We start from the raw sequence: 144,179 nt of genomic DNA on the forward strand, positions 1-144,179 counted from the left end.
GCCAAATTGGAGCTCGCGTTCGGCTCCCTTTCTGGAATCCCCAAAGTGCAATCAGCTGCTCCTGAAGGCGCTCTGCCCGGAGACGCCTCCCCCGAAGCAGCGGCAGTTGTCAAATTGTGCGAGGGAATGTTCCCGGCGCGATTTTAATTTTTATGGTCGGCCACCAGGGAACTCAAATCAACGGCAAATTTGCGCATTTCTCAAGTCTTCCTTTCTTTTATTCTTCTCCTTCCCCTCTCTCTGTGTTTATCTTTCCCTTGTGGTTTAATCGCTGCTCAATTCTTTTCTTGTTCCTCTCATCTTTATTTCTCATTTTTCTGCGGAGAGTGTTTGTCTTTTTCCCCTGTGGTTTCGTTGTTCACTGTTCTACGAGTATACAGCAATTATGATAATGCGGTTATATTTGTTTAACACACCATAAAAAGCAATATCAAAAATTGAGATCTGATGAAGGGAAATACATGAAGAGCACTTTTACGAGAATTTGAATTCCGCGAGGCAAACCAGTGTGTGCATGTATAATCATCGCGTGTTGTGCAAACGGATGCAAAGTCTGAAGTTCTAAAATAGGATCACCCTAATCGACCCTCCTTAGCGTTTTCTCAACATCTTTCTCACAATAATTTTGAGTGAAATACATGCTCTTTTCTCCACGGACTCATCAAATACTCGCCCAGTGCAGGTGTTAGGAAAGATAGAGCATGTTGATATCTGAGAACATGGGCTTTTTCTTGAATTTCTTTCCATTCTTTGTTCTATTTATAATATATCAGGTGGCATTATTTGATTAGTACAAATCTTATAATGAGTGAGAACATTTTATGAAACGCCTTTTCCTTCCTGAGCAGATAAGACACAAGTGTGTTATCTTCTTGTTTTGAGTTCACGCTTTGACACGGTTATAAAAGTGTTTAACTGCTTCCTCACCGGTCTCGTAAAACTCTTTTGAAACAGAACTCAAGTAACTCTTGCTAAAATGCTATTAAGCAGGAATTCATATTTTCTGCAGAACCAGCTTGTTTTTATACTATTATACCTAATTTGACTGAATTTCAGCCATATCAAAGAAAGCTGACAGTAAGAAAAAATTAACACGTGCTGCTAAAAAAAAAATGTCAGTCAATGATTGCAAAGGAAAATACTTCAAACTACAATACTAGGAAAAGCAGTCTTTCTAGTAATCTCAGGGGAGGTCATACACGTTCAAGGTATAATGCCCTTTTAGGTATATGATCAGACCTTTCTTTCTTAAAAAGAATAAAAATTCCTCACAAGCTGTTACAAAGCGACAAACTTGTGAAATCAATATACACTTTTTTTTTTAATTTATTATCTTTTTTACATAAAGACCGATTGACTGGGGTGAACATGGTCAATTAGTAGTAGTAGTAGCTAGTAGCTCTCGATATGTGCAAAGTACGGTAACCAACGTGGGCTAATTCCATGAAATGAAAACTTTTTTATTTCATTTTTAATTTCATTCAATTTAATAGTCATGTCAAACTTCACCAGCCGTTTCCATTGAATCAAAACGACGGGATGACATCCTTAATGATAAAAAAGGAATAATCGACGCTTCTTGTTACATTGATGACATTTACGCGTACTAAACACAGCATAGATTGGTAGTAATTATAGAAAAAACTTTATGTAAACCATTTTGGTATATGCTTTGTCATGTGTTTGATTTTTGAGGGCCTAAGTTATACAAGCTTTTGCTGTTACGACGATTTTGCATACCATTTGTTGCAAAATTATTTGTTGTTAAGTATACGTTTCGATTATCTGTTTTTACGGCGTAAAAAGACAAAATGTTTTAAAAAGTAATGGTCATTGAAATTCAGTTATGTTTGTTTCTGTGCTTCTGTGAACGCAAAGTAGAAAATGAATTCAAATTCAAATCAATTCAATTCAAATCAAATCTATCAAATCAAAACAGGCCACGACTTACTGCTAGGCGACCTATCAAGTCTTTGTCTTCACAGAAGCCGTTGACGTCGGCAAGGTTCCACTCAGGTAGGAGGGTTATCAGTATCACCCGCCATTTCCACGGAGTCGAGTGTGAATCATACAAAGTATAGATTGCATCAGTGACTATATACTTCTGTTTGTGGTATGGGCAAATTTTTAATCAAACCGAAACATTCGAATTGAATGACGATTTACCCCAAAGAGAGTAAGAAAAATACAATATACAGTGAATAAAAACAGCAAAATCTTACGAACGTAACATAAGAATGAAATGTGGAAATTTAAACGAAACCGCAGAACGAATGTATTCATTAAAGACAGTTTGATTGGCATTGAATCATCATCCCAAAGGCATCATTATATTGTGCGACCACTAATGACGCAGATGAGCACATACCCAGAGGATGCGTTACTCATTTTGTTTTGTACATTGAGGTCATGACTTTCAAACCTAATTCCTAACTCCTTTCACGATAAATGAAGTTTTACGATGCTCTGTGACATCAAGAAAATGCATACTGACAAAATATTCCTTTAGGAGTGTTGGTGTGTGTGTGTGTGTGTACTTACATTTGCTTATTCATACTCTTTCCGGACTAAGAGTAATTTCATATTTTAGATACTTATTGTCTAGTCTTTTATATATATATATATATATATATATTTTTTACACATAGACCATTAATCTTTCCCTCTTTTTCTCTTTCACTATACTTTTTCCTCTTCCATTCTTATCTTGGAACTATCTTATGAGACCGTGTAAAACGAAACTTTTTGTGTGTGTTTTCGATATATTTTTCTATTGCTCCAGACGAAATGCAATATATAATAAATCTCTCTCTCTCTCTCTCTCTCTCTCTCTCTCTCTATATATATATATATATATATATATATATATATATATATATAATTCTCATTACTTTGTATCAAACGAGAGCAAGAAGCATTTTCAAAGTTTAGACATTGCAAAGAGAAAAAGCTGGCTGACAATTAAATCTGAAAGGAGGAATTCTACCTCAGTAACCCAAGTAGACATATTTGCAATATTTACAATAATTACAATATGTTAACTATACGTAACTATAATGTATAGTTTATGTTTTGATTAAATGTTTATTTTCTTGTAACAATTTGATCATCCATTCGACGTGATATGTAATGAAACTTGCTTTTCTTTCATATGTTGTTTAGATGTTACCATAATTATGGTGAACGTGTTACGAAACAAAATTCCCATGCCATGTGTTTATACATAACTTGGACAAAATGATAAAGAGCTGAAATGAATGAAATGAGAGTCACACAAAAGTTACTGACATTTAAATCTTAAACGTGCTATTTTCTACATACTAATTTGATAAGATTTTCCACTTATCCACTGTTATTACTTCTGAGCGTGTGCCACATACACTCTATGCACTGTGCCATTCTGTGTACTGGACTTTTAATGATTATTGTACATTCATCAGCTGCTCATTATATAGCCTGAAATATTCGCATATTCCGATTTTATTCCTTCAATTCAATTCCATTCCATTCAATTCAATTTACGTCATACTTCTCATTTCTGGTTACATTAAGAATAATGTGAGCATAATTTTTTGTACTTTGTCGATAGTCAATAAAAGAATACACACACACACGAACTCACGCACACACAGACACACACACAGACATATATATATATATATATATATATATATATATAATGTAATAATATTATATATAATACTGTAAGTATATAATATAATATATATATATATAATATTATATTCTTTTTACGGCGTTCTTCTTCTACTAATTCTTTTACTTATATATATATATATATATATATATATATATATATATATATATATATATGTAGGGCCTACACAATTATATTATGTACAATCAATTTAGATGATATTCGTCACTATCGAAATTTACCTTTCGGTAATGTAAAAACATTAGAAAATGCATCAAATGATTCAACAGCTTTTAAAGTCATGTCTTATATATTCCATGTGGAGATATGTAACTGATTTTGAGTGTTTTAATCATATTTGTTCTGATGGTGGTATTCTCGGTATATGTCCCGCAATATCTAGATTTGCATTACTTTGTTATTTGAACACACTTTTCTAGCTTTACTTCATATTAGATGTTAACAACCATAATATAGTATAAATGACAGAGTAATTAGGTGATAAAGAAGCATATAACATATAGCGTATACACAACATGCACAAGGATGTATCATTCATCACAAAACCTCGATTTATAAGACAGCTAAGATTTTAACTAGTGCAGATGGAGGGAGAGACTACCATAAACATTTGCTTGAAGCGATAGCAGCCCCCTACAAATACATACATACGGCTGTGGAGGATTTAGAAAAAAATAAATGTCATCATGATTATATTTTGCCACTTTGCATATATAGTTTATTACGAAATTCATAGAAAATGCTTGTGCCATGGGTGAAAAGTGTAATGGTACAGTGTGCGTCTTGCTGGGAATTTTGAATTTGCGGAGTAATATTGTTATTGTTTAGAGAGGATTTTGTTTGGTTTTAAAAGGACAGGCGACAAAGTATCTTCTCTACATTGAAGTCAATCACTGGCGGATGTATTTTAGCTGTAAGGGCTACTTCATTATAGGCATGATGGGAGAATACAGAAAAGAGGCAGCTTTTACTATGGGCCAATGAATTTCATGCATCAGGACCGTTGTGTCTTATGCTTATTTGTTGTTGATTTCTCCACTAGGAGTAGTCTGGTGTTGTTGTTCAAGTGAATATGAAAATGGCGAGTGTTATACATTGCATATGAAAAATTACGATAAAAGATTAGAAAAAGAAGTAAATGGAGAGATTGTGCAGAGAATTTAAACATAAGGATAGTCGTTTGAAATACATGAATATCATCTACTATAAGCTCTTTTAATTCGTAAACATTGGATCTGCACTTGCTAGATAATGAGGAGAAATATAAATGGGCATCGTTTTTCTTTGTTTTTGTTTGTTTTTGCTTTTTACTTGGGAATAAGGGAGTTTTATCTTGTTTTATTAGAATTTCCCCATGCTAAAAATTGTAGATATATAAGTAAGAATAAGCTAAGGCATTAGCTAATACATAATGGAATTCAATTGGTAAAGAGAAATACACTCCAAGTTAAGACTGAGTTTAGTCAGAAAGCTTTCCTTTTCTTTAAAAAATGTGCTATTCATCGAGCAAAGAAATAAAAAGAAAACTAGAGAGGGGCCGTCAAAGGCGGCAGACCCACGCCTGAAGTACAAAGTCGGGGTAAACATAATGTGCATTCGGTCATCTACCAGAATTCGGTCACTTAATTGCCAGTGTGCTTTATCACCAGCCAGTGAGTTCTACCAAAGATCGTACACTGAGGTGTACGATCTTTGGTTCTACAGTCACATCACACGCAAAGTCACATCATTTCACATACGGTAACACTCATTCACAATAGGAAAGTCCTTTAGTCTCCTCCAAAAATCCATCGAATATCCCAAATTCCACCGTCAAAAGTGCAGAATCGGAACTTTTCCAAGCGCACGCGAATTAAGTCCAGTTTTAAGAGTATTGTCTACGCGACGGGTCGCCGAAAAAGCGCTAAAAATCGAGAAATACGCCGTTTTCTTGCGGGATATTTTGATTATAGCAAGCCGAGAGTGTGATGATATCAAAGGTCGTTTGAGTGTACGATCTTTGATGGTATCCACAAAAGCGCAAAAGAAAAACAAAATTTACGTACCCCCCAGGCAATTACCCCTATGATTAGTGTCTACGGGAATTATTCAATGCAAGGGTTGAATGCAAATGTCTACTGCACCAGCATTCGGTCACTAACGAGCGCCGCAACGTCCCCGATGCAATTTTGCACCAACAGTGTAGAGCGCGATGCATTGTCAGCGGCCTTGCACACGCATTGACATTGAGCGCGCATATCGTGCAGTGTGACTGCGACCGAGCAAATGCTCCTCCAACGAAAAAAACAATCAATGTTAATTTGAAAAATCATCAAAATACGGGCCAGTTTGTGACGACGGAGAACGAACGTCGCACATAAATCTAGAAGGACATAGTCCCTCAAATAGGCCTAAACGTAAATTTCGGAATTCTTACGAACATTTGAGCAGCGAAGTCGGATCGTTTGGGAGTTTATGTTTTCGTATGGTAGCGGAAAATCGCAAAGTGAGAAACGGAAAATTTTCGGAGTGGTCACTACTAGAATATACCATGGGGTCAAAACTTCAAGGTCACACAGAATTTGCAAGGGTCAACCGATTATCACCAAAATCTAATCGATTCTTTCCTTCCATTATCCAAACATCCCCTGAACATTTCGTGCAAATCCGTTTACCCGTTCTCTTGTTATCTTGTACACAAACAAACAAACAAACAAACAAACAAACAAACAAACAAACAAACAAACAAACAAACAAACAAACAAACAAACAAACAAACAAACAACAAACAAACAAACAAACAAACAAACAAACAAACAATCATACGGAACCCTTTACATAACCCCCTGCCGATTTTCATCGGCGTGGGTAACTATGAAATTTCGAAGAAATATGTGACGATGCCATCGCATAGCAACTAATGACTTGCTCACTAATCGGGGAACTGGAGATGAGAAATGATCCACCAGAAATGTCACTTTTGTACAAACATGATATACAGTACCTATTAGAAAATCAGTTGGAAGGTTGTGAGGTCATAACATTTCCTCATCAAACTTACACATGTTGCGATCGGTACAACTGTTTTGCATCTACAGTACTCCTGAAACTTTACAATAATTATTCCATTGTTCTACTGATATATCTTCCTATTATTTGCCGCACGATTATCATAAAACGTCTACAAAGTCTCTCATCGTTTGAATTACTCTGTTTCAATGAAACCAACTCGTACAGTGAGTGGCATTTTACTTTGACGTGTAAAATGCTGATCCATCCACAAACCACCTGAACTAACACATTTGTATGTAAGGTTCTGTTAAACGTATATTTTGTCTTCCTCGCCCGTTGCTTGACAATATTGTAAAAATACGTGTTCCTCCGAAATGTAACATCGTAGTATATCTCTAGCATATCATTATATCCTTGCGGTATATAGTCAGTTGCGACAAGAAGTCAAATTCATATGGAAATGATTTGATAATTTTGCGTAGAATCAAATAAATTGCTAAAATGTAGCTGGTATGCACACAATCTGCGTCTGCTCTCCCGTTTAGAGACTCTCTGACTCCGTACACCTAATCTACCAGAAAAAGTTGTTCATTTCATAATCGGGGAACTGAATTTTATATCAGTTAAAATGTTATATGCGTAGTGCATGTCACTTAATATTCCAACCATTGCATTATCACGTTTATTTTCACAAGCGTCTGCCATTTCATTACAAAGTTTCAATTTACGTAACAGTACGTGTATAATCTGATTATTTTTCTTTCTCTTTGAAAATCATACTACATTCTACACAATATAGATGAGATAAATGCGTTCAAGATGATCTGTTGATTATGAAATAATTTGATGAATCAGACCTTATGATGTCAAATGGACTTTGCATAACTAATCTTTCCTAACAGAGTGTTCACCGGGAGCACTGCGGGCAGCCCCAGCTCTCGCTGGCGCGACACACCCATTTTCACGGGTGCTGTTCGTTATTCCGAAGGTTCGCAATTCCGAAGGTTCATTATTCCGAAGGTTCGTCAATCCGAAACACACAAATTCCCTATACCTAGAGGTTCGTTAATCCGAAAATGAAAAAGGGTTCGTTAAACGTGGGGGCGCTGTGGCATGGTGGATAAGACTCCCCACTCCCGATCGGAGGAAACGAGTTCGAGTCCCGCTCAGCGCTTACGTCTTTGGACAAGATGATTTTACCCACAATGTCCCTCTCGACCCAGGTGTATAAATCGGTACCTGGCAACGCAAGGGTAATAATGATAGCAGGGCCCTCTGGTAGAACAGTGGCAACACTGAAGAGGCTACCCTGGGTAAATAACACCTTCTTCTTCTTCTTCTTCTTCTTCTTCTTCTTCTTCTTATTGTTATTATTATTATTATTAATCTGAACATTCGTGGCGTTATTCCGAAGGTTCTTTATTCCGGAGATTCGTTAATCAGAAAATGAAATTCGGAATAACGAACCTTTGGAATAACGAATCTTCGGACAAAAGAGCCTTCGGAATAACGAACCTTCTGAATAACGAGCTGTAACCATTTTCACACGCTCTGCGTTCGTCTTCAGCCGAGAATATACCCTTTTTAGCTATCATAGTCCTGGGTGGAGATGAGCAACTGATATGAATAAAGTGACCCATTATATATGAATTCAGCAAAGTGCCATGATGACGCTCGAACCATGAAGTTTGATCGATGTGCTCAGTCTCATAAAACCACGACACCTTCTTGTCGTCAAGCATTGCTTCGAAAAAAGAAAGAGCAAGTAAATTGGTAGTTTTGTTACGGTGCTGCATATATTGATTTCAACACATTTGCAAGCCTTTCTGTAAGAGTACAAAGAAAAGATTGCTTGTTTTGCTTTTTTATTTTTTATTTTTTGGTTTTTGTCCCATCAGTCGACGTTACAAAGCTTCATACTGCAATATCAACCTAAACACGAATGAGATAAAAAGGTACATATTTCTAAATATAAATTACCAAATTCAGTTCAGTTCAAATTCAGTTCAAATTTATTTCATATTTCCATTTTCTCAATGATGACATTACAAAATTATTGACAACAAAACAAGAGTACAAAATATATACAATCATGTCTTTTGATTGTAGAAGAAAAAGAAAAAGAAAATATACTTGACACAAATGTACATGGTCACATCGTATGAAAATGTCACTAGTAAGTATAAGAAATATGATGGGGCCTACATAAAAGCTTTAAAGCTTGTAAAACTGTAGGTTCCCGAGTTCATAGGCATATAATTTTACACGGAGAACGGATATGTTTGTCTTGACCAACAAAAATTACACCAGTACAAAAAAATAGATGAGTAATAAACTAATGAACCACATAGATATCGCACAAACCAAATGCTGCGATGACTTACTATACCCATCCGTCCACAAACGCTGACAAAATATATGTTACCAGCGTGATGCCGCGTAAAATGGATATTTTCAAGAAAACTGCAATCAAGCGGCAGATAAAAACGTGAGTGGAAAACGTGACAGACTGTTTCGTTGGTGTTGCATCCTGTCTCTAGCTCTCCCTCTCTCCTAAAAAGGTCAAGTTACTTTGACGTGCAGTTCTTTTCGACAGCGTTACGGAGGCGTCTGATGATGACAGATCAAATGATGACAGATATAGTTTTATCAGTGTCTGCACTGTCAAGATACACACGTATCCTCTGACAGGCTGGCGGAGTGGTTTCCCTCCAGTAGTATAGGTGATGGGGGGGGGGGTTAATGCGCTGCAGTACGTGTTCCCAGACCTTTTTGGATTACATGAGGTGGTGGTGGTGGTGGGTGGGGGGGGGGGGGGGGGACAGAAACAGAACATTTGATGACTTTGAAAGTCTTCATGCACATTTCACTTTGCCAGCTGAATTTGAAACCACGCATGCAAGAAACAGGTATACGACTAAAATGTCAATCAAGCGCCGAAAACACCGGAAAAGTACCAATGCCAAGTAGAAATATAAAACGCACAAGAAGGGAGAAGAAACAGAGGCAAGGACAAAAAAAAAATGGGTGTGGGGAAGTGTGGAGCTGTGGGACAGGGAGTGAGGAAGAGAAAAAATGGAGAGAAAGATGTTTATCTCATTTTGGTATTCACCACAATTATGCGTTCTCCAAACTTATTTGTAACGAACATGGTAAGTTCCAGAGCAGACGACAAAAACAGGAGAAAGAGGAGCAGGCCTTGAAAATCAGTCATTACAAGCCCCTTGGGATGACCTGACATTGATCCATCGATGTGGAATTTATATATCAATTGATAAAATGAGCGAAGAGAATTATATCAAATCATCCAACGACGGGATTGAAAAAGAAAAAAGAAAATACTTACGGTTTAGGCAAAGTCAAGTGACGTGCACATAAAGCGCAACTACTTTATGGGTTTCAGCATGGGGTGCTATTTCTACTATTTCGAGATTGAATGAATATGATATGATGATTTTGTGATATTCAAATGATATCAAATTGAATTATCCCTTGTTTGAATGTTTCACTTAGTAGCTAATTTATGATATTTTAATGACATCTGATGGAATTATCCTTTGTAAGTAATCTTGTTTAAATATTTCACCAAACAGTAGCTGATTTATGATATTCAACTCATTATCAAATAGAATCATCTCTTGTGAGTATAATCTTTTTTGAATGTTTCGCATAGCAGTAGCTGATTTATGATATTCAAATCATATCAAATGGAATTATCCCACGAAAGTCATCACTGGTAATCTTCTTTGAATGTTTCACCAAGCAGTAGCTGATTTATGATATTCAAATCATATCAAATGGAATTATCCCTTGTAAGTAATCACTGGCAATCTTGTTTGAATATCTCACCAAACAGTAGCTGATTTATGATATTCAAATCATATCAAATGGAATTATCCCTTGTAAGTAATCACTGGTATTCTTGTTTGAATATTTCACCCAACAATAGCTGATTTATGATATTCAAATCATATCATAGAGAATCATCTCTTGTAAGTAATCACTGGTAATCTTGTTTGAATATTTCACCAAACAGTAGCTGGTTTATGATATACAAATCATACTAAATAGAATTATCCCTTGTAAATAATCACTGGTATTCTTGTTTGAATATTTCACCCAACAAAAGCTGATTTATGATATTCAAATCATATCATAGAGAATCATCACTTGTAAGTAATCACTGGTAATCTTGTTTGAATATTTCACCAAACAGTAGCTGATTTATGATATTCAAAGCATATCAAATGGTATTATCCCTTGTAGGTACCCTAAGTAATCACTAGTATTCTTGTTTGAATATTTCACCAAAGAGTAGCTGATTTATGATATTCAGATCATATCAAGTGGAATTATCTCTTGTAAGTAATCACTGATATTCTTGTTTGAATATTTCACCAAACAGTAGCTGATTTATGATATTCAAATCATATCAAATGGAATTATCCCTTGTAAGTAATCATTAGTATTCTTGTTTGAATATTTCACCAAACAGTAGCTGATATATGATATTCAAATCATATCACATGGAATTATCCCTTGTAAGTAATCACTGGTATTCTTGTTTGAATATTTCACCAAACAGTACCTGATTTATGATATTCAAATCATATCAAATGGAGAAATCCCTTGTAAGTAATCTTGTTTGAATGTTTCGCCTATAACAGTATAGCTGGGCCTTCTCTCTCATTTGCAGTTTTAACACAAACATTTCCTATCATCAAAACAATCCAAATGATAATTGATTACCAAAGAAAAAGGTGTAGGGATAAGCTTGCCAACCGATAATGAAAATTTCCGAGGCAACATACGGTGTTTCTGATGGCTTCTCGACAATCTGCCACGGGGTGTTTTTTCCTTGTCTGGTTGTCTTGACCCAGGAGTAATGTCTTCTACGAGACACCTGATAATTGGATGGGTCCCTCTGCCGGCTCCCTGAAGACAGGATGTGCTCGGAGCAGAAAAAAAAAAAAAAAATCATGGAGGCGTTATCAACCAACTCCGTGGTCCACTTTGCGCATGAGCAGAAAAGGTCATTTGCCATTTCATTTCATTTCATTTCATTTCATTTGTTTTCATTTTCAACAAAGAATATAAATGTACTGAACATTAACATACCGGTATTCTGAATGAATCAAAACAAAATATAAACTTATGATAATTTTTTGAAGCTAAGATGCATGATAATTACTAAGTAATGTTGAAAGTGACACAGCAGCCATGTTGGTTTTAAATTTCATTGCATCTATGACGATAAATAATTTTCCATATAATCCTTATAGATGGTGCCTGGCAGCTCATCCACCTGACAAACAGAAAATGTTCATTAAAGCGTAATCCTGGGCAATAATAATGTAGGGACAAAAGCTTGTTTTCAATGAATTCAATGTAAAACAAAACATGAAATCAATGTTTCCCAAAAGTATTTATTGACTATTCTGGTCACCTGGTCTACGCAAGTTCATTCTTTATTTCTTTTGAACCTGTACGTTAGGGCAAGCTTATGCATTACGTCACTTTGAAAACGCAAGAAACGCTTAACCAACAACCACATATTATTCACTTCACTCTTATTAGTCATTACAATGTTTCATCAATATAATGTTTCAGCTTTTATATTCTGTACATTTCACAATGTATTTATTATTGTTCACATTATTCTCTATTACAAAAGAGAGTGAAGCAAATATAATGTCTTTTGTCGCAAAAATGAAGATAGATTTGAATTGAATTGAAAAAAAAGAGGTCATTTTCCGAAATGTTCACTTGAGCAAATTACGAACTGGATCATTTGCCCTATATATATATATATATATATATATATATATATATGTGTGTGTGTGTGTGTGTGTGTGTGTTTGTGTGTATTTCTGCGTGCACTTTCTCCCGTAATATGCAAGAAACAAGACATCTCTCGCACAAGATAATGTATGACATTACATAATTATACAATATCAACTTTCACAGATGCCGATCGAACAGAACAAATATTCGACAGGGATGTTCGAGATGCACAACTGAGAGGAATGGGGGCAAGTCGACAGACAGCAATTTTGCAAGCAATCTGTGCGATAAATCGCTTCGATTTCAGCGGGAGCTTCTTCCCAGCTTTGCGGTGGACGCTAGGGCGAGAGATATACCAAGCCCTATATTTTTCAGACTTCACTGCTAAAAGCATGCTGGAGTACCGCACTGACGTCTCACCGCGAGGCCCGGCTCTCACGGCAGCCACAGTTTTGGCGGGAAGTTATATCATCACTGGCAACCACATCAGCGGCGAGTTTCCGTGTGAGTCGCTAATTGCGGTACTTCGATCTTTGCGTAGTTTGCACCTCTAATGGACGACATAGATCGTTCACTCCCATCAGTACAGGCAACTTCACATACATTTCAAGTATATTGCTTGCTAAAGATTATCGATTCACATAATACTTTCGTCTTATGCTTCTCACTCCATCGGATAAAGCTATTTAAAAAGCAAATCTTCAAGTCGTATATCTTGATAAAATCCTCCTGAATTCGATGCCCACTGTCGAATAAGCTAATTCGAAATGAGTTTGATGATTCGTGAATCTCAAAGAAGGGAATGAAATTAGGAATATCCCTGACAAAAGCACTGGCTCTATGTTACATTAATCATTTTCCTTGCATTTGGCTTATGATAATCGCAAATGATTGCCCGAAAAGATTAGTGCATGTCAGTGGAAAAGTTCAAATAAGCCAATTCAAAGTCGATGTGATGATTCCTGAATTTTAATGAAAAAGATGATATCTCAACTGTCAAAGGCAAGTCCACATGACATCAACAATGCACATTGCGTGTTTTTTTTAAGGTTTTGAAGTGAAATTTATGTATTTTATGTGCATAAGGGAAGAATATAGACATCAATCTCTTCCAGTCAAATAGCGTCAGTCAGTTTTGTTAAGAGTTGAAACATTCCGTTCAGTGTAGTAGATAACATTGCAGAAACATTGAGTTATTTTTTTTTTAATTAAGGTTTCACATTATTTGTTAGAACGATTCTAAAACTTCGTATAAGCAATGGCGAACCTGCATCAATCTCAAACTTCCTATAGTTCTGTAGGGTATTGCGGAAACTGGCTGTTCATGCCCAAATTTAGATCATGATTCAATCACATTTAATCCTATTATCTTCGTTTTATAAACACATACTCGCTGAGTACTGTTATATATGACAGTGTAAGGTCTCACAATGTATTTCTTTAGATTAAATACCACGAAATGTATGAATTTAGTCAACAGTTACGTCGAAGCAACATGTGGTATGTACAAGTTTATCTTCCAACATTGGTTTTAATATTGGAATAATTTCAATTGGTCCATACATTCATATCCGCTCTCCGTAATTATCACACCTATGAATTTTGGGACCTACAGTTCTACAAGTTAGCTTTTAAGTAGGCCCCTTTGATATTCCTATTACTAGTACTTCTTTGACACACCCTTATACCATGCCATGACATGACCAGTGACATTTGTGTTCAGAACGTTCTTTATTTGATGCAATTAAAAGACATGGTTGTACACATTATGTATCCTCATTTGTTGTATCAATGCTAATAATTTTTTTTTGAATTCCTTTCAGAAAAATGGAAATATGAAAATAGATTGAATTGAACTGTAATAAACATGGGCAAATTCTGTAATGATAATTTACTGAATTTCTTTAACCATGACTCAATCTTAATCCTCTTTTACAAAAAGAAATCAAAAAGTAAGGAAGCTAATACCCTGGAAGATGTTGTATATACTCTGTAATTTTGTTTAGAAAATGATAATTTTGTTAAGTGAGATGTTGTACTCAATAATTTTGTTCAGAAAATGATAATTTTGTCAAGTGAGATTTTTGCTCGTTTAGTTTTTCAGTTTTACCCCGCAAAATCTGCTCATCATTATCCTATATCTCTGAGTTTGGTACTGTCATGTAGATTTAGGTTAAATACGTCTCATTGCTAATGAAGCTATGCTTATTTTGATGTACCGCTTCGTGATATACTTGAAGGTGATGAACAGAGTCAAATCAAACGGGACTGAATAGTTCATTGAAATCGAACTTGAGATTTTTTTTTTAATAGAAAAGCTACGGATCTAAACTTGTCTCTTTCTCTCTATTTTCCATGAAACAATGATTGGTTGCCACCTCATGCGCTCGAGTACTCAGCTTGTTCCTCGTATTCTACTAAGCTATAATGTCGTACAATGATATCAAACGAAGGATACAATCTACTATTTTGATTTCATCGAAGAAATAGTCAAAGATTTGTGCGCTATAGTCAACGCGAGACTTATGACATGTATTAGGCCATAACATAAACATACCGCGTTTTATAGATGGCTTTAGTAACTATTCCGTTGAGTGTTATGGAACTAGAACTTACAAATTCGGCTGATCGAATTATGTCGGACTGTAATGAAACTCCTACCAGTCTGTTTTTCTTTGATTTTAAAAAAAAATTATTTAAGACTCTCTGAAAAAAAAAAAAGTTGTTGGTTACGTAAAAAGAAAAAAAATCTTACTGATGACCTTTTCATTTATATGTTTAAAGAATGTTGCTTCAGTCACAACGTGTTTACTTCAGTGTCCAATGCTCTGCCGTGAAGAGGAAAAATTCTTTTTGGACTACACGAAATTACACAAAAAAAAAAAGGAGAGGAAAGAAACAAAGCACAATATAAACAGCGATGGACAAAAAATGACATTATAAGCATGATTATGATGATTTTGCTTATCTTTTGCTTATTTTTGCTTCAAAAATAGAAGACACCTACATATTTACAAATGATTGTACCTTGTTATTTTGGTTTGATTTGATTTTTATTTCTGCATTTTTCACAAAGTAAATATGAAATTACAAAAAATTCCAAAAATAATCACACTCTGGACAAATCATGCAGTATGCGTAAACTGTAGTAATACACCAGCAACGGGAAAATCATTGATTATTCAATCAAAATTATTACGAACAGATGGAGGAAACCACCATCTTCAGAGGAAGCTTGATTTTGATTGTGTGTGTGTGTGTGTGTGTGTGAATATTTGAGTGCGGGTTTGATTCATGTTGTCTCCAATCTGTGTGCTAGTATGAGAAGATTATGCTATGGAAATAATGGCTACCCAGAGAATTGGCTTACAATAGTGTCCGTCGGGAATATACGGATATGTAGTTTATTTATAGATACAGTATATAGTTTCAATTCGATTCAATCAATTCAATTGTACTTGATTTCAAGCCAACAAAAGGTGATACAAGTACAAAGTATACGTTTGATAAACGATAAATACCGTAAATACAAATCACAAAACACAAAAACAAATCATAAAGTTTGATACAGAATATAAAAACGAATAGATTATAATAATTGAAACAATGCATGTATTATACTTTGCAATGGTGACAAAAAGTAAATTGCATAATAGTAGAAATGAAAGAGTTATCTACTATTAAAAAAACCGAAGCTTTTATAACGTGAGCACTCAAAAAACAATATGCCGATACATATATATATATATATATATATATATATATATATATATATTATATCATATTTATTTCACGAATGAGATGATGCAGGTTTATTTAAAAAAGATGTTGTAGATAATACACCAAAAATTAAACAAATTGTATTTGTTGACAGTCGTGTCCGTATTAATGAGATTTTTTCAAGCTATACGTGTATGTAGCTGCTCAGCTTCACAGACCGCCCTCCACTGTTGGTGCCTGGAACAGACGTCGCCGTAATAACAGCTCAGTATTTACATGTATGTATATTTATATACATACATATATATATATATATATATATATATATATATATACACATATATGTATATGTTTTGATTTGATTTATTTTTGCTTAATTCCGTTACATCAGATATGAGTGTGTACAAGTCATTTATGACAAACAGTATATCGACACATAGGCCCGAATTCACGAAGGTGGTACAAAATTAATGAAACCATGGTTTAAACCATAGACAATAACCGTGGAGCGCCAAGTGTCGCATGGAATATTTCGTTACGAAATCAGTCATTTCGTCGATGAAATAATTATTTTGTAACGAAATGACAACATTTTGTAACTAAATGAACATTTCGTCCACGAAATGATAATTTCGTTAACGAAACGGTCATTTTGTCGACGAAATGACCAATTTCTTAACGAAATATTCAGTGCGACACTTGGCGCTCCATGGTTTTTGTCCATGGTTTAAACCATGGTTTCATTTGTACCACCTTCGTGAATTCGGGCCAAAGTTTTTAGTACAAAACAAAACATATATACATGTATATGTATGTATGTATATATATATATATATATATATATATATATATATATATATAAACCACGTAAAAGGCAACTTGGTTTCTGTGGTTAAGAAGAAGAAGAAGAAAAAAAAGATACTCCAGCTCGGAGATTATTTGTCTGTCAGATTTTTCCTCCTTTGCGTGAGGTTTACATCTGACCAATGACACCGCCTTCTTCAGGATATATGAATTCATACATGTTTGTAATTTTGTCAGCTTAAAACATAATAATACGGCGACAATTCTAATGAATCATGTCTGTTACAGCAGTCATAATCAAAGGAATACGCGCACACGTAGGAGCAAAATATTCTGTCTTTCTATTCTTATCCGTTAATAAAAGATGACGCCGTTTCGAGGCGTCATTGTCCAACCACATTCTTTTATTCTCGGTCTTCGGAGCTCCCTACCTTTCCTTTCTCGTCGTAAACGTTACTGTCAGGGGAAGATCTGGCTCACTTGTGTCCAAATATCTCGCATACTTTCCCGGAAATTTATTATTGTCTCTGCGATGTGGTCAAACCCCCGACTCCGCGGAGGGTATGTGAAAATATGTCGCGGACAGAGGGAAAAGATAACAGAGATGGAGAGATAGAGAGAGAAAGAAGGGAAAAATGAAAACGAAACCAAAACAAGGAAAACAGGAAGACGAGGCAAAGTTCGCGACATCTTGAATTGGTTGCTTTTTATCTCCCTCTTCTTACGAAGACATATCACGATACTCGTTGACTAGTGTCGTGACCCTTTGCGATACCCCTCCAAGAGGCAGACAATAAAGTCAAGCAGTTTCTCACTCGGCAAGGCCGCGATAAGTCGGCTTCCCTAACAGCTCTCCATTCATCCCATTCCAAGAAATTTCTCAATAGACTTGAATTAGAAGGGACAAAAAAAAAAAAAAACCATTGGTAGACCTCTGCATTGACTTCCTGCATGAAAGAGTCTTCGGGAGGTCAGGAAAAATATTTTATCAGTAAATTTGTCAACGTCTGGAAGGGCTTGGTGCTTTGATACAAGTTCACAGGTGATTACAATCTTACTGCTATTACCATTTTGTTGTACAAGAAGCCAAAAGACTTAAAAGTCAGAATGCACTGTGATCTAATGAAGAAGTTAATGTACTTAAATCATAGCCGTCGTGCCAAAAAAGCAACAAATACAACAACAACAACGACAACAACACAACAACAAACGACAATGAGAATAACAAGCTGCTGATACTGCGTGTAAAGATGGCGCATTCTCTTTTTAGGCGCAAACAAATTCTTTTAGCAAAATGTCTTCATTAAGAAAGAAATTTTGTATGAATCGGATCAGGATTTGTCATGATGAATCTGATTTTAAGTATTTCAAACATCAGTACATAATTTGATTATTCACATGGTTTACACAAAGCTTTGGTCAATATGAAGCAAGAGTGGTTGTTTCTGATATGGTACTACGCACAAAAAGACACTGTTCACGTAAATTGAAAGACTTTGACATTACAATCCGTCTGATAGATATGTTTCCCGTTGTTATTTTAACTGCACATGAATACGGACTCTTTGGAATTATTTTAGCAGTCATCGCTTCACTTTATAAATAAGAAAAAAAAGTCATGCATCGATCAGGAGCAAAATGAGATGCTTGATAAATTTGTGCGGGCAGTAACTTCAACTTATTACAAAGTCAGGATACAATTGATGTGATATTAACATACTATCATGACTATGTTTAATGTAAACCTGTATCACACCCATATAATTATTCATCTCATCTTATGCGATCACTGTCGAAGATCCCCCCTCCACCCCAAGAGGAATGATAAGATGATAATAGTGTCGTCGGTTGGTTGTGTGACATTTATGTCAGATGTCAAGAGGTAAAAATGTCAGAGATGATAATGTCAATAGCAAAAGTCTCAGCTGTAAAAACGTTTGAGTACAAAATGTCACAGTTGTGCTCATCTGCGGTATGAACATTAGCGTTGTTCATGTCAGAGGTAAAAATATGTCAGGAGTAAATAATAATAAACTTAATTAGAGATTAGATTTTTGGCTTAATTAATTTCCTTTTTTTTGTAACCCCTGAAATGGTCACCTCTGTCAATTACGTCTAACATTCTCGCCACTGTAAATTTTCACTTACATCGTATCGTCACATAAGACATTTTAACACTCTTGGAGGCAAACCCACGTAAATTCTACGATTTCATTTTTGTTTGAATTCCCCTTTCATCCGAGATGTTACAATGATTTTGTCGAGGCTTTCATATAACATTATGAACATCCTCTTTCTTCCTAACTTAAGAATACAATGATAATACTACCAATGATGATGATGATATAGACATGGTGATGATAAGACGGTATTGACAAAGATAGAAGCAGGAGTAGGCCAAATAGCGTAAACATTAAATTGATTAAAGAAAGCAAGGAAAAGAATAAGAAAAGAATTCGCTAAACGCCACCACATGTACTTGCACATGCACAACGTTTTTTCATCGCGCCGCAACGTATCAAAAATAGTGGTATTGGTGATAAGAGATTTTCTACAGGTCTCCAACTCATCCAGCCGGCTTGTGAAAATGGATGTGTATCTGTGTGTGTGTGTGTGTGTGTGTGTGTGTGTGTTTAAAGCTTGTTTCTACATTTCTTTATTGGTCAGCTTCGGGTGAAATCATGGCTACTTCGTTAGAGGCGGTTTGAAAGAAAATTTGACGGCTTGACTCATGCACATCAACATCTTTGCTGCATGCGTTTATCGTTCCGAGCTTTGTGGAGGGGGGGGGGGGGGGGTGAATCTGACCTGAGAAAGGACCCCTTCACCGATGATATTTGCAGAAACCTTTGATGACATTAATGCCCTGTTTCGTGTAACCTTCGTCATCTCTGACCCTGCGTTCAGGCATCTATGGCAAAGCGATTGCCTTACAAAAACTAGAGCAGGAAGGGGTGGGCGGTAAGGATGGCTTGAAGAATCGTCCCCCGTCCTACGCATCAGCGAATTCAACCAGTACAATTGTACGGCATTCTAAATGATTCTCTTTTAAAGGAGACTTCCGAATGATTTTCATGCAGACTTCAGCATTTGGACATCTATAAATTGGTTATACTGTACTGGGTACAGAGTTTCGGAATTTAAAGTGATTGCGATGAGAGATAAGATTATTTTTTTCAAAATTTATTTAAAAAAAATCACAGTGTACAAGGATGATGGAGTTTCACATGAGAATGTATAATTTGGTGCTCAAGGAAAAATAACAAAAGAAGAAAGAATGCATAAATTCTACACAGATGAAGTTGTTAAGCAAGTGGTATGTTCAGGGAGGCCTGGTATGGTAGTGGTATAACATTGCTACAATACAGGAATATGTGAGCCTCTTATGTTCAGTGTAATTTGTTCGGTGTAATTCGTTTTTGGTTTTTCAGAGTATTGGTTTATCTGCTCAAAGACCATAATACATCCCACAAATCTAAACATGGCACTATTGATTGTATGTACTACCTGTATAGGCCTACTACATGATGTGAAATTATGATAATCGTCTGAAGTTCCCCTTTGACTTCGAAGGACATCCAGTTCTGAGTACCTATAACCATCCTACAATGGTGCTGATGATGACAAATGTATGATTGTAACCCCAACCAATGAAACGTTGATAGCTTTCTTGAAGAAGAATTGTAGTATCTACTACTAGTCTTATACCACAAGTGTGATGATGATGTTGATGCCATAGACACTTTGGTGTGAGAACAACAGAAAATTGTTGACACAAAAGTAGGAATAAGAGCGATTCTCATGGCACAGGTAACGAATACACTCTCTGGTTATATGTCAATGTCTTTATTCATGTTATCTAAATTTGAAATATAATCGTCATCCTCCTAATTGTGCCTATACCTATAACTAGAATATTCTAGTCATTATGGGGAAATTAATCTGTAAAACAAAATACATAGCATAACACGATTTGTGATTGACTGAGTTTTAGCATCACGTGACATCTTATTGCTTTCAGTAGCAGTGCAAGGCGTAATGTGAATAGGAATTGGTGCAAGAGAGATCGAAATCCTAAATACCCTTTCACTTTATTAAATGTACACAGTAATTATTGATAGTCAATGCTCTGCCGTGCCCCGTTTTAGGAATAAAACACTCGAAAGGAAATAATAGTCATCATGTATTGCTGCATCATCTCGAGGCTTCGGCCTCAGCAACATAACACTGCACTTGGTCTTACCATGTATTTGTAGTGCTTAATGATTCGTTGTTATTGTTGTTGTTGTTATCGTTGTTGTTGTATTTCCCGGGTTCGACTCCCGGACAAGCCCCCACTTTTAAAGTGCAGCAGCATCCACACGTAAACTTCAGGTTCAACACAACAAAATACTTCGAAATTATGACCAGATTTGCGACGCCATAGCAAATCCCACCGTTTATTTACTCAACTGAGCAATATCAAAACGCAGAAAATGCAGTGCCGTCCATAACGGGAACTTCCATGGGCTTTAATAATGTACTATCAATGTACTGTCAATGCAGTAGGCATGTTGTCATTAAGGGCATCATCTGCGTCTTGTGAGAAGTCACTAAAGAGCGTGGTACGATGGTAGGGATAGGAAGATTACGGAAGAAGAGAGAAAGAATAACTTAAACAACTTGAATTAGTTCAGATTTTATACTTGGCAAAACATTACATTAGATTTAAATCCCTTCAGTGCCCCTCCCTTTTTCGTACAAGTGATACAGTTTTGTTGCCATTTAAACATCATGCACGTAGTGCTGAAATGGGAACATTTTATGAAATATATATCTACCATCGCAGCGCAGTGTGATTGATGACAGCAAGATTTGCTTCCAATAATGAAAGAAATATTCATCCCTCACGGATCACAGATTGGAAAATTTTTAGGCTTACAGTTACGATGCACTATCATACGCATAAATCGCCGGAAAGATATTTACTGCACTGAGTGCAACAAAACGCTGATGACAGACAAAACCATTAACGTTTTTAATATACTCATATTCAAACTTTTATTGCTTATCGTCATTTTCATCGAACTCAGAATCACGTAATTGTACGTTCTTTAGATAGTCGAATTAGTTTGGAATTAGTTTTGAAGAAGAGGGGGTGTTGTGACGTGACAGACTATGAATGTGGAAGTAGGCCGTAACGACGACGTCGCAACATTTTGTTATGCTGTAGATTTCACCGTCGACTACTCGCTCGTCGCCTGTCCCACAAGCACCACCACCACCCCGAGCGACGTGCGCCCGTGACTTTGGACAAAGTTCTCCTTACATCGACACGGGGGTTCTCAGAGAGAAAGGGACTGACTGTAACGCTCCAGTCACTCAAAATTAGCTGGTGTAGATTTCCGCGGTGACATGTTATTTATAGAAATGATATGTTTTCCAAAACGTAGCCGAATGACCTTCACATATGTTTCGGCGAATGGAAAAGATATATCTGAAATGCTACTCTTGTGGGGACCCGTGGTGAGTCATGGTACACGCAATCCGTTGATAAAGATTTAAAAAGTTATCATTTTGAATGTCGTTGTATGAGCGGTTAGGAACACAAAGCACGAACACTATCATTTACACCATTATTCCGTTCATGCGTGATATACCTTTAGAATGCGTCACAGACTATTAAAAATCGAAGCCCTGCGGCCAAGTTTCTGTGGCTACAAGCTGAATCAAGGTATGGTATCTTCAATGCGTACCATGTTGTATGCAGATTAAAGACATCGGTAACCTACTATTAAGTGATGCTCAAGTTGTGCAATGCCTATCATGTAGATGAAAACAAAGACTGAATACTCGAATTTCTTGGAATAGATCTCAAGAAGTCATCGGCTAAGTTACTGTGCCTCATAAAGCTGTGTAAGAACAATAAGAGTATTATATAAAACAATGAGTGTCGATTTGTCAATTTTCATGCACATTGTACAGACGTGCCTGGAGCAGCATCTGTCCAGAAAATAAATGATGTGATGTAGGAACCATTCTAGAGGTTTACATAAGTCTGTCCGATAGCTAATGCATGTTTTTCGCTGGCGTATCCAACCGATGTAATAGATACGAGCCTTGTTTAACGTTGGTATGATAGGCTATATAACACCGATTTTTGACATTAATTTGCTCAATAAACAGGAATAGTTTGGCTTACCTTACTTAAGAATCACACGTCCCTTATGCTTTGCAGTAATCTTATTCTGAACATGAATTCCCAACATGATTTATGAAGATTTAAACAATCGATTACCAATATCCTTTTAGGACTTTTGTTATGGATGTAAAAAGAACTCTTCCATGTGTGTGTGTGTGTGTGTGTGTGTGTGTGTGTGTGTAGTATTTAACATAAAACAACCGCTTCGTGTAAATAAACACTCAGAAAACATTTGTTATTACTTTCTACATGTCATGTCGATATGTTTGCTATCACCTGAAGCAATTCTAAATCTTTTTACAAAATGACTGTTTGAATGACCAATTTCGCTCATAAGCCTTTCGCATTAGATTGATTTCTTTTTAGGTAAGGATCCATTTTCTCGATTGAAATGATGCATGATGTCAGCATGAGGGCGTTGCAAATGATTATGTAGACGGAGATGGTATACATAATATATATATCATATATATCATATATATATATATATATATACGTATATACAGTTTGTATATATATATATATATATATATATATATATATATATAAATATATATTCTGTCTTGCAGGTAGAGTGGGGGTTAGGGAGGAGGGGTTGATGTTTGTTATCGAAAAAGTTCGTTAATTCGTAAATGGAAAAAACAAAGATTCGTTATTCCGAAGGTGTTAAATCCTTAAACCGGAATCGAAATAGGGTTTGTTAACCCGAAAATCAAAAAAAAAAAAAAGGAAGATGCTTAGTCACGACCCTTCAGAATGACTGATCTTTCTTCGTTGTCGCATTAATGAACCTTCGGAATAACGAGCCTTCAGAAGGTGTTAGTCAAGCAATATCACGAAAAGAGACTATTTTGCCCTGAACCATGTAACCATCCCCCTGTTTTGCTTTGATGAAGGGAATTGGGAAAGGATCAATATTTACTGCTTCGTTATTGATATCACATTATGCACATGGACCTTAGCTTGATCATTGTTGGAGCTTTACCTTTGGCATTGTGTGTAATTTTAGGTCTACTGTATCTGTGGAAATGCAATTCATGCTTGGATTGAATTATACACACAACATGGCATACACTTTGGGGGTTACCAAACGTAAGTATATTCAGTAGGCCTGTGTATGTACGTATGTATGTACGTATGTAGTGAAAATCATATACACGCACTCAAGTGGATGGTATATAGAGCAGAAGAATATTTTTATTTGGATGATTATGTGTTATGACTTGCTTCCTTCAAAATTACTTAGATTTCATCGTTACGTCCGTCACATGCAGATAGCATGTTGGAGCATTTCGAGAAAAAAAAATACATGTAACTAACACTATCTCAAATTGTACTCATATGGTACATACCAATAAATACATGGTAAATTTGCACAAGATATCACGTTTGTATAACACGGGGATTTGAGTTAAAGCAATAAACCAAAATTTAACTTTAATGCCTGTTTTGTCTGCGTTGTTTGTTTTGTTCAGGACTGTGAGATTAGGAATGGGACTGTCCTTGTTCACTGAGTTCTTACAGTGGGAATTTGGCGCAAGCTCGGGGGGGGGGGGTCACAAAGAATTTAAGTCGATCTTAAATGCTAAGATCAACTTTAGATTATGGTTTACTGTATGTATCTTCGATGGCATTCTCACTTCCTGATGAAAATTACAAGTTTGGAGACTTTTTCATGCTGCCATTAATGTACAAATAAAATAAGTGACAAAGGAATTTTCTGTGAATGTTTATAACAATTTGAAGTTGATTCTACAAAGCAGATAAAACTAAACAGGGAAACCAGTGGTATACCATAACTTTAAGCTGATCTTAACTTTTTTTTTTGAATATCGACTTTAATTCGTTGTGAAACACCATCCTGATGCCAAAACGGCGGGGGAAATTTCACGGAGATTTGAAGTGTTTTTGGAACGAGTATTGATAACTCTCTGTATGTGACTTTGTATGTGTGTGTTTATGTGTGTTTGTGTGTGTGTGTGTGTGCGTGCGTGTGTGTGTGTGCGTGTGTGTGCGTGTGTTAAAAATCATATGGAAACAACTCGGAGAACATGGAAAGACTTCGGAAAGTCCCATTAAACAAAGGGGCAACATAGAATGTTGAGAGTATTCCGCGTTCGCCTTACAAAAGCTGTATCACATGCATTCACGTTCAATTAGAATTTAAGAATAAAAAACAAAAAGCAAAACAATGTCTAATTAGATTAATTCAAATTATCAAAAGAAATGGAATCAAATACCAAACTGAAAACAACCGCAGCCACACATAATTGTTGCGTTATGCACTACATCCTTGCCCATGGTTTGCGGTGCATGTTATATAAACAACACTGTAAAGTTTTGTTTACTTAATGGCGAAGAATTGATGGCTGGGAGATCCGTACAGTGAACTACAAAGAAAATAATGCCACTCTACAAATACATTAAAGACCAACTCTACCTTCGTATATGCGGTACACATGTGTAATTCGAATTGAAAAAAAAAATCATGTGGTACATGTTCTTGTAGCCACATTACTCGTATTCACACATACACACACTCACACACGCACACACACACACACACATACACACACACACACACACACACACACACACACACACACACACACTCACACACACACATACAAAATGGACCAGGCGGATCAACAAAATTTATAGAAGACTCCCAAAGCCACAAACGCATGGATAGGATTTTTCTTTTTTTTTAAGACGGGCTAGTTGAAATGCTAATTGTCATTGCGTAGATTATGAACATTTTGTTGTCGTTGTTTTGTTTTGTCTTGTCTTATTGGTTCCATAATTTGCACATTTTATCCAAATGATTTTTAATATCTATGTCATATGACACCCTTTTAAACTGACATTAAGAAATAATTGGTAGAAAGCTCAGCATTGTCGTCTCCAAAATTACATACGAACAGCAATCTTAGAATGACACTGGGTTACAAGTATTTTGTCCCTAGCTTTCTTTTATGTCCTGTGATGTTTCTTTGATTGAATAATAATGCATCGTATCACGATAATTATAATTGAGCACAATTTTCCCCGCCCGAAAACTCAAATGAAATATAAGAAGTTCTTTCAAAAGATGTACACATATATATTTATAATAACCCTACAATACAATAAGAAACAAAACAAGAATGGAAGTTCGTTTCAAAACAAGTACAAAATATGGCGCGGGGACTACTGCGTAAATTACTAGAAGGAAATCTCGCATTTTCGTCGTGAACAAAAAAGCTGAGAAATGGAGGAGGATGGGCTACTTTAAGAGCAAGCTTTTGCCAGCAGTGAGAGTTGGTCAAGTCAAGTACTATTTTGAGGAAGTGTTACAGTAATTCTCTCGCTCATCTCAAAACTCCCTCTCATTTTCTGAAAAGCCAATCTGACTCTTGGACTTCCGTATTTGGTTGCGATCATTTGTTGCTTCGTTTTGCTTTCGAAACAAATAGCCATTTGACTTTAATCAGACAAAATGCTCACAAACTGACTTTCAAAATGTAATAGCAAATCACTATGTTCTCGAAGAGGCATCACGCGATGTATTGATGTTGATTGACATTTCTGAAGAGGTTTTTCAATTTACAGAATATAGTACTCCAACCAGAGGCCAGGATGTTTTTCCACAGCAATGCAAAATACGAGTATATAGAGATCATTACCTTGAAAACCAAGCATCATTTGATTCATTTTAAAAAAAAAAACCCGGAAGATTATCTAAGATCTTGATATGAATTGTGATTGTGCAATGCCGTGACAGTTTGGTAACGATTGGTGTCAGTGATATTTTTATCATCAAAAGTGCGTGTTCCAGGTAACAAAAACCTGTTACTTTATCACAAATTTCCTCATATTTATTTCACAGGGAATTTTTTAACGAGATTTTGGTGTCATGTAGAGTGAAGCCATTATAATACGCTGGCAGACACGATTGAATAAGCGCAGACGCTATATTACATGGAAATCTTTGATGTTCTGCACGAATTGCATAAGTGTATAGGTCTTCAGAGTTTGAAAGGAAAGAAACATTAAAAACGGATAGTAAACATTAGATTAATACTACTAACATAGTGGTGGGGTAGATTTTGTAAAAATTGTCAAAGAAGATAAACCCTTCTTTCAAGCCGAACTTTTCAGACAGTGACTACGGATACCAATTTCGAGTGACATAACGAATTATGATGAAGTTGAACTTTATAAATTTGACGAAAAAATATTGTAGTGAGGAATAGTAATCTATCACTGTCCGTGGAAAAACTCTAATCATAGTATACTCTCAGGAAGTTTGTTTGAAATAACCTTCCCGACTATAGTGACGGAAACGTTAAAAAGAATTAAAAAAAAATAACCTAAAGAAAACTGAACATCTACGTGATTGATGGAGTTTAAGGCTAAGCAGCACAGTTGGTAGAATGATGACAATCATAATAGGCAATGTGAATTATTGAGCCAGTCACTGTACAAGGCAGCATTTATTTACAAGTATACATCGTTTTGGGCGACATGAGACAAAATCGCAACTGGTTTATATACACATCAATATTTATTTCATGAAATATCTACTGATTTATTATTTAACACGACGATGAGTTACAGCACATTTTCACCTGCTTTGGCAGATAGAAGTTTGATAGTTTTACATATACATGTGCACAGAGGGAGCGAGAGAAAGAGGGGGACACAGAAAGGAATATATGGGTCTGTACCAAAAATAATATACGGTTGTTTTATCTTTAGCAAGTCATCAGTATTCAACAGACGATAGAAAAAATGTTGATGAGCTTTTCATAGAATCTGTTTGTCGAAACTGGACAGCATGTTCATTCAAAAAAGCATGGAACGTCAATGACAACCACATTATACGTTGTTTGGCAATCATTAACATAACCACGTTCTCTCATATACTAGTGGCTTCACAATTCCTCAGGAGGACCTACGCTCTGCACTCGGCCGGACAACAAAAGAAAACGAGAAAAGAACACTGAAACTGATTCCCCCCTAGCAAATGAACATATCAAGTAGCACCATCAATCTGCGTAGAAACAATCAAGTACTTTAAAATTGAGAAAATATACACGTACTCTCCGATTACCTCCGACATGGTGATGTTCTCAAGTGTTTATTTTTTTGATAAAACAGTCACATGTTATACACTACATCATCAAGCTAACAAGATTTTGAAGACAGACAAGAACGGGAGATTTTTTTCTTTTTTTAGTATCGTTTACGAAAACAAAATGTAGATAATAAGAGGGAAGAAATAAATGTGAGATCATAAGACATTCGTAAACGAGAAGTGAGGATTATAAGTTTCTTGAATCAAAATGTGATAGCAAAAAGAAATTTGAAAAAAAAAACATATATGTAAATAGTCAGTGAAAGAGAAAATTGTTACCAAATGCATAAAGTGAGAGATTGTTTAAACGGAACACAGGTTTTAATAATGTAAATCCGATCGGAAGTTTTGAAGTTTGGCACGCACCGCATGAAGTATTAGTAGGGGTTATTACGTCACAGGGAAGTATCGCAGTACCTTACGTAACAGTCTACAAAACCTTTCTCGTGATGATCACTACATGGGTTGATGGATGCAGATAAAATGTCCCTGTAATGTCCGGTAATTCAGCAACTTCTCTGTTGCGTATAAAACTTTCATTATTACTTCTTGAGTATATTATGTTTATGTTATGCTCATCACAAAGAAGGTCGAGCAAATAAATCATTTACACGTGATGTACTAACCATTTCCAATCGATGACATGTAGAATTTTCTCCTGACACTCACAGCTATATTGCTTTTTTGTATTTTTTAAAACAAAACTCTCCTCTAGAAGGTACTATGGCAACTAAAAAAAAATCATCAGTTTCAAAAGCCGAAAAACATCACATGAGTGCTTATTGCCTGCATACATCTGTAAACTATTTTTACACAATACGTTACCGAACACTCTCCAGCAATGAATGAAACGATGAACCGTCCTTGTTACAGATACATCGACATCCTGGTCGCTTCTACGAAAACGAGGTGCTATCCACTTCGTTCCCGCAGCCATTATTACTTTTTAAAATTTGATACATGCACTTTATTATCCGTATGTCTTGCGGTCGTCGTATCATTCATAGCGGTAACTAAAAATAGCGACAAAGGAAATTGAGCATGCCACGGACACTTTCGCGTTTTAAATCTCGCAACTGATGGGATCTGTCTTTCATAACTTTGTATAAATCTCAAACTGTACATTCAGAAGTCATTTATTCATGTATCTATAGATACAAAAAAAATTACACATATAAAACTTTAGACGAGGTAAATCCAAACATGATATTCATCCTTACTTTGCGGCAAAGAGGGCGATGATAATTATGCACAAAAAATAAATTTCACAAATTCTATTTTATTTTATACATAGAGGTGCTTTTTGTTGTTGTTGTTGTTGTTGTTGTCATTCTCATTTACTGCAGGCGTTTAAACTATATACCCTCTTACCAACATGGATAAAGGAGGCATAATTCATTTGACATGTAGGCTACTTTATTGTTTAAAAATGCAAAATTGTTCAACAAGTGAAAAAAAAAACCTGCAGGTAAGGTTTAAATTTTCCACATGTTTTTAAGAGCCTTATATCTATATTGGAAACACAGCGAATATCATATGAATATACAAATGTGTGCGCCTGTGTGTTCGTCTCTCTTTTTTATATGATCATTTTACTATTGAACGAATTTTGAAAAAAGAATGCAAAAAAAAAAAGATATTAGGTGATTGTGTGCAAGCGCGCTCTATCAAGGAACAGAAAATTCATCGTCATATTATAGTTTCAGCGCACCAGTCGCTATAGATCAAGTACTGGGGCGATATTTCGTAATCACTACATACATAACGATACTCATCTCTCTCACTTGCGTCCCCCCCCCCCCCCCCACAAAAAAAAAGAAGAAGAATGGACTGAAATTACTGCCCACATCGCGAGAACTCAAGAAAAAAATCTGCACTTTCCTTTATTGTGGGGATATATAAGAGACTCTCTTCGTTGTGAAATCATGGCCCATTCCGATTAACATTAATAATTATTCACAAAACTTACATAGCGCATTATCACTTAAATGTCTCTAAGTGCTAGCCAAAGAAGAAGAAGAAGAAGAAGAAATACACAAATATCCCATTTCGAAAAAAAAAAAAAGGACCGGTCAAGGAGATTGGAATTCTCTTACAGTGTGGAGGCAACCTTGTGAGCACTGCTGAACGGATCCCCCAGTATTAAAGTAAATGAGAACAAAATTAATGGACCACCACGAAAGAAAAAGATACACGAAAGCATAACAATGAAATGAAACATAATGAAATGAAAAATGAGCGCTCACAAAGCAAATCAAATCCATTAAATCCAACACCTTACCAATGCATGACTTTTCCACCTCAAGACGCTATGACCACTACGTATTATGACGTCATTTCATGAACCCAAATTCGCATTTGGTCTCATGGGCCAACGGAGTCTCTTACTACTCAGCGGGTATTCATGCTAAGTAAAAATTGTCTATTTACATTTTCCCTTTTAACTCTTCTTGTGCCAGAAACTATGGACAGTGTGTACAATGCTATTGGGTTTTCTGTGTCAATAAGCACTCAAAGCACACTAAAACTTACAAAGATGGGAGGAGGTATACAAAGCTAAAAAGTGATGATTAAATTTTGTATATGTTACGTCAATATCACAAACTCGACTAAAACAGGTCTGGTATCATTCATTATTTTTGTCAAGCATAAACTTCATTACTTTAATAAAGATATTCATTAATTTGTACCCAGAAATTCTACAGGTGTTACACTCACAATTAATCAACTCTAAGTCGTCTCTCCCCCCCCCCCTTCCATGTCTTGATGCAATATCACATAAAAACAAGCAATTTGTGACAGTATAAAAGTGTTCTGCGAAATATCCATGCTCACGACTCCAGCATCATGTCCAAAGCGGAATATCTTATTAGCTTCGCCGTTCTGAGAAAATCCGCGATTGAATGATTTCAATGAATCCGTCAAGAAGGTGGTGATTAACATTTTCTGTTAACACTCATCACAATGAAAACAGATGGAATGGTTTGCATTTTTTTTCCTTCAAATCTCATTCCCTATTTTCATTCTCTTGCCCTATTTCCTCGAACACTTTCCACGATTTCTCCTTTGGTGTTAACCGTCCCACCACTTCCTTGTAAGTAAAAGAAATTCACTTTCATTTAAAATGCAATTAAGAAATGAATGGACGCAAAATGAATAAAGTTCATGCCTTGTTACAAGTATGAGACGTCGACTATCCCTCGCTGGAGATAAAGAGTCGGTGAAATGGTCTCAGTCACGCCGCTCTGTCGGCGTAATTGCATCGGCTGGCGACCCTTTACATCAGCGAGTATTCCGCGTTTGGAGTGCCCTAGCTTGGGGCTGTTGCGAAAGCCAGTAGAGTTTTTATAGGTGGCCATTTAAATCCCTGCAGATACGTTTCTTCGGCTCTGTAGAAAAAGTGTGTCTGGATGTTGAAACTTCTGTGCAGAATCTCATCACTAGACTGACTTGGGCACCACTCGAAAGCATTATTAGCGCCATTTTCGTGTGTGTGTGTATTATTATTATAGTTCGATGATGCTCCCTGTAGGACTTCGAATAACGGTATCGTCAGCGGCGTACCGTGACTCGCACTTGCAGTAATTGTCAACAGTGCGCGTTGCTGGCCGCGGCGTTACAATGGGCCATCGCTCCCGTGTGGCCTCCCCGACGCCTGGCCTGCAAGGAATGGAGAAAGACAAGGGCAGATTAGCTAGTGGTAATCAATGGGGGTTTTGTCATTCCATAATATGAACTCAGATTTAGACTAACATACATGTACATATCTTGCACATAACGTACAAAATGCTTTGGCATTTGCAGCATTATTGTCATATTAGATGTAATTGTATACGATTGACTGCAAAGATAACTGATATTGCAATGACGACAGGGGATTCACAAAAATGTACACACACATATACATACATACACACAAACACAGACAGAGGTATGAGTATAATTAACATTTGTATTTGTGAATAGACGTGTGTGTGTGTGAATGCATCTGAGTATGACATGGCAAATGCATTAATTAGAGTGATGTAAAACTGCTTGCTTATGACGAATGAAGGAAGCGCCTATACTTTCTTTATTGGTTACATTTTGGCAGAATTGATAAGCAGGGACTTGTTATAATAAGCAAGTTCGGAGTTAGTAGATGCATATGGGGTCATGTGACCTTTCTTTTTAACTCAGTTGGTAGGGCACTTCATTCATTTTCAAAGCGACAAAATGCATAAGGTTGCCCGACGTAACAATTTATGAATTCATCAGTCACGTTCAGGCAAAGGATGAACTTGCGTCGATCAGGTGACCATAATGGTCAATCACTATGTCTTGAAAACGTTAAAATACGTGGAGAAACAACCATTCACCATCATTTTGCATTGAATGTATTAACAATCTTCTTCCACTGACATTGCTAAATGCCACCTTTTGTGTCAGGTGGATATCCTAGCAGGCATCATTAAGGATTACTTTAATAATCATTCCATCACAGATGCTTATCTTCATGAATTTAGAAAACCAACATGTCCTGTTGGTAAAAATGACCCTTTTCTACTCATGGGCAAAGTGGAACCACGAACTGGCTTATTGTAAAACACGTATGCACAGAATATATCATCGGTAGTAATTTTGATCGGTTTCATAAACGTGAAGGATAAGCAAAGTTGTGTACATGAGTGGATATAAAACATGACAGATACTGAATACGATTTTCTCGTCACATTATCCTACATTTCAGACCTCAATTTATTGACAGTTAAGGCATATGTATAGCTATATCATGATTATGATGCGAAAAAAATTCTAATAGAAACATCACAGAAATTTAAACATGAATCAAAAAGTGTTCATGTGATATGGCTTCAGAATAACTTCTTCAGGAAAAAAAAAACATCATCACTTTTTCCCATTAACTATCGCAAAGAACAATTCAAAAAGCCCATAGATTTGACAAAACAGCGCCAGCCTTTGTAATACGCGTGACACTGGAAGTCTTTAAAGAGCTTTTTTCTTCTTGTTTCGTTTAGTTTCATTTCATTTCCAACACATGATTACAACATTTGAATACATATACTAATGATACAACAATGCAATGAAAAACTAACTATGAACAGTGATATAATTTTGTACATTTCAAGACAAGAACAGAATTGATGTTTGATGATACGATTTTCTCGTAAGCAATGTGCAATCAACGAGAAAAAAAAGCAAACAACAAAACATGGCACATCTCTGTTTGAAAAGTGATGACATGTACAAAATGTAGAATAATACAAATTTGCATTTTCCTGACAAAAGACAAATGTAGAAATACATCAACGAAATGGAGGTGAATTGATGCTTGCTTCTTTATTGATACGGCATGGCCATCAATATTGTAGCGCGTGATATATCGATATTCAGCGCGGATGAATGTGCCTCGATTGTCGCATGGGAACGATTCCACCATGGAGTCGTGACACTCATCAATTCCATATAATCGTTTTTGCTAATGGCCGCGCGCCACCATTTTCCCTTCGGCGGCTGAGAGAACAGTGCGAGAGGCGCGACAGTTAGTTCCCGTGTTTTTAGCTTTTTTGTTTATCGTTTTGTCGTTTTTTTCTCCCTTATTTTTACAGCTCACAACAATCAAATGCATGTATTTATGGTACGGTACACCGTTGTGAAGCGCACATCACATTCTTTTCGTTTGTGGTCAAGTTGGCTGTTAAAAACACGTTCGTGTATAGTATATATCAATATGATGCGAGATATACGCAAACTCTAATGAACAATCACTTCATGAAATCATGAATCTAATAACACGAAATACGTGTACTTATGAACGCGTGTGCGTTCGTGCGTATGTGTGTGAGTGCATGTGTTTGCTGCATTCTTGCCCAGAGTTTCCGTGTTGGCACTATCCACAAAATGGTGGCGAATCTGCAAAGCAATGATGGAATCAAATGACTATATCGCGGTTTTCCTTTATGTGTTGTTTATCAAAGAGTCGCCATATATTATACAATACGAGAGACTCCTCGGGAAACACAAGTACTTGATTTGGGTATTTCGTCAACATCATGTGTACGCAGACACACATTCATGTGGCCGGAAGATGACTGAAAAAAAAAATGTTTGGTCGACTGGCAAATTCACACGTATATAGCACGTCTGTGGGTCTCTGCACTTTAAAAGACCAAAAAGAATGCAGACGGTAGACAGTCGATATTACGTGCTCGCCTATCGCGCCTTCACATTTTGTGTTTCTCTTTTGGTCGCTTTCATTATACATGTTTATCCCTCTACAGAAAGACAAGGAGATACTTTTTCCCACTCTCTACAAATGCTCTATCTATCTCTCTCTCTCTTCCTAGGTATATCTATCTGTCTGTCTACCTATTCAAATTTGCTCCAGACCATTGGGGCAAAATGGAATACGAAATGGGGCTAAGTGAAACACTTCTCTTGGAGCTTATCTTCCATGAAAAGACCTACCACAGTTTTAGAATTAAAGGGATCGTATAGTTTTGGTTGAGACCTGATTTCAGGTTTCTAACATTTTTTGGTGAAATAATGTGAAACCTCTTATGAAATTTGAAAGAGCATGTAATTCTATGAGGAATTCAACGTTTATTTGATGAAAATTGGTTTCGAAATGGCTGAGATATCCAAAACAGAGCGATTCTAATAAAGTGTGGGACCCACCTTTTATCACGATCGCTTCGTTTTACTTTGTTTTTGGATGTTTCAGTCACTCCAAGCCTGATTTTCATCAAATAAACTTTGAATTCCTCTAAAATCGGTATGCTCTGTACTATTTCAAAAGTGTTTTCTTGGTATCTCGCCAAAAGTTAAAAGCCCAATTTTCATCTCCACCAATACTGTACCATCTCTTTAAAGAGTAAACGACCTTTTTTACGTGAGGTATTTTCCACTAGAGAATGTGATGTGTTTTCTAAAACTGTACTTGAAAAATATAATTTGTAATAATAATTCGAGGAATTGTATGCAATTTTCGTGAACTGTTATGTCACGTGACCAACCCCAGAATAGTGAGTGTTGACGTGTATTTAAAGCACGGAGTTGAGATCAGATTCTGTTAGCGATTCATTCTAGCAAGTATATGAGAACATAGCTGCAGCAAGGCATGCGGCGTGAGGCCCTGCTGCGCGGCCTCGAGCGTGGAAACGTACCAAACTTCATTTTACCCACAAGCCTATCAGTTAACATGTTCCACCTTGCCCCGTCCACTTTGCCCCAACAATGTATGATTTTTCCCGACATGCATCACTGTGACGTCGGCCAATATTTTCTAGCCCTGATATCACGATTTTTGGAAGCTTAGACCCATGCATCCTTACCACGGTTTTCGAGATATTTCAGATAAGCATGATAATTTGGCATAAAATGTATTATCATCAATTATCAGTTTTGAGGTATGAAAAACAGACATTTTCCGTAAAAACACACATACAATGACTTATACTTGCACGGCTCTGATATCAAAAGATGGAGCATCCCTAGAGGGATATTGGTGCATGAGCTTTAGATTTAAGACTGTAAGATACATAGGTGCATTTAGTGGGGGTGTTTCACTTTGCCCTTTACGTGTTCCTCTTTGCCCTGGTTCCCCCCCCCCCCCACTTTATTAAGGAGACACACGACACATGACCTTAGGGAGACAAGTTGTGGTGTCTCCTTAACGATTTCAACCATATCATGTATCCCATTCAATCGCTTGATTTACTGCTGACATTGCTTATGATATACAGAATGTTAACCTAAAGCTGGATCCAGAGTTATATATCTTCCATATGATGACTTCAAATGTCAAAACCGATGTATCTATTTTTGTCAACTTCAGATATTTGAGACTGAAACTGTAGAGAAAAATTATTGGTATAAGAAAAATAATGATATGTTATGATTTTAATCATATCTTTAAAGATGGTTCTTGATATGTGCCGAGTAAAGTATCATTGAAAAGATTTAATTTGGCTTTATTTGATGACGACCTTTCTTTAAAAACGTTAAAAAATTGTTTATCTTAATGTATACATATAATGTATATATTACATTTATTTATTTATTTATTTATTTATTTATTTATTTATTTATTTATATTTATTTATTTATTTATTTATCTATTTATCTATCTATTTATTTATTTATTTATTTATTTATTTATTTATTTATTTATTTATTCATTCATTCATTCATTTATTTATTCATTCATTCATTTATATATTTATTTATAAATGTATATGTGCACGTTTTTAGTGCAAGTATTTCCATGACTACAGATTTGAAGTCATTTGCTTACACGCACAGTAAACGTTCATCACGCTTATTTCTCTTGTAACACTTTCTTCCATCTTGACTTTTTTTAACTAAAAGACTCGAATCATTTTCAAAAGATGAGCCCTTTACTGTGAGCTGTATGTTAGCAACATCATTAATATTTGGTTTGTCCACTTCTACTGACACGCATCAGTATTTCTATACCACTGCTGGCATTTTGAGTATACCGCGGTATGACAACGACAAACACTGTACGTACGCATTCCAATGAAAGAGTTGAAAATATCGTTGCTTGGCTTTTTACGCAAAAAAAAAAAAACCACCTTAAAACTGTCTCGAGGTGGTTTAATGATTATAATAATCATTCGCACAGTGTCATTCAAAATCCGTTTTCAGTAGATGTGAATACTGTTGTCAAATACTGTAGGACATCAACCCGTAGACCGTAGTGATAATAAACGGATAGCTGTATAATGTACAGTAATTAGTCTAGCCAATCAAACGACGGGCAGTTGTGACGAGTGCATGGATTATGCAGTGCGATGTGGGATAATCGTGAGATCTCCGTTCGATCGTGCAACCTTTGGTCAAGGCAAGTGATCACGCCATTGCATAATATCATTCAGACCTGGAACAATCGTTGGCGTTATCGAGTAGTGTCCTAATTTCTTATATTTGGTTCAATTGATATGAATATTAAAGCAATGCATGGGACGAGGGCGAGAAAAAAAAAGAAGAAGAATATATAATATACATAAAGGGCCGATATTATATTCTCACCTTCCAATTTCCTCTCCACCGGTAGATCTATATTAAATTTCTGATCACTTTGTTGGCTCGTTTGTAGTTGTTTTTAGGTGCTGTTGCTCGTTGTGCCCTGTAAAATAGGGTATATTGAGCGGGTGGGTATCGCGTAAAGCTAATCAATATCATATTGTATGATCTGATATTTAGGTAATGATCCCTTCAACGTTATTATTCACGCAGGGATTGATAATACACCCTGCAATACATTAAGCTCATAATATCATACTTTGAACAGTCACATTCACATGATTATTCAGTATATTCATTGTTTGATATCAAATACTATGAGTCTATGAGATTCTCCATTTACGTTTCATAAAGTTTCATACATTCAATTAAGTTTCATAATCAATTTGCATTCTCCTGTAAAATAATATGCCTGTTATAGTACCTTTTTTTGCTGCTATTTTGTCCATTGCAGTATTTTTTACTATCTAAGATAATGTGGTCAGTATGTTTAGGTTTATTCATAATATCCAGATTGATTATTTTCTTTTTTTTTAAATATCTTTTCAATATCGTATTTGTGATAATGCATACACTGTATTAAAAACGAATCAAGGGATGATTTGATAGCTTGCTTATTTTTATCCTGGGAGGCTCTTCATCAAGCGTTTTGTCAGATATATTTTTTTTCTTGACAAACTGTTACAAGCTACTGAAATTCTTCCATCTGATTGACTGAGAGTAAATTTGTCAGAAAAAAATATCTGACAAAACACTTGATGAAATGCCCTCCTGGTGTGCTGGTTCTTAGATTTCTGCATCGTGTATAACTAGGAGGTGATAACGTTGTTAATAAATCTATTCATAGAACCTCAATGCTCCTTTCAATAGAAAATTTCGCGTTTTCGCCATCCGTGAAAGTGTACCTTTGAACATTCCTTGCCTTGTGCAGTATAATTAGTATTCTTGTGTTAATCTTTCATTTTACATACATTGTATTTTCAAAGATTTGATCATTACCATGACATGAAAATTAGTATATAATCATGATAGTGATTAAAATGATGATAATAATGCAATTGTAATAATTTCATCGTCATCGTTATAATTTTTGTCATAACGACTACGATATGATGATAACAACAATAATGCTAATAATGATATTGTGATAGTGACGTCACATACGTTATGGTAATCCAAACGATAAATGACAATCCATCTCACTCAAGCTATGATAATATGATATATAAGATAATCAATGATAATCATTCACAGAGCAGCACAAAAAGATTCCTCGTCTGCTTCACCAAAAGACCTCATTCATGCTGCCCATGCAATGCATCATTGTATGTGCTTATTTCCATCTTCCTTCATACTCTCCCGCTCAATACAAATCGAAAAAGTAGGCTCCTGGGGGTAGTCGTAGTGCTTCCTAATAGTGTTGTTTACAAAACCATGCAGAAAACGGCTGAAAATCGGTGACTAAAAACCGGGTCAACATTGTTGAAAATGCTAATATTTAGACGAGACTGCATGGCTGCCTCCGCAGTCGACAATAAACAGCGTTGTAGGTGAGAATAACCTCAATCAAACAAGGTCAGGTTTAATTACCTTTTTTCTCTCCCTCCTTATTATTCGTTTTCAATTCCGATCAATACACGTAGACATTTTGTTCAGTATGTGAGTGTGTATATGTGTGTGTGTGTGTGCGTGTGTGTGTGTGTGTGTGTGTGTGTGTGTGTGTGTGTGTGTGTGTAAGGGATATGAGTTAGTAGGTGGGCTGGTATTGGTTAGTAGGTGGGCGGGTATTGGTTGATAGATAATATGGTTCCATTATTTATTACTGTATAATTTTGCTGCATAATTCATTTGGATGATTATTAAGATTAATGCTATAAGAATTGAATTATCACTGTTAAATTTAAGCAATTTTTTTTTGAGAGCATAGGGGAAGTGACTGTATGTAAATTGATAATTGTTCATGAAAATGTAATTTTTGTTATGTCATTATGTACAGCAATAGCAAATTTGCTATTATGATCACAAATGTATATTTTCGTCATTTCAATTGTAGCAAATGAAAATCGTTATTTTTTTTTCTCTATTACTTTGAATGGAACAGAATAAACATCGTTGAAAAACAAAAAAAAAGTGTGTGTGTGTGTGAAGGGGGGGGGGGGTGTTTTGTGACTGCGTCGACAAGTTTTCCGGTGTGTTATGTTACATGACACTGTGGGGAGTCGGCTTTGGATGTGTATACACACGTCTTGAAAAATGTCCGAGTGTGTCTATATACTATGTTCGAAAATCAGTTACATGACGTACTTGCAGCTTTGCAATCGTCTAATACTAGAACTTGCTGCAGTTACGCGTGTACGCACCCATATCCATAATTAATGAAATTATAAAATATATAATAGATATATAATTAATACATAATAACATATATATTTCTAAAACACGCACACCAAAGCATATATAATTGTTTTATAGTTCGTGTAGACTATACTCGTCTATATCATTATTGTATGATACCACACATGTAAATTTATCACATATATCATCGTAATCCTCCTACCCGTATAAACTATTGTTTTAAGCAGAGTCATGCTGTAAGGAGTCATTCCCTATTGTATATCAATCTGGTCCTGCATGATGAAGGCCTACTCAACGGACCGAAAGCTCGGCCAATAAAATGCCTAAAATAACCTAATAAAAAAAACCCGTGAAATCTAACTAACGCCTATCAGCTCCTTCCTACTTCTAGTGCATTATTCTTCTGAGTGTGTATGGATGTATACATTTATTTGTTACATAACAGTATAGGGGTAAGAGATGAAAACGGTGAGATTATACCAGAAAATGTAAATTCACATAAAAAACTGTGATATTGCATACTCGATTTAAAAAAAAAGAAATTGCATTTTTTTTCAGTTTCAGTCTTTTCTTCACTTCTATTGTATAAATTGGGAAAACTCTGACTTCCGCAGTGTATCTTAAGATATGATATATGTTTCATATTTATATACATACATTTATGCATCTTATTCTGTCAAGGAAAGAAGAATGACATGCTGGGGCGCCACCCTCAATTTTACTTTAGGCTCCCCTGGGAAGAACCGCGGGGTGTCTTTAAGCGCCGCGCTCCCGTCTCTCATATCTCACCGATGTGTTTGCTTGTGGCGTTCATATAATGTGTCACACTAAAGCCCACTTAGGGAGCAGTAACACATTATCTTCATTTCTGTCTTGATCGGTTGGTTGCCTGAGGTTTTTTGTTTTCTCCTTCTTCTTTTCGATATATAATCACATTTACAATATATTGTGATGGCTATACCTTTTAATCCAATACTGACATGTATTTCTGTAAGCTAATATATATATATATATATATATATATATATATATATATATATATATATGTTTATGAAAATAATTATATGCATGAATATTATGTATGGATATGTAGTACATTAATATATATTTACATGATAAATATATACATATATTTAAATATATAAATGAATAAGCACATATAAATATGTGTACATTAAAAGCAAATCTAAAGGGAGTCTCGCAGTGTGGTTATCTCAAATAGTATTATTTCATGTCTTTGTGTGTTTTGACGTGGGTCGTTTTCTGACGATTTGCCGCAATTGCTCAATTATGTAATATATCTCAATTTCATATGATTTATTTGAATTAATGTTGTTTTATATACACGTTTCTGAAAGCGTCTTTAAACCTCTCCTCCAAGAAAAAAACAACAACAACAAAACAAACTGCGAAACCAAAATTCAATTTGTTGATGAATCTAGTGAAACAGATATTTCGAAGAAAGAGAAGCAGCATATATACCGTGGCATTAAACCCATCGATAATGAAAAAAAGAAGAAGAAGAAGTTAGACTGCGCCAATGATTTGAGATGTAAATGGATGCAGCGCTTGCAGAACACCTGTGGAGTGCGGAAGAGAATTAGCATATATTTGAGCTAGATTCGCGTCTGAGGAAGCTATCAACAACTTGCAGCAGTAAGGAGATCGAGCACCATGAAATCAATCGTTGTCCAAATATTTACAAGTTGATAGACCCGACGCCGAAGTCGGCTATAGTGTCGGGAACAGACTTGAGCTGACGCGAATACTCGCCGAGGCGACGTCGCTTGTATGCGACAGAGGGTGCACGTTCTTGACAATCGAGCGGTAACGTAAAACCGACGATTTACAGTACACACATCACTAAAGAGCCTCGCTGAGGTGGACGAAAGGCAACAGTCGTCCCTGCTATAAGGAAGGATGACTTGACGTAATACGCCATCAGAAAGAGTAAAAAAGACCTGAAACTGCTGACAAAGAAAGCAAAAGAAAAAAAAAGTGAAAAGTTCTAATCTGAAGTGAGAGAGGGTTGAATTTCTAATTACAAATCCGACAGGAAAGCAATACAGTGAGTGTTTTTTACAATTTATGCCTAGCTAGTACGCTGATGGGAGCTTATTTATTTGCTCAGCTTTCAACGAATGTTTATCTTTATAAGACATAGATTTTTTTTTCCTGCTTGGATAACTCCGATGGTTAAAAAAGAAATTGTATCAGCTCAGTGAAACATGGTAATATTATGGACCACCATGGTAATATCAAGATGAAGAACAACAAGTATTTCAGTTACCATGGTAACAAGACAACAGGCGGTATCAGCAAACACCAAAACAGGATTTGCAAATAAAAAAAAAATAGAAAAGAAAAGAAAACCAGATAATAAGGGGCGCGATCATGCACTTGTTAATCACACACATTGCCATGGCTTCTGGATTATTACCTTCAACAAGATACAGATAGTACATGTATAACGTCAACTGATGCATGTCGTAATAATAACAACACCAATGGCGACAGCAACACACCGTATCAGAGCAATTACCCCCGGCTTAATACTGCTAGTGATAAAATTAGAGTAAAGATTAGGGTTAGGGTTAGGTTTAGGATTAAAGTTTGGGTTAGGGTTGGGATTATGTTATAAAAAGGTTGTTTCTAGAATAAACCATATACAGTTATGGTTTATTTAGAAAAATACAAATATCTCCTTATGTTTTGGGCTTTACTTTGAAATTCCTATATGGTAGGATTTTTGTGATACAAGTGACCCACAGAATGTGATAACTGGAACATTTTTAAATCACTGCTCCCAATAATAAACAATATATTTGGTTTATCTCAAGACGTTCACGGAAGATATGCGACACATGCGTCGCCATCTATCCAAATTCATACGTAAATTCACGCGTGTGTGCGTGGCTCATGTAAGGTTTAGGCTAACATAACGTGAAGTACTGGTACATGTATGTTGATACGCACCTGTGGCTTCTGATATAAGCCACCTGCAAACAATCTCTTACAAGCATGACAAGTGAAGAGGAAGATGCAAAGAGTACATAGTAAGCAGGCGCGTGGATATTGAAAGTTAATTGATGGCATCATCGCGCTCGCGGAGATTTCCTCACACAATACGAATCTGAATTCGTCTGGGCTATCTGTAAAACCCACATACACTTACATACAAAAACACACACGCACACATACACACATACACAAATACACACTGACAGAGAAAACATGCTTCTGGGTTTGTTTGTCTGGTTATATTCATTTGCTTAACGCTGTGGGCCCCACATTGTTCAAAAATGAAAAACTACAGCTTAATCTAATTGAACGCGAACTAATTCAAAACTGTCCATCTACCCGTCACACACACACACACACACACACACACACACACACACACACACACTGCAATTCAAGGTCACTTGGCCTACCTATATCAAAACAAGAACATGGACAATCAACCATTGTACATTGTCAACACATCATAAAAAGTGTGTAGACTTAAGTCTTCATCGGGCATAATTATCAGAAACTGAAACGATGAAGTAAGGGGACTTGAAACCCATTTACACACTCAAACAGTTTAAAAGAATTACGGCAATGACCGCAAAGTTCTGCTTAAGTGCGGCTTTTATTATTATTATTATGTGTATGCTACATACATGATAATGACTCTTTGCAGATGAAATAGCTCAATAACCGGACTGTTCAAAGAGAACAAGTTTCCATTGTACCTTTAGGGCTGACTGCTTAAAGGGGCATTCCAGACGATTTTCATATTTTCACATCATGGAGTAGGCCTACATAAATCAACAGCTCCATGCAGTGGCGGATCCAGGGAGGACCGCAACCGGCGCACGCCCCCCCCCCCCTTATTTTTTGTTGAAACAAAAGAAATAAAAAGAAAAAATGGGGGTAGGGGTGCGTGCGCCCCCTTTAATTTTGTAAATGCGCCCCTCTTTACGGAATTCCTGGATCCGCCCCTGCCATGTATAGATTTGTGGAATTTATTGTGGTCCTTAAGCAGAGAAATTAATCAATATTCTGAAAAACTCAAAATAAATTACACTGAACAGGGATGATGACATAGGAGCCTCACATATTATTTCAGAAATGCAGAAAATAATGTAATACCATTACAACACCACGTGCTTAAAAAGTTCATCTATGTAGAATGTATGCGTGCTTTCTTGTTTTGTCCTACTTCCTTAAGCCCCTACTCATGCATTCTTATAGTGAGGCTGCCATGTCATCATCCCTGTTCATTGTGATTAGTGATAAATTTTGAAAACATTCTTATTCCTCAATCCAAATCATTATAAATTCGGAAACTCTGTGCCCAGTAAAACCAATTTATGGTTGTTCATAATAACATGTAAGAGTCTGAAAATTATCCGGAGGTCTCCTTTAAAGGCTTATAGTGACACGCCAAGTGATGTAAGATTTGAAAGAGATACATACTAGCCGGTTAGTCACCCCTGTCTCGATCGCTGAACAGCCGAGAATCTCTCCTTCCTCCATCCCTCCCTCCCTCCCTCCCTCACAGCATCCGATCCTCAGCCATGTCTACTTGCATCAAGCGCGATGCGTCAGCTTTAGTTGTCGGATGGCGCGCTTTTGATCCGGTCAGACGATATACGGGGGGAGCGACCGTGGTGATCAGCTTTCCGCCATCGTCATCTTCCCACACGCTGACACATGAATGTCGGACCTGCTAGTACAGAAATCGGTCATTTTTCCCAGCCCGCCTCCTAGCTTTCCCGCCGCATATCTATGATACGTATTTATCTTCACAGTAGGATACATTATGTTCGGTAAAACCAGGCGACAGGTCTCAGAATCTTGATCAGTACCCGGGGATCCAGGGCTGGTGAACAGGAAATGTTTCCAGAAATTATGTCAACTGATGTGGCTTTGACTCTCTCTCTCTCAAAATGGGGAAATCCATATGGCTTGCTTGTTTATAAACTTCGAGTGTTGTATGGTTGTATATGTGTGTACCGTCTGTGTGTGAGATGTGTGCGGATCTGTGTCTGCATCTCTGTCTATGTGTGTATATATATATATGTGCATTTGTGACTTCAAAGTATTTTGCTTCTCTGTACTATCCGGTATGTGTCTTGTGGCCTTGCTCTATAATGCACATAGAAATTATGACGCGTTCTACTTTGTACAGGGCTTACCTACATCATTAGCCTGTCTATAAACTCGTGCACGTGTCGTGCGTTTTCCTATGAGATGATCGCGGAAATAGAATCTATAAAAACAAAATGATCTGACCATCTTGGTAAATCTAGCTCGTTCGATAACTGACTTATCATGAAAAGATCATAATACATATGCAGTAAAACACACACACAGCGTAGAATCAGCAACTTCTTCTTCTTAATGCTATAAAAGTAATTACAAATAGAAATCAATTTCATCAAAGTAAGTTTCACGGTAAAAATATACGCACTGTTTTCCGTGTTGAGTGAGTTTACTCATAGAGCATCTCTAGTCCCTTACTCTCGTCGAAAGATGGCCATATGACATTATTGTGGTAAGCATCGTTATCATACATCACACTACTTTCTATTGTGGTAACCCGACAACCAACATGAAAGTTAAAGCTATATAACGAGATGTGTTTGTTTATACCTTCAGTGATATATCGGGTTATATACCACTATGTGAAAATCTTAGACGCTCTATTATGAGAAGCAAATTTCAAGATATTATGAAACCTTCTGATCATCTCGCTTGGTTTATTCGTTTTAAGTACAAAATAGAACACTTTAAAGTATCTAAAAATGAGAAGTTGGGCACTCATCTGACTTCTTTAAAGTTGTCTTCCGGCTCAGATTTGATGACTAGTTACGTGCATTTATCACACCGTAGATGTAGGCCTACTTTTTTATGGTTGATTATCATTCACATGAAAAAGAACAGACGCACTGTGTTATGTGGCTCGTATAAAAGAAAATATATATTTTTTTAAAATCTTTTGTGTCTCTCCGTTTTGAGAGAGAATGAAAATGACGCCGATTTCTGTCAAAATTAATCGAATACTAATGTATCTCTGGATAGTTCAGAAGGCTACTGGTGATCTGAAAACTCTTTTTTTTTTTGCATTGTTTGGCAATTACGTCTTTCGCTACGGACCGTCATTATGAAGATGTTCTCAAAATGGTGCCGTTTTACGAGGGACTAAATTCCCCGTGACAATGGCTGGTATGGTGACGAACTCTTCCACTAATCTGATCGCCTCACACCGTGGACGAATAACGGATGTAACCAATATTGCTTACGAATACTTAACCTCGCCTCGAGTGCAATAGGCAGCGGTGAGCGCGTCGGATCGCTCTGCTCGGTATTTCGTGGCGAATTAAAAGGTTTTTGATAGCTCTCCGGCAGCTTCTGTCCCGCGTCACTTTAATCCCTGCCTCACTCACTTTCTCTTTTTACTCTCGTTCGCTATTTTTCTGCGGTTTTATCCGGTTAACCTTCAGCGAAAGCTAGAACAAGCTCGCTGATTTCTACCAAATACCTTCCATGCTCTTGACACCGCTGCGACTGTTGTAAAAAGATCGAATTTAAGGATCGGCTTGATGAAGTCATGTACTCTATTTTCATCTCGATGGTAGGCCTGCTGCATTTCTCCTTCCATCACCAGAAAATCTGATAACCTTGTCATGGGAAAGATACATTCATTTTTTTTCTCTTTCATTTCATAATTGCCCTTCGCATTTTCATAACGTTTACGTTATTGGGATAGGAGATCTTCAGGTACAGAAAAGTAATCTTCTAGAATAACCAACCCCACACCGAGGAAAGACACGATTATCACCAATAATTCCGCAGTCAAATTGATATGAAAGGCGTATGTGTTCATTGCACGTTGTTGATTTCAAGATCGATCGTTCAAATTTAGTAGATAGGATTGAAAATATTTCAGAAAAAAGGAACTCCTCTGTTCCATATAGAATCCACTCCCTTTGTGACGCATTATAACTGTAAGCACAATCATATCGACCAATTCACAACAATGAAAGAGTTATCCGTCTGAAATAGAAGGTGTGATACTTGGTGATTTTCGTTCTTATTCCTTACAGTAGACTTTGAATGTTACATACAGAGAGCTCGAATAAATTTATTGACAATATATATAGCAAAAGAAATATAGCAAAAGTTACGTTCATACGGTGATTCTTAACTGGAAGATGGGTTAACATCAAGGATGTGTACTATGGGGTGCCAAGTGTAGCACGGTCGATTTCGTAACGAAATCGACCGTGCGACACTTGGCTACCCATAGAACTTATCCTCGAAGTTAGTTTATCCTCGAGGTTAAGGATCACCGTCTGAACGTAACTATACACTGTCACTAATGATTAGCCTCGAAACTTAAATCTTGATCATTACTGAGAATATTCAGCTGACGGTCGCCTGCCTGCATTCTTGAAGCTATGTAGATGCCAGCAGGTCTTCTGTGATTAAACTTCTTTATTTCAATTTACTTATTTTTGCGACTTTATGCAAATTACGCTACACGTATTTGAAGCATACCTTCAAAGAGTACAATCCGTGTCAGTTCTGAAAAAAAAATCAATCACACTGGGTTGGAGTGATAAGATATCCTATACTTCGAAGGCTACTGATCGCGATGATGTCCCATATTCTTGTTCAAGAAGTTACGATTGTGCAATGGTTCATGTCAATCATACAAGTACTCTTGCATTGCACAATGAATGAAAATGCCGTCTCGACTACATTACATTGTAACCTTTTCTAGTACAACGATGGATGAAATCCGAGATATATTTTGGTGTCCCGTTGGCGACCTATAGATATATGAACAGCCCATGTATTCTGGCGTGTTGTTTAATTGGACGAGATTATTACTTCGTCACACTCGTCAGAGAGAATGGGTAGTGTATAGTGGTCGATGTGATCCAATCGAGATATCGAGAATACCATCGAGATAGCAGAGGTGGGAAGATATTTTTCACACTACCGGAGAGAGCCAGCGACGAAATCACATCTACACCCTGATTGTTTTATTCATCGTCTTGAAGCTCAGACTACAGAGTTCGTTTTGCTGACCTAACGCGTGGAATTAACACTTCATCCTAAGCCTCGAGAAACCATACATTTATCTTTACGTTGTGCAACCAATCTCGACTGAAAAAATAATACGGGGATTTTCCCGCCCATCTTCAAGAGACCTTTATACTCGGTGAGAATACGTACACTGAGCCGGCTCGTCATCAAGCACATGCAGTCCACATCGTTATTTGGTGTGAAGGAAGTAGCGAGTCTAAAATTCGATGCGAAAACAAACAAACAATGTTTGCAATGTGCAAGGCTTCTGAGTCATTGTTGATGAAGGACAAAGAAAATCCCGAACACTGATTTTGATTTGATTTGATTTGATTTGATTTATTGGGGATTGATTTTTAAGTTCTGGGCTCCGAATTAAAGTACTCAGTCATATTGTTTCAAGTTTTCAAATAAGTTTGTCCTGTTGTGAGTATACAATTCTGCATTTTCGTCCAAAATCTTTCATAATCCGTTGAAAGTTTAAAGTGGTTGGAATTATTTTTACTTGGCCATTAGGGAAGCATTTTAGATACTTCTGAGCAAATTACTACATGATTAAGACGGCTTCAGTACCCACGCAACGAGGATAAAGTGTCCTGCCTAAAAGGCGAAACGGCTGCTACCAGTGGGCTCGAGTTTATAGGGTCATTAAAGGGGGCATTTCAGACAATTTATATAATTTCAAATCAGTTTTAGCATAGTATTTCGATGGTGCCATGTATAGATTGGTGGAATTAAAACCAAACCCAAAACATAGCACACTGAACAATGATAATAAAATGGGAGGCTCACATGCTCATCCCAGTAATGTAGTAATATATTTCCATTACAACACCATTTGCAGAAACGAGTTCATCTTGTTGAATGTACGCATGCCTTCCTCTTCTGTTCTGCTTCCTTGAGCACCCAATCATGCATTATATACACTACGTGAAGCTGCTTGGTCATCATCCTTACTCGTTGCAATTTGTTATGAATTTGAAAACATTCTTACTCCTCATCCCAATCACTATGAATTCTGTGATTCTTTACCCATCGTGATGCTCAAACGCAAAAGTCTAAAAAATCATCTGGTCTCCTTTATAAGATTGAGGGGACGCGGTCCTTACAAGCACTGAGCACAACGGCTCATGTATATATAGCATCAATGCAGTACTCATGATTTCTCAATAAACTCATCATTTTGACAGACAATCAAAGGAAAATTTCCTTTCTAAGCTGACTTAAATGAAAAAAGTGAAAATAAAAACAAAGAGATCGGTGGAAGAGACATGGTATTATGACCAACAATCAGCAAAATTGTCAAATTATAAATGTTCATGCGTTTTCAGGTATTTTCGACATTGATCACGACTGCATTGCTGATTAAATGAGTGACGATGTAATCTACTAATAGCATTTTGTATGCACTGTAGATTGAACATGAGAGCATACAAGGAGTAAAGCGCCATATCGTTCAACTCAAATTGTCACAATTGGAGGTTAATTATCTATGACATCTAAATGGGAAAGTTTTCCCCACATATACGCATGAATTAAGCGAATGCATAATAGATATTAGTAAAACATTCGTTTAGTTTGAAAAATGATAGTACAATCCGTTGAAAAACTGGGGTATGAATTCTTCAAGAGTCAGTTCATTCCACGAGACAAGATTCTGCAACAATTGCAAATTATTTTCATTGAAAGAAAAAAGAGAAGTTAATGAAAATGTGTGTGCTTTACAGTGGAAAACTTGTGAGGTGATAACATCAACTTATTGGCCCGAATTCACGAAGGTGGTACAAATGAAACCATGATTTAAACCATTGACAAAAACCATGGAGCGCCAAGTGTCGCACGCAGTATTTCGTTACGAAATTGGTAATTTCGTCAACAAAGTGACCGTTTCGTTAACGAAATTATCATTTCATGGACGTAATGTTCATTTAGTTACAAAATGTTGTCATTTCGTTACAAAATAATCATTTCATCGACGAAATGACTGATTTCGTAACGAAATATTCCGTGCGACACTTGGCGCTCCATGGTTTTTGTCCATAGTTTAAACCATGGTTTCATTTGTACCACCTTCGTGAATTCGGGCCAATAAGTTGATGTTATCATCTCACAAGTTTTCCACTGTAAAGCACACACATTTTCATTAACTTCCCTTTTTTCTTTCAATGAAAATAATTTGCAATTGTTGCAGAATCTTGTCTCGTGGAATGAACTGACTCTTGAAGATTTCATACCCCAGTTTTTCAACGGATTGTACTATCATTTTTCAAACTAAACGAAAATCATTATCACATTAACATTGACCAAAAAAGAAAGTGAAACTTCAAAGTTTTATCATTGTCTTATTCTGCGTCCGGTTTTCCATGAAACTTTTTTTTAAAAATCTCTGTTTCTTTACCTTGACTCTTAAACATTACCAAATGCAATTTCAACATGGATTGACATTTCAATGTATGAAAAACGAAATGACAACTCGTTATGGTCGATATATACACCACATCCCAATAAAGACGTCCGTGTAACGATCGGTGGTCTGATGCAACAAGACTCTGGTGATTGTCGGGTTCGTTATATTATGGAGCTATTAATTTTTCGCGTTTAGACGTTCAAAGGAAAAGAACCTGTTTTGAGCACGCGCAAAATTGCTTATCACAATCAATCTACTTATAGCTCTCGTCGTCTGAGTTTTCACGATGCGTTTTGGGCTATCTTTACGTCCGCTCAATTCACGACGCAGAGAGCTACTTAGTGCACGGATCATAAGGGGACGCCAATTTTTTTTAAAGGTCGCGTCCTCGCGTAAGCTAAAGCTGCTTTGCAACACGACGCAGGGAGAGAGAGAGTGAGAGAGAGATGGGGGGGGGGGGGGGGAGAAAGCCCAACGCAACCGTTGTCTCAAACGTCTGCGTCGCAAATCTAGAGCTCCCTATCAAAAAGTCACAGAGAACACGTCTGTTCCAGGAATTTTAACATTTCTTCTAGGATGTATTGCTATTAGATGTCGTCTTCTTTTAACTTCTGCATGAAACAGCGATGGTTTGCAAATAAATGCCGGTACACTCTGAGAAAAAATAAAGGAATGACCTAACAAGATACAAAAACACGGAGAGCATACATAGAAAAAACAAAAACAAAAGGGAAACCACGATATCATGTGTGGATGAAACAGACATGGTTGATTTAGGAAAGGACGAAGATTAGAACATATCAATGTTTGGTCTCATGCGAGCATGTATGTCACACAAAGGGAAGACATGCTGGGGATTAATAGGATTTTTCCTGATGAAAGGGAATGCAGTGAAACGACACCATTCCTCTTGATATACCAAACGTATTTCCTTTCGCCGATATAATCGAATGACAAGCGGGAAAAGTGTCGGAATATTTTACCTGTGCCGCTTGATTTGTTTCTCTCTGTATTGCTACAGAAGATCACTTTCAATCCTAATTATCCGTTGATTCTGACGGGGTATTATCCTCTCGCTCTCGAGTTTTCTAGGGAAAACAACGACAGATTTTCGTTTACATGCGATATTTACTGCGCATTGAATCTGTTCCGTTAAGCCCGTTCCGATGAAGACAACGGGAGACAAAGCGTTTCTTCCGGTGTGTATTCCATGCTAAAGCGCCCACTCCGATAAATCAAGGACTTTGTTCCGCACCCTCATAACCCCAATGGTATCAGAGAAGCATACATTCACAGAAAAAAAAAAGACATGTATATGAAGGCAGGCACACACACACACACACACACACACACACACACACACACACACACATACACACACACACACACAACGCATCGCACACTTACACAAGCACCTACGTACACACTTATTCAGCTTGTCAACTTAAATTCACATAAAAATGTAATCATTCATCACACTAGCATATAAAGGACGATGATTACCCGTGATGCACTGTGGCTATATACCTAGTATGCTTTAGTACATTGGATTTCCTCAGTCCTGATGTCAATTCAATATGTAAAACTTTAGGCATCTAATCCCGATCAAGAATCACCGAAAATCACCTGGTCTTTTTCGAGTGTCCTTACTTGTGCTATACACTCATATGAGTAAAGTTCGATGTCCTCTTTATCATTATTTCTCCGTCATAAAACTACAACAACAACAGAATAAAATACTTGCATGACGAATCTCGGCTCAATAGGGGAAATGATCTATCAGTATCAAGGACGTTTTTCTTCGTGTTTCTTCCTCTTTGCAACGCTGATATCCAAACCATTCACAGCGGCTCATGGGCTATCCTATAAAGATTTATACCAAGATTTCCACGATAACTTCAACCATATAAATAACGAGGTATATATTTTCTTGTGGTAAGCTACAATATGTCATTTGTAAAATATGATCGAAGTATACTACCAATTCCTGATCACAAATGCAAACAGCATTATGCCAAGATTAGATTATGCAGGACAATTAAACCAGCGACATCTGTTGTATAAATATATAGATTTTCTCATGCGCTTGTGTGCTGAACATTACTGGGTGCACGACTGCATGTGGGGCAAGAGTTTATTTTTCCATTCTCAGATGAGGTGTGCGCCGTTTATTCGTGCACATGCGCAGACCAATAATGAAAACAAAAAGGACTGGGAAAAGCAGAAAAACTATGAAACAAGATAGCAGCAAATACATGGGGAAACCAGATAACCAAAAACAATAGAAAGCGTTGGTTTTCTATGACAAGCAAAAGGCGTGACGGTAGAATGGGTAACATTCACTGAGGGGGGAAAAAAAAGAAATGTAGACGTTATCAATGTCTCTTCGTCAAAGAAAAACTAGAAAAAACAATTATCGGCCGAGCAATTAGCTGCAAAGTAAGGTTTTAAATTTAGCTAATCAGCACACGATTGTCGATTTTATTCTCCTCTTCTGACTGAAAGTTGTCGATGTCGTCTGGTGTGAGATCGAACTGCCTATGATTAGCCAGTCCCGTGACCGACAAAATTTGATTCCCGCCAAATTGTGTAGAGAGCTCTTTTTTTTTTTTTTTTTTTTTTTTTTTACGTTGCCAGCGTGTATCGTCCAGGTGCTGAACAAGGTGACGCGGATGGCATGAATATTCATGAGTTCCACCGTAACCAAGACGTCTTGATCAGTAACCGGGTTCATTGTCCGCCCGACTGAAATGCAAGTGCAGTCCGATGGACGATTTTTTTTTTTTTTTGGCGGGATGGAAAGGGGAGAAAGGAGAAAGAGAAGACGACGAAGAGAAAGAAAATGAAGGAGAAGGTATTATTATAAGGACCACAAACATGACGTCTGATTCTGTTCTAGGGGCTTTGTGTAATCAGCCCTACCCACCCCCCCCCCCCGCCTTTGTACTTGTGAATGACAATGGCAGGTAAAAAGCATCGGTATAATTATATTCAAATGCATTATTGACGTTTTACTTGAAATTAGATTAATGGAACTCTATATCTCTTTTTTTATGCTCTTTATGTTTGTTTGTATGATTTTTGGATATACCACATAATTTTCATTCCACTTTTTGTTTTCATTTTGTAAGCAACTTTAGTTCATGCAGGGACAAAATTAGAGGAAAATCACCTTCAACTATACCTAAATACAAAATTGCTTAATAGCTGTGATTTCAAAATACCTAGGAGCAATGAAAGAACCCTTTCAAACCACCCCTCCCCCCCCCCCCCCCCCCGCTGTCTAGCTCTCCAGTCTCTCTCTTTCTCTCTCCAAACATCCCCCCTTTCCCCAGTTGCCATCATTTGTTTTTCTTTGGTGGGTTCACCGCTTCATGGGTTTGACTTTACTGCGTTTTCCGGTGATTGTTACGTGAAAAGCCGTGTCACAGTTCAATCTGTATTTCCATGCAAAATTCAACATTGCCCGGAGCTATATGTCATTAAGAACCACGGTTGTAACACACACACAAAAAAGGTTAGCTTTTGTGTGCGTCTGTAGAAGAGGAGGAAGTGTAGAAGACAGGCACGCGCAGTGCGCCCATCCAGACTCGATTTACTGTGGGCAAAGCTAAACTGGGCCATATACGAGGGAGGACGTTCACCTGCCATTAGCATAAACGGCGAACACAATAACCATATAGACGCACTCAAGGGCAATCAACTCTCCCTCTTTCTCTCACTCTCCCTGTCTTTGGCTCTCTCTCCCTCTCTCTCCCCTTTACGCCGTTCCACTTGCTAACAATCATTGCAGAATGTATCCCCGCTCTTTCTCATCTCCCCTCCTTATACTGTCCCTCAGCCGAAATTGTCCACATTTCGCGATCTCATTCATACTTCTATATCCTTACAGACGAATTATATGTAGACGTGCTTGAAAAAAGGGGTGACAGTAAAATCTCCATTCCACTTGTTTTGTCTGAGCTCCTTTTTTTATTCTAGCTACTATTAACCCCACTTTTCCCTTCCTTATACCTCCTCGTTGAGCCAGACTCTGTAATCACATTAGTAGTTAATTCCTGACAATGTTGTATACCGAGTTTCCCGTTTAGCTTGCTCATCTTCTTTTTTGGAAGGGTGTGCAATTCATTGTGAAATACATGTAAAAAAAAAACAACCGCCAACAACAACCAATGTCCCTTTTTTAAGAAACCTTGGCAACCTAATAGAGATTGCATGCCTCAGAAACCGATATACGCTGATTCTCGAGTTCCCGAACTTGATAAACCTGTTTTGGTTCGGCGCTTCCCTAGCTTCGTCATCTTCTGGCCAATTCTGCGTGATTAATTGCCTCACGGTTTGCTGCGATTTGTTTTGTTTTTTGTTTTCTTTTGTGTAATTCACATTCAAATGCAACAGTTACTTAATACAGTCTGTGCTACTCCTGTAACGACCTTTCAGTGTGTATTTTCGTCGTTAAGGTATAAAATGTACCCTGCTGCTTTTCGTAATGTTCTCTCCACTAGCCGATATACTCTTCTATTCCTCTTCCTCCCCTCCGTCTTTCTTCTTCATCTCCTCCTCCTCTTCTTCTTCTTCTAATTCCTCTTCTACTTATTCTCTTTCTTCTTCTTCTCCCTCTTGTTCTTGTAGTATTCGACAACAACCATTCTGTACTGTGCGGCTATTTCATCCTCATAATATTATCTACTACGCGATTAACTTAGTTTATAAAGATATTAATTTCTTTGATTTTGCCTCATTTTACGTCCACAGTTGGACATCCACTGAGTTTAAATATGTAATCATTCACCAAACATGCAATGCCCGTTGCCCGTGTGCAATAACTCCAGAGATTTGAGGCAAACATGATTACTGTGACGACTAGTTTAAATGGTCGACTTGAGAAATCCACACCTAACCTAATACCGTATGTCCCCCCCCCCCCACAAAAAAAAATACACCGGAACCTTCCGCAATGATAACTGTAAAAATAATGAATCAATCCAAATACAGTTTCAGGGTATGAAACCATAACTTATTACCCACATCTTACACAAAACCCCATCCGATTTGCTTCAGTGGTGAAAGAGAAATGAGGAGTTTTGTGGAGCATGTCATGAATCCCTTCCCTCCAAGTTCTGTCCATTGTGTTCACACATTTTTCAGTTCCAAGAGCATCCAAGTGCTAAACTTGGAAGAATCAGACCCATGACATAATTTACAACGATCCTCATTTCCCTGTGACCACTTAACCAATTTGAATGAGGGTTTATGCAAAATGCAGCTAGGATGTTATAGTTTATGACCTCGAAGTAGCATTTACACAGTTTAATCATATTGGTAGTTTTCAGCGCGAAAATCCGATTGCATTTTTTTTTGAGGGGAGACATACTACATTATTGCTCACACTTGCAATAAGAGATACATTCAAGAGATACACATTTCAGCACTCAACTATCTTGAAAGCATTCAGAGACAGTATAGGGCAGATGGTTCATGAAAAGAAAAGAAGCGCGACGATGTCGACTATAATTGTTTACATAAAGCAGGGCTCCACACTAACTTTTTTATTTGATGGCCCAATGGGGCCATCAAATTCATCAATTTCAAAATTTTGGTGGCCCGAAAGAAATATTTGGTGGCCCCCAAACAATAAAAAACATTAAAATTCCTTTTTTTTTAAACGTCAAATATTTACGTTTTATCATAGTAAGAATTGGAAGCTGGACATGTCTACTCATAAACAAACCCCGACAAACTCGCAACACTCACTCTCAGGCACTCATTCAGTCCTTTTCATCCATCCTTTAAACAAATTTGACTGCAGAATGGTAAGACTAAGTATGAATATTCATTGACAGGCACATGGGTTGCAACATATCAACATGAATAAATGACACTTTTCAAAAAATTTGCCCTTTTTTGAAATTTGGTGGCCCGACTTTCATTTTTGGTGGCCCCGGGCCACCGGGCCACCGTTAGTGTCGAGCCCTGCATAAAGGATTATATTTTTTCAGCTAAACTGCGCACGATTAGAAATGGCCTGTATCGGATAGACCTATGACATACCTTTGAAACACACATTTTTATTTAAAACAATGCGCATTTAATTGGTATGTTCCTTATTCAAACAATGATCTGGCGTTGGTGACATTTAACGTAAACCATCGTCAGGTACTAGTATGCTAGCATGTTTCGACGATCACAGTTATCTAGCCAAGAGTTCAGAAAAGGCACCTTCAGAATTTAAATCATTTCACGTTAAGGGAGCAATGGATGCTTATACATAACATATTAAACATATTCATGTATGATAAGGGGAAGGGAATATATAAACAATTTCTCATAAAAGGAATTAATTTCCTGTACTCAAAAACAGCTACAAAAATATTTGATTTTGGCAGACGAATTTAAAACAAAACAGAAAAATGTATTGTATAGAATATAAGACTGATTTAAATATATCCCTACTTGTATGATTCATATATTTTAAGGAGAACTCAGGTAGTTATCTATATTACAATGTATCGTAATTTTCAAACATTTTTCTAGCAATGTGTATTTATGGTTTTTTGATTAAAAAATGGAATATTTCATTTCATATACATTAACAAAGATTGAAGGAATCAGGCTCGACTAGCTCTTAGTGCGACCCGCTGGTTCCTTCTTAACAACAATATAGCCTTTATATTATTGTTGCAATTGTAATTACTGTGACTTTTTAAATAATTTTGTGAAGTAACCTATATTAGGTACATGGGTCACATTCAACGAATTAATATTAATCGTATGTGTTCTCATGTTACCTATATAGTAATATTAACAGTTAAATCTGTAAATTTTATAGTAGAAACGGTAAGTTGTTCTCTGATGTGATACATAGTTATTGTTATTGCTGTTAAACACATAAACTCAAACTCAAACGTATACATAAGAAAGCTCAGGACCGACGATTGTCAGTCGACTCCAAAAGGACTAGACATTGAACTTGAAGCGCCTTGCCTAGGGGCACAATCGCTGCATCAATTGGCCTCGAACCATTGAAGGACATTGATAGTCCATGGTTCCGTCCTCTGAGCCATAGCAACTCTCAAATATTGCAAGCAAATCCACATCTTACGTAGATAGTAATTCATCAAAACAGAAAAAAAAACTGTCGTGGGACGGTTGCATCGACTGCATGCAAGAAGTCAACAACACAGTTCGTCAAAAAAAATGACATTATTTCGCCTATCAAAAGAAATCGACAAGAATCAAAATGTCATAAACATACACAAAACCATATCAAAAAAAAAATCATGGTTATGTGAGTATTCGTATTAGCTCGAAGTTCTAGCTGCATAAGGACATAATTATAAGGGTATAAAAACATATTTATTGATTTATTTGAAAAGGAATTGATTGTATAAAAGTGTATACATAAATTGGTACCCGAATATTAGTATAGTTTACTGTTCCCACCACACAGGCCACGATACAGACACACGACACAGAAACTTAAAGACATACTTATCTTTATTGCTATAAACGATATTGGAGAGCTGTATGTAAAGCGTATAGAGCAGTTTTTTAATTGATTAATGCGCTAAATAAATGTCATTTATTATCGTTATCATTAAAGGAATCTGTATTTCGATATTTTCACTGACGGAAATGACGTGAACTCCAAGTTTAAACGTAACAAAAACGTTTAATGCAATTCCAGCAATAGACTGCATAGAATCGCGGGTTGAATATACCCAAGATTATGCACCGGCTTTCTCAGTTTTATAAAGTCAGGCAACGTGCAGTCTTCCTGGGTGGTTTGTAGTGATTTTTTTTTTGTTGTTGCAAATTTCACATTGGAAACAAAATCGAACTAAAAATTAAACTTCCTGATTATATCAAGGCTTGTCTACTTAAAGCATGTTTTCATACGTTGTACTAGATATTATATACATGTACATATATATACATATATATGAAACGTTTTTATATCCATAATTATGCATAGATAATATATATATATATATATATATATATATGCGAACGATTGATTATATTATGATATATCTAAAATGCATAAATAAGTGAATTGAGACTTATTTTCGATCTTGTTTTAGTAGCATCATTCACAGTTTGGAATTGACTGAACAGCATTTTAGGGTTATTTGTATGAAAAATAATAAAAGTATAATCCATGATTCACTGTCTCCCTGAATTCGTTTGGTATGGCATAAACCATACCAATCACTGGATGAATAATAGTAGAGTCACCAGCTAACCGTTTTAATTTAATTTTTATTACCTGAAGCAAGGTATCCTTTTTAAAAAATGTTTCTATTGACTTGCCTGCCGATTTTTTCTTAATTTTTTGCACTGTCAATAGATTCGTACTGTATTGTGTTGTTTTATGAATGCCGTTGACAGATGTTATACGACGAATTTGACCACAAAAATCAGTGGCTTATAAAGCCATTAGTCATAAAACATGGGGAAATTTATTCTTCTTAAACACCATTGACAGTCATTCTTCGTTGTCATGAACGGCTAAATACACGCACATGATGTGTATATAGGCCTACCCCCAACACAGACACACAAACACATTCACACGTACACACATTACGCACATAAAACGTTTCCTTTTGTCTCATTACAGATAGTTGCCTCCCCCCCCCACACACACACAAATTTCTTTTTCTATCTTTCTATCTTTCCCTCTTTCCATCCCAACCTATGACACACTACTAATTGCTCCAAACAGCACCATTTTCTCATACCAACTCACAACTACATAATATATGAACAGCTGAAGCGCATGTCTTACCTGAGACGTCTGTTCAACAAGAGAAACAAAGATATCTGATCCAAGCAAAAGGTGTAAATTTAATAATATTGATTAAGAAATGATTTTTCTAGACTCGATGCAACATTCACAGACGACTCCAAAACACAGGCAAGAGTTCCATGAGGATGCAAATATATTCCGCTGCTCTTGCGCTGAACTAAAGGGATCTGGTGCATGATTTTAGACGTTGATAATATTCACTGCCAGCCAACAGCTCCCGTCTAGACCCACCGTGGAACATGACGGAGATAGGGAGGAAATAAGGAGGTTTAAAAACACACGAGAGAGAGAGAGGAGTTTTTATGTCTGATTTGAGATTGTGCGCGCGGTCATTGAACCCGCCTAATTAAAACAGGTTTGATGGTATTAGGTCGTCTGCGGGACCGGCGTGCATGTTGTGAGTATGGCGCCACAGGCTGTCTGTTGTAGAAACGCGCTACGCCAACCTTTCCCAGCCCTCCCAATCAAATTACGTCGCGTTGGCGAGCGCGATGCAGCGGCAGCACCCCCATCGATCGACCGACTCGGGGCTGCCTGCCTTCCCCCTGCGCCCTCCAAAAGATGGCTGAAGATACAGCAGCTTAAAGTTCTCTCAGATTTCATAGCTACTTTTCTCCCTCTCTCTCCCTTTCTCTCATTTTTCCTCTCTTGTTCGGTGCGTGCTGAAATATACTTGGTATCATTAATCCCCTTCCTAAACAAGGCAATACATTCATTACACAGTTCAAATATGGCTCTTTTCTCCCTATCAAAAATCAAGCTTTCAGCGTACGGTGGTCAAAAAGGTAGTGAGTCCAAAAAAAAAATGTATCGCTTCCTCAGATGAGGAGTCTTTTGGGTGAAGAGAAAAAAAAAGCAACCTCAACTTTGATGACTTTTCTCAGCACACAAAATGTGGACATGAAAAATCTCTTGAAATATTGTTCTGGTACTCATAAAGTGGAAATAAGTTATAATGTCTATAGCCTGAAACAAAAAGCATGTTTGTCACTGCCATCATAAGTTTTTCTGTGTGAATTCATATTGAGAAATGAATACAGACTTTGCTGCTGTTGCACTGGCGTCATAATCACGTGTTCATAAACACACCTGCCACTGACCTGAGAAGATTATAACAAATTCGGGAAGCTATTGTTATGATCACTTCGCAGGCAACATGCTGGACACATTTTCGAAGGGAACGTGCATTTACAAAATAATATAACAGCTGGTCTATTCATTTTTTTTAAATCAGTACCTAGAAGGTTTCTCCCCATGCCAAAATTTATCGGGAGGCTTGTCCGACTTGAATACAAGCCTTTCTGCATGTGACAATAACAGGGTAATCGTATAGCATTCACGAAGACGGATTGCTTCCGGTGTCTATATAACTGCATTTGAGTCTTCACACCGTTTACGGCATAGGCAGATTGGAATGTGGAATGAGTGAGCTGTATATAAAACTATGTCAAGATGGCGCTGGTTTCGACGAACTGTCTAAAAACATGTCGCGCGGTTGTACGCGTTGTATCGATCATACTCTCCATAAAGAAATATTTTCACCATAAGTCTGTAAACCCCCCCCCCCCCCGCGTGATAGCTAAACATCAATTTGAATGCTCTTTAATTTATTGGCAAAAGCAAGTGAAGTAATTACCACGTCACAAATAGAAGCACAGAACCGCACGCATTGATTGGAGAGGAGGTGCACATTGGCGAATCACGCACACTAGTAATGTTGTCACTTGCACGGACACTTCTTATTTTGACAGGTGAGATAATCGCTGTCAGACTGCCGGAGTGAAATTTCAGACAGAGAATTTGTGCATATTGAAATGTCTTGCTTTTACTATCTATAACCATTTCATCCTCAGTTTCTTAGATTTTTTTTTAAGAACAATATCAAAAAGCCTATATTAAGCTCCTAAAAACAACAACCTTCTCCGCAGTCATCATGACTTCAACAGCACGAAGAGCCCAGGCCATCTTGCCACTTTATATTTTCTTGCACTTACATCAAATTCAACCTTACCTTAATTATTTGCTTAATTAACTACTTAGACATTGAAGACATGAACAGTATTATTGTCTAATAGTTCGACGCAGTGTACACGTCATTTATATACACCATTACATTTCAACTTAGATTTCTTAGTCGTGAGCATCATGTCCCGTAACTGGCCACATATTTATTGTGAATTGATGCTAAGATTAACTAAAATGGTTCAAAAGTGATTCTTTAATTGATAAATCGACAACAATTTACATAACAAAAAGCCTCTTACATTCCCACTGTTCCACCTTCAACTTTCACATTTGCCTATAACTTCACATCTAACCCCGACGGAAGAGTATTTGCCTTTAACATAACGTAAGATATCGGGAATATGATATAACTGAAAAGATTTTAGTGGATAGAAAAAAAAAAATCATAATTCCTAAACGCTGGTGGGTGGGCGAAAAAAAAGAAGTTTGACATTACGGATGATTCCCAACGTTCTTTCCGTAACACGTGTCCGTAATATGGGAAGCGTTGTCGAGAATAAGCGATCACCGCAATGAAAAATGGCCAACTACAGTATACTTTCGAGGCCCTGCAAATGAATAACTTAGGGACTTAGCAGTAGAAAACCAACCGACTAATCTTACGTTTTTCTTCACTGAGGATTCGTAAATATCGTTCTTTCGTGCCTCCGTTGGTTCACACGTTCAGGCATGTAGGCCTACAAGGGGGAAATCTATACATCACAGCCAACAATACACGTAGTTCCCCAATATTCTTTTCCGTGAAAACCTTCAATGTGGTTAATGAGATCATCATTTCCTATAAGGGATTGACGTAATGCAGAGTTACAAGAATAGGCCGACTGTTTACAGGGGAAAGTGCAACTTGCACAGAGTAAGGAGGAACCCCCCCCCCTCACAAACATGACAAAAGAGAATTCGCAAATATGATAACAAAATAAACTTTGATTCTTTTTTTCGACTTAATACAGTCATGACAGGTTTTTTTTTTTTACTTTTTGGATAATGACTTAGCAAGGTATAAAAGTGATGTTATATTACAGCCGTCTCTGTTAAAGATGGAGATCTCGGTTGCTCCTATGATACAAAGTTACAGCTCTGATATACTTTATATAGAAGATAAATTCGCTATTAACATAGCAATCTCTTTCAAACAAATGTGTCCATATCACCAGCTATATGTCCATTTTTTCTTACCACATGTCCCACTGGCATTCGGCTTCACGATTGTAAGAATTATCTTTTGTCGACTGAAAGTTACACTAAAAATGGGCGTAAATTTCTGTACGATTACGTAACTCAAATGGAAATATATTCCTTGACAGCTACTTTATATATTGAAATTGCAAACATGGAAAAATGTTTCTGGCATCCATGGGTCCAATTTTTTTTTCCTATACACGTGGCACTGGAACTCGACATCACGATTACGAATCATCTTTTTTTCACATGATAATTATATGAAAAATGGGCGTAAATTGATATTTCTGTACGACAATGTAACAAAGATGCAAAAATATGCCTAGCAACTGGAAAATTGGAATATTGGAATTGCACATATGGGAAAACTTTATGATGGATGATTATTTTTAGTTCTGTGAATTCCGGAGCTTTTGCTCTTATCTTTAGTTCTGTGATTCCGGAGCCTATTGCTCCTTAAAAAAAAGAAGAAGAGGAGGAGGAGGAGAAGGAAGAAGAAGAAGAAGAAGAAGAAGAAGAAGAAGAAGAAGAAGAAGAAGAAGAAGAAGAAGAAAAGCACGGTTCACTGCAAGGTCGTACCTTCAACCCTTCTTACTTTCCTACCATCCTCTGAGCAGCTCTCTTCCTATGTAAATGATCACTCTTCTTCATAAGGGCCTTTGCATTGAACTAGTGGCTATCACCCTTTTTTTTTCCTCTTCCTAAAATCCTACAGCAATTTTTTTTTTTTTCTGAAGACGGCATTTTGAGCAAACAGACAGCTCACTCCCTCTTCAGTGTGGTAATCTGTCGCACACTTAATCGGAGTGTTAAAATGTCCGCTCTACACTCTGTTTATTGCCTTTCATCGCTTTCTCTCTATCTCTCATACACGTCATATCATGTATGTCATGATCTGCTCATTTCGCATACCTCCTCTAGCACCTTCCCACTCATCTAGAGAGAGAGAGGAGGAGATCGGTTGCTGGAGGAACGAAACGAGATGGATAGATTCGCAGATGGGCTCTCCGTTTACTTTCATCCTCCACGCCATCGCGCGTTTTTCCCCCTCCTCCCATCTTTTCCTCCGGGCTGCCCTTAACTCGTCTCCGGGCGAGAGTCGTCGTCAAACATGGAGATTTATGGCGGCGATTGGCAGCCCGCGTGGCATCTCGAACAACACACACGACGGAGCGGAAAATTGAACTACTTGAAACTGTCGCCACACCGGTATCGTCCTCCCGTGCGCGCTGTTCCAACTCAACAAGTGTATAATCACATATGCCCATCACTTGAGAGCACACGGCCAATGCCACGTTGGAGAGAGAGAAACAGGGAGACGGAGCGGGAGAGAGAGATAGGGGAAAAGGAAAAGGGCCACGCTTAATGTGTCACTGCACTATTGTAGGTGCGGTGCCACTGCTTGCCATCGTCGTGTCTATGTACATAGCCCATGATAATTGGGCCATTACACTCGTATATCTGATTTCGATTCGATTATTCAAATGCGGGAGAAAATAAATACAATTATGAAGACAAGAGTGACGGCAAAGTAAACACGGGCCCTACGAAGCAGCAACTATCGTCAGGGCGAGATGGAGGGGAAAAGGGGAGAAAGGAAAAACAAGGAGTTAAAACTGGTCTAGGGATTTGCGATTGGACACGTCACTGTGCATTGGGCAGACGGAAAACTAGTGGACGAGCGATCGGAGAGAAACATGCACGCCACTACCTTCTCGGGCGCATTATACTGGTTAAACAAGTGCCATCGGACGCAGACGCGCACGCAATCCAATTACCCGTGACCGAACAATAACGCTGTCTACGAGACGAACCTGAAAGTTGTTTTCACAGCTTTCAGAACGACTTAACTGAATTCAAGCCATGCGATCGTACAATAATCGATGGCACTAGACGGGCAGGGAGGGTAATAATAGATGTAGGCAGGCAGTCCTTTTTAATGCCAGGTCAGGGTTCGGCGTAAGCAAACTCTTATTGTGTGTCGCATACGCTCCTGAATGTTTCACATCAAAAAGAAACACACAGACACACACATGTGGGCAATAGAAGATACATTATTTGGCTTTAAATGATGTCTAATGTACATGAAAAAAAAATTGGCAGGAAAAGCTACTTGCAAGCGGTGGAAACGACGTTGTTTTCGCCGTGGAAAGCCGTCACAATACAATCGAACGTCAAAAGAAACCCACCGAGAAAGCAACCCGACAGAATGAGATGGTGTAAAGGGCCCATCCAGGCGTGAAGTCACCAATGTAAGGAGTTTGGTTTTGGGAGAAAGAGGCAGGGAAAATCTTATTTGGGGCTGGTTTTTGAAAAGATCTCAAAGAACAGACAGGCCCATAATGGCTTGACCAAAAAAAAAAAGGAAGAAGAAGTAATGTTCAACTTAACGATTCAAATTTGCCGGCACTAAGCAGTGAAGATTAACCACCTCAGACATCAGCCGGATGTTGCCGAAACTAACCGAAATTCGATCCCTGTTTTTCAGCAAGAAACTCTTGCAAGGTCTTTCTGTTTCAACGCAATTTCATGAGAAAATGAGAGTTGACATCAAGAAATTGTGTTTTATTATAAATACAATATGGTAAGTGTGTGCACATGGCACGCCTCACTAAAGTAAAATGTGTTGTGATACCAATCCCTTGGTCGTAGGAACGTGTCGTAGGAATAGTACGTGTCAGACATTATCGTTGACATCGTCCAGTTTGGAAGAGTGTCGTCCGATCTCCAAACCAAAATCTGCAAGTAAATCTTGCAATTAAAGAGTATCAGTATATCGCATCATGATTCGAGCAACAAGTAGCTTTCGCATTCTTTACTGTATGTCATGATTCCATGTGGATGTTTGTTTGTTTTTTACCTGAATGTATTTCACTTAGTGGGTGATTTTAAGTGCACTGTCAGGGAGCTAAAAGAAATTAAAATCTACAAGAAGAAAACAATCGCAGAGAGCATAGCCACGTCAGTTAAATCGTTACAGGACATAGTGTCTACACGCTAGGTTTATGAGAGTAGAAATCATTTAGAAGCATAAATTAAAGATGCCTACAACATTTAAGTGGAATAAGCTCTGTGGAGACTATCAGTGTTTAGATATCTTTTGCCAGAATGAAACTGAGAATTTCCATCCTCTAATACAAATCTCAATATGTTTTGATTTGACTTGTATATTAGGGACATCAGCAGCATTCAAAGAAGAAGAAGAGGAGGGAGGGGGGGGGGGGGGGAAAGAGAATTTACAAAAGAATCCTTGAAAGTGCCGTCCAGCGCTGACTCTCTTCAGTTCTAACAAGATGGCGATTTCAGCGCGTCACCTGACAGTTAACTGAGAGTGTCAAACCGGGTGTCTCGCGCGGTGGGACCATTCGCGATGTCAGCACCAAACCACACCATTGATCACACGTCCGGCTTGGAAACCAAAAATGTCAATTAATCTACTTATTTTGGTTGATGCTCCCCGCTCGATCCGGTTTTCTCTTCTTCTTCTTTTTACCGAGGGGAAACAGAAACTTCAAGAAGAAGAAATGCTGGGCTTTGACACCCCCAGGTCTTTCTTGGCTTTCCGATTCCGTAATGAAGTTGGACGGGCATAATGTGGTTAACCAGGGAGACACCTGGGAGACAGAGAGGTATTACCAGCGCATCTTGGTAATGCGCGTTGAGTCCTCCAGTTACCATGGTTACATCCAAAAATGGAAGACTGTATAAATCTTTTTCTTTTTTCGTGCCTTCATCTCCCGAATCATTGAGATAAACCTCAAATGATATTACAAGCGTCATGGCGACTTAGCGAGGACAGTATTAAAATAGACTGGAAATATTCACATATACCATATACCATATACGGTTGGAGTTATAAGGTGGGGATCGTCACGTGACTGCGTCACTAACCAATGAGAGGGCGTTATTAGTTGATAGTCCATGATATCCGATCAGAGAGATCACAATTTATTTTTACCTACAATGTTACTTCCGCATGCTTGATTCACTACCTGAATCACCTTCCAATAAACTTAGGATCCTACAATGATAATATGCCTTTCTGGTAGCGACACAACATTGTGCTTAAGTGATGCGAGTTGTCCATTGTCGCCTTTATATACACGATGAACTCTGACAGTTTTCATTATCATTTCATTTAACTTAATAGAAATTAATAATTCACGTGTTGTAGCTCCCGAGACTTGTCGACGACTACATCATTTTTGTCCCTTTACTGACTGCTTTTGATTAAATCATCACTTTTAAGTGTGTGGAGCAGAGTAATTGTTGAATGTTGTATATGGTACCAACTTGCCCACACATAACAGATAACAGTGAATCTGGGAATTTCGTACATTAAAAAAAAAGGCCGTAAAAGCTTGACCTCGAGAATGACAAAAAAAAAAAAAAAAGAGGAACGACTAAACACCAAAAGCACGGCAAACTGAAAAGACTGTTTTAACAGCAGATTTGAAACAGGCTTGGGACAAAAAAGAGTGAAATGAAGGCAGTGGATGTACCGAAATCACTGGGCACTCCAAGACTTAAGCTCTCATTTCATAAGAATCGCAAAACAAGGTTCCTACTACTAATAAAGCATGGGCAACGAATATTGCTTCCATTGCTGTGGTGTATTTCTTAAAAATGAAAAATCCCCATAACTGGTACTTTTTAGACATAACTCGAACTTATTTTTATCACTCGAACTGATGCACAAAGTTGTGCAAATCTGTGTAGCTCCATCTGTCGATCAGTCTCTGAATGTTCGGGTACTATACATCTTTCAATCTTTCTGTTCTACCTCTCTTAAACTCTTCTTCTTTGATTTCTCCTATCTTCAAGCTTTTTTGGAGGCAGAGAAAAAAAAAGAGAGAGAAAAGAAAAGAGACCCGGAGGCTCTTGCAACTTCGAATAGCAACAGCGCAGCGATATACACTGCAAAACTCAAACCACGTCCTGACCAACAGGCTTCAGCTGTCTCATGCCCGCCTGCTCCGCCCGCAGGCCCCGCCACGTCGCATCGCTGAATCGCACGAAGGTTATCGAGGCAAGTTGAATGACCGCGCAGCTAATCAAGCGCTTAGAGAAAATGATGCACTTAACACACGTGGGTGGGGCGGCCCCAAAAGTACAGCTCTCGGTTCACACATTTCTAGCTTGGGTTGAGTTCTGCGTGACTGCGTGAACAGAAAGTTCTTTCAGCGGATAACAGACAAACAAAATACACAAATCCGCACGTTCCTTTGTCGCGAGTCCATTCTTCTTTCTTCTGTAATTTCGAAGGCACTTTTGACTGGCATTGTTCCGAGACGTGTTAGCGTGTAGTGGTCCCACATGCAGAAAACTGGCTTTCATTTTGAACGGCGTGGTGCAGACAAAGCATGCGCAAGGCGTATGCTTAGATGAAAGCGGTGTCAAATTGCGCACTAGAGTTATTGACGTCCACTTTACCGGTGCAGTCTCCATACACCCCCTCCCCCCCCCCCCCCCCCTCCTTACTCTCACACAGGCACACACCTTCTTACCCTATAAATGTGGCTATACATTAAACAAAGGAGGCATTTTCGCGATTCAAAAATGTAAAAGGTAAGAACATTTCCACTGCGTACATCATGACGCATCGCATATTGATTCCCCATTCCACTCATTCACAAGGAGTTGGACATAATATTATTGTAAGCCGCGCAACTTTCTTGAGTACGTCGCTTAATATTGTAGCAGCGGATAATCCAGTATCGCAATTATGCTACCCGTAGAATGTAGAATATATAAAATAAGCCATGCGAATATACGACGCAAACAAAGTAATACATAATATTGGGCCCAAATACATTAAGTTAAAAAAAAAAAAATGTCTTTACAAATTTGCGGATATGAGTAATATATATATATATATATATATATATAATATATATACATATATACATATATATAGGCAATTCGCATGTAGAATATCCATGTTGCCAACACGTGGACTACCTTATACATATATATATATATATATATATATCAAATAGACAAATTATTTCTCATTTGCAGCTGTCAAAAATCATAATATACGAAGTGTCTTTTCTCTTGAGGGGAGAAATGTACTATATATATATATAATATATATATATATATATATATATATATATAGGCCTTAAAATAAACTGTAATCCCTGGACTCGGGAGTTATACCTGTGTGAAGGACGATAATGTATGTGAGATAATATTTAGGGAGCATTATACGAAACTGCATTCCTGCCAAATTGCACTCTTTATTTATCAACTATTGCCCGACCGGAATCCATGTTGCCCATCCCTTCCCGTATTCTCTATTTTGTGCGAATTAACTGAAAGTAAAATCACTACTCTGAAACTTGGAGTAGACGCCGAGGTTCCAACTTTCATATTCGCCCCTACATTAAAACAAAAACAAAAACAAAAACGGGCAGCGTTTCGCAAACCTGGACGGCAAGTTGACCGTTTTTCTCAATTCAAATTATTTCCATTTTTTGACATTAGATAGCGGAACTGACTACAATCTGAGAAGATACTAGTATAGCTTTTTCTATGTGTCTATGTGTCGTGTGTGTGTGTGTGTGTGCGTGTGTGTGCGTGTACTTGTGTGTGTGTGGTTTTTTTTACTTTCGTTTTCATAAAGTCGAACACATGTCTGTGTGAATTTCGTTGTAAGATGATTACATTATACGATTTGAATGAAATCTTAATAAGATTATTACGGGGAAAAGTGTGTGAGTATGCTTGTATGTGTGTGTCTATGTGTGTGGTCTGTGTCTGTGTGTGTGTGCGTATGTGTAAGTGTATGCGTGTGTGCGGCATGAGAGCTGTATAATTACAATGCTCACATGTGCCGTCAAAGAGTTGTAACAATAAGTCTAACTCATTTGCTTTACAAAATCACGCCTGTTTGGTACATGGAAGAACCTTTGTTCATACGTAATAAGACGATATAATGACAACATAATTTTCCTTGAGAATTCAGCTGCGTTGCAAAACAAGACATTAAATATTTTAATTTACTTTAAAAACCTTGCTACAATATGAAATGTTTATTTTGTGTTTCACGTCTATACGAGCAGTTCTTATACACCCGCATTTCATATTGATACCTGTGCGAAGAACAAGTCATGAAAATAGACCGTAAACACTAATTGACCGCGCCAAAACCGAAATCGTTGTTCACACCGCAGATAATGATGAGTATATAATAATCTACACGTAGTACTCTTGTCTATCCCGTTTCCCTTGTTATGCGGGAGGATATTACACGCCATGGTAACGTTTTCAAAATCATATACACAAACCAGAATAACATTTTGTGGGCCTTATTAATAATTTCCTCTTTTGTGGTGGCGAATACTCAAAGAACGCACTCACACACACACAAAAAAAAAGTGTGTAGGATTAACCGTTAAGAGTTGAATCATTTTCTTTCTGGAGACCAACCTAGACAGACTGTACGACCCCTTCCGATTTTGATATTTGCCGACCTCAAGTTGACTCATATTATGCTTCATGCAAGTGCTGTCAACGGGCAGCGCTAATCAGCACATAACATATTGGGCCTCGATCGCCTGGTGGATCTTGCTGCTATCGCATCCTACAAAGGAGACGGGGCGACGTTGATATACGGCTATAGCCACTGAGTCATAGAATTCGCAGACGAGACAAAACCAGAATACGTAGACACAATTTGATAACGAAATACCGGAAATGTAGCTTGCACGCTTCGCTTTGGCTTTGGGTTTTTTCTTCATCTTCTTCAGACGAGTTGGAACAAGTTTGCGGCGAGCGAGAAATGGCGTGATTTTACAAAGGAAGTTTGGCGATTTGACACACACACACACACACACACACACACACACACACACACACACACACACACACACACACACACGCACAACAAAAAGATGCATTTTCACTTTTGGTAATGGTTCGTGCCTAAAGCACGTGACTAGTGGTTTAGCTGGACCACTCATCAACCAACCAGGAAAGTGTGTGCTAATGACAAATACTGTTAAAAAATAAAAAAATTGAAAGGTGTAGAGATGGGGGGGGGGGGGGCGGCGGTGTGGAGCCGGGAAATAAGTATATAGACAAACAGATAAATATAGCTAAGGAAATAGAGGCTGGGGGGGGGGGGGGACTGACTGACAAATCGGCAGAAGAGATATTAAAACGTTTGGCCAGAAAACTCTTTGTCCATGACTTTATGATTCCCATTACGGTTTGATCATCAGGGGAAACACAAAATGCAATCAAAAGGAATGATATAAGCCAATACATCATACCAAATGGCCTATGTTGGTTTTTAAGCGCACTAATTCTTGATGATCCCCCCCCCCAAAAAAAAAAAAAAAAAAAAAAAAAAAACCGATATGTTATGCCGGACCATTACCTACAACGAATTGTAAAAAAAAATAAAACTGAACAAAAAAAGAACCGCTGTAGTGTTCTGCTACTTTATTACAGGTTATGTTAAATCTGCTATTGACCAGCAGAGTGGTTCCTTTGACAGTTTGTTCATATTTTCGTTTGATGTTTCTTCGTTTTATTCGTTTGTTTTTCGTTTATCACTAGATCGCAGTCTCACTTTAAAGGGTTAGGTTGTTAGGGTGATTACGGTTTCAATATACAGAACATTAGGCCTACAAGAGCAGCAAAGTTAAAGGGCAATAACGAAAATGGAGAAACTGATATGTCCCTTGGGACAAAAGAAAGTGAAAAATGATTACTTTTTTTCTTTTTCTTTCATTCATTTCGATAGCTATTTGCTTCGTCTGTTCTTAAAAAAACCGAACAAATAAACAATTTACGTGTCCTCTGATTCATAATTTTTCTTCACGAACCAGTCAGTGACAACTGTGAAAGTTAGTATATGATAATTATGTTTAAAAAAAAAAACACTGCAAAATTCTCTTCTTTACCATGACACTGCATCGCCACTACTCAGTAGTATGTTGATATGCAACTGACATCAATTTGCTATTAAAAAACAAACAAAACAAACAAAAACGGAGATATTATTCCCTCATTCCTTTGTTTGCCGGTCGTCATCTTATACCGTCGCGCATGATTTCCTGTTTAGGATTAAGCGACATTGCACGTTTCGCGATGAGTAGTCAGAATTAAGACCACTGTTAAACAACGTTACATCATTGAACATTCTGAGTTGAGTTACGAAGATTCTGCTAGGATCGAAAGCTCAGAACCCTTTTGACTCCATTTGCGTGGTATTTATCACATGCATGCTATCACTATATCTAAAATTACCTTTAAGGGCGAAGGCGCAAATACGACAGAGAATAACAGTAAATTGTTTCAAAAAAATGCCTCTGTGACATTTATCTATGCATATTTCGACAGTCAGTCAGTATTTGTCAGTATGGGTAATTTTGAAAAACTTTAAAACGCTTTAGTGTTTCTTTATACATTAGTTAGACCAGTATGGCCTAGACGGCGCCGTCAATTAAGCCAATGAATATACAAGGTTTTCACTCGTAATATTCGCCTGATATGACGGGGTAGCTAGGTGGTTGACAGTAACGAGCTTTGTTGGTTATTACGATTAGAATCAAAACATTATGATAATCATAGTTTGACACCATTATATCATTCACATCATTTACCATAATTACCCCTCAATTTCAATATTGACACTGATCTCAAAGTTACGACAACACCTCCACTGCACATCACCCTCACGCATAAATTATCTGAAAATGTTTTGATCCTTCATATCCTTCTATAATCCTGAATGCTTGAATAATCCCCGACAAGGTCAAGAAAATTATGTCGTACAAATGGCACTAAGCAGAAATCTGGATAACTTGCCAAAGACCGTAGCCGACTTTAGACTTGAAACAGTTTTATTTTCCGTACATAGAAAGCATACTGTTCTAATAATTTGACTGTCAAACTTTTGCTTGTGAAAATAATATCCTCCTCACTTGAACATTATATCCTTCTTTGGCATTGTGGAAAGGAATACAATCTCGATACATTTTGTTTATGATTATTCAGTATAGCTGCTTTAAATGATATAGTGAGAGGACTCCATGTTTATACCATGATTTCCGGATTTGCGATAATGTCACGATTTTCTTGTCATCAAGAAGATGAAACCGACAACCGCCACTTATAGTTTCGCTTGCTACCCATGTGCTAAGTAGCACATACTTGCCCCACCCCTGTCGGGGAGGGGAGGGGGGGGGGGGGGGTTAGCCCTTTCTGTGCCAGGGACCTTGGAGAGTGTGTACAACGTTATGTTTTCTGCGCCGATTGCCACTCCGGATATACACACACAGAGGGTAAATAGAAAATGACGATGCGTATATTATAGGGGAAGCAAACCTGCTCGTTGCTTCAGTTGCTTTCAGTTGATATCCATTTGCATAATTATAACATCACGCATGCCGACACCTCAATCATGATCTTGTCATAAGCTAGTGCTAACTTTCTCTTCATTACCGATCTGAAATAAAGCTATACTATGTTTGTGGATTGGACGAATTAGGAATCATGCGTCTGTTATGCAAGGAATGTGAAATATGTATAATGATATGCCGTTTTTGTCTTTGAAATATGGAGCCTGGCATATAGGTAGAATCGCAAAAGTATATAGTAAGAGCGTTGTGGCATTTAAAGTGGTGAGTCGATTTATCAACATGTTTTGTTCGCTACTACATAGTTCCACCTATTATCACTGTTATCTTCAAAACGTCATTTAACGCCGAAAACAAGACGTCGAAAAAATATCGTGTCCTATGTGCACAAAGAAATACCACCAGCGTGACTCACAAGACACAGGGTACAAAGACACCACTGTTTTCCTACCTGGAAATCTCAAAGTAAAGCATTGTTCAACGAGAAGGAGGGGGGGGGTGTGAGTAGGGTGGGAAAGAGAAAGAGAAATACCGAAAAGAGACCACATCTGAAGAGAAGCAAGAAACCACAAGGAGACAAAAAACTGGAGCGCGCGGTTTCCGAGGAATTCAACGACGAGCGACTTCAATGTAGTCCTCCATTTAGACCGTCGATCAGATAGCAGACGACATTTTTTCAGTGCGTCGAGACGGTGAATCCATCAAAGATAACAGACGAGAACTTGGTTCGATTACCTAGGTCAACAGAATGCTATGCAGATTATATTTGACAGACGAATGAGATGATCTATAAATAAGTTTACCGAAGGGCGGGTTATTGAAAGGTCAATAACAAGTAAGACGTGCCTTTTGGCGCCATTATCACCACTTTGAAGAACATGAGAAATACGTCTACCTCCTATAACACTGATGACACTAAAATGGTGCTATATATACCTTCGATCTATAGACAAAACGAAAACTGTCACAGGTAGTAACTCTATTTGCTTTACGATCCCAACACAGCGTCTCAAAATTTCGCTCAAGAATGGCTTTGCCATATCGCATCGTCAGATATCAACTCAATTATTTCACGTGCTTTGTATAAAAATGATTCCTTGAACACAAAAGGAGGATGAAGAAGTATCTAGGAGGATAAAACGACAAGTCTCAAGAAAAATACACACGATCCCATTGTCCTAATAGATTAAATGTGGCTAGAATAATACTACCACATCGATTGTCATCCTAGATTGTGTGTGGGGAGCCGCTGTTTGGTATAAAAAACAAGAGCTAGATAGCGCATCTTTGATCAATGATAAATGCAGGTGGAGAATATAGGCCCTATATCATTATATGCTTCTCCATTTAGAGAGTAAACTCGTTTGATCTACGAAAGAGAAACAGGCAACTATTGATTGAGCCCCCCCCCCCCCCCAGTATCCCCTGCATATGTCTGGAAATGGGAATTCACGAGGTCACATAAGCACAGTTTAGCTTATCCTTCTATGGTATATGGTTAACTGTGTAACTATAGCGATAACTTTTATAACCGACCCATCCTAAATACATTGTACATCTTCATACAGTATGTTTCCGTGTACCCAGTGTACGGATGCCATCTTTTTCTACTACTGTGCTATTGGTGAAAATAGAATGGTGACAACTAATTATAAACAGTGAAGCGTAATTGTGTGACACTTCGTGTATTTTAGATCGTTCAACACGACGGAAAAGCAGAACTGTTGTCATGGTTGTCTGTACATTATACTGAAGTGACTCGTGAATGAAGTGGAGGCCGAACAAGCCAACCTTGGCCTATTTCATTACTCATCTAACATTTGCATTCACCAGAAAAAAAATACACTCGTGATCATAGGACGGGTGTATATGCTTTTTATAAGGGTATCCAAGTCATACCAAATCTGACAAAACATAATTTATAATGGACAGACGGTTCCATAAGAGCGTGATCAAAGGTGATCGTGTAGATTGGCACAACAATGAAAATTTGATTAAAATCTGATGAAAAATTAAGAAAGCTGTGAAATTGTCAAGTTTCGCTAATTCTCACGAAACAGTTCTTGAACAGTCAATATGAATATACAAATGGCAAATTGATGTCACCACCTCACAACTTGCCATACAGCTTATACATAAAATTTAAAAATTCTAAATATTTTTAAATTTCAAACTCAAATAAGCCCCAGTCTCAAATCCTCACATATCTTACTGACCACTATTCAGAAAGATATTCAACGAGGAATAATATTATGTTTTACACTTTTATAGCAGAAAAGTTGAAGTTCAGTCATTTTTTGGTACACGATCAATTGGATATTGTGAGGTGACGACATCATCAGCTCACTCATTTACATATTCATATCAACCGTTCAAGAGCCGTCTTGCAAAGGTATAGCAAATCTTTGAAATTTCATAACTTCCTCATTTTCAATTTTCAGTTTTTCCAATTTAGACGAAACTGTCACAGTTGCGCTATGTGTTATCTTTTACTCTTTCTTTTCAGACTATAACATTTAAAGGGTATGGCTAGTAACTGATCAGTGGGAATCAGTGGGAATGTTGGGGGATGATTTTTCCAATCCTTGTGGGATTCATTTAAAGAGTACATTATATATCTATTGTTGTGTAAAAAATATTTGCTTCAGAACGGTCTCATATTCAAGTAATGTGCAGTTTAATGCCCCGTCACTGTACAGGCATGCTAACCTGGAAACATTAAAGTGCACATTACTTGAATATGAGACCATTCTGAAGCAAATTCAAGTAATGTGCAGTTTAATGCCCCGTCACTGTACAGGCATGCTCACCTGGAAACATTAAACTGCACATTACTTGAATATGAGACCATTTTGAAGCAAATAATTTTCACACAACAATAGATATATACAATGTATAACGTACTCTTAAATGAATCTCACAAGGATTGGAACAATCATCCCCCAGCATTCCAGATGATTCCCACTGATCAGTTACTAGCCATCCCCTTTAACTGGTTCGGAATTCCCCTAGAACAGTTCTTTCTGTTTCTCGGAACATGTGATGCAGTATGCTCACTTCACTCTCACTTCATACTCGTCTTTACTCTCCTATTTCATCAATATACTATCATTACATTAATAGCACATTTTTACTCGTCCCTTCTATCAGAGGTACGCCAAGAAATGCTGTAATTTCGATATTACGCGTTATAAGTCTTATACCTTTTTGTAAAACTACAATAACCTCAGTATGTATGCATGTATGTATGTATGTATAATAACAATTATACAGATATTTATAACGCGCAACATATCCATGCAAAGGTGCTCAAGGCTCCCAAAAAATAATGTTTATAACCAAATACATGATCAGACGGTATATAACATATACGTTTCAGTAACGGCTGCAACATATTCCTCCTCAAAGAAAAGTAGACCAAATGTGCATTTTTAGTTTTCGCTTGAAGTCATTGACAGTGTCACAATCCTTCACGGAGTCCGGGAGTCTGTTCCATATGATATTTAGAATTATATATATATATTATGTGTGTGTGTTTGTATATATATATATATATATATATATATATAATATCTTATTCTAAACTTTCAATTATGTACAACATCTATATATTACTTTATTGATGATGCTTTTACCTCAGAAAGAAAACAATAACAAAAGCCATTCCAAGTCACATGAACCTCGCAGCAATTTCAATTTTTGTCATGTTTGAATTGATACACGGGAACTTTGGGTAGATGATATTGCTTTTTAACAGTTTCATCCAAGGAAATGTCCAGAATAATAGTATTCTGTTTGTGCTAATCTTTGATTGACAACCTTTCATTCTTACAAATATCAACAACACAAAGAATTTCCGCCAAGCCCTATCATTCCTGACGACGTGTAGTCCACAGATTTCTCTCCCCACGTTATGACATACGCTGACATGATACTTTCGGTTGGACAGTCTGTCGAGAAAAAACCCCCCACCATTTTATTTGAATGGATCATAATGAAACATAATTTATGTCTAAACCAAAGGACTGGCATTAAAGGCAGAGAAGTTTCATACACTTAATGACAGTGGACAATGAAGGCTAAATATTGCACAGATAGTGATATGGTTTCCTGGAGGTAGTTCCCACCTCGAATTATCTATTGTATATATGTATATATATATATATATATATATATATATATATATAAATATATACTTATAGATACGATATATATTCGTTAATTTAGGATTATAGATGTTGAAGTTGTGTTATCAATTCATACTGTGTGTGTGGGTGGGGTGCGCGTGTGTATTGTGTGCATACATTAAATATGAATGTGTTGTCATGTGAAATTTATACAAATCAAATAAAGGGTATTGAAAAACAAAGAAAAAAGTATGTGGGTGTGTGTATGTGTAGGCTACATGTTTATTATGTGGGTTACGCCCTGTAGCTGCACGTAATGTCTCGATAATATATACAAGAGTGAAGGATAAGCTTCAGTGAACCATCAGGGATACCATCCCTATTCATCGACTAAAGTTACTACAGTCGATTCTTTCAAATATCTTGTAAATCATCCGTGACTTGCCATGAATATAAAGCATACCAGATTTGACCATAGTTTACCAGCGGAGAGCGTGGTGGGATACGCAGAGATGACTATCATTGTGTTGCGCGGTTTTGAGATAAAAGCTACGAGATATACTGTATACGCCATATATTTCGCGAGTCTAAATTTTCGCGAATCGGGACTTCCCGACAATTTCGCGAGTGGTTAATTCGCGATCGTGGAGTCCTGTACTGAACGGAGAAATATATATATGCGTACGTCACATTCATATCGGCATTAGAGTCAATATTTTCGCGTGTTTGTAATTTAACGAATAGCAGCTGACTCGCGAAATTCGCGAAAATAAAAACCTCGCAAAATATTCGGCGTATACAAATATGCTGGGTTTTGGAGTGTGCATGTGTGTGTGTGTTTGTGAATGGGTTTCGTGTTGATATTGTTGTTTACACATTAGTTCAAGCTGTTAATCTGGTGCTCCAGTCAGCACATTTTTCAGAAAAGAATTAAAGTATTTCTTAAAGCTAGTATGGCAAACACGCTGAACGTTTATTCAAATCATATTGACATTGCATAATATGTTATTCTTGCTTTTAATGGAATGATTAGCACACGGTTTTGACAAAAATGCTGGGTGCTGTGTTAGTGTTTATCCTACTGTATTTTACCGTAAACTTGTTCGCGTAACCTATGTCAACAATGCCGGGTACAAATCTTTGGTATGTACATTCATGATGTAGGCCTACTCTGTTAGTCACGGTTTAATCTACGTATGGTTTCCCGGAAAAGCCGTTGCTGTTATCTGTGTATCTAACATTGCGCCACCATTCAATAGATTAATGCTGCATATAGATTAATGCTGAAAATGCACATGGTCGTGCACTGTATAAGTGACACGTCTTCATCGCTGTCTACAGCTACAGTAAACGCCCGCCCACCGCGGCGGGCTTCTGAAGCCGACCGCTGGTATTTTATGATTCATCCCGGTGCTATGTCGCACATATCGGTCTCAAGACAGTCAAGTTTTGTTGTTGTTATGGTTTTTCTTTTTATAGCTTCCCTTCAATTTTACACGACTACCCTAGCAGGAACTCTACGTATGATATTAACCCCAAACATTAAAAAAAAAAACCAGCAGAATTGTCAAGGTTTGTTTTCGTTCATTTTATCTACTCAAAATGTTGTTGCTTCCTTTGGTTTAAATGCCGAAGACAATGATAGTATACGATAATGAATGACATCATCAATGATATTAATGATAATGACTAAATCATTCAGAATTGCTCACTTACGGGCTGAATTACTTCATGATATATTTCAAGTTGCTGAATTTGAAAATGAAATTGTTTGGAATGATTAAAATATAAAATGTAAACAGATTATTATATATCTTTCTAAATAACATGAAAAAGTGTAGTAAAGATAAATCATTCAATTGAAATGGATCATGGAAAATTATCTGATATCGTGTTCTTTCCTCTATTTCAGCATGTAAATATTAAGGCAGCTGTCCCAAGGTTTTGATTTGATAAGTTGAAATAGTAATCAGTTTGAAAAAATGTGATAATCAAATGATATAAGATGGTAGATAGATTCAAATAGACAGTGATTTTTTTTTTGGCATCACAACATCAAAACGAAGCAGTTTTATACTTATTTGGTTGATTTAACAAGAATCTTTTATCCAACAGTGTTATGTTTTGGCAAGAAACATTGAACCTTTCCAGAAGAATATAATCGTGTAGTAGATTGTTTAAATTCAAATTTGGAAAATTATTTCATAATGGAGTAAAGCTATAGAATTTCAATTTTCCATTGGATTTTACCTTTCAAGGAAAATCTAGTTCGATTGAGGATCACATCAGATGTGATTTGTAACCATTGTAAAGTTGTTGAAACAGTTGTTCGTGCTTTGTTGCATTACCCACATGTAAATTGACCCTGGCAAAAAAAAAAAAAAAAAATCAATCGTTTCATCAGTAATCAATTCAATGTGAATATCAAAATTGATGAGGGAATGTTATCAAGTGGTTATGATGTTGAAAATGAAGATGTGATTCTCTCGAACGTAATTTTGTTTTTCGTACAATTCACGATATATCAATATGTAGAGTGTAAATGTTGCTTACTCAAAAAAATTATGTTTTCAAATTGTTCTTATTATCAGAATTCAAAAGAAAATTGATCATTAATTTGAAATTTCTTGTAAAGGGTAACAAAATTAAAGGTAACTAAAGAACAATATAAAGAAATACAAATTTTGTGAATTGTGAAACTAAATCTATTTACTACGCAATTATGATATCAGTATGATTACGGTATTTTATTTGTTTGAACGTTGAATCACCTCAATAAAATAAATACCACTGTGAAAAAAACACCTCAATATTTCCTTTTCCCCTAAATTGAAGTTCATGAAAAAAACACATAATATTGGAAAAATAAGTGATAATATTTCTGAAATTGATTGATACTCTTGTACAATGAAACTGTTTTTCCTTAATTTGCCTCTGCCAGCGGGGGTATCGATTTCAGGTAAGATCGTTTAAGTCTTTTCCAATGGGTGGTTTATTAAGAAAACTTCTACAATGAGTTCAAATGTTTGGAAATAGAAAAGGCTTGTGATGAAGGCAAAATCGAGGGCATATTGTAAGATCAAATATTGCCTGTGTTTCTTTTAATTATGGGAGAATTGTGATATGGAGGCAAAATGGAAAGTATAATTTTGATATTACATATTGCCCCGTGTTTCTTTTAATCATAGGAGAATTGTGACGTAAGTGTTCTTTTGGAGTTCAGGTCACATGTCGGGAATATAATTTGCTGAGATGCTAATAACCTAATACGTTCTAAACTTTCATTTTGCAAAATATAAGATGAATTAATTTACTTATGCAATTTGATTGAGACTTAAAGACCGAGTATTTTAAAAGTACATAAAAATATACTGTCAAGTACTATTAGTTACAGGACAAAAAAAAAGCTGCTCATGTCTTTTTTCCCTCTCTCTCTCTCTCTCTTTACCTCTATCTATTTCTCTTCGTGTGACTGTAATACTAAATACGTATATATGAATATGTGTATATGTATATCATTTTATGCATGTATAGTAATATGTATATATAATATATACATATACATATACATATATATATGTATTAACATGTACATATACATACATATATGTATAAATCATGATAGATCCCTATTTATAAATACATAAATATTCATATTTGTGAATATATGAAATATTCATATATGTATATGATTATTGACGGCATCAATTTGGTCTTTGTTTCAATGCAGAGTCATTTTCCTTTCGATGAAATTGTTTTTGTTTGTTTGTGGGTATTTTTTTTTTGCGAATGATAAGCTATTATTGTAAAGTTCAACTGCCTTGGTGTTTGCCTGTACCCCGAGATACCTTTATAATTATCTCCGTTTCTGAATATTTGCATGTTCATCACTCTTTATGTCTCATTCCCCTCCATTTCTTTCTCTCTCAATTTCTTCCTCTCACTCAAACGGTCTCTCTCTCTCTCTTTCTTTCTTCCCTCTCCCTCATTTTCTATTTCTCCCTTTCTCCTACTCCTTAAAGCATGCAAACAAAAATCCTAAAATTTAGTGACATCATCCACTCAGTTCCATACAATCCTAAAATGAGCAGAAATCTCAGACAGCCAAACGGCTAAAGAGATAATTATGAATTATCATCTCATTATAAATCGAATAAGTTGTTTTTTTTTCCTTTGTTTTCTCGGAAGCAGATTACAGGTATTTTTTTATAATGTTTGGAAATAATTTAAACGTTATAGATATTAATACTCAAATAGAAATATACATTCTTGAGTGATTGGAACTCTTAATCTTGGGATAAAAAGTAATAGAGATACAGACCAAATACAGCAAGATCACAATCAGGAGAGGTATGTTTTATGGAGGCATAATTTATGACCTTTATTACTTACATTTCGAGATCTTGTTAAAAAAATGTCGGTACATTTCATCACTAAATCACGTACCAGGAAGACTGATATATAAGATTAATCTAGTGTTTTAAAAAAATCAGTACAAAAAAGAACAAAACAAAACGCGATTCAGCACCTTCGTTTCATACTAGCGAGTCTTTCGATCAAAAACCTCAACTTCACACAATGCGTCTTCGTGAAATACAATACAATTACTGAATTGCGACGTAATATTGGGTTACAACTGTGAATAATCTGTGCTTAATTATATATTGATAGACCTTCCGTAAGTGCATTACACTTTCTATGTGGTTGTGGGAATAAAAAAAAGAGAAGATATTAGCGACAATAGTTTCTCGATTGTCCAACAGCTTCGAACATGGGACGAAATTACGAATACATCACATTATACCAATAGAGAAACCACCACTTTTGTCGAGTGACTAATTGAGCTGTTGGAATCAATTGAAAATATAAATAAAAGGCTCTCCCATTCCTGTGGTGTACTTTTCCTAAAGTATCGCTTCCTGTGTGAATGAACAATGCACACGTCACTTCCTGTCCATTGGTTTTTATCAGAAAGAACAAGATGTCTGGCTACGTATGGCAACAAAAAAAAAAATCCCATCGAGATGTAGAAAGGTAAGAAACCATGAGACATTTCCGCGTCGAGCACATCGGCTACGAAAGAGTGCAAAATAGTGTCGAACAAGAATAAAAGAGATAACTATGATGCCAGCTTGCTACACACCTGTCGAAAGTTTTTTGCTGAACTTCGGAGAGAACGTAAAGCAAAATGTCGTCTAAAACAGCGTATCAGTTTGATGCATTGTCTGCGAACTACTTCAAACATAGATGTCTCGGTGACTTTGAGCCATTGTCCATATCATTTCAAAGCCTTAAAGAAAACAAAATTAAACAAAACAAAACAAACCACGGGAACAACGTGGTTTATATCATATCTCCATACAGAACAAGCACTACTCTATGTACAAAAACAATGCTTTTTTTACAGTACATCAGCAGGTTGAAACCGAACATACAGACTACGTATTTCTTCCAGAAGAAATAGTGCGAACGGATATACAAAAGCAATATTCACACGGCGTGTCGTCCACACAACATCACTTTCAGCATCAAACTAACATAGACCACAGACTAGCTGTGTAAAGTTGCACTTTTCCATGGAATCTTGGTCATTTTCGTCGTTGTCTTAAGCTTTTTTTTCCCATCGTAAACACCGTGCCTCCTCTAGTCCATGGGCCGATGACGAAACTGTACGCTCGCATAATTTGCGTTGCATACAGTGTGGCTCAAAAAATAAATTATGACTTTATACATACAACATATTATGAACGATGGCAAAGTTTATAAATATACATAAATACATGATAAAAATAGGCTATCCGTTCAGTTGAAATCTCCGGCATCAGGAATCATTTCGTCACATCTGCTTACACACTCAAGGAGAAACGAGAAAGTTCTCCAGTGTGAAGCACAATCATACATACATACATACATACATACAGACAGACATACAAACATACACAATAGATAACAGACGGAAGAAGAAACACAACGAACAACGGGAAAAAAAAAATCATGAACAACTACACATTTCAGAAACAACTAAATTCCAGCGCAGGGCGGCCCCAACTCTCCAAACAACAACCAGGACACCAACTGCTCCTCCTCCTCCTCCTCATCCTTCTCCTCCCCATCCTCTTCTTCCTCCTCCTCCTCCTCCTCCTCCTCCTCCTCCTCCTCCAGACGACGAAAGGCTACATCGTATATGGCACAGATCACGGTTCAAAGGCGTTGCCATAGCAACACGAGTCATAATTTCCATTTGTTTTCTATTTCGTTTGACTTTCGTTCTTTTTTTCTTTTTCTTTTTCTAGAGAGAGAGAGAGGGTGTGGCTCAAGTGCTCACCTCTGTCCCCACCGCTCGCTCGATCTCTTCCCTGTGTAACCTCTGCCTCTCTTCAAACTCTCGAAGCCTCCTATTTTGCTGCTCCATCGTGGCGCGGTATATCATGTCTTCTTCCTGTTATTCAGGAACAGGGGATAGATGGAGAGGGTGAAAAATATATAATAATAATAAACACATAACGAATAAAATTATACGACAGATGACAGTGAGCAAAAACAAAAACAAAGATGACGCAATGAGGTTATGCTATCGTATACGTAGACTTGTTATGCTGGTGGGTTTTAAAGGTCAAAGTGTCATCGGACTGCCTGATCTGACCTTTTAATGACCGTCATATTCATTTTTTCCCGCTAGGCGCTCTGTTCTGTGTGCATAGCACGTGGACCTATAATTTCATCTTCCTTCTTGTAAATAAAGTTATCTGCATGCCACGGAACAAACACTCGCATGGCGGCGAAAGACGCAATTCCTAATATAAAATATCCCCTCTTCAGCTGTGATAATATGGGGTAGTTTGGAACAAAGAGGAGAGCCTTCAAAACAACGTTTGCAAATAATCATGATGTCATTTCTTTTTAAAAGCTGCGTGTTAATACGGTTTATGTCAAAGAGTCTCTTCGTCTTTTTTTTTTACGAGCAAAGTCAGTGAGAATAATTACAGAATCACGATCCGTAAAAAGTTATGACCAAACCGCATTTGTTAATAAGATACTTCCATCCTCGGCAATAGTGAATTATTATGTTATTTCTTAATATTTACGACAACTCGTGTTATATTTCGTTATAATCATTACCATAAACCTGCTATCATCATTTAAATTAACAAGAACATTGCCAAGGAATGTTATTTGACACGAGAAAAAAAAGAGGAAAAGTGCTTGTATACTCAAGCAACTATGATTCATGCCTTGCATAACACAGATATGCTTCTTTAGATTTTCTTTTTGCCTTTTTTTAGGAAACACCCAAGGTGACAATAAATTATATTACTTGCTGTTTTTTCTTGGACTATTTGTGTAATGTGGAGGTCGGATGAATGGCTCTGCCTTACCTTGGCTCTTTGGGCATCAAACTCCACATAACCAACCCCGTCTAACCGGCTGATGTCTATGCAGCCTTTCCATATCACGCACACACCGTTGAGGATGAATTGTGACTTCAGGTTTACCTTTTGGGAACAAGTGAAAAAAAAGAGAGAAATTGACTACACGTTAAATAATTGCGATGAGTTTGGTTTTCTTTCTGAGCTACAGACGGAGCATCACTTCACTGGACTGAGGGTTGATTGATAACTATACAAGGGAAGGGAACGGCTGCGGTTATATGTTGTTGTGGTAAAGCTCTTTGTTTGTGTTGTCAGTCCATAACATGTTATCGACAGTTCTTGCTTATTTCATTGTAACCATATTTGAAATGGAGAAGCAAATAATAACAAGATGTTTCACAGGAAAAAAAAATCGGCACCGTATAAACTAGGTAAACATAGAATAAAAGTAATAAAAAAATAATAATAATAACAATGAAATGTTATCCGGAACAAAATATTTGGGGTGTTTTGTTTGTTTCTGGGTTTCTTTTCTTCAGTATAGAACTTCAAATTAGCCAAAAGTGCATTATGACTCAAGTGTAGATGACCACGTGAGAGCCATCTAAGGCAAATTCATCTCAGCTGCCTGAAACTCTGAGACAGAACACGAACGGAGCACCACCGCCAAACAGTCGGCGTGACTTCGGTTTGCCTCACCCACTAGCTCTCCGCGTGGGACACGGCCGATGGCTGCAGCTCTTTGGTGAGCGTATCGTACCAATAACCATGGCAATTTCCCCTCAAGTAATAGGGAGGGGGTGACATGGCAGTCCCTCCTGCCCATTATTACTGTCTCTGTATGCAACCCTATGTGTTATGTGTCTGTCTGTATTTCTGTGTTTGTATATGCTTGTCTGCCTGTTTGTCTCTGGGGGTATCTGTGCTAAAAAGGCTCTCAATCATTGTGTGTATACGAGCGCTGTATATCCTCAAGTGGCATTCATTCTAAAAGCGTAATGATTTTCCGTACAGTCATGCAAGTTGCACGACAAAATATTATGCGATACTCCCCGGTCAATGACCCATTCATCTCTTTGTGTGTGTGTGTGTGTGTGTGTGTGTGCGCGCGCGCGTGTTTATGTGTACATGTGCTTCGATATAGGAATAAAGAATTAAAAAGTATGCAAGTAAAGATTTAAAGTTCGTATTAGCCGTTTGAACAAAGTGGGTTTTTTTAATCACTCATTTAAACTGCGAGTAATAACTAAATATTTATTGCGAACTTTTACATGGCAAAGTCACTTAGAAATAAACAAACATATTGCCAGAAAATGCCCATCGCCTTGCTCTCATATCAAGGAATGATATGTGTCCCATAAACAAATTCCTCAGATGCTTTGCTCTTTTCATGGGATGACAAAATTCAAATCAAAAGATTTTGAAATTTCCTCGAAAATGTCAGACAAATTGAGAATCCTGATAGCTATCCCGAGTATCACTTAATTTTTCCCCATTTCATTTTCATTTTATTAAGTTATCCGCTGAAATTACACTCGCAAAATACATTTACAATGCGGGTCAATAAATAGTAACAAGTATTTGAAAATTCAGTGTATATAGACTGAACTTTAAAAAAAAAATCATGATACAGAATGGATTTAAATAAGTGTAGAGTATATCATATTCATATCGGAAAATTGAGATAATTCTCTGCTCCGCGAGTCCATGCAATCTTACCCAGTGACGCACTTTTTTTGAACACAATATATTTATATTTCTCAAGATGTCAATAACTTGATATGAAATATGAAACAAATGATAAGCATATGCAAAGGGTGAAATTTCACACCGCTATACTGAAGTCCATAATTGGCGCGCACCTCATTGCACTCTTTTTGTTTTTGTGTTTGTTGTTTTCTTTTTCTGTCGGTGACACCACAACACCGTAGCTGCTGACGGAAGAAAGGGCGGACAAAGCGCGGCGCTCGGCGAAGTGACGTGGGCTTCTGTACACCGACAGGGAGAGCGGCGTGCGGGTAGTCGAGTGTGAAATTGATATTATTCATAAATTTTTCCTATGATCTAACGACTAAGAGAGGAATTTTGACGGAAATGGTTCTGCTGACACTGATTGGCAATCAAGAAAGCGTGTTCGACGTTCCAGCTACTATAACGACGTGTCAAAGAGACCCGTGCGCCGTATTCTCATTTTTTTCTATTTATTCATTTTGTTGTTTGATTGTAAATTCCCGATTCAATTCATTGTGGCTAACTTCACATTATTATCATGTTTTGGGGTTTTTTTGTTGTTGCTGGATATTTTTTACGTTTTCTGTCGTGATGGATGTTGTAATGAATTCACGACGTACATGTTCCTCCGGCAGAAGGGTCTTATAACAATCTTGCGGTTTGTTATTAGGAGGAGACAGCACTGACAAAATATAGGTTTGCCTCAACGTTCGACATTCACCGTTATGGTTATGGTAATTATTTGGTATATATTGATATCTTTAAAAAAGAAAGAAAGAACAGCTGATTTCATTTTTCACTGGTAGCCAAACAGAAAGATCTGTTAGAGTTGTATGAAGAGCAAAATCACACTGAATATGACATGGCAGCACTTAAAAGATAGCAGCCTTCGATTGCCATTGTTCTGGTATGTTTTATTACTTCTTGCTAACGTTTCATTCATTCATTCAGTCTTTTTCTTTTTTCACTAGAGTTGTTGTTTGATGTATAGGATATGTAAAGCGATCCATAGCCTGAAAATGCCTTTGTATGACTAATGCGAATATACACAGTGAAGGTTGTGCAAAAAACAAACATATTATAAACAGCAAACCAAATCAAAACAGATCATACCCTCACAAGCTTGTAAAGGAAGGTCTCACCTCCATCTTGGTTTGTCCGGGGGAGAGGGGGAGGGAAGGTAAGATAATGGCCGGATGCAAGACGAGTATTTTTGTATTTAAACGTTGTAAACAATTTGGGAAAATATTCTGACAACCCTAAAAAATAAGCTCATCTCCTGATAAACACAGGATGACAACCACGCAATCACGTGAAAGGACAATGGCTATTGAGAGGCCGAACTTTCTGCAGCGAGAAAGGCGTTGCGCCATTTTGTTGACAAAACTATTCTGACTATAAAAAAAATACATTGCCAAACACACACACTCTACAGCTAGACCACTACTACATCACAGCAAGACAGTCAACAAAGTGTTTGAAATTGGTTCATCAAGTTTAACACTACAGTCATATCGTTGGCATTCATGCTTGCGTTATCACTCATTCGAGGATATAATGTTTTTGGTTTGTTGGTATTAATTTTTCCTCCAGTTTCCGAGTTCGAGTTGAAAAAGATGCATGTTCGTTGCCGGAACCGTCATCTGTATCTTATTTCATTTCGATACTCCTCAGTTTAACGACAGTATAATAGACAACTGAAATATGTTTGTCTGGACGTTTGTATATACGTAATTATATTATGATTGTATATATAATTTGCTTTTAGGTGGTTTGAAAGTCGATCTAACTGCCTGGCAGTGATACGGTCTGACTGATGCAATGGTTCAGTAACTAAACAGAGATAGAAATGTCCATAATCATACTCGACTGTCGTCTGGTCCTGTGAATACACAGCAGAGGGAAAAACAGGAAATGAAGTAGCCAAAGTTGGAGTTCACTGAGCATGATTTTGTAACACAAAGCGTGAGAACTTTTTTTCCAAAGGGATCTGATGATGCTGACAAAACCGCGTCCGTATCTCGCCACGAAGTACTGAAGGAGAATGATGAAAAAATCCGATAATAAGAGCGCCTCACAGCAACGACGGAAGATCGGGTCATTGTTTGCAAGCAAATGATACGTATTATGTCATAATATCCTCACCAAATCTCCGGAATGTTTTAAATTACATCATTCATGGTACAGGGATAGTAACCACACCTGATTTGTTTTGCCCCACTAAATGAGTATTTACTGAGACATGTTGTGAGACTTATAACGCGCGATATGCCCCGGCAGCAGCAAGACGACCGTAGAGAACGTTGTCGGCCATTCGTTTCGCCGGCGAAGGTCGATGCGCGGTTGCACAAACACGAACGACGCCCTCTCAAGAGCTCAAACAATAAAGTGTTTGTGATTCCCAGAATTATGACGCATACAAACGTCGTCAGCTACAATGGGTCGTGGGCAGTATTAAGGGTCGGTGCAATCCAGTGGTACACCTATCATATGTACGTCGATATCATTATCAATCGGGTAGACGGAGCAGAAGATACGTGTCAACTACACCATGCCGACTATTAATAGGCGCATTAAATTATGGCACGAATTATGTCTCTTCGCTATACAAGATTGGCGTTTAAGCAGCGCTGACTGGGAATCTTGTATTCCATTCAATCTGACCAGGGGGGTGAGAACGCTATTTAGAATTTGCGACCTTTAGCGACCTTTTGAATCACCTAACCCCATACTCTGTATACTATACCCTACAGTGTACACTGAAGACTGTCAGACAGCCTCACGCTGGTACTTACGATATATAAAATATGAATTAGGCAAATCGCACTTACGCTTTTGAAGGACAAACAACTACCGCCCCCTTCAAAAAAAAAACACAAACAAAACTAACAACCACAAACAATTGAAGAAACAATTCGAAAATTTGCTATCCTGAAGTTTTAAATTTTTCTAGATACGAAAAAGAAATATCTTTAACGTTAGAATTAAGACATGACTCAGAATTGAATACCTTAACATGTTTTTTTTTTTTTTTTTCGTTTTTTTTTTTGTAGTCAGATATATTTTTTGGGGAAAAGTATAAAGTTTCACCCTCACTTTGACAAATGGTAATCTTCAGTTGCATATCACTGTAATCAAATTTATGATTGCTTCCCCCAAAATTTGGCTGGTACACCCACGATTAACCTGCCTACCTCTGCCAAATAGATGCTAAATGAGCATCTTCCTAAATGAGACAAGCAACAGTCGTGTCATTTAGAGCAATCGTTCTACCGTTTATGTTAATGCTGCTCCGACGCATTACGCATTACCCTGTGATGTTTGTTTTCTCGAGAACAAGTACCATTCTGTGGTCATTCGATGGTCAATTTATGGAATTGCTTCGGTCAAGACTGTGGCCTACGAGTGACCGACAGAAACATACTAATGCCACTTCAATAGATTTGAGTACGTCTATGCGGCTTTATGGATGAAAACATGATAGATTTGTTTATCAACAGCAGAGCAGGCTATATCAGCTAAAGTATAACTCCACTCCCAAAACATGTTGGAGAAGAAGAAGAGGAAAACGTTGTCCGTGAACATGGGGCAAGGAGGGAAGGGGGGGGGGGGGAGAGATACGAAAAGCTTCGGCTATGAGGGAACACTTTCATTGTACGCACACCCTGTGACTGCCGGTGAGGAAATCAGCATGAGCAGAAAGTGAAAGTGTAGTGTCAAACATTCAAAGGGCTAATTGCAGACGATATGTGCCCTGCTGGCTTCGGGTAATTACCCCGCGTCCCGCGTGGCCGTTTTGGAAGCGGGTCGCACTTGGAAGAAACCTTGTGCACCGGTGAATATACGGTCCGTCGGTGCTTGCGTGGGCGAGCGAAAAGAGAGAGAGGAGGGAAAAAAAGAAACATAGAATATAAGAGAGACGGTGAGAGAGGAGGAGAGAAAGGGAAATAAAGAGGATCATGCGGGCGATTCCGCGCGACGAATTCTCCGAAACCTCGCTGCTATACTTCCGGCCGGCCAGCGATGTCAATGCCCGCTACCTACTCTTTCCATCTCCCCTCCCCCCGTGGCTCCCGTTGGTTCACAGACCAATGTGCCGTGCCGCACTGCCCCTGACTGGTATACTCACTCCCGGAGTACATGACGTTGTGCGTGCGTCCTGCGACCCGTAATTCAGAAACCAATCATTTGTGAAGTCTCGTTTTATACCTATTGATTTCCTTCCGCACTTCCGATCCGCCAATTGAATAGAATAGAGGGAGCATGCACGAAGGAGAGGGGAAAAAATAATACGATTTCATGGCGAAGGGGGGACAATGGTTAATTTACAATCGCTCTCGCTGTATGGAGCGTGCTTGTATTATTAATGGCGTTGGAATGGAAATAGGAGTAGTCACAATACAGACGTGTCAAAGAGGAAAATCTATCTAGTCTAAACGGCAGGATGTGATCTATTGGCTTCGATCTGTAGTCAAGCACGGAAGGCATTTTCCGTAGCGCACTCACTTCTTGGCGCGAAGAACGACGTGGGATGCTTCTCCGATGACTCCTCCACTTCGGCATTAGCTAGCAAATTGCTTCGCCCTTGTTAGCGCCACTAGATGATGGCGAACGCAAGAATCTTCTTGCAGCAGAAAAGGCATTCTGCATTTTTTTTTTCAACTACCGAGCGAAATGGGAAAGAAGCCGTCATATCGCGTTAGGCCTATTCATTTGTGTTTTTATTTGAATCGACGCAATTTGATAAGAATTTCATGAAATCAGTGCAAACTAGCCCTCAACTGACAGGCTCAATAATTTCGGCTACTTTGAGTAATTACGGGAAGGAGTAGCCCACGCTGTCTACATAATTTTCTTCTGACTGCGATCTCGCTCTTGCTCTTGGTTTTCACCCGTGGACTTTTCATATCGAAATTTATGACTAGAAACATCCTTTACTTGTGAGAAAAGAAATGAAAAAGATTGAAATGAAATGGATGTCACACTCAAAATGATCATCCATCCTATTTCATGAAACCACGGAAGTTTCATCGTGTTCGCCATACTATGTCCACTATAGCTTGAACGTTAAATGTCTCACAACAATTATTTCTGACATTACTCGATATCAAGTTTTCATTTCAAACAAAAACCAACCGTGAGCGCGGGGAATTCACGCCATTTTTACAAACCCGCCATCTTTGTCTGATTTTGTTGTATTCGACAGATTGTGGCTTTCATCGGGGATCTTACACCTTACTATATGATGGGAAGAATATACATGCCACAACGCGTAGACTGCAATCACATGTCAATAATGATTAACATAATACAGTCACATGGCAATAATGTTGTAATCGTTTTCATCTCAAGGGTACAATGTCTGCGAAAGTAAAATTACGTGTTTTAACCCCTTCTGTGCGGGGACCTTGGACAGCAGTGTGTTCAACCATTACACTGTAAAAACAGCGGTGTTAGATTTAACACAACGGGTGTTAAATCTAACACCGATCAAACTTCAATTAAGGACCACACCCACAGGTGTTGAAAATGCACTGTGATGGTGTTAAAAAGTGTTCACCTGACACTTTGTGGTGTTAATTTGACACTGTACCTGGTGTTATTTTGACACTGTACTGGTGTTAATTCAAAAATGACACCACATGGTGTTGATTTGATATTTGTTGGTGTTAATATCAATGGTTTAACACCCGTCCGGCTTCAATAAGAGACCACACCAGCTGGTGTTACTGTGATGTAAATTTATTTTCACATTTTTTCAAAAATCTAGTATTTTAATGTAAAATTCTTGATCGCCTTGTTTAAATCAAAAATCAACAAGAAGTGCAGTTACTAAGAAACTCTTCAAAAAACAGTTTTATATTTGGAAATGACACCCGGAGGTGTTAATTCAACACCATAAATGAGCACCGAAAATTTAACACCAGCTCGGTGTTCACTATTTAACACCGGACTTTTTGCAGTGTACGAATCTTGATGGACAGGGTGTATATACACCGCGCTTGGGGATTTTCAGTGCCAATCAGCACTCAAAGCACACAAAAGCAATTATGTGTTAACCCTTTCTGTGCCAGGGACTTTGGACAGTTTGTACAACTCAGTGGGATTTTCAGTGTCGAGCACCACGTGAAGAGCACAAAGGGTTAACTTGGAACTTGGAGGACATAGTGTAGCTTTGCAGGTATTCGTGAAGACAGTGCAGTCGCAAATTTCTTCGTGGTGAGATTTATACTAATATTTGATAGTCAAAATGTTATAAATCTTGGGGCCACAATAAATGAAGTTGGTAGGAAATATACCATGTATTTGGATTCTCAACTAGACAGCCGATGAATATTAACTCTCTCGGCCTCATCATGCCAAACCTCCAATTTCATTGTATGCAAGAAGGTTGCTCATTGCAGTGACAGCAGTGCTAATACATCACCATGATTACGATTTTTAGGAGGGAGTTCTCATGACTGCTGCAATTTATGATAGTTATAATGACATTTTCAAAATCAAGAAGAGAAAAATAGAATTCAGATCCGGTATATAATTTTTTTCCCATTTTTAAAGCCACCAGTTTGTCTTTTACACGGACCTAAATGTGGCCACTGCTGACTACGCTATAAATCCGCAAACCCCTCTATAAACAGTTCCATATCGGAAAGGAATATCATTCATCTTCTTCTTCGATACGATTTCTGTCTAAATATTATTCTGTAGGAACATTCTGCCTCAAAAACCGACACAAATAACAAACAGACATTGCTTTGTCACCGAGGTCAAAAAGGACTGCTTTTATTTTTCCTTCTCCAGCCGTATATTCTTCTCCATGAAAAATCGCGGTCAGATCCGCCAGACATGGTGGGGCGGTCGACTGCTTATCTCACTGCCGTAACTCTCTGGCCATGTTGGTGAAACGTTGCGCGCCTAAACAGGATACATTTACGCTACATCAACACGCATTTTCTCTTCCACGAGTTCATTGACACAACATGCCGTCGTACTCCCCTTGCACACTTGAATTTGTTAAGAAGAGCTGGAACAGAGCCGGGAGAAGGGGGAAGGGGGTGGGAGGGGACGGGGGGGGGGGGGTGGGGGCAGGAAAATGAGAAAGAGAGAGAGAGAGAGGAGAGTGAGAGATATACACTGTAATACAGACTTATGATGATAAATGGCTCGCGAAATGACAGCCGCTATTAAACATGACGACTTTCAGAAAACCTACCCGCCATGAAAACAGCACAAAATGCATTTCCGCCCCGGAGTTTTGCGTCCATTGTTGCCGGGGCTCTGAATGCCTACAGTCCAACCCGAAGTACCGCTCGCCCAATATAATATGGGTAAGGGCCCGCAAAATGCCTCGGGGAGTGTGGGCAAATTATACAGCCCCTTCTGTGCGTTATTGAGAATCACTAATTATACGTCTATCCCATCAAAACCATCACTTCCTGTTAATACTCTATTGCGTGCGTTGACATTGGGGGCTCGCAGACAAGATCGTCGCCCTAATCCCGACTACCGACGACAAAAGAAAAAAAAAAGGGAAGCCAGGGGTCGAAGCCGCTTCTTCAGAATTATTAGAGACATCAGCTCATCTTTATAATATACACGTCGTATTCTTGTATAGGGCCACCGAGCCCCTCTTCGCAAACAAGTTCATTATCGGGCGCCATTGTACGCTGACAAAGCCGCCAATGATATATCTCTCATAATGAATTTTGTCTTAGGATCTGGCTGGAGGCAAACATGGATACAATGGACCTCTCCTCGTCGGATACCATCATCAAATTCCCACATCAAAGACCAATTTTCAAGTATTATACACAGTCATATATATTTTTTCCAGCATATCATTATTTATTTATACCAATGCATTTTCAAAAGTAAAGAATCAATTTGCGTTATGAATCTTGCACTTTTTGATCTTCCGCCTCAATTTGTGCTCGTCGATTTTCACGGTCGATAGTGAAAAAAAGACATGATTATGACAAAACAATTGCAAAAGAAATATACATATACGTAATCATATCTTATACGTGGTATATTAATGAATATAATCATAACCATGCCGCATCTTAGAAACTTGCATAATCGGCAACTCAATCTTACCACAGGAAGGTTTTTTTTTTTTCAGAATTGTACAGTTTTAGAATTGGGTTTCCTGTGCGAAGGATAATAAAATGGTCTTTATCGCTGCTTTTAACAGCCTTTTTTAGACCTAGGTATTCTCAGAGTTAGGGTCTCGGATATTATAATCACTCTGGTGTATCAAATGATTACAAATCGGGATAGGAGATTTTCCCCGGCCTATCTCTCCCTCGATCTCTCCTTCTCGACTATCTTACTTCTTCTATGTTTAAAGCAATTATGCTTTTGTTTGATCAAGCCGTACACCAACAAGGCTTGTGCTATTAAAGCACTGAAAAGTCCTACCTTTATACGAAAGAAGAGATATAGAAAGGGAGAGAGAGAGAAAGAAAGAAAGAGGAGAGACAGAAGAAACGAGAGGGAGATTACGCTGCCCAAAACAAAATGGGTGCAACGACCGCGAACATTCACAGATCACTTCGCAAAGCTGGTGTCTGCCTCCATCATGTTTTCCCCGATATTTGACTGTATGCAAGCTTGTTATGAACTATTGTCAGGGCCAGCGCGTTTACAAATAGAGGAAAATGGAAGGGGAGAGGGTGGGGTTGAGGCAAAAGAAACTATACACTATACACAAAACGCAATAAAAAAGAGACTAGCAAGAAAGAAAGAGAGAAAACACGAAGAATTACGCGATAGGGACAGAAAATGGCGGATCCACTTCGGTTATACTGACTTATTTCTCGTAACAACGAGTAACAACGATCCCAGTCCCCAACAAAAGGCTACGCCAGAGCTCTGGCCTATGATCATGAAGGTCACACGGTATTATCTGCAGGTGAGATGTTTACCCGTTTTTTGTCATTGTTAAACGCGAGACCGAGGAGCAGTCGCTTAAGTCTATTATTCCCCCCGCCATGCTGCGAAATATCAATGCATCAACGATTAGATTGTGACATCACGGAGCACATCGAACGATCATTATCTCGGCTCTCCTCCGCTCTGCCCTGTCTCTAGGTCTCTGGCTCACGCTCAAAGATGATGATAATGGTACAGATATTGTTTGCCTTGACAAGTATCACATTATATCCGTGCCAGGTCGTAAACATTGCAGAAAACAGTGTAAAGCAGTTATCGAATGTTCGCTTGCGGAATTAATCTTGTGAATTAAGCCAATGACCCGAGTCTCCTACAAAAGTGAATAGAAGAATGTCTTGCTATAATGTAGGCTCCTACTCGGGTAGTCTGCGAAACGTCTGCCCGGATCGTCCGCGGGAAGCCTTCCATACTTGCTGCGCATTACCCACAAATCATCCACTCTATAATTTCAGAAGCAATACCTATTACTTCTTGTTTTGTTTTTTTTTTTTAGTTTTATTTAAGCCAATCCTATACGACAACAGCGTTTTATGCACACTTTGAACAGCACAATGCATTCGTAGTGACCGCTACAAGCTTGCTTGGACAGAGCAGAGTGACCATTATAGGTTTATGGGTCAGTGCTGTAGGGTCAAGAGCACTTCCCGCCTAGAGTTATTGACCGTGACACGTCATTAAACGGGGAATTGCGGATAGTAGAAAATCATTTGTACAGAGTCGAGAGGGTTCCACAGAAATCTGAGACAAAGACCATAATAGATACTTGAGCATTCTCCCAAAAGACAGAGACTGTAATTGAAATATTATAATATCACACATAGATTAAGCCGCGCCATATAACACGGTTCATGTATTAGATTGACATACACATACATCTGCATGCCTTCAGCAGACAAATCGTATAGTGGTAGCATGAAAAGCATCTTAATGCGTTTAGGAAGAGTATATAAATCCTCTCACACTCATTGCTTGTCCCATGTGTTGTAGGGGTTCTGTAATAACGTAGGGTGTTACTCTATCCACATAGCCCTAATGGTTCGGGAATAATCACCGAAACGAGTGGCGTCGCACCTCTCCTTACATTCAGCGCGTGCGTATCATTCTTCTTCATCTATGGTAGATAACAAATTTACGAGGGAAGACCACCGTCTGCCCGTCTGCTGACAACCGACGGAGGGAAAGGCTTACAACGTGTGCTACAACAGGCCTCAAATATACCAAGACTTTCAAAATACATGCGTGTTAATGGTACAAAAACTATCCGGCGGAAATGACCGAGACTCAATTCTGTGCTCACGAGAATACTTTGCCCGATATCTGTTATTCAGTTACCCCTATTTACTTATCACCGAAATGAGGTGAGTTGGTCTTCCTTTGATATCAAAAATTGTTCCTCGATGGGTGTAAGAGCATACTATGTGGAAAGAATGTACTTTTATGCAATGCGGATGAGAAAAACGTCGGCTGTTTCATGTCTTACAGAGCAACAGTATTATGGCGAAGGAGAATTTTGGTAGTATAGCACTCTAACTTCTGTTTCATATAGTGGGGTTAAAAGCAAATTTAGTGACGGAAGATTTGTCGATGGTCGTGGGGGATGAGACTCATCGCGGGCATGCTCTGCGGTGTCCAGTTGGCCTTCTTTTCGGCCGAGTCAGATTCGTGGTGTAGTAGACACCACAGACCACTGAATGACGATAGGTGTTTATAAACACGTCACCTTCCAAAAACCCGGTTGATATCAACACAGTTATGATACTGCAGACTAAATATAGACAGCTCCTTCTTACTTCACACCATTTCATCCTGTTCTCTAATCAAGCCTGAATGATAAGAATGAGAAAATATTGGCTGAGCCTATAATCAGTGTTCGCCTATAACCGGAAAGGTGTCGCGCTCCCGTGTTCTTGGGAGTCGCGTCCTCCTTGCGTCAGTCACCAAGTTTTGTTCTCTTAGTAACCAGTTCCCCTATTTTCGGAAAGTCTCAGAAAAATGAGATTCTTTGACAATGTACCTGCCCTTCAAGAAAACCTCCGCCAAACGTACGCCGCGCAAAAATTATGTGTAACTTTACACAAAATTTACCTCCATGGTTTTATACACACTACAAACATGTTAATGATATTTGTACCCATACTGTTTTGATGGCGGGGAGGTTGAAAGGAATGCCACGTTCCGGACTGATAAGATTGACTCCTCTGTGGTCATGAACGCTTTTTTGTCGACATTATTGTCAAGCAACTACTCTCGGAGTTCTCCTTTCGTAAAGATCTCACCGTAATTATGATCAATTTCTCCTCAATGTTCGAAATGTTGTCCAATTTTTTTAATACAAATTTTCTCCTTTCGTGAAGATCTCATCATGATTACGATCAATTTTTCCTCAATGTTTGAAATGTTGTCCAGTTTTCTAATACATATTTTCAAGCTTTCTGTGTGTGAGTTCCTTAGCATTTAAATCAAACGAGAATGTCGGTGCAATGAAGTGTATGAAAACTGATGTCTAAATCACTAGCATTTTACACATTAAACCCATACATATTATCTTTGTCAACTTTAATTGCTGATGGTATCACGGACTCACTGAATGTATAGGCATATACGCGGCTCAGGGAGGCCATGTTCCTTTTCATGATCCTCCACATATTTCAGGTGTAGAGTCTTTGGCACAATAATGTCCTGAACATTGAGGTTGTTTAGTGTTCTTTATTGGAATGGACACAAAGGGACTGTGATGAAACTGTATACATGTCAAACCTAATTTCCCTGAACAGCGGCAGCGTCGTAATCTTAAACGTCAAGCTGGATATCTCGCACAAACATTTACAATAGTGTTTATTGACATTGACATATTCACAAATTCACAAATCAGTCGGTTATATCATTATCATAGGCAAGAGCTGCTTGTGATACATATACAATTGCTTCTGTTTGACAACTACAGCAACAATAAAAGAGTTATATGTTTATGACACAACCTGTGGAATAACAATGTCAAAGATTTCTGGATGAAAAAAGGTATAGTGCTCAAGTTATTTTAGTTGACTAAACTCATAAAACTGATATTACTTCACATTTTTTACATTGATAAATAAATCGGCTACATGCTCAGAAACTTAGAATAAAAGCATGGCAATACAAATAATAAGAACTGTCCTATACACACGGTGGTTCTCCAATGGTATTTCCACATTGTTCGGGGGGGGGGGGGGTAAACGAGCAAAATTCAGAATGAAATTGCTAAATCTTATCAAGTTGTAACGGGGTATTTCCCTTTTATTACGCTAAAATGAATTTCGACCAGCATTTTGCTCTTTTATTCTTGTTCATCAAATATCAGCACTTTTGTTTGTAATTGCAGCAAACTGCTGGGGGAAGGGGGGGGGGGGGTTAAGAAATATAGACGGACAGTTTTTCCTGCTCACTTACCTTTCCGTTTTCCTTGTCGAAGTCGACGTACTCTTTGGTTGGTTTTCTGTCGCTCGTCTCGCTCCATGAGTTGGGGTAAAACTGAAGGTGGAGATTTGTGCCGGTTGCTACGAAGGACTGGATGACGAAAGGAAGAGAAATAGATGAAAAGTTAGAATAAAAGGTGTGATACCTCCTTGGTATATTAAAGGTGGGTTTTGAATCACAGGAGTGTCTGTAGTGGTTTTATACAGAGAATGAGAAATCATTGAATAGTACAGGTTAAAACAGCAGAGTAATGCATTACATTTTTTTTTTCTAACAATATTTTTTGAACACGTTACAAGACCTAGAATTCAACGTCATTGCAAAAAGACGCGAATACTCAAAACCATGTCAATTTATAAATATATTGTCCATGATCTCTTTATAATTGCAAATCATCCTACTAAGAGATATGAAAATAGTACAATTACCACCCACATTGGAAGCAAGGACTACAGCGTTGTTTGTATACCACCCTCTCCCTACCCCAACACACACTAACAAACACGCAGCTTTGTTTTGTTTTGTTTCTTTCGATTATCGTCATTATCTTGAGTTGATATACGCCAATGCATTATACACACAATATGGCAGCTATATTTCTTTGCAGAAGTTCACTGTAAACAAGGGAAGTAGCAAGGTCGTCGCAGGCAGAGCACAACGGGAGCGGGAAGGACACCCGTGCCTGCATTGCCGGCGGCTGGGAGCCCTTCGAGCGGCGCATGTGCACAGTATACACGTCCGCCGTCCTCCGCTGCTTAGATCGTCGAAGGTTTGGGGAAAAAGGGCAACCTTGAACTAATCAGTCCATATTTCTCAGCTAGGTGTACACTCTTTCTCTCTTTTTTTTTGTGGAAATATTTTTTTTTTCTATGTGCACGCTGTTTGTTGAAGGAAAATTGTGTGAGGCACGTAGCTACAGGCTATACAACTAGACGATTGACTGTCTTAGAGAAGGTACAGTACCACGATTTGGCAGTGGTATAAGGACGGTGGCCTGCAGCAAAATCAGGGTGCGAGCAGAATGACAGTCATGAAATTCTATCGAAGAGGGGTCTCGTGAAATGGCACCCAGGACCAGGGTTAAACTGTCATTTGGAGAATCTATGTGTCAGACTTTAGTGTCATCTCACAGAATGAACACTAAAAAGTAAACGTATATTATTTCTTGTAAAATTCCTCCAGCTTACTAATTTGCTATGTGTAAACCATGACCGTATAAACTCACACTGCACTCTCTGCAACTCTATCAAAACGCCTTCTCGTGCGTGCTTGACTCGCACACTATTAGTCCACAGAAAGTTATAGTAGTTAATTCGATGCACACTGTTAATGAATTTAAAGCTGGGGATCGTAATTCCCACACGCGCTTGAGTTAAGGTAAAGTAGTATCCAGGAAAGGTTTAGGCATGATATATACAAGCACGACGTATAAGCTTAGGACGAGAAAGAAAAGATCATACATGCTCTAAAGATGGGACTCCGGAGGGACAGGCGCCTTTCTTTTCGCGTCGCGATCTCGCAGACGATTGTTTTCTGTTCGCCCTGTTAATACACGGTATTTTAATCACGGAAAGGGGGATTTAAGGATCTTCTCTACCGAAAGGCCCCCAAGGCTATTAGGATTAGGCGTAGGATATGAATCCTACGCGACTGGGAGGAGAAGGAATATCGGTATAGAAGCCTAGCGCGAGTCACTGGCCGCCTGGGGTAGCCAGGAGTGAGACTGTTAGCGGACAGGTATAGGTAGGAGGTACGAGATCGTGATGCGAACACAGCTGAGAGTTTGAGATGAGGTAATGCGCCTTTAGTATAATGCTCGTGCTAATAGCGATGGATGTACTCGTTTGTGCATGATTTATGCGACCAACAATAACTTTCAACTCCTTTTGTGAGAGCGCCATCATCATCACCGTTATAATCTTGTCTCCTTTCAAGGAATAAGCTCTCGACCATAAGAGAAATGAAATCTTTGTATTAACAGCATATAGATTGACAGAGGAATAATCCTGCCATCGATCATCAGAAAGCATCTTGATGGAACAGCATTGGCGGTTAAAATTATGAAAATAATGAAAAAAAGTCGAGCAGTACATGAAAGAAAGAAAAAAAAAAGAGTAATTTGCAAAACACTGTCTGACCAACAAATAGAAGATTTGCATGGAATTAAAGTACCGGTATGATATTGTTATATAAAGATCATTTCATCAGCTCATTCTTTCTTTCGGTCTTTTTCATTTGTATGCATGAAGTAGATTAGTGTTATCATATAATTTTAAGATATCTGATTAAACTCCTTCCTAGCATTATAATGACCAGTTGTGTTTTTGTTTTGTTTCTATGAAAGATTTGGCTGCTCACAAAAGGAATCAAGAATTATGACAGCTCCATACGTGTATGTGACATCTCTTTGACAGTTTCAAGACATGTTTGTACATTTCACAAGCGGGCAATAGTTTTGACAGCTCCTTAAAATGCCGGCATGTCAACGCTATATATACCTTTATGGTTATCTTCATAAGCTTCGATCTTGTCATACAATCTAGGATGGATCCAGCAGTAAGGGAGAATACACTGTAATGGTCTTGTTTAATGACTTAAGTTAAAATTCACATATTTTGTCGTTATCTTAGCCTCATTAAAATAAAGGTCTGGCAATATGCGGGAAGACCTTCAATCACGATGAAATACCATATACCTCGGAAGACATGAGAAAAGAATATAATCCAAAAGCTATATGCTATATGATAACGAATATGATTGTGAAACGCCTTTCTGGACCTATGAAAGATTTTATGAGGTAAGGCTGGGGGGACAAGAGGAATACGTTGAACATGACCGGGAAGATGACAGGCATATAGTGATGACAATACAATGTACAATGATAATGATCATACTTGTAAGATTATTGACCATAACGATTAGGTTGGTGATAATGATGATGCTATAGTGGTAATCAGAATTATGATGTTGTGATACATACTGTAGTACCAAAACCACTGATGACCCGATCATTGATAATACTACTCAAAATAAGGATTGGTATATGAATAGATAATGTATAAATAAGTATATAAATATAAGAATATAAAAATATATAAATATACAAATATATAAATATACGAATATATAAATATATAAACATATAAATGCATAAATATATGAATATATATATATATATATATATATATATATATATATATATATATATACCATTTTGTATAAATGGTGTCTGCTCTGATGGACAGTGACTTACTAATTGCGCGTGTCCTTCTCTGCAGCTGTTGACAAAACGCATCTGTCTTTCCTCTTGCGGCCTGTCACGATAACCTGTATACCGAATCTGAGGAAGACATTCAACAAAAGGGGGAGGGGATGAGAGAAAACATAAGGTTATTAAACTCACAGCACTTTAATCCTTCAATAAATGCATATAGTTGAGTCACATATATCCACCTTATATATATTAACCTTTCCCCTGTCTCTCCCTCCCCTCTCTATCTAATCGATTTATCTATCCCCTTATCTATCTACCTATCTATCTATCTATCTATCTATCTATCTACTATCTATCTATCTATCTATCTCTAGTTAACAAATGCAGTCACCATCATCAAATGGTGCTTGGTGGAATGGTCATGATACTTGATTTATTCATTATAAGTGCGAATGAAATACTATATCTCCTAAAACTTCCATTATCTTCGCAAGCATATGTTTAGGAGATGAATCAAATTTCACTCGACATTGCGGATTACACACGTGTGCTTTTTTACAAATATGCATCATTACGTGGTTTCCATGGCAATACATTTCATGCTAATATGCCTTTCATTATATACGCTTTTTGTTCAATGAATGATTGAATCGTACGAAATCATAAAAGTGCACTTCAGCGATATGTAACGACCATGGAAAGCAGAAAATTTGTGATCTACATTTTAGAGCAACTAATGCATATTTCCCTTTTTAATGAGAGACTCTGAGAAGATTTAATATGAACGATAACGCGAGCAGTATCGTTTCCAAGGATTTATCAACATTCATGTCATTTCCATGAAATAGTTCACCAGCAAATTACTATCACTAGTGAATTTTACCGTCGTATCCACCAAATATATCACTAAATGTTCCAACACTGGAAATTGTCTATTTATTCACATAGAAATAGGTAATGTGCCCGTAGAATTTGAAGAGAGAGAGTTATCACGGCATTGACTCAGGATGTAACCTTGTAAAGCAGCATTGCAGTATAATGTAAGAGCTGAAAAGGCATATATATATATATATATATTACATTTGGGGGAGGGGGAGAAGAGAACAGTATATCTACCTTCCTGCAATGGACATTCGTAGCAATACAAAATGGGCAATAGAAAAATGCTGCTAAATAGCAACAGTTGGTATCTCTGTCGAATGAATGAAATAACAATTAACCCCATCACATATCCAAATGAAGGCTTGACAATACGCGCCAGTCTCACTCAATTAAGGATTTCAGGGGGAAAACAAACCCCCAAACAAGACCATTATGATATCATCTCAGTGAAGGTATCAAGTGAAGTTGTAAATGTAAATTTGGTAACAAGCAGGACATCTTCAGATTTACAAATCAATGGAGAAGCCCACTGAGATCATTACGATTTGATTTATTTGCTTTAAACGTAAATTTGGTAACAAGCACGACACATATACAAATCTTCAAATTGTTATGGCTTATCTTCATCACACAAGTCTATTTCATTCATTCCCTCAGTCATTCGCTTTGAAATTTTTTGGTTTATGTCCAAGGCACAAATGTGTGGCAGAAAGTAGTAATCACCATGTATAAAGCAAGGGGAGAAATGTAATGAATGTGTTCGTCTTTACGTTGACATTGCAATAAAAACAAATGTCATTTACAATTTCACTATGTCTGCAATACACTCTGCTCAATCAAACATTACTACAGTATACCAGCAAATTTATTTGAAGATATCGATGTGGTTATTTGAGGATAAATCATCTTTGCGAGAAAAACAACATTATAAAAAGATCAAATTTTGGAATTGGGTAATGATTGTCTGCAAGCGAGCTTCTAATCAGACGAGACTACATTATTTTGTGGGCAGCGGCGAGAAGTGAATCGATTGTATTTATTGGGCAGACGGGACATGGGAAACGGTACACTGGTTGAGTCGATGGGGATTTCTTGGCGGGGAAATCAGCGTGGTGAATTAGCCCTGTCACGGAAGACGGGTTCTTTCTGCTGGGCAGGCAGCAGCCATCTCTGGACAGGGCGCCACAATCGCTCGGCCCTCTTCCTCGCGATGGCTTGCGAGACCACGACGCCATCATATTATTACTTGACCGTCGCAGCCCAGACCGGAACCTATTGTAAAGGTTTCTGACTCGTCAATACTGCTATTGATCTCGTCACATTCATGATCGGGTTGGAGACTCACGTAGGCAACATCCCGCCCTCCATTTCTTTCATTAATTTCTTTTGTCATAATGGCACGACCTTCCTCGCTACGGGGTGCAGACCCCCGTCACACTCCGACGAGTTCATGGCGGGTGCAATCGGAGCTTGCACTTTTTTTCATCCATCGGTTCCCCTGCAATCCATTTGCTCTCGCGATCTCATGTATGAATTGCTGGTGCTCAGGTCGGAGAATGGAGCGGTGACTTCCCCGTCAGCTCGGCGTGACTGTGTGTAATGGGGAAAGTCTGAGGCGTCGTACCGGTAGTATAATCAGCATGACATGTCAAAATAATGAGCGATATCCTAGACAAAGTATGTCCTTTTCCCACTGATAACCCTACAAAGTGATTAAACTGACACCATGGCCATAATAATGAACTGAAATAGATTTTCCACTGTCCTTCCCAGCAGCGTCCTATTTTGGCTGCTACCTGCGATAGTGCGAGTAGGTAAAACGTCAAAAGCCGACGCGACGCCATCCAGCACCCGGTCGCACGCCGAGCCCGAGATGGTACGGTAGCTCGTGGAGTGGAGACCTTTCCTCACGTGTTCTGTGATTCCCAAGCTGACGCACTAGATTACGGAGAAAATAGTTTCTATTCCCACCAGATAGATGCCACTGTGGCCGACAAATGGACAGAAATGAATTGATATGGGTCATTCCTCAGTCGGTAGCTTACAAATACAATGCAAATCATTCGAACAAACCAAGGAGGTATAAATATTGTGATACCTCCTTGAACAGACGATATACCTCTACCTATGTTAGCAAAAAATGTCTATACCACGCGTGCTGTCACCAATGATCATACTAAATGATGCAGTGCAAGTGAGCACTACTGGTGACTATTTCAATCTCCCCTAACCCCGAGCTACCCGATTAAAGTTATGCATGATGATCATTCCACGGTAACAAGTTCAGATATACACCCTATTCCTCATATTTGTTAAACGGTAGAGCAGTAATTCTCATCTCTACTTGTGACGACTTAACGTTCAAGCCCCTTCGGATATCACTATACATCATAAAGCAGACACACATTTGAACACTTACCAGACAATCGAAATCAGTTAAATTCACATGCTGGAGAATAAGACTGAAAAGACGGTATCGGAGTCTATACCATGAATGTCGCTTAATGAAGAGATATGGCTAGCTAAAATAAAGGCATTAAAATTAGATCCCATGACAGATGAGGGGAGATAGATGTAGAGAGCAATCTTTACAGACGTTATAGACCCCCAAACCTTTCCCTATTCCTTTATCCAAATATTACATTTACTCGGTCGAAATCACTCGTTTGATTTGTAGCTTATGTTAAAGAATTCAGCTATACAAAATCACAGGTCATGAATACATCACGTCACAAAACACATATCATTGTTTTGTAGACTTGGTAGAGGCAGAAAACCGTCAGCATATAGCAACTTTTGACTTTGATACGCTATGCACTTGTTTAAGGGCACTTTTGACGCTTCTACATTGATTACAAAATAATCAGCCACTTGAGCGGAAGTGATATTTTCCTTTGTATTTCGCATTCATCAAGTCGAAGTACTAGATCACAGCATGTGTAAGAATGTACGCATACAACATGATAGCATGACATTTACCTGGTGCATTATCACAATCGGTTCCTCTTTATCACTGCTATCACCGGATTCAAATGTCAAATCGAAAGTACTATACACGTTTTCCTATTACCGATTACCCACTGGACATACTATCGCATATCTGAACTGAAACAATGGCACCTACATTGTATTCAGCATCGATGCTTTATTTAATTACAGCACAAATGTTACGGTTCCATAGAGTGCAATTTCATACCACTCGGTAAAATGATCTCAAGTTTGCCTATAAACCAATGCCTCATGTCCTGTTTCAGGCCTGAACAATGCCAGTGCGTTTGCCTGGCAATGGGGACACGAAACAACAAGACTGTTTACTACTGCCTCGTACGGTACGTGGTACGTGTCACTGAACTTCTTATGCAGTAACTATAATTCGCGGAAGAGGAAACGATGTTTGTTTTGTTGTGCTGAATCCGTTCGGTTGGGGATGAAGAATCTAAGGGCAAGGTTTGCGAAATTACGCAATGCCAAACATGGAACTCCGCCAAGCGGAACGCGGAACGGATACACCAGTATATACACACACATTGGCAACGTGCGGCTCTCGCACGAAAAGTCGCATTCGTGATAAAACGTGCTGAACAGAACGAGTACGCCTGAGCACGGTTAATAATACTGCTTCACACTGGACAGAAAATACGTGTTGAGGCGGTACTACATTCATCATCATCATCATAATAATAATGATATCAACGAGAAATCTGAGCTGTGAATAAGTGTCCGATAACATAATATTGACAAAGTCAATTATCAAAATTATCACACTCTATTATATAAAGTTCTCTGTTACTTTAAAGTCCGCGCGAGACTTTTTTTTCGTGTAACGTTGCGTTGTTGGAATACGTACCTCCGATTCTCGACCCAATTTCCTAAATAATTCATCATTCTCAAATTTGTTCCTCTGATCCGACACCACTCTTGGCATAGTTGACATCAGTACTGCTTCTGTGTTACACGGCACGGTAGAAGTAAAAATCAAGAAAAGATAGGCTTTCCCTCGCTCTCTCGTGGGCCAATCCTTTGCGTACTTCGCACGGGTATCACTCGGTTTTGTCAAGGCGCACACCGATCAATGTATTTCCCAATACTGAAGGCAGACGATCCAGCAAACCGTGCTTCCAATACATGCACGCGTGTCACAGCTGGTCTAGTCGCTACCCGTTTACAGGAATTTATTGAAGCCCCACTCGCGCGTGCTCACAGAGCGATGACGAGCTCATTCATAGCCGACTACCGTATTAGCATAAGCCACCCCCACATTCGTGACGTAGCAGGCAATTGCCCACAGTGATTGGATCAAGGCCGATGCACCACTGCTAGGTTAGATGGTCGAGTGTATTCTAATGCAGGGGTAAAGTTATTTGTACTGATTTTATGTGAATATCCTGCTCTAAGCCAGGACATTGTATCCCTGAATTCGTCATTGATACACTGATAGACACTAATGAAATAAATATATTACTTTGGTACCATTTTATAGCCATGCATATTCCCGTTCAATTTAAGTAGGGTGTTCAATTAACTATTCAACTTCCCTAAAGTGAATGGAACATACCGATCAAAGTGCGACAATGTTAATAGATTCTAGGTAAATGATCATTGTATGATGGATCAACGAACAGGTTGACGGGACATTATGTTTCTGTTTTGTGGCATCTGAAACTTCCCTCGCAAAGAGCACATATTGAGTAGTATACTTGGTGTATCAACCGCTGTTCTCTCACAAGCTGTAAACTCTTTGAGAAGGATATACTACAACGTAGATCTCTTTGCCGACACAAATATACGTCGAGAGTCTCTATCTCGACAAACGAGTTATAGTAATCGATCTTCGAATTACCCATCGCAACATTCCAACGCGTTTGACTAACTATTAGTCAGGCAGAAAGGGCTGATACACCGAACGGCATGCTGCCTATTACTCATCGTATAGCACCGCTACGTCATTGCCGTGCGTGGGTAGACTGGATATGTGTTCTCCAGAATTACCACGCGCAGAAAACAGTTCGTACGCCAGTAATGGGAGAACGGAACGCAATGTGACTGGCGCTCAGCGATCGCCGTCTTCCGTAGCTTTCATTCTCTAGCACCAGCGTTTCTTGGCCCTTGAAATGTGATAGTACATGTATTCTGCGAAATAGAAGCATGCGTCTGGTATAATGTTCTATATAACATTGTGGGTGACTGTGCAATATTTGCTCAATTTCGATAATGACAGAAATGACTAGACGAGACGGAATGTCGGGAGAAGAAGAAATACTGCGTGGAGGTGATTTTTTTAATTTAATTGTTCATATTAAAGAAGCTCCTTGGAAACACACATGACAAGGGACAAGCATTTATTACATGGTATGAACCTCTTCGATCTCACGAACTTTGTTTATACAAAGAAAGGAAAGAGGAAAAATGCATTCAGTATGTACATGTATTATACTGACTATATAAAAGAACGAGCTTAAAGGAATATTTTGGTTGAGATGGGAATCCAGATTAACTTTTTACGAGATACAATGTAATCAGAAACTTCTCATATGAAATATAAACGAGCATATCAGCTCTAAGAGGAATTAAAAGTTTATTTGACAAAAATCGGTTTTGAAATGGCTGGGATATGTAGACACAGAGAAGTTCCAATAAAAGTTGGGTCCCACCTTTTATTAGGACCACTTTGTTTAACTTTGTTTTTGTATATCTCAGTCATTTCAAAACCAATTTTCATTAGATAAATTTTAAAGTCCTGTTAAATTGTATGCTCCTATTTCATACAAGTGGTTTCTAATCATCTTGTAAAAAGTTAAAACCCGAATCCCCGTCTCAACCAAAAATATACCATCCCTTTAAACAGGAAGAATCACAAAGGAAACATACACACGACACTCCCTTTAATCATTTTTTTTTTTGTCACTCTGTCTTTACAACCTGATGGCCCGATAGCGGGTTTCTCCTTTACAAATTGACTCTCGACTGATTCTATAGACACTGTTCCATCGCCGATGCGGCTGGATTAAGCCACCACGATTAATCAATCTTCTACCAGAGATAATCTCTTCATGGGTGACAAAAGGATTACAAAACTGATATCGAATTAGTGATGTTATATTATTGTTTCACTAATAATCATTGCTTATATGTTTCATATAAATTCATTGATCGTATGATACACCTCTCACATGTATAGTTTGTGACGTCAAGCCACAAATGAAAAAAAAAAACACCCACAAACATACACACACAACACCAAAACAAACTCTAGATACATTGGCAGGAGGCAATTAATTGGGTCCCTCTGATCACCCAAGGCTAATCGAGCAATGCAGAGTTCGTGACCTACAAAACAAATGATAAACACTTCCGGAATTTAGACGCGATCATCCGCCGCCATATCTATTTGTAACTTTAAAACCTTCCAGTCGATTAATAGCTATTTAGGTAGTCAAACAAAGTCCAAAGTCATCATCACATTGGTCGGTTCGCCCTTTGATCAGGCATCTACTTGTGGATAAGGTGTCTTGTTTGCAATCTGACACAAAAGCTACCTATGTCTCATTGTTGCCAACAAGTCACTAAAAAGCCGTTTATCGCCAAGTCCAGCCGAACGGACTTGGCTGGGTAGTAACGCAGTGTGAGCTCATTTCGTCTTTTGTCAAGAGACAGACGGACAGAAAGACAGACAGACGCGCAGACAGACAGGCGGGCGGGGCATGCATACAGACACAGAGATCCCACCTCCCTTCACAAACAGACACGAACCCACTTACATAAACTGACATACCCACATAATTAAACACGAGTAAAACGGAACCGAATGTCAGTATGTGTATACATTATCATGACTTTTCGTGGAAACCAGTGGCGTACATGATTTGAGATATTAATGGGGAGTGTGACCTGTGCATACATAAGCAGGATCGTAGACCTGTTTCATGAAAAATGCTCCATACCGTAAAAAAAAAGTCATGGAAGAGATGGTACTTCTAGAATACATGCAGACCATCAATCTGATATCAAATTAGTGTAACAGATGCTCTCAAAACTTGGACCCCGTTTAAAAGAAATAATCATCTAGTACAGCTATATCTATAGTTCGAGTAACTGGAGACAATTTAGGAATAAATATGCAAAAATATTGTTTAAAATATAATCCTCCTAATGACTCTCATCTCCTCTTTCCCTTCTCATCTCAACTTGTCTTATCTATTTCCTTCTATTTCGTAATATATGCTCTCTACCTATCTCTTTCTCATAAAGTGGAGCTTCAGCTTTAGTATTTTTCAAAGCCATTTTGGTATATTCTTTGTGTTTAATTTTCGGGGGCCCTATAAGTGATACAAGCTGTGCGTCTGTGCCGATCGACAACGATGTTTCCCGCCACCATATCAGACGAGCTGATGAAGCTTCCAGGATCGGACGTGAAACCGTTCTCGAAATTCAAACAGCAATTCCATTAATGACTTGATTTTGTACCTTTAGTACGAAAATTAAGTTTTCCTGCTAAACGTGATGCTGAATAATCTCATGATAATTATCAGTCAGATGTACGAATTTGAGACTGCGCTTGAAAACAAAATGGAAATGTCAAGATCTTGTTTACGAACTACAATGTATATGGCACGCTGTGAGGCGATAAAATCATCAACTCACTCATTGGCATATTCATACTGCTCAAGAACTGTTTTATGAAAAATTAGAGAAACTTTACAATTTCATATCTTCCCCGATTTGTCCGATTTTATCCGATTTTGATCGAAGTTTTACTGTTGTGTTTATAATTTTTTTTGTACTCTTTCTTTTAAGATAACATTTCAAATGATCCGGAATCCCCCTTTGAATAGGTCCAAATAATTCCAGACCGCCGACATTGAAAAGAAGAAGAACTTCTTTAATTGCGAAACTGTTAACATGTTGATGTCTTCGCGAACGTCGCCGACTGACGTCCGCTGATCGGGCCATTATCACCACATAAAATGTGTATACCCAATAATAGAATCTCGTAAGCTATATCACATACCTGCAACATTACTTATCCAATTGGTTTTATGGCCAGCCATTTGATACCTTGCGATCGCCCTCCAACTGTGATAAACATTCACTTCTTATGTTGGTAATTAGCCAATGTTGTTGTTGCTGCTGCTGTTGTTGTTGTTGATCTTCTTCTTCTTCTTGTAGTTGTTGTTGTTGCTTTCTCTACAGGTTTAAGAACTTTTCTTTCATTATTTTTGTCGTTGTTTATTCGTTACGACTATCTCTAGATTACCATTCGCATTATTTTTGTCGTTGTTTATTCGTTATGACTATCTCTAGATTACCATTCGAACACTTTTAATTTTACTTTAATGGCCGCAACTTCATCGAATGCTATGCAATGCGTTAGTCGCAGGATAATCAACACAGTATGACAAAATGTTTACATGTGATTATAAATGGTTGTGAGTCGCTTTGATATTATGATCGAGATTCATGGTCAGACTTACTTTTCATGTTTTCTGCATAGCTAGTCATTTTTTGCTGTTCATTCACATTTTGTTTCCATCAATGAATCAAACGTCAACAGTTATCGTTTTCATATACACTAATTTATTCAAATGTTGATTGATTTATTAATTGCCTATAGTTGCTTATCTATGTTACCTTAATATCATAGCAATCATAGATTAATCGGTCGATAATTCAGTCGCCACAATCAGATACAGTTGACACTATGAACATGGCAAAATCAATTCGAAACTCATCTTTGTTTTTAACGTCATGATTAAAGATATTGATACGTACAATTCTTTGAATAATGTTATATTCTGTGTAAAATATCCAGACCATATATCTAAAGAATGTAGAACTGTGGTCATTTTTGTGCTATCAACGTTCAAGTAGGACTACAATCTTCTCCAATTAAGTTTTTCACCCAGAGAGGCGCGGCGGACTATAATTTTTCACTACCTTGACGCCCGCTGACAGCGTACGTAGTATACGTTTATCTACGGAGTTACAAACTGGTACATCCATGTATACATATAAATGCCAAAGTGCCCAACCCCAAAATCACTCCGGTTTCGGGCATGTCTTTTCTCTGGTATAAAATCCATTGATCTCGAAAAATTCTTCGAAGTCTTACACAAACAAGACGGTTTAGACATCATTTGCACCATGTCTACATCCCTAAGTCCCTTCAGTCACGCCTGTCCGTTACACATCAGCGAAAATCACTCGGCTAAGGTCGCGCAGGTACACTAAAGTGTTCTCTGTAACCTTCTCTTGAGAGTAAAATCTGTGTCGAGCTGGTACTGAACCGACTACATGGCCCGAATTCACGAAGGTGGTACAAATGAAACCATGGTTTAAACCATGGACAAAAACCATGGAGCGCCAAGTGTCGCACGGAATATTTCGTTACGTAATTGGTCATTTTGTCCACAAAATGACCGTTTCGTTCACGAAATTATCGTTTCGTGGATGAAATGTTCATTTAGTTACAAAATGTTGTCATTTCGTTACAAAATAATCATTTCATCGACGAAATGACTGATTTCGTAACGAAATATTCCATGCGACACTTGGCGCTCCATAGTTTTTGTCCATGATTTAAACCATGGTTTCATTTGTACCATCTTCGTTAATTCGGGCCCATCGGTTTAACGAACCTTCGGAATAACGAACCCTTACTAAATAAATACACAACAACAACAAAGACACATCAGTCATTGAAAAGGCTACGCTCTTTTCAACCCTGCACTAATATGAACTGAAACAAATCATGAATCCCGGACTCTGGGGCCGATGTCTGAAATACTTGATCAGATCTCTTTTATCGTAAAAAAAAATAATGTCAGAGGTTTAAAAAAAACATAGCAGGTGTAAACACTTTAATTTTCATTAAAGGACGCAGGACTAAACTTCTTTAGAACTATGGTATCAATTACAGAGGGGCGAATGAAAATCTATGCAGGAAAATGGTAGTGACTTTCAGATATCATGGTATGTTTTTCTCGGACGACTGAAACTCTGACAATTTTCCACCTATGATGTTCTTTTGTGAATGTTGACTTGCAGAAATAAAGTCAGTTGAAGATATTCATTTACTTGGGAGCTAAAATGTGATCGAAATCAACCAAGTTTCAAGCTAACTTCATCATAAGTCTTGTGCTATGTCATGTTTCGTTAATCCTATATACGCACTGTCAACAGCCATCTTCGTGTTCTGAATTGCAATTTCTCAAGTGTATTCTAGATCGTAGGTCTATGTACATTTAGCCCGAAAATACGCATGCAACACAAAAGGATAACAGCACGCGTCATACGCAAATGACCTCCAATTGATGGAGGATATCGCTTGTCCAGTGGTCATAGTTAACATAGAAAAGCTTATGTCTGTATATTATCATTCCCCAGATGAGATTATACAGAGATATCATTCCTCTCAGATATCCAAGCAGTAATTATCAATCATGATCTCTTCCTTAGAGAAGACGAACAAACTCCGCAGCAAGAATTAGGATCCCTAAAGGAGAAATCCACTCCCAAAGATTGCATCAATTTTATTAAAAAAAAGAGACAACAATCCTTCCAGAGCAATGCTTAAATAATCAAAATCGGATAAGAAATAAGGAAGTTAATGACATGTTGAAATTTCACATTTTTTTCGGAAAAGGTTTCTTGACCGATCCTTATGAATATTCAAATCGACAAGTTTGACGGTGTTGCGTTCTCACAATTTTCTATTCATTTCATATACAGGAATGACAAAAATCTCATATTTCAGCTGTTTAAATATAAAAATTGCTTTGAAACCACCCAAAATAAAAAAGAACAAATGTTAACTGTGGTATATTTTGGTATGGCAATACGCTTTCACCTGTATCAGCTAAAGATATCAATTTTTCCGAATTTCATACATGACATACATGAAAAATTGTGAGGGCATGACGTCATTAACTAGCTCATTTGAATATTCATAAGGACTGGTCAAGAAATGTTTTCCGAAGAAATTTGAAATTTTCAATTCAAAATGTCTTTTCTTCTTTACTTCTTATCCGTTTTTTGTCATTTTTGCAACGTTCTGTATGGATTTGTTTTTCTCTTTCTTTAGGAGTTAATGTGTTTTTGGGTGGACTTCCTCTTCGTTGCTACTTGAGGTTGCGGGATATCAGTTATTCTCTTTGAAAAGGTAGCATTCATCTTCTAGTTGCGATAGAGTCTTGACAAGAAAATCGTTGGCTGGATAGCTCCAAGTCGTCCAGTTTCTGTGAACGTTCCACGAACTTCTTGGACATGATCCAATGTTTACTCTGTATACAACTACTCAGTCAAAGTAATTCACGGAAGGTCGACTGTTAGACAACCTATTAAGTATCCAGGGAAAATTTTTAGGGAAACTGCAGGGGAATAGTCAGTCTCAAACGGCGGGGGCTGTTTGATTGAAACTCTGCCTTTATAACAGAGGAAACACCATGTTGTCAGGGAACGTCACAGCGCCACATCTCCTGTAATCAAAATGAATCTTGAACAGCTGAAGAAGAAGAAGAAGAAGAAGAAGAAGAAGAAGAAGAAGAAGAAGAAGAAAAGGAAACACCACAAACAGCTTGTTTACGACTTGACTGGAAAAAAACGGGGCAATATCAACTCAACAAAATAGTGAAAGTTTCATTACAATCTAACCCCGAAGGAGAGGGTTATGAAATTTATAAAGTTTCAGGTGTCTCCTGCAAATTGGAAGAGGTAGTAATGTTCCGCCAAATTTGGGTTTAAATTCGCTCGCACGGTATTTTCACTGAATTCTTCTATTTTCAGATGAATTCAAGAATAAATACCATCAAATAGAATGACTATGATATGTTCAGTGGAGTTTGTTCCTGCATCTCTTTTTTTTTATTTATCTATTTTATTTCAGTGTTTAGTTATGTATTCTATTTGTCTTTGGAGAAATTAGTCTTCTGGGGTACTTTTGTTTTGATTTTGTTTTCAGAGAGCCGGAAGGTGATAACATCAACGTCTCATCTGATTTATTAATGTGATTTTGAACATTTTGACCAAGTACAGTTAATATACCAGGGAAACTAGCATCGCCTTTAATGGCCGATATACCACGGTCTTGCGAAGAATTATGAAAGTAAGCAATATAATTTTCTTGTGTTATATGTACAATCATTAATTGCTTATTTGTTTACTCATTTATTTGAATATGGGTATAAATTTTGCGCATATAAGACTACACTTGAACATGTGTTCACTTTCATAACTCTTTCGTCTTCATTGACTTTGTTTGACTTTGTCCTATCAAGGTCATCTCGAACATGTATATGTTCTTGTATACACATGACTATATTAATTCCTTTGAGTATTCTTGTAGTACTCCTATCTGTATATTTTCATGCGAACGTCGTTGTTGAATTGTCATGATGATTACATTGTACAAGTGGAGAAATCAAAAAGCCTGGAACTGAAGCTAATTATAGTGGATTTTTTTCTTTAAAATGAAAACCGCTTCCAGGCGGAAAGAAATATCGGATGTTGCAAAGAACATCCTGGTGGGAATTCCTTTTGTTGTCGTTTTAATTTTTTTAAAGCATTTAACGCGATAAGAGTACTCAAAAGCTGATTCACTCACAACTAACTGCAATAATTGAAAATCTTGGAGAATCCGTTCGACAAGGTGACATATCCCACGACTTATTGAAGGTAGACATTTGAAGAGTTTGTTCGCAAAAACCGATAAGTCCATTTTTGAAGATTTTGAAGCCGCCTGGCAAGGTCTCTGTCATAAAGTACAAAATAATACCTTTTAGTATTATATTGGTCACTACATATTTAGGTACATTTTTGAAGTCATGGTAAAAAGAAGCAAAATTTTTCTTATCATTCTCTTTATTTTTCTTGACCTTTAATCGCAAATATCTCCATTTTGCAAATATGGACTTACCGGTTTTTGCGAACAAACTCTTCATTTTCATCTTCAATAGACAGCAATTTAGAAAACCAAAGGGTAAGCCATTATGAACGAAGCAAAGCGTTCCAAGAAATTCTTCGCAAAACTACTTTGCTTCTTCCATTAAGAAGGACCTCTCAATTTCAGTTATTTTTTATCATAATGCCTCATACCTCACAATTAGACAGACTAAAGTTTAAAAGCATCAAAGAACTTGGGAGAAATCCATGAACTTCAAAATGTGTTTTCATCCCCTAAAGTTCATCAAAAGTTGGATTTTAACGTTGTTGGTGCACGAATCAATAGCTTCCGAAAAAAATGTAGATTAACCGCACTGTGTGTTTGATTGAAAAAATAAGTCAAATAAATCAATCACTGTACGTACAATGTTTCTCATAAGACTGTGTTTTCTGATTCCACTGTTAAGTGTTAAGTCAGTATCCCAATGTTGAAATTATAACAATATGGGCTGCTAATTATTTTCCCTCTGGTTAAATTGATCAACACATTTGATAGAAGAAGAGATCTCGAAAAGGAACTTCCTGAATGAATAGCAAGAAATAGTTACACACTCACACACACATGTTGGTCAGGGTTTTTCTTTATTGTACAGCGATTGACCTATTCTGATATACATGACATTGAGTAATGAAGCAGGTATTAATTTAGAGCATTTAAGAGAAAGTGAGGATAGTAAAAACACCTCCCTGTTGAATTAGTTGTTTGTAGTTTTAGATGAAATCCAAGCTGTCACCTTGGAGATTATACAATGGACGCAAAGAAGATATGTGTGCCTTTAAGGAAATACGTTTATCGGTGCTGGTATATACTCAACCGGATACACGTGAGTCCGACCCGACTCCCCGACCCAACCCCCCCCCCCCCCCCTTTGCAAGTAAAGGATGAGGAACTATATAGAACAGAAGGATAACTCACCGAAACTATACTATAGTGTTCCTCGTGACTGTATTCTATCTTGTAATGAACATGGGATACATAATCACATGAAAACAGATTGTTTACAGGACATGTAAGAATTAAAAGAGAAAGCCAGTCCAAATATAAGTTGCTCTGATTAAAAAAAAGAGAGTAAAATCTTACGAGTTCAAAGGTAAAATTTGACTGAAATCGGATGAAAAATAATGAAGTTACGACATTTTGAAGTTTTGCTAATTTCTACAAAACAGTTCTTGTAAAGTGGATATGAATATGCAAATGAGTGAGGCAACCATGTAATACCCTCACAAATTTCCATTGATCGTGTTAAAAAAATAATAACGATAATTCAATGTTTCTGTCATTGAAGTCTGAAACATGATGTTATTCCTGGTTGAATAACTTTAGAATAGTGATTAGTAAGACCAGGATTTGAGCCTCAGGCATAATTGTATTTGAATGAAAAAATTGGAAATTTCAAAATTTTATGTACAGACTATATTATATGGCAAGTTGTGAGGGACATCACATGCTCACTTTGCCATTTGCATATTCATATTGACCGTTCAAGAACTGTTTCCTGAAAAATCAGCGAAACTTTAGAATGTCATAACTTCCATATTTTCAACCCGATTTCAATCATATTTTTGGTTAAACTCGTAATATTCTACTCTTTCTTGTCAGATCAACTTATATTTGGACTGGATTTCCCCCTTTTTAAGACATTCAAATCTATTCCGTGGGTATAATGAGACTCATTTTACGGCAACTCGTCAGGATTTCAATGTACACTTCAGGTGGCAAAAATTGGGGACTAAAGATGTATCACTTGTCCACCTTATCTGTATTTGTTTAAGAGTTTGAATGTAACCCTATCAAAAAAAAAACAATATATAAAAAAGTGACAAATCAAATACATATCACCATGGCGACATGGGTTAATTTTATCCATATCTTATTTATAAAGGGAAATGGGGAGATATTTCTTCTTTTTTGATTTCATTTGAAGAGTTGCCACTGTTACAAATACGAAAAAAACACACACACCACGCACATCAAATACATGAATAAATTCAAAGATAGTCAAAAGAGATAAGGAGACAGACAAACAGACAGACAGACAGACAGACAGACAGACAGTCATATATTATGCATTAATTGAATGAGATGAAATGGATATGAGTACTTGAATTACTAATGAGAGAAAATATTCACTCTGTGGTCTCAGTAAATCAAATCAGCCTTCTCCGGACTCCAGAATGGTGTACTATACAGCATTTATATCTGCGCTTGCTAAACGCTTGGGAGGCTTAATAATGTTGATGATTAAGTGTCAGATACTACGCGCAGACTATCCACCTGTGACATTATATCACGTCTGTTCATATCTTCTTCTTCTTCTTTGCACTCTCTCTTCACGCCTCCGCATGTGGCCCTTTGTGAGCTAAACTTAAAGGTATCATGAGCCAGTAACTGGCAATCCTTTCGCTATCCCCCTTAAACTATATGGACCAGTTCACTCAGGATTTACATCATATGCCTGAAGTCCGCCAAACAATTTTTATAAGGTGTTCTTTAAACATGTCCAGCTCGCGACCTATACAGAATTGCTCCCCCCCCCCCCAACATGATTGAAGGGAGGGATGTGTTGCAGCAGCTTATACGTTATACATTGTTATACAGACGCGCAACATTCGAATTCATCATTTAAAAAAAAAATGGTTAATGATTTACAGGCTCGTCCATTTCGCAACTAAAGGATTGCGATGTGTATTCAACATGGACATAACATCTGATCATCGAACAATGTAATCATGAGTTTATTTTGTTTTTGTTTTTGTGGGTTTTTTTTTTTTGTACCTGGAGAAGCATGTGTCAAATCTTGATCCAATCCATCAAGTGATAGATTACAGTTTAAGGTTATTATTTTCACGTTTCATTCATCATTTTTCTTGGTATTATTAGGGATTATTACAGACCAATATAATTATTTTGATTTTGCTGCGATATCATGCCCAAGAAGAAGTGACGATGAATGAATGATCACCGCGGTAAGTGCAAGGTATGTGTCAGTTACCAAAGTGCATACGTTTCTGCACCGAAATGAGGGCTACCACCCTCCATTTAACGTACAGAAGCTCTGAATGTATCTTTTTTGAAAGCAACTTTCGCTTTTCAATTGACCGGGAATAGACCTTCTGCAACCCTAACATCGACTTATTCAATAGATCTATGGACCCGTTTCAATACTGTCGGCCAATGCTGTCTGAATGAAAACAGCGCGTACGTGGGCAAAATAAGGGCAAATACCTTTAAAGGGCGAAGACAGGAAGATGTGACATTTTTATGGGGGTTACGGCCTGGTCTAAAAACGGACCGCGCTTTCCGAGAACATGGAACCAGACGAGACTGTGGAATATAAATAGATGGTCTGCCTCAAACTCAATTAATTCGAATCTAGCTGTTATGTTTTTAAAACACGTCTCGTCAGATTCTCGTGCCTTCTCTTACTTTTTTCTTGAGTGTGTGTGTATTTGTGCACATTTTGGTTACTGAAGAAAGATTTCAAACGGGTTACCAGGACAACTGTGATCATGTGACAAAAATGTGTACGTTACACTCACTTTTTCTGTCTTGAGCTAAAGAACGCTGTCAAGACCGCGCGGTTATTTAACTTGAATCTCTTGTCCTCTTACGAATCAGGCGTTGCCAAGGCCTGTTAAAAAGTGTATGAGGATGAGATCAGCTTAAAGGAAGTAGCATTCAGTCGGGAAGCATTCATTGAAGTACAAAAAAAAAGAAAAGAAAAGAAACGGGTCCATTTTAGACGCATAAAATCACACTCATGTCGTGGGCTCGCTATAACAGTCAGTCAATGAAGCTTCACAACACGCCGTAAAAAAGTCATTTTGCTTTGAGACTAACTAAAAGATGTCAATCTAGAGTAAAGTTTCTACACTATGATAAGAAACAGTATTACTGCAAAACATGTTGCCAACCCGAGTCAGTAGCACGAGTGTTACCTGGATACGTGAATTTTCAGACATTGCATAATGGAAAATGTAGCTTAGCTGAAACGGATTACGCCTTTAAGACTGTCTGTTGACTATCTTTTCATTTTTCCCCTCCCGTACGTGAGTGAACCGTCGTGTCTCAAAACAAAGACTGTTGCCCTGGTGAAAATGGCAGCTTTACATCATAGTCATACAGTATACGATAATATTTTGCTGCGCGATGAGTAGGGATGGGCCATTAAGGGGGTTTCGATCTACTCTCAGAATGATTCTTTATAATTCATTGCATTCACCATAATATATTATTCTAAGCCCTTGTTGACAGTCAGCCTAACAGTGCTAGTTTCGTAATTCGTAATTGACATTCGTACAGTTTCGAATAGTCTTCTGTGTTAAAGGAAATACGACACTCTTATATCTATCAGTAAATGAGGGTCATTAAATTATCTTTTGTGTTATGTAAAGACACACCTTAAATTCTGCACATCAGATTTTATTTACACTATCCCTCTGCATGCGGAGGGATGCTCGTATGATTATTGCAAAACCGGAAGTTGAGGGGAGTGTTTATTAAAATTTACAGAATTAATGATCTGTGGCACTTCATGTTTCACAGCTGATAGTGTCGCATAACAACAATTATGTTTATTTGTATGCCAAGGTTTATAAAGACACCATCGACATAATGTCTTTCAGCTTTCCTGACAACAATCTTGGGCTCCTTTAAAGGCATTGTTAACAATTTGCAGATGAAATGAAAACCCAGCTTAAGTGCTTTAAAATAGTTCTAAAATGTTAGTTAGGGACAGAAACAACCAATCTAAAAAAGTGAAAAAGTATAATCCATGTAAAGTATTGTTAAAGATACAAAATGTGAACAATGGTTACAACAGAATTGTTTCTAGAATACTGTCGTGGTTTATTGAGAAGAAATCGCGATATCTTCTTTTGTCAGGCTTTATTGCGAAATGTTTATATGGTAGGACGTTTTGAGATACAACTGACCTACACATTATGCATCAAATGTGATAACTCGAACATTTTTTTTTAAAATCACTGCTCCCAATGGTAAACAATTCCCTAAATCTTCTTATATCGTGTCATGGCGTTCTAAGATATACTTTAATGATTTATGAAATATCAATGTCAGCATACAGTGCTGAGTCATGTTTTGACTGCATACGCAATGTAGAATTTTGGTACCGGTAATGATTAGTTTGATTACGATTATCAATGGCCTATTCAAACTGCAGATCTCCCTGTAAAGCTGTGTCACTATACCACGCGCACAGTTGAGTTTATAGACCGATTCGGGTTCGTTGAGGGCATCAGACAGTTTGTGGCACTAGGCGCAGCCATAAGCACATTATGAGGTGTCTTAGCCAACCCCCCTCCTCTCCCCCACCCCCGGGCAACATATTTATCACGCACTTGTAACAAAGGTTCGCGCACTAAGCAAGCATTCGCCACTCATTACGAGACGCCTGAATTGGCTAAAACGAAGTTTTTCATTCCGCGCGCGGAAGGGGGTGGGGGAGGGGGGGGGGGGGGGGGTGTCGGCTAAGACACCGCGTTAATGGCGCGGCTAAGACACCGCGTTAATGGCGCTGCCCATAAAAATACACATAGCGCGTCACAGAATTGGTCTATAGCAAAGAGATTTTTCTCCTCCCCAGTCACTGCGGAAAATCTCTTTGGTCTATAGGAAGCTTTAGATTTTAGACGCGCGGACGTTCAGAGGGAAAAAAAAAACATGATCTGAGCGTGCGCAGTAGCGTGCATCAACTTGACCCGCGCTTCTGCGCACGCTCAGACCATATTTTTTTCCCTTTGAACGTCCGCGCGTCTAAAATCTAAAGCTCCCTATTATACCTCAACATAACGCTGACAACATGGACGAGCAATCAATATTTTAAAAGACAGCTGTCGGCCCTTTGTCCTGTTTTCTTTCAGAAATTCTGTTCACTCAGAATCATGATCACAGTTATAACATTGACAAATCACAGAAGCAGGCTGATGACGAAATACAAAGCAACTCTCTAAATTCCTTAGATTGGAAATCAATCTGTAAGATTGTGGTAAGGGACAATTAGACTGGAAAAAAAAAGATAGATTGACTTCGTGATCTATTAGATTGAGATTTTCAATTTAATTTGGATCTGTCCCTCATCTTTATCTGAGGAATTAGAGTGAGGCAAACAAACAAATTGATCACAAGATTGCAGACATAAGCTGGACGTGAAAAACCGGTTGCGAGTCTCATGATTCTCCTTTGATGAAGGATCTCATTCAGAAAGTAGAAATTAAGATGGAAAATGCAGATTAATATCACTGTAAGTTGCTGTCTCCTGTCAAGATAACTACGATGAATACATTCAAACAAGTGAATTGTAAAGGTGTAATGGCAATAGCGCACTGCTTTTGTTGTATACCACAATGCTCAGAGTCAGTGGTGAACACAGCCCATGTGATGACTGAGGTACTAGTATATCAAAACTCGGGCAATTCCTCAATATTTGCATATTACAGGGATGGTATAAATTTAGTTGAGATGGGGCCTCAAGTTCCCAACTTTTTTATATGAGTTTATGAGAAACCTCTTATGAAATAATGAAAGAGCATGCCATTCTGAGAGGAACTCAAAGTCTATTTGATGAAAATCGATTTTGAAATGGCTGAGTTATCCAAAAACGATGGGGTCTCTAAGGTGGAACCCACCTCATGATATATTGAGACCACTTTGTTTCACTTTTTTTTTTTTTTGGATGTCTCAGTAATTTCAAAACCGAATCTCATCAAATAAACTTCGAATTCCTCTTAGAATTCTTTCATCTTTCATAGGAGGTTTCTGATTATCTCGCAAAAAGTAAAGATCGTGGGGGGTCATTTCATGAGGCATTTTGTCCGACAACTCTGTCGGCCAAATTCAAGTTGCTCTCAGCCAATCAGATGCAAGGATTTCAGTAGCTTATAACAGTTTGTCAGACGAAATATCTGACAAAATGCTTCATGAAATGCCCCCTGAATTCCCGACCCTCGAACAAAACTATACCATCCTTCTGATGTATTGGCGAGATATATAGCATGACCCTTTATCAGCATAATTAAAAGGATGCATTTGGATTGCATGTATGCCATATGCAGTGTATAATTATTACTTGTGTCAACAGTACTGCTGCAATCCCGAGGAATGAATACTGAACTTTTCTCTTGAGCTTGTTCAAGTGTTTCTGGTTTGAAAGCGCTTCTCTTTCATGACTTGCAGGCCGGACACGACTTAATAACAAGTCGATTGTCTGTTTACTCTCTGGATTGCTTCTTCTCTTCGTAATGGCGAAAGTTTGTCGAAGGGTCATGGAAACTTCACGGTCCTATCACGCCGTAAGCAAGCTCTTTTGTTGAACAAAAAAAGAATAATCTAAAGCTATTATATATAGTGTGTAGCGCCGTCTTCCACGTATGAAACTTGTCCATGGCTATGCTCCTATTGTTTGACTACTTTCGGTAGGTCACGTGATATGGTGAGATACGTACACTACCTGATACAAAGTTCATTGCAGTCATTCGGAGAGAATAAGTGATGGGTGATTATGTATACACGTGTAGGACGCTCGGGGATGTTTACTGCTGCTTTGGATAATAAATCTTTAACCTTGTTGCGAGATGTGAATAAAAAACAACAACACCCAAAACAACGAAATGAGAAGACGAAATATTTCGAAGGCAGTATTCTATTCAAGTGACTTTCAGTGACAAAATTTTGACCCCCCCCCCTCAAAAAAAAAAAAGAGAGAGAGAGAAAGATATAAGTAATTTCCAGTAATCAGATGCTTTCATTGTATAAACCTCATGCGTAGGTCAAGTTGGGACAGCGTGTAGTGGAATCATCGAATTGTGTCATTTTTTAAATATTTTTTATTGCGTCAATTATGGGAGGATTGACACTGATAGATCTGTTAATCAACATCACTTCAGATGGGGGTTATCTGATGGGTCTATGAGTGAAAGTGAGCATAATGGAATACGAAGAACGGCAGTAGACCGAAAACAAACAAAACAAAAAAAGAAATCCAGGGGCTTCTATGTATAACAATGAGGTAATATTTCACCCGTTCTTGTTACTGTCTATTTGCTAACAGAGAGAAAGGTGTACATTCGTGCAAACGTCCTTATACACGAGTAAATACGTACATATTATACATATACACACATATGTACATATATAATACAGTCAAACCTGTCTATAGCGGCCACCCAAGGGATGCGGAAAAAGTGGCCGTTATAGACAGGTGGCCGCTACAGACAGGTAATCCAACTTTGTGTGCATTGCCTACATGTACATGTATGCGTGTATGAATGCACACGTGTGTATCATGCATAACACAATGCCGGTGTTTATGAAATTGTTGCACAGTATACATGTAGCATGTGCACAGTGGTGAAGAAAGCTTAACACTAGTGCATTATTATGACTGAATAAGTGGTGAATGCAGCAGTTGCGATCACTCAATGTTGCCCAGGAATGACTGGCACGGCTAAAAAGCAGAAACACATGCTGAATTATCGGCTCGGCTACGGCTCCATCGGGTTTTTGGCCGCTATAGACAGGTTAAAATCTACCGCGGGAAACAAAATTTGTGGCCGCTGGCCGCGTTAGACAGGTGGCCGCTATATACAGGGTCTTTAACATGGCTTTTCTCTCGGGGGGATTTTTCAGTGGCCGCTATAGACAGGTGGCCGCTATAGAGAGGTGGCCGCTAAGGCAGGTTTGACTGTATATACATATACATGTACATGTCCATGTACATAATATTTACATATACGTACATAAATGCTACATATACATTATACATATACATGCTACATATACATATACATATACATATACATTGTACATATACATATACATATACGTATACATATATTTATACATATACATATACATACACATATACATATATACATAACAAACATGTACATAATTTATGTATACAATATTATGTACACAATATACACATAGACATAGACATGTTATAACTGGGCTCGTCACTCACTTTTTTGTCTAGTGGTCAATAGCTGATCTCACCATAATTTTTGTTGTTATTTTGATGTTCTGCAGGTTAGTGGTCCGAAACAAAAGCAGAAGTAACAATCAATTTTGAATCTTAAGGCCACCGCACACTACACGATCAGACTGGTCTTAAAGTCGTAAGCCAAGCTGGGTCTTAAGACCAGTCGTACGACCGGACACCGCACACTATACGACCCGACTGTAAAGCGCGCGCAGTGCGCACTGCGTGCGCTTGCATTTTACTGCATTGTGAATGGCTGAAAGCCTACGACCAGTCGTAGAAATTCAACATGTCAAATCTCTACGACTGGCGCTAAGACCCAGTCGTACGACTAGAAAATGGCAAGACTGTGACGTCACACTTCTAGTCTTAAGGTCTTAAGACCGGTGAATCGGGGCAAATCGTGTAGTGTGCGGCGGGCTTTAGTTGCCCAATCGCGCCACCAAATGATTTGGTGGCCCAACACCAATTTTTAGTGGCGCCGCGCGGGCCATGCATCGGGCCACGCTAATGTCGAGCCCTAATATACATACTAGTATATAATACACATGTATAAAAGGATATAGGTCCTACATATACATACATACACGCATACATACGTAAACATATAAGAGCATATGCATATATAACATAGTCACATTTTTGTTTTTGTGGTGAGGATAGTTGTATGCTGCGGAATGTATAACGCTTTGCCCGTGAACCCGACAGTTCTTAGAGGAGTATGAAGAATACAATGTACTATGTTCTTTGCGACATGCATTTATATGCACTGAACATGTTATTAAATCAAGACCCATTTTGAGCTCACTGGTTTAAACCTTTACTATTAGATAGATTACCGAAGAGTTTCTTGGGTTTGATATAGAGCAACTTCGCATGCACCTGGAATTTTAGTGACGCTCACTCTGCAGTATTTTCAGTAGGAATGCTAGCAAGAGAAGATAATGATTAAAATGCCTTTCACTCACTCTCCATTTCCAATCTCTGATGGAATTTGACCGAAAAACTGCGACGCCGAAATTTCCACAATCCTTAAAAATCTTTCTTGTTTTGTTCTGTTTTTAATATCTACTTTTTTAAACTGTCTGGAGAGAATTACGAAATCGATCGCAGGCACATCCGCGAAAGGAATACACCCCTGATGCCGGCATAATTACAAACACGATTCACAGGTACACGTATTGTCAACAGGAAGTATGGATTTTCATTCTGTCCTTTTTTTTTCTTTCTCTCGGATGGTTTCTTTTTATTTTAAAAGATAAAGGATGTTTACCATTTGGGTTTTAAAGGGGAGGATTCATGAGCATAAGTAAAAAATAAAAAAAGCAAGGTATAAACAAACAAACAAAACCCACAAACATCTATGTGGAATCCGCCAGCATCAACCTATCACATTTACAAAATTAACTTGGAACTATATCTTATAACAGGTGGTTTCTCCTCGTTTATAGTTAGCTAATTTTCAACCCAAGTTCTACTGCTGGAATTTTGTATATGGAGTTGAGAAACTACGCGATGTTCTTAAAATAGCCCCTGAGTCTTTCCTGTAACTCTGACATGCCGTCATCTCCTTACGCTCAAAACTGAGTTACATTTCGTTATTCGGAAGGTTCGTTAATCAGAAAATGAAATAAGGTTCGCAACTTCAAAGGTTCGTTTTTACGCACCTTCTTCCCATTTTCGGATTAAACGAGCATCATTTCATGTTCGAATTAACGAACCTTCGGAATAACGGTCGTCACTCCTCAAAGTGTGTATTGGGTAATAGCACTGACGAGGTACAGTAGTAGCATACTCTATTAACTGTTTCTATTAAGTTGTGCTGACAAACTTATTTTAAGCGGAGAGATAAACACTATGCTGTTTTCGTGTTGATTTTTTAATCAACCTCCACATCGGAGATTGTATATTCAAGGGATCAGTAACTGTTTAGATGTCGTTTGAACAGTTGACCAATGGAACCTGCGTTAACACTAGGGGATCTCAGAATCTGGTATTGAACTCGTTAAGATGATTACTTGCTTCATCGGACTCTGAAAACGAAAATTTATTTATTTATTTGTTTATTTTTTACAGATCCTTCCGAACATGTCGGATTCATGACGTCTTTTTGAACATACATCGGAAGTTTGAAGAGATGCCAAATTTGGATACTTATGACTGTCTCTACGACATAAACGACAAACGACCCAAGAGATGACACGGCCTTCTACCTCCCCACTCTGACGATGCAATGCCCTCTTGATTATGGGTCGTTATTCCAGATCAGTAAATGAGGTCAGTGATTTCATTTTTTAATGACATGAAGTTCTTGAACATGGCTACAAAGACGTGAAAAAAAAAAGAAAGTTGGAGAACAATACTATGCACTTATCTTTAAGATTATCTGGAATGATAATGATATCTATGGCATGAGTAAAAATTTTAGTTTGACACACTGGCAGATCTAATAAACCATTAGCGTATATCATGATTAATTGTATCCATATCTTCATCTTCACAAAACTCGCAGGATACATGACTAAAATAGAGTAATCATAAACAAACAAACATACATACATACACACACGTACACACACACACAGACAGTATCTTTCACCATGAACACATGCGTTTATTTTTGTTCATAACTAAAAATCAGCTATCTTTTATCGTTACTGAGAGTGTGTCCAGATACTTTGGGGCTTAGTTACCAAACTGATTGAAAACTAAAACAGAGTTTCGTTTACCATTGTTTACCAATCAACGGAACTACTGAGTAATAGTGACACCGATACTGTGTTTGTTTGTTGTCCGAAACAGATGTTACATGCCTAAAGTTGAATTTAACCCCACTTGTTTATGTAGATTCATTGAATAATAGAAATAGCAGTATAAAACACATCGGCGAAGTTGAGGAGAAATCGGGCAATCCGTTCAACACGCAGTGATTTTCGTCAAATGTGTTGTCATGGTAAACGACTATACACCACTTAAATTCGTGACATCACAGTAGCGGAAATATATAAAGAAAATACGGAGAGAATTCCACAAATGTTTTAGTAAAAAACAAACAAACATATTTTCCTTGTCACTGAAATATAAGGGAAAGGGCAATATTCATGCTTTTCTGATGTAGTAGGTCAAGTACTTTTTTTATCATGCTGAAAATGAATACGTGAAAATCTCGTCTTGGCCTTCAAAGGTAGTCATCACGTATTGCTGTAGGCTTCCTGTGAAACGAGGGACTTAACCAAACTTAAAATTCGTAAGTTTTGAACGTATCGTTTGATTTTCCACAAACTTTAACAAGGTATTCCACTGACATTTCTACATTCAGTAAATGTACTTTTATATGTGAGGTAAATTGTCTTTAAACTGTTTGTCCCAAAGTAGGTAAGTATGATCGTGGAGCTTGATCTGTTTGTGCATAGTGTATAATTATGTTGTTCACAACAGGTTGGCGTATAATGTGTGGGAGAGTGCAGTGTCGCCGATTGGACCTCATGACGAGCGCTTAAAGGGATGATATAGATTGGTCGAGATAGGGGATTAAGATTTTAACTTTTTGCGCGATAATTAGAAACAACTTAAAAGAAATATTAAAGGGCTACAATTCTAAGAGGAGTTTACAGTTTATTTGGTGAAAATCGGTTTTAAAATGGCTGAGATATCCAAAACAGAGGTTCTAATTAAAGGTGGGACCCATCTTTTATTAGGACCACTTAGTTTTGCTTTGTGTTTGAATATCTCAGCCATTTCAAAAGCGATTATTTTCAAATAAACTCTTAATTCCCTTTAGAATTGTATAGTTTTTAACGTTTCATATAGGATGCCTAGGTGAAAATGTTAAAACCTGAATCCCCATCTTAACCAAAACTATACCATCCCTTTCAGCTCATGCATTCACACTAAAGGAAACACTGAAATTAAGGTAGACCCGTACAAATCACCTGCCTGAGAGGGAAATCCAAGCCATCTATTTGAAAATATGAAATACAAATACACAAACGCTTAGCAAAACAAACAATATTCAATGTTTGCGTCATAAAACATCTGTCTTGGAGAATTGAAACATCGGTGTCATTTCTATGAAAGCTTTTTAAGTTTAAACTTTTTGGTGCTTCTTTCATCACATAATAATCATGCGGGAAAATCAGATTGTATGGGCATCTTAGTAAAAACGGGGAGAACACACGATCGCAACGTTTTCTCTAAGGGCGGACTCACACTGTGCGATTTCTCGTCGTGCGACATCGCAAAGGGTAAATCGCAGTAAAAATCGCACAGTGTGAGTCCGCCCTAAGGAATAAGAGAGCATTCGTAGACAGACGTGAATCGATAACTCTACAAAATGAGGGCAGGTAGTTCTTATTTGTGCGTACAATACCAGATAAATGTGTGTGGGGGGGGGGGGGGGGAGGGGGTGTGTGTATTGTGCAGATCGCACTGTATTACATCGCATAGAACTTCACGTGCGGCGCCGTCGATGTGATTGTCTATTGAAAACGGTGCCAAAATTTTTGATCTCAGTACAAGACATATACCTTCGAAATTTTCAGCTGTCAACGCTACAGCCTTCTACCCTAATGATTATCTGTTACTATTTTGTAGTAAACAGTTATTCCCTCCTCCTTCTTTACCTATGTACGTATAGATTTGTTTTATTTTCACGTTTAGTTCTGTTTGTTTGCTTGATTGATTGTTTGTTTAGGAGGGAATTCCCCTCCAAAGGCGTATCATCCTAGTAGATTTTTCACGGCGCTGAATGGATATCGCTCTTTGCAATTCCCTCAACAGGATCACTTCAGCCAGGGATGTTTCTTTCCACCCTCGTGCATCAACGAACTGGAGACGGGCGGCGTAGGCATGGAGAAGGAGCACAAGTATAGGGTGTTCGGGGGCGAAAGGCAATGAAAGTGTGTACAAGTGGTACATTGTGATGATGGAGTAAGAGATTGATTGGTTTTAAGAGGTAAATCTCAGGCCGAGTTTTCGTCTTCTATTGTGTTCGAGTCTCTTTTTTTTCCTGTATGTGTGTCCTCCTTGTTTTGTTTTTTGTTTCTTTTCCCGCTTTCATTTTCTTTGCTCTTTCGGGCAGTCCCGTGGAGACTTCAGCTTGACACGACTTCGTGTCAAGTGACGGAGTGGCGGGCGGGTTTGGCGAGAGGCCGAACAGTAGACGTGTCCCAGTCATGGCCCATTCCGACAGAGCAGTTTGAATCGCTCGGGAGCGTGACTCAGTAGCCTCTCTCCAACGCTTACACATGATTTATTTTATATGAATACATCTGCTACATATATCACTACTTTGGTGTGTTTAGTCACACACTCAAAAAAATAGAGTCTTATGAAAAACAATATATAAAAATGAAGATGACACGCACATTATCACACTCTGCATGCAACTCGTGAGATCCAAGCAACGAAAGAAACAACACACACACACACACACAAAGCAATACACCCTGTCGTCTGTCATGCCCTTGGAGGTCTGTTTTCCAGGAAAAAGCGGGGAGGAGACGGCTGCAACAAACGCGGGTAGAAGGCAGAGGGTGATCATGATAATAATAATAAGAAATGTGCCATGTTGGAGAGAGCGCGAGAGGTATAAGCAACAATGTTTACTATAATGTGACCTGGTAAAATATGATTCATGTTCATCATTCAAAGGAAGCGTGAATGATATTGTACATTGTGTATATGAAATATATATATATGTATATAATCACATAATTATATATATGTATATATAGATAGATAATATGAAGAGTTTGTTTGCAAAAACCGATAAGTCCATTTTTGAAGATTTTGAAGTACGGTCTCTGTCATAAAGTACAAAATAATACCTTTTAAATGATATATTGGTCACTATATATAAAGGTATATTTTTGAAGTTATGGGCAAAAGAAGTAAAAATTTTCTTATTATTCTCTTTATTTTTCTTGACCTTTAATCGCAAAATCTCCATTTGACAAATATGGACTTATCGGTTTTTGCAAACAAACTCTTCATATATACATATATAATATATACATATATATAATATATATATATATATATTATATATAAGTTAACATTTCCATTCATTTTCAACATTTATATCAATATTCATGTTTATAATTATATTTATATTTATACTGCATGTTCATCCGCCCATTTAAAGTTCACCATTAAGTGGAGGCTATATGGCACCTTCCCAATGAGCAACACAACTTTCAGAACACATTCATATTCATTTCTGATTCCAACCATTAATGATATATACCTATTTCGACATTTCCAACATGTACGGGGAAGTTACCCTGTATCTGCAAATTCAGTCGAGTAGTATCTGATATCTGCGTGGGTTCTGTGTTGTTGTTTTTTTTAAAGGAGGGAGAGGGGTTTAATGATGAGCCACTGCTTTTTAGAATTTATTTTAATGTTGACCACTGATGACCAAGGACAAATTAGTGTTAGGCAATGTTGATTCGGGAGAGAAATATTCTGAGTGATACTACCATACCATGGTGAAAGTGCGTACAGCTAAACTGTACAAAGTAATCTGCATTTTTCCTCAAAATTTCCTCAAATTACTTCTTATCTCCACTTTGTTCTCAATGCTTTTGAATCTGTTTTGTGAGTATTAATGTGTGCGACTTTACATAGATATCAACCCTCTACATCACTATTTCGTTTTTTTTTATTCCATTTGAACTTAAAACAAAAGCGTATCGTCATTGAATCCAGGTAACTGCATACACCAGTCTTCTACGGCATTACGTGTTCGTAAAACGGCCACGTATTTGTATGGGCGTCATCTTGAAAGATGGACTTCCCCCAAGAATGACGCTTAAGTACCCCCTAACATTGGACCTGAAAGCAACAAAATGATGTCATCGTAAACACGAGACTCTTCTTCATCACCTCCCAGATTCTTTGTTTCTCTATCTTTCATTCTCTCTCTCTCTCTCTCTCTCTCTCTCTGTCGCTCTCTATATACGCCGACTCAAATCTCATTCAGGGTCTATGACGTCATCGCCCAGGCAACAAAGTGGAAACTTGTCCGACGTTCCAACAACAAAGAACTGCTCTTATGACCGTGACAGTGTACGACCCTACTTTCAGCGTCATTTTGTTGGTTACAGCAACAAAATTTTAATGAAAATATATTATTCTATGTGTATATTCAATTTAATTCAAAGCTTATTTCAATTTTCGACAAAAAAAAATATACATATCACTTCCTTTGGTGACAGAGGAGAAGCTAAACAGAACATTGTAGACTGAACAGAATATACAATAATTGAGGAACCCTGTGGTAGTTATACAATGTCTTGAAAACTGGAGTGGTCGAAATAAAGTATACCAATACGCAAAGTGCGAAAAATGGAGGGACCCACTAAAAAGGCAGAGCTTGTAGAATAATACTCACACACCCCTCACCTCCCTCCCCCCCCCCCCAAAAAAAAAATATCATGCCAATCAGTTTGTAAGTTCCGTAAATTTGTAGCCAAGGTGCCACAAGGGTTGCCAAAGGGAAACCTCAAGTTAGCAACACTTTGAAGAATAAAATCATATCAGCAGAACGTCTATTCTATGCATTATATATTTCATCAAATCGGATGACAATTTAGTAACTTAGAAATGGAATGTTTAAAGTTAAAAATATTTTCTGAAAATAAAAAATACAATATTCAGCACAATCACATACTACGGTATGGATAGCAGACGATGCGACGATGCCATCTCCTCACAACTATTTAAATAGTTTTTAGAAAAATGTCATAAAATCATTCTTTTTGTCAAAAAATTGGTAATTAAAGCCTAGCCATCTTCGCTTTTTGGAGTCACTATTATTACAGAATCGTGACAGGTTTGACATGACAGTTGGAATTTCTTCTTTCTTATCTTAATTCAATTCAACTATGCTTTATTTTCATTAAACAAAAGGTAAAACGTACACTTGACAATTAATATTTTAATCACAAGAAGTCATTAGGAATTTTATAGAATATGATATGCATGAATGAATGTAATAAAGTATGGGAGAAACAATACATATTATGCAATGATTACAAAAGTAAACCCGTTGGAAAAACAGAAGTGAAATACTGAAAAGCGGAGCTTGTAAGACATAGATACTCAAACCCCAAACAATATGCCAATAACATGAACATCCAAACTCTATCTATTTAGATTAAGAGTAAAGCAAATTGTAGATTGTAGACAGTACAGATTTGTAGATATTGTAGACAGTTCTTTTGTTTAAAGTACAGAGGAAGTATAAACTTAAAATATTCAGATATCAATGTTACAGCACATACGCTATAAACAGCCATGTGTACAAGGAAAATTTCCGTGTGAAAAAGGTGAAATTTGAAGACGATCGCTGCGCAAGCAAATGAGACACTTATGAGACCGCGTCATCTTCACCTCATTTGATTTGCCTTGTATACGTGGCTGTCAATGACTCCTTGATAAAGTGGATAGCGCTAAAGCACTGTAAACAGACAGTTTCAGATTCGAATCCTGCCCGATGTGTCCGTCCTTTGGACAATCTGTATTGCCCAGCACAATGTCTCTCTTGATCAAGTAGTAATATGAATGGGTATATACCATAGTAAAATGCTGGGATAATAATCATGACAGGGTACTTAGAGAGGGACAGCAGTGGTAATAGTGAAGCTTAGAGGCTGCCCTAGACTTTAAAAAAAGGAAACAGAAAAGACAAAGACCGTATTATTGCAACTATACATTTCAATGAGTGAAAGAATATGGAGAATTACAGCAAAACGCTGATACATGCGTATGAACAATTCTAAAAAATGAAGCGTACCATCATTACAATGCTCCACTAGAAACTTTCCTCCATACAAAGACAATACATCTACGACGTTTATCTATTTCAGGGGGGGGGGGGGGGTTGGGTGGTATCGCACGTATGGATATCCTAGATAGACGTTTGGCACGACAGTGAATTAGAATTGCCAGAATGAGCACCTTGACATTTTATTTGTTTCATATCAAGGTTGCAAGTACATCCTTTTCCACCTGTTGTGATATATGATAGCGAACCCACAGGAGCATTCACTTAAAATGTGCTCTCATGTCCGGCTGTAGAATTAAAGGAGAACTCCTTATGATTTTCAGACTTTTACATTTGAACAATTATGAAATGGTTATAATTATGGGTACTGAGTTTCAGAATTCGTAGTGATTGGGATGAGGAATAAGACTTTTTTTTTTCAAAAATTATAGCAAGTCACAATGAACAAGGATGGTGACATAGCAGCTTCACCATAAGAATGCATGCGTGGGGGCTCAAGGAAGCGGAACAAAAGAAAAAAGCATGCATAAATTCTATACAGGTGAACTTTTTAAGCAAGCTAAATATTGATATGGAATTACATTGTTACGTTTGTGACATAATAAATTATGTGAGTCTCCTATGTCATCATCCTTGTTCAGTGTAAGTTGTTTGGGGTTTTCAGAGTATTACTTTCTCTGCTCAAGGATAGCAATTAATTCCAGAAATCTCAACATGGAGCTGTTGATTTATGTTCTACATGGTGTGAAATTAGGAAAATCGCCTGGAATGCACCTTTAAAGATATATCCAAACGAGTGCCAGTTTAGGAAGGCGAATCATCTCCACCCTTTTGCATCATTCGAATGTCATTTAAAGGGTAATTCCATGCTAGGTCCAAGTGGAGAATAAAGTCAAGCAAACGTTGAAAGGGTAAATTTAATCGGTCCATATGCAGAGTAGTCAATGTGATATCAAGTACATGATATTTATTTTTTCATCCATAATCGAGCAAATTCAACCCTCTTCGTTTTGCGAAATTTTCCTGACTAAAATAATCATCGACTCTTGAATATGAATAGTGTGACGGATGTAGTTTCTTTTGCTTTATGATTCATGTCAAATAATGACATTTAGTAAAGATTTGTGTAGAAGTAAATGATATATAGGCAATGACATGACATCTTTAGACCGTGTGATCTCAATACGTATCTGTTATCCTTATCATTGTTCCGGGTAAGCATGTAAATCTTGATATTCCAAAGTTTTTATATATATTTTGTCAGATTCAACGAAACGCCTACCACTCTGGTTGATGTTTGTTTACTCCAACAATTGAATTTAACGTTAACATGATTTTTTACGATGTTGGTAAACACCATTGAATGTTTTTGACATTGCACGTTAACCTGGAAAGGGTCGTTTGATAATCGAGTGACGCGATAATATTGTTTTTCCCCTTCCCTTGTATACAATTTTGGCAAGTCATAATTGGCAACCTGGCTGCATGGTCCACTTGCTCAGCATGTACTTTGTACACGGAATGCATTCTTCGAGTCAAGAAGACTTACTTTCCCGCTCAGTTGGAGACGATATTCATGGAATCGTGCCCTGTCGGCCCAAGGGGAAGCTCCCGCAGACTACCCGTCCCAACACAACACGAGAACTGGGATCCGGTTCGCGCCACGCGCTCTTCGCTCAATGTCAATCGATAATTAATCGCTTCCGGTTCGCAGACGTTACTGGGTGTCGAATATGGCTCGGATGAGCCGCCTGCGTGCTCGCATGTCAGCGCATCATCCCCCCCCCATACATATCATAATTACCCGCCTGTTAGTTCCACATCGGGAGAATAAAGGGGTCCATGACCGTGCTTCTTGCCTGTCTAATGTAAATACACTGTACTTTCTTCTGAACGCGGAGTCATCATAACATTAACACAGTAATTACTTTACTCGAGAATTCCAGAAATGAGTAAGGAGATCTTTTGATGAGAAGACAAGCTTAGTGTAAACAACACTTCTCGATGAATGTCAAGTGTCACTTTTATCACTGAAGACAAATTTGGTTTAAGTATAAAGGGAAGCTTTCTCAAAGGCAATGAAATAATATTTCACATGCAATTCTAAGAAAGGTGAATTACCGTTATTGTTATTTATTCATGATGCTTTTACACGTTGCTGTATACAACATAAATTCAAACAGCGGTACAACGAAAAGTGCTAGTTTTCCTCCCTGCCTCAATACCATGCACTGTAGTACACGTTAGTACCGCTAGGGACTGATTTGCCGATATCCTGTCATCAAGATCTGCACTCATTTTTTTCTCTGTTCCTAATTTCTTCAAATCGACTCATTAAACTAATCACAGACATGACGGAGGGGGAAGGGGGGGGGGGCGGTTTTTGAGGCCGAATACACACTTCGAGCCCCCCTGTGTGTGTATCATTGATTTATCAAAAATCTGTTCTTTATTTAGAACTACAAACGGGCGAGTCGCCAAGACACGAGTTCACATGCTGACGTATGTGGTAGTAGAGTGGAAGAATTAGGTTACACCATGTGGTTAGCTCTAATAGGAACAGCGGGAATACTTTCCCCGAAAGACAGAAAGCAGGTAGGTCGTGCGACTTGAGATGTATAAGGAAAGCTCTGGTGCCTCTCCGAGGTATAAGTGGTCAAACAACAAACGAAGAAACTAAGTATACTGTATGTCGAGGTGATTCAACACGCCAACCGGTGCATAATATCTGTAACAAATTAATTGATGTAAACGATCTCTGTATATGCAGTACCGAACACATCGCCATTACAGCGATTAATTCAGACATTACATGACGTAAAGACTTTAATGAGCAAAATATTGTTTCCCAACAGAAAGAGAGAAAGAGTGAGAGAGAGAAAAAGACAGACAGACGCAGGTTGGACAGACAAACAGATGAACAGACGAAAAGAGTAAAACTGAATATATTGATGTGATTTTGTTATTGGTTAATAAGGTGAGATCGGACGTTGAAACTTCGGAGCATCAATAGCAGAATGCAGATAATGAATAACTTGAATAGACACAGTCATTGACAGCATATAGAGCAGGGTAGGCTAGGCGATATCCGTTCAATCTTTATTGTTTATAAACTCAAATAAAGGCTTACAAAAGGCCAAATATAGGCTTACAAAAAGCCACATCCCTGAACGGATATTATGGTAAGGAATCAAAATAATTATCATACTCAAAATTGTATTCACGTAATAGTGAACAGGAAGTGTAATGAATTCTCTCCAGTGCCTTTATGAAAAATTGCTTATGGCTTTCAAAAAGAATTGTCATTTGTAAGATTCTTTTACTAATATGCATTTCTTCTCGTCTTTAGATATGAATTCATTGTTTATAAACCAAAATATAAAAGCTTTAAATATCGATACATCCCTGAACAGTTTATCATCGATAATCAATAAGCTAGTATAATACGGAATCAATATAAACTGTAAATTATATTCACGTTATTGTGAGCAAGAAGTGTAGTGAATACTCTCAAATGCTTTTAGTGAATCATTTTTTTAATTGTCACGAGTGTTTAACTTACTCATCTTTTTCTCTTTTTTGAGATATTAATTTACACTTACCAAAAGCAAATATAGACTTACAAAAAGGTATACATCCCTAAACGGATGATGTCTTGAATATTACAATACGGAATCAAAATATATTGTGAATTATATTCACGTTATAGTGAGCAAGTGTAATGATTTCTCTCAAATTTATTTTGACTGAAACATTGCCTAAAGCTTTCAAAAAGAATTGTTATGATAGCATTTTACTTATATGTCTTTCTTCTTGTCTTGAGATATAATGCTGTTTAGAAAATTGAAAAGGTAAGCTGCTCTCATGCAGCAATTCTAATACAAGATGTCATGAAAATAATTATAATGTATACGTGTATACTTATGCGACTTAGAGTATTGTTCTCGTCTTTAGAGGACAAGTCCACCTTCTTATACATGCGGATTGAGTGAATACAGCAATATTAGTAGAACATATCAGTGAAAGTTTGGGGAAAATCGGACGATCCGTTCAGAAGATATGAATTTTAAAAATATCTGCACAGTCATTGCTGGATGGGAAGACTGTAATAGTGTATATGTCACATGCGTAGAACGATATAAGGAAAATATAAAGAGAACTTCACAAAATTTCACTTTTTGATAAAAGTTCAAATTTTCTCGACTAGTCACTGATGCATGTTTTAAAGGTAATATCATTTCCTCTGCCTCCTGAAAAAGGGAAGTCAAATTTTTTTTTTATTATGCGAGAAAAGTGAAATTATGTTTAAATTTCTTTATATTATCTTTATATTGTTGTACACATGTGACATCGCAAGCTGCAGAAGTCTTCTCATCCAGCAGTAACTGAGCAGAAACTTAAAAAATTCAGAACTTTTGAACGGATTTTCCGATTTTCCTCAATCTCTCACTGATGTATTCTGCTAATATTGCTGCATTCACTCAATCCACATGTCAATGAAGGTGTACTTGTCCTTTAAGTCACAAACTTATATCAAATCAAATCAGGAAAAAGAAAACCTTGAAATATAGATTTTGAACGAAAAAATAGCAGCAAGTTATACATTCTAGTGTATACAATTTATATATACATAATTGTATATATATGAAATATATCTACACAACTATAATTACATATAATCATAGATAAGGAGAGGAAGTTATTCACAGAGGAGGTAGTATGACGAGAGTCAGGCAAACGTATCATTCGTGATGATTAGTCAAAACTCTCCTCAAAATGGAATCATTTCTCGCTCTTTGGAAAGTGTTATCATCGAACACAATGTACCTGTTTGATTTTAGATTGTTGGGTTTTTTTTTCTCCTTCCTCTTCTCCTCAATCAGTTCCTCTTCCTTCGTCCTGGTCTCATTCTTGTTTATCATTCCATCTATTTCTATATATGTCTTTCTTTATTTCCTGGTGTGTTTTTTTTTTCTTCTTCTCATTTACATCGTCGTTATCATGTTTGTTTGGTTTATCGTGAATACTACCAAAGTGGTAAAACCAAACAAATCGCCTTTGTATATAATTAGAATAAGTAACAAAATCCCGATGGAATCCCATTTTCTTTGCTCAATGGATTTTCCACTTATTCGAATAAGATTAAACCTTGCAAATGAGACTGCTCACTCGAATTTTCCCGGTGTCATTCTCCTTTGCCTTTCTTGTTTGTTTGGTTTGTGTGTTTGTGTGTTTGTTTTTTAGTAATAATAATTAATAGAGTAATTCCAAACAGATGGGAATTTGTGGTTTGACTTTAAATCAGCATTATGACAGAACTGTATCAGTGTAAGACGTTGGCATATATATATATATATATATATATATATATATATATATTACATACCTACTAACATATGCATACATTTTATTAATGGTTTGAATACAATTTCTAAGACTGATCAAGTAGATTCAGTTCGATTTAAATCAATTTATTTTCTTCCACAGAATATTATATACGAAAAATTACAAATGGTCTTGAAAACACAATGATTGATTAAACAATGAAAATTATGGGTAATCAACGAATCATTTTGCCAACTCCACCAACCTTTATTTTGTATAATAGGTCTGGATTCGTTGTTGTTATGTGGGCTCTTTCACTTTCTATATTCGATGCTTTATGAGTCTAAGAGGGAAATTGCTTCTCACAATCAGTCACGGCCAATGATAACGCATAAATGTATAAACACAATTGTTGTCCTTATAGTGCTGAGCAAATATTTTAGCGAACTGTCTCCGGCAATTTAGCTACAAATTAAACGCTTCACGGCCAATGCCTCGAAGGTGTCACAAAAGTTCCTCGACCAATTCGGCTTTTATGACAGACCGACGAACAGAATGACGGAGAAAATTCATGACCTTCTCGCGCATGACCTACCCTGGCTGGCGGATGTCCTGCGAAATGCTGCAAGTTCACGAATTCACGAATATTATAGACCTTTCGTGCACAGTTTTTGTGTGTGTTCGACCATTTACGGAAGTGCGAGGGTTTACGAGTGTGTGTGTGTGTGTGTATGTCTGTGTTTCATTAAGTACCACAGTGCATGCGTGTGACTGTGCTGATGATGATGGTATGTGTGTGTGTGTGTGTGTGTGTGTGTGTGTGTTCATCTCTGTGAGCATGCTTTTCTTTTACACTGATGTAAACAAACTAACAAGTAACCACAGTTATGCTATACACAGCCATGTCAAAAGAAAATAGGTCTATATACACGAGTTGACTATTACATGTACAATGTGTAGCGCTTAAACTTGATACTCATTAACTTTTAAACCATCTAGTAGATTCTAATGTTCAATTTGCTTGCTTTTATTATCTCCACGGAAAAAGGGAAGAAGAAGATATTACTGATTTATCAACACTGTCGAAAGTATCTAATATGATTTTGTTTCAATTCAATTCAATTCAGTTCAATTCAATTCAATTCAGTTTAATTCAGTTCAGTTTAATTCAATTCAGTTCAGTTCAGTTCAATTCAATTCAGTTCAGTTCAGTTCAGTTCAAATCAATTCAATTTCATTCAGTTCAATTCAATTCAGTTCAGTTCAGTTCAATTCAGTTCAATTCAATTTCATTCAGTTCATTTCATTTCAGTTCAATTCAATTCAGTTCAGTTCAGTTCAATTCAGTTCAATTCAATTCCATTCAGTTCACTGTTCAGTTCAGTTCAATTCAATTCAGTTCAGTTCAGTTCAATTCAGTTCAATTCAATTCCATTCAGTTCAATTCAGTTCAATTCAGTTCAATTCAGTTCAATTCAATTCAATGCAATTTAATTTAATTTAATTTAATTTAATTTAATTCAATTCAATTCAACTGCATTTTTCTTTCAATCCAACAGAAAATAAGTATTCCTGAGCAGCATGACTGATTAACTCCATGACTCGATCATCCCTGGATAACCTTCTATGTCCATTAGAGGTGCTCATTGATTAATTCATGATGTTTTACTTCTCTTCCTATTTATCTCTTCCCAACAAAAGTCAGTGAAAGATTTTATACAAACTTCCCCAGAGTATTTGAGTTAGTAATTCTCATGAAAGTGTCCTCTTTTCTTTATATCAGCATCTACACTGTTTTTTATGTTAATAGCTGATATCTTAAAGACTTGCTCGCGATTCCTATATACGCCCATCGAGGATCTCTAGATAGCATGTTTAGTGGCATCGTTCATGAATCGTGTTGAACACAAAATACATGTTCCTCAATTTATCATTTTTGTACTGTCGTTGACGAAGGGTAAACTGGGTAATGCCTAAAACAAACAAACAAATAAACAAAAAGACATGTTTCCATAATGCACATTGAAATGAAGCTAGCACGAACTTTCAGCGTAGCAAGGCGTGTAGCAATGTCGGATGGGAAAACACCTTGATTTTTAAATAGAACTAAATATAGCCATAATTTGCCACGTTTGTCATCTTCTTCGTTGATAAAATTGAAAGCCTTCTCCATCCTTTTACTATCTTTTGACAATTTTTTTCTCTCTCTCACTCATTATCGACACCTTTGTCACTTAAAATCGCTGCATTACTTAATTGAATAAATTAGTCTGTGTACATTTAGTTTAAATGGTCAAAAGGCAAACACGTTGAGTAAGCTACGCGCTTAAGTTTAAAAACGTGCAACATTAATACACTGTATTTGAAAATTCAGACTTCTGTCCTTACAGCTATTCTCTAAAATCCATAAAGAATGATTCCGCAAAGTATTTGGGCGTGTGTGTATATATGTGTGTGTGTTTGTGCAAGGGGGGGGGGGGTGAAGTCACCATCGGAAAAACACATAAAAACAAACATAAACTAGAAATGTCGCTATGGCGACTGGTATGCCTCCGCCATAATGCATGGTTTTCCTAACAGGTCTATAGTACACGTGGACAATGTGTGATTACATTTTCACAAAATTAGCAAAATATTAACATATTAAGTTTGTCACAAATGTGTTGAATGTTCACTTTCCTTGACCTAGGTTTAATTGGATGAATAGGAGAGCATGTATTTGGAGATTTAAGAACTTTGACTTGACTTTGATCCATTCATAAGTTTATGTCATATGTTTATGTAATTGTCAAGGTATGGAGAAAAAGTGCAATTTCTGTATTGAATAGTAAATTGTTGCCATTTTCATCTGGCCTTTGACCCTTAAATTCATATTAAGATAATCACTGTCAGGAAGAACACGCATAAATATGTAGTAAGTTTCAAGATAATTTGAACCATTTCCTAGATATGGAGGAAACAGCCAGTTCAGCTTTTTCACTTGATCTTTGACCTTTTGACCTTTGAGAACAAAAAAAAAGAAAAAAAAAACTTAACAGAGAATCTCTATTGGGTTATACATGCATACACCGCAAGTGTAAAAAAAATGATCCTGCTGGCATTGCATAAATATAAGGGAAATAATAAAATTTTGAAGTGTTGCCCTTGACCTTTGACCCCTGACCTTCTCTAGATAATCACTGCCAGTCAGTACATGTATACATATGTTCCGTGAAGATACCTTGAACAATTTCCAAGGTACAGAGAAAAAAGTGAAATTTTGATATTTTACTTGACCTTTTGACCTTTGACCTTTGACCTCATGACCCCAAACTTTCACCAGAGAATCTTAATTGGGTAATACATGTATACACTAAGCTTCAAGAAAATATCTTCAGGTAATGCATAGATATGGAAAAAAAATGAAATTTTACGTATTTGACCTTGACCTTTTGACCCTTGACCTTGAGCATGTGCACCCAAAAGTTGATAGGCACAACTTCACCCCCTGATACACATACATGCTAAGTTTCATCAGGATGCCTCTAAAGGTTTTTTAGTTACGCTTGCCACAAAATTCATTACGGACGGACGGAAGGACGGACGGACAACCCGAAAGCATAATGCCTCCGGCACCACTTCGTGGCGGAGGCATAAAAACAAAATAGCCCAAACTTTGGAGGTACTCTTTCATTTTCAAAACCTCTGAAACGGTCGTTTTGTTGTGTGAATAATATATAGGTATGATAATTTGATACCGTGTTATAGGCCCTATACTGTGATATCTTAGACTAAAGGCGCGCTTATAATAGGGCTCACACCTGTAAGCATGATGGATTGTCCCTGACCGCATCACAAAATCGTACCAAAGATACTGAAATAAATGAAAAAAAAAATCAATTAAAAATGAGAATTGCAGTTTGTCAAAAAAATGAATAGCTGCAGCTATTGAGTATGAATTTCTCTACATACTGCATTTTGGTTGGAAAATGAAAGCTTTTCTCATGGAATTGCAAGGGACCATAATATTTGCTTCGGTGCATGCAGAGAAAATATATGATTTTTTTTTTTTTAGTTAAAAAGAACTCGTAGTCTGGCTTTGCGAACCCTTGGCCAGAGTTTGAGCGGAACAACCCCCCTTGGAACTTTGATGGATGAAAGGGTATGTCTCACTTTTCAGGTTACCGAAGATGAAACATCTCATTTCTCCCAGCTATTTTACAGGGTTTTCTATATTTTAATACACGTCTCTAAGGGGAAACATTTACCCGTGTGAACCCTATAGACAGGAATTGACAACATTTATGACATGGTCACCAAACTAGCTGGGGCAGCGTCTGGGGTGTTCGGTGAGTATGAGTCGACCTAATGTGCTTGCGCAGCAATGAAGATCCCATTCCATGCATGTAGGTGCTCGATTATGAACAGGTGAAATGAAAATAGAGTCAAACGCTCTGTGTATGATATAATTTCAACTCTCTAGAACATTCCGGTATAGCATGAGCTAATAATCAGAGGGTCCGGGTCATCAGGTCCACCCCCATTAAAATAGCGGTGGGCGATTTCCAGGTATCACATCAGGTGTGGATAAGATTGTTTGGAGGAAGGAAGACGCTTTCTCTCATCGGAAACAATAGTTTTGAAAGCTGACAAAATAAATTATTGCATAGCCAGTCTAACATCTTCACCAAGGCGCAATTCGGGCTCCAGTACACCCAATCAAAACAATCAAGGTGCTAAACTACAATGCTGATGAATAAAAACAACAAACAAGCCCCGAATAGCAGCTGCAGCAATAAGCGAATGAACGTCTACTACGTAGGAGGTGTTTTTTTTTCTTTTAATTGCACTTCAAGTGTTTGTAATCGGAAGAGCCGGAGACAACGCACTTTAATTTACTACTCGAGGTTGAGAACGGATACTCGACCTTGATCTTGGCCTTGCTCGGAGCCCAGTGAAAAGTTTGAAAGTCCGCCATGCGTGGGTGGAGAGCGTAGGTGCGCACTTCGGGCACTCCCGTGCGTCTCCGGCAGAAACCCGGAAGCACAGCGCAATGGAAACTCCGCCACCTGCGCAGGCATCGAACATTGATCCAATCAACGGAGCCTAAACCGACAACGACATTGACAATGTCTTTGTTCTCCCTGTCGACTTAAAGGGAAAGTCTCTGTTACCCCCGTCTTCTTAAAGAGATAAGCCACTTTACATATTACCAAGCCATATAAATACTCACTGTGGCAAATTGTTAACATAGTTATGGGTCTACTTATCTATATTGGAGTTGATAATAGAAAGCAGAAAGCAAAAATTATTCTGTTTAGTTCCCTTCACAAACCGAATTACGTAATCATCACCACGGTATCCTTCATTTCAGAACAATCTATTAACATTTTGTTGATGTTGTTGTTCATCTGTTTGTTTCAGTCGGTTTGTTTGTCTATTCTTTAACGAATGATAGTAAAAGTTTGCGGGCTAGCACTCTTTTGTGTACAAAAAATAAGTCTTGCCGCTTGGGTAAAATAGCATGCAGGGTTGATTGTAACTAATATATATAAATAATTCTTCATGATTTCTGAATGGCAGTGACTCGGCTCTTAACTGGATATTTTACATATTTCATGTTTTATGGTTTCTGAAATTTTTATTCCGGTTGAGATGATACTATAAACAAAGAAAATAAAGGAAGACAAAACGGTACTCTTTAACTTGTGCACAGGAGAGCGGCAGTTCAAAGTTGAAAATGTTAATACGATACTCATAGGCCACCAAATACTATACATTAGACTGAAATAAGGAGGTAATACTGCCGTATCTTGATATTTGAGGGTGGGGGATGTGGTTGTATATTCAAG

At 37.7% G+C, this 144,179-nt stretch overlaps 1 protein-coding gene across 1 annotated transcript; it reads right to left on the bottom strand.

Annotated features, from left to right (window-relative positions):
• Positions 1-31,561: 31,561 nt before the first annotated feature.
• On the bottom strand, positions 31,562-106,424 carry LOC139736728 (core-binding factor subunit beta-like). The gene is made up of 6 exons (XM_071647458.1): positions 106,142-106,424; positions 101,452-101,538; positions 98,172-98,288; positions 84,063-84,179; positions 83,012-83,125; positions 31,562-31,935 (listed from the first exon to the last, which is right to left on the bottom strand). Exons 1-6 carry the CDS (start codon positions 106,226-106,228, stop codon positions 31,864-31,866), a joined length of 594 nt encoding a protein of 197 aa, XP_071503559.1. The 5' UTR covers positions 106,229-106,424; the 3' UTR covers positions 31,562-31,863.
• Between the last annotated feature and the right edge of the window lie 37,755 nt (positions 106,425-144,179).

The sequence above is a fragment of the Diadema antillarum genome, unplaced genomic scaffold, assembly GCF_040938485.1.
Source record: "Diadema antillarum isolate AM-2024a unplaced genomic scaffold, OU_Dant_1.0 scf00000028, whole genome shotgun sequence".
Taxonomy (NCBI): Eukaryota; Metazoa; Echinodermata; class Echinoidea; order Diadematoida; family Diadematidae; genus Diadema; species Diadema antillarum.

What these genes read in the sequence shown, in the direction of transcription:
- LOC139736728 (XM_071647458.1), bottom strand. Translation starts at nt 106,228, where the DNA reads ATGTCAACTATGCCAAGAGTGGTGTCGGATCAGAGGAACAAATTTGAG. An exon ending in GAGAAGGACACGCGCAATTA is followed by an intron (nt 98,289 to 101,451) that starts GTAAGTCACTGT and finishes TTCGTCATCCAG; the next exon opens with TCCTTCGTAGCAACCGGCAC. An exon ending in TCGACAAGGAAAACGGAAAG is followed by an intron (nt 84,180 to 98,171) that starts GTAAGTGAGCAG and finishes TGTTCCCAAAAG; the next exon opens with GTAAACCTGAAGTCACAATT.